We start from the raw sequence: 144,179 nt of genomic DNA, 5'->3' as shown, positions 1-144,179 counted from the left end.
AATCTGGGTAAAAAAAACACACACACGATGTAAATTTTTGAAATAATCACCGTTGTGATTGTGTTGTTGGCGCTTTATAACTATTTTTTATTTTTCAAAGCTTTACTATTTTAATACTAACATAAATTGCAAATATTTACCATTCCATATTTTATCAAATTACCTTCAACCTTCTGATATTTTAAGCTATGCATTATTTCAACATAAAATGTATTTTCCTAATGACGTAATGTATCCAATTTCTAAGAGGAGCTTCCTTTACCCAGTGTATAGCAATGGAGGTAATATCTAATGGATCAAGTTCAAGACTTTATGCATGCAACCTACTGGCACAAGTTTCTTTGACAGATATATGTATTTTATACCGATGGACTTTTACTCAGGTCGAATTTAACTCATGGCATGGCAGAGAAAGTCTTAAATTCGAAAGCGACCTTTGGGAGTTCCTTTTGATAATAATAATACCGGACTCCTTTGGGACCATTAATTTGCACCTCTAGCACCTAAGTACACCGTGAAAGAAAACGAACCCTTTCTTCCTCCCGTAGCAGCTAGAAATTCAGTCGAAACCCGTACAAGTTTCTGTAGTGTCGAAAAATCAACGAAGACCAATTAAACCGAGTAAACGCGAGCCAAAAGAGACTACCAGCGTCTAATCAGTCGACAAAAATGGTCCTTTGCTTCTCCTTCTCCTCCTCCTCCTTCTCCCAACAACAGAACAATGGGACACATTGTCTTATGCTAATGGCTACATTAAAGGACGATCTTACTGTGTGCGAATATACACGTAGATGTACAGTACATTGTGTGTACATGTAATACACTACAACCTTGGCTGATCGCCCGCAGCTTCTCGGCACTGGGCTGAGGGTACGCGTACCTATTTTCCGTCCCAGCATTTTCTTTTCTTCTCTCGAAGGACTCGAAGGAGCAGGGGAACAATTATTACATCCTCTAGATTCGATATAATTGCTTTGGATTGCGCGCAAAGGAACTTGAAATTACTCGTAATAATGGATTCTCTCCTCTACTCCTCAAGATTCCAGTTTACTTTGATGTTCCAGAACGAGATAGAGAGAGAGAGAGAGAGTCACTCGAAGCATCCGAACGTATCTGCAACAATAATTGTCCTACTCCTCATTAATGTACATCACCATCATCGGCGAGTGTCTGTAATTAACGTAAAGTTTCGAGCTACGTGCTTTAAAAACGGCACTCTCGATTCGCACCTATAGCTGGGGAGGTGGACGAAACGGGAAACTCTACGTTTAACAGTTTCGCAGAACTAGGTATCCATTCGAAAAGTTCATCCGATGGCTAAACGAGCGGGAAGCGTCTGCGTGAATGATGTTACAACTACAACTGCTTATGGATGTGTATTGTGACTAAGGGAGAGAGAGATGGACGTGAAGAGGCATCAACACAGCTGAACCGTATGCATGTTACATACTCTCTGGAATGGCTGGAGTACGAAATCGGTGGTAACGACCAACGCAGTTTCGTTGAAAGAAAGTCAGGAGATGGTGATGGACCAGTAATTTTGAGTTGGAGATCTGTTCGATCAATGGAATACGTACGTGCACGAGAGAGTTCGAGGGAAAATTAACACCCAGAGACGACCAACCAACCACGTACTAGTTGGCGTCTACAATACCCTTCGCGTGTATGTATATATTTATACCTATGCGAGTGTGGGCGTAAAGGTGTACGCGAATAGCTGACTCGGCTTGTTATGAAGAACGAGAGTTGAATTGCTGATGAGCCTGTCGCCGCTGTTCTGTTGTTGAAAGTTCAAAGTGCTTTATTCGCGCGATCCCTTTCTGCACTGCATGGTACGAGTATATAGTGTACATGGTGTTTTGCACAAAACAATGCAGATCTCAATGTTGGAAATGGTCAGTGTTGTAACGCAATGTTTTCCTTCTGTCAAATGGTGGCTGGTCGATTGAGTGGAGTTACATTTTCAAAACCTTATATTTTGTTTCTTTTCTAATTACTGTGGTATTATTGAAAACGTATCTGGGCCAAGTGGGCAATTACGCATGAAGTTCGTCAACTGTGAAATCATCGGTTTTTTCTCGCATGTTTACCAAATCAGCTTGAGTCATAGAACCTATGCTCAATTGGCGACATTATTTTATTTAAAACTATGAAAATTGCATAATTTTTATCGATGAAAAAAGATGATAAAAATTATCATTACAATGAAAAATTGTATTACAATAAAAGTGTGGACAAAAGTAGCTATGTTGTTGTAATTCGTAGGATTAGCAATTGGGGGCAGGCATTGGCCCCTTTTTTAATCCCAACAACCCACATGACCCCACGTTTGCCATTGCTTGATAGTAAAAAGCATGATAAATTTGAAAAGAAAGTTACCGCTAATGCAACAAAAAGAATGATTAAATGTCTCAAATGTAAAATTTTTTTCATTAAATTTTTATCGCTCCTGATATAGCTTGAGATCTTACATTTTATTCAATGGAGTGATGATATCCAGTGCTTTGGTAAGATAATAATATCCCCATATCTGACAATAAAAGAAAGCGATAGTGTTATTTATATTTTATTTACTTTTGTTTGTGTTTAATCATGGAATGTATTGTTTGTATGACTGTAGATAAGGAAAAAAATACAACAATGAGAAAAAGTTTAGCGTTTGAGTCATTTGGCCTTTTTTTCTTCTTTCACAGCTGTGACAACATAGTAATGCTTATAATTCATTTCTCATGATCATTTTTAATCGTGTAAAAACCAAGTACCTGGAGTATATAAAATTTAAGTTGGAGCCAAGAGTTTCAGTACAGTTGTCGAAACACTCAAGTATTTCCTTCAAAATGAAAGCCATCACTTTTTTTGCTCTACTCATCATTGCTTTGGCGTGTGTTTTTATAAATCCAGTCGTAGGTCAACACAGTACATATCCTGGGCGTAAGTATTTAAAATAAAAATATGTCAATTAATGTATAGGCATGTGAAAAAAGGAGTATGAACCCTAGTTTATAAAAAGAATAAAAGAGGGTCTAATAACCCATTCAGAAGCTTCCATTACGAATAACATCACATCATTTAACACTAACAATTTTATTGTGCTCCTCTCATTGAATGATAATTGCTACATAAATTGATGACCAAGTGTTATATTAAACAAAAAAAAACTAACACTGTTTTCTAATATGTTTATAAAAAATAATGTCATGAATTTAGACGTGTACTTAATTAAAATTTTCTATTGTGGAAGCTTAGAATACAACATGGAAAAGTAAAAAAAAAATTAAGGGAAAAAAATTTGTCGCTTTTAAAAAACAAAAACTTAAATTCTATAGCTTCAAATACGGTTTTCAAAAGCTGTTCATGTAAAACGATACACCTCAACAATCTACTGCGGTTTTTAACAAGTGTACCGATCAAACTAGTTGTCACATTTCCAATTGAGTTAACTTATTTTTTAGGTAACTCCAATGCCTAAGAATTATGGTAAATGAAAAACGTATTTTTCTCAACTTTATTGATTATTTTTTAACTTTATTGTATACGTACTAAATTTCCAGACATATGGTTGCTTCTGAATTAGTTGTTAAAAAAAATTTTTATCATACATTATTATCAATAACTGTATTAAACTTATTCGTGACAGCATGTTACCAAAATATCTGCGATGATATATGTCGACCTAAGAAAGGACACTGCAGTTCACCATACATGTGCATGTGCGACCAATAAAATCTGATTGTATAAATACAACAATGTTGTACCTGCCTTTGCATAGAAATAAAATAAAAAATTCCTACAATAATACTCTAAGATTGTCATTATTTTACCTCAGTACTCTACATTAATGAAACATAAAAAATACAAAACTATACTTATACAAGAAAAGTTGTCTCTACTACTCGTTGCTTGTACGTAAAGACTGACGAATCTTTTTCAATTTACGCTCCAACATATTATACTTGTATTATTATAATAATGGAACAATAAACTAAACAAGTCATATAATGTAAAGTTGCTTTATAAATATTAGAAAAACTTCAATTATTAAGGATTTTTCTAGACAATAACATTTGAAAGATCTGAGAAACACAAGTCGACAAGTTACTCGATATCATTAAAGAGTAGCATCAAAAAGTCTGAACGACAATAACTACAGTATTGATTTTGAAAAACCTCAAATCTAATTTAAAATTATTATTATCATTTTTTTATCTAGGTTGTACTGGACATACAAAAAATATTTTAGTTTAATCTAAACTTAAATCAAAGATATTTTTCTAGAGAAAAACAAAAATGCCAAAAATAAAAAACCATCTTAAATCCTAATAAAAAGTTTTTAATGATTTTATCACTACCATTTTATATACTAAATTGATAATATAATCATAATCCATTGCTAAAATAAGAACGGTAAGATATAAGTGATTCATCAAGTAAACTTCATTATTGTTGGACTGTAAAACCATTATAATAGAAGTTTTAAAAACAAAAATTACATCATTGAGTATACATCATTATAAGTAAATACAAAACAACTTGAGTATGTGAATAAAATTACTTATATTTTACAAGTAGGATTTCAAAAGATTTTATATACTCTTTCGAGACAAATTAGCGTCTTCACCATCAGTTTAATTTATCTCCATCTCTTTAATGCCATACAACGTGATCAAAAAAACTACCGACTATGTACAATATTTCAATGTAATCTTACAAGCACATGGCATTGCATAAACCATACGTTGAGTATATAATTTAACACATTTATCCTTCTAATAATAAAAAGATATCTCCACGGATTTATGGCAATTATTTTATTCACAAATCTGATAACTATTCCTCGACATCACGCTTATTTCTGTGTCAATAATCTCCTACAACAACATCAAGGCCATTTTAATGTCCTTAGATCTGATGCTCTACAAACATAAGCTCGCCTACTCACTATCGTATTATAGTTTAACACATAATTAATATTATAAAAGCTTGACTTGATACAGTTATAACTTTTAATAGTTTGATAATAAAATATAAGTGTCTCGACAACGAGTTTGGATTCTCATTTACTACTATTTACTAGTTGGTTTTCTAATACATGGATTTATATTTACATTATCTCTAAAAATTTAGTTGACAGTCATGTCTACTAGACTAATCACTGCTCCTGCTAACTGTACTTCTTTAAGATCAATAAAAAAAGTTAGAGAATAACTCAATAGACATAGATGCATTTATATAACCAAGGCGATGGATAACACTATAAGAATCACATGATTTTTATTCATGTGTTTTATAATGAAGGTACGGTACAAAGTTCAGTTTGTATTATAGTCATGTGAATCATGTGTTTTCATCAATTTAATTTTTTGCATAATGAATTTTGATGAAGGAGATGTCAAATTAGATGACAAACACGTATAAAAACTCGTATACATTATGAGCCCAAAAGAAACCTTTAAATAAGCTAAAAATTATCATTACATTAACAAATTATATTTTAATTTGAAGTGTAGATCAAAGTACCCTATATTACAATTTGCAGGTTTAGGAACTGGAGGTAAGCAGTTATTCTTTTTACTCACAATAACCCATGTGACCCAACTTCATCTAAAAGTTTACCGTCATTTTAAACTAAAAAGTACTATTTTTGAAAAGTACCGCAAATGTAACAACCAGAAGAAGTGACTCAGGAGTAGACCTTTTTTTTTATAAAACTGTTATTACTCTGGCTGTAGCTTAAGGAAAAACTCTTTTTTATTGGAATTATAACAAGTGCTTCAGTTAGGTAATAATACCCCCACATCTCGCAATAAAAGAAGATGATTGTATTAATTGTATATATTATTGACCTTTATTTATGTTTAATCATAAAATTTATTGTTTGAGTGACTCTAAATAAAAATGAAAAAAAAAAAAAAAAAAAAAAAAAAAAAAGGAATGACAAAAAGAAGATTAAATAGAAAAAAGAAATAAAATAAAGAAAATTAAACCAGGGGGTATAAAAGGGTCATGGGACCTACGGTATGAACGAAGTTCTTTAAACATGAGATGAGTATAAAGACTCACAGTTTCTCAGATAACAAGGGGGTCGCCAGACCCATAGGAAGAACGAAGCTCTATAAAAATAAGTACTGAATTCGTGTAGTTCACTAAAACAAAAACTTGAAAAACGAATAACAAAAAAATAAGAAAATTCAGTTCAGTAGTAAACTTCGTGAGTACTGTATTTATGCATGACGTACTCACGAAGTTCAACCATAATATAAAAGATTTTTATGCAGTTACTCAAAATTTATCATTATTTAACCTTAGTATTCTACATTACATAAACATAAACATTACAAAACTACACTTACGCAACGAAAGTTGTATCTACTTTCCAATCCCTGCATGCATCATTCCTTCTTTTATTAAATTGTAAATTCATAGCTAAGAATATTTAATTACTAAAAAATAATTTTCTAACATTATTAAAACTACATGTTTTAAACAATATCAATAAAAAATAGCATTTAAAAACCTGAATAACAATAATTAAATTGATGATTTTAAAAAACCTTACATCTGATTTTAAATTAATAGTTACACTTATATTTATCTACGTTGTACTCCTTAAAAAAAATTATTTTAGCTTCATCCAAACTTATATCAACAATATTTTGCTAAAGAAATACGAAAAGGTAAACTATGAAAAACCATCTTAAATCTTGAAAAAAAGTTTTACATGATTTCATAAGAATAACTTTACATGCTCCATTGATATTGTAAGCATAGTCCATACCTACAATAGAAACAGTAAGATAAGATATAAGTAATTAAAAAATGGAACTTTGTTATGGTTTGTCCGTCAACCGTGGAAATGAAAGTATTTACTACGAAAATGTCAACGTTGGGGGTCCAATGTTAAAAATTAATGCAAAACTACCTGAATATGTGAATAAAGTTACTTTTATTTTACAATTAAGATTTTAAAAAGTTTTTACAAACGCTTTTGAGCAAAATTTGTACAATAGCGTCTTAATCGATAGTTTATCTCAAACTCATCAATGCCATACAACGTGATCAAAAAAACTACCGACTATTTACAATGTTTCAAAGTAAACTTACAAGTACGTAGCATTTCATAAACAACATATTGCATTTATAATTTAACACATTTGTCCTTGTTAAAAGAAAAGAGATATCCCCACTGATTCATGGCAATTATTTCATTCACAAATCTGGCAAACGTTCGTAGAGGTTACACTTACATTTGCATTAATAATCATCTATTTTAACATTAGGCCCATTTCTATGTCCTTCGATTATTTACATACATAAGTTTATTCTCTTACAATTGTACCATAATTAACAGATCATTGATGTTACAAAAGCTTCTTTTGGTAAAGTTGTGATTTTTTTTTATATTTTGGAACCATAAGGGTATTGCATATTTCACAATTTTTAACAATAAAATGTTATTTCTAAGCTTGTAACAGTATATTTTCGCGCAACTTACATTTAAATTAAATATAACGTGTTATATACAATAGTAGACATTTGAATTCGACAAATTACAAAAAGTAACAAATAGTTTTAATATTTAATTGTTATTGAATTTAAAATATTGTGCTATTTATGTTTATCTGTAAAGTTAACGACTTATAATAAAAACTAAGATCTTTTTAATGGGGTCGAATTTGTTGGCGAATACAATCCCAGTTTCACAGCAACTTCTTTCGGTTTCCTTGGAATGTTTCTTATTGGAAATGGACTAAACCCTAACGATTTTGGACTTGGACTTTTTTCAAAGTCATACTTAACACCTTTGTTTTCTTCTAAGGTTGGTTTTCTATACTTCCAATTATCCGTTGGCATAACGTCAGAATAAGTTATTTTTGTTCTTATCGACGTTGAAGAAGAATTATCGAAACTGGGTGACACGGTATCGTACGAGCTGCTCATTGACTTAGCGTAGTCGTAATGATAATTTGGTGATGAGATGTGAGTATCTCGATGACAACTGGATGTATTATTTACTAAAGTTTCTGACAAGTATGCAGTTACTTGAGTCTCAGGGTCCAATGGTGTGATTTTATAAGGTTGTCTAAACATATCGCAATCATTACTAAAAGACGAATACTTGTCCGCTGGTGAAGTGCCATCATATTTTCTATGGTATGCAATTGTGTCATTATTGCTGCCTCCAAGACTTGAGGCCAAACATACGCCGTTATCTTTGCTGGATGAATATTTGTTCGTGGGAGTATTGACATTTGTATCTGTATAATAAGATGCTCCTTTGTCAAGCTTTGCAATATCCGTTTGAAATGGACTAAGTTTTAAATCAATGTCTTCTGCTGATGATTTTTTAGTTGCACTCACATCGTCATCCAAATCGTATTTTAGACGAAACTCTAATTGTTCTTTAGATAAAATATGTTTCGTCGGTCCATACTCATAGTTTAACGTTGATGGAGCACTTGCTTTTATAGCGGTCATCTCAAAAGTTGTATTTTCAAAACCAGTATCTAAACTTAATGTAGAATCGTAAGATCGAACTGAATAAGGGTTGCCTGGTACTTTCCTAGGTGACATCCGAGATTTGTAATCATAAGAAGACTGAAATGTTGTAGAAGGATAAGAACTATTGTAAGGACTTTTCAAAGGTGATAATGTGTCGTAAGTTGGTTGTTGGTCTACAACCTGTTTAGGATAATCCGATTTTGGCGATCTTATTGTATCAATCAAGTATGGTGAAGTGATATCTCGATGTAGTTCTGTTGCAGCAGAAGGTACAACCTGTGAGTAAGATGTATGATTCAACTTTTCCAATTCTCTGTAAATATCAGCATCATTTTTAGTTGGAAAGTTTTTCGGTTTCATATAATTATTAAGAGTCATGTATGAAATAGGTTCATTCTGATAAATGGTACTATTAATCGTGTTGTTTGATCCTAGGTCACTCTTAGTCTCAAGAGAGTCATTGGACGACTGGTATAAATAAGATTTTCTTGAGTCCATGAATATATCATTAGTGGCATTAAGGCTTGACGAGATTTTTTGATGTTTTATCAGAGAGTCTTCCGAATAATTTACAAGCAGCTTTGATAATTCTTCATTTATTTGTCGATCGATGAAGGCTTCTCTTGCAACAAAGTAATCAGAGGACAAATCGTCTACATCTGGTAAATAAGCTACTTCTTCGTTATCTCCGACTAACGAAAGTTTTGATAGTTCATCATTGATTTTAGCCTCGAATTCTGATGCTGTTGTAGTAGTTGTATTTCGATCGATGTCTTTGAAGTTAATCCTTGCCAATTCTTCGTTAATCTCATGCTCATTTAAACCCATTTTTTCAAGAATAGGACTAAAAATTTTGGATATTTCCTCATTGATAGGGCTAATAGTAATTTCTTTTGATATTTCTTCTAAATCTGGCAACCTTTTTCTGGCTTGACAAGTTAAAATCTTTTGAAGTATTACCGAATTTTCTTGAATAATTTTCAAAGCCCTATCGCTACTTCTGCGCCCATTATCATTTCTTTTACGTGGCTTAACCTTTGTCCAAACTCCCAACTTGGACTCCCTGTCATCGTCAACGTCGTAGTTATGTCCATTAGAGTTTTTATACGTGACTGACTTTAAAATGCTATCGCTATTTTCATCGATATTGATCTTTGGCTCTACAACGTATGTTTTACGCCCTTTCATAGAAATACTGATACCAGGTATTTCAATTCTTTGTCTAGAAAATTCTTTGGCCGAATCGCTGAAAGTGTCTTGCCTACGTGCTTCGAGGCTCTTTAAATCTTCCCAGATGAAACTTGTCTTTCTCGTTAACATATTTGGATTCAACTCTCCATCTTCAGTCGATTTCGATTCCAAGTGTCGCAAATCCTCCAAAACATCACTAGATCGCTTCTTCACGCTATTAGCAAAATCTTCCATTGACGGAGACAGTAGCATTTCTGGGAAACGTTTCTCTAAGCTACTACTGCTGCGTTCATATGATTTACCTGATATTTCTAGGGTTTCCAGTTTACCATCCAATGACCTGCCACGAGTTCGTTCAAAGATGTCGCTATGATACTCATTGCATTGATTGCGTGGAAGAGGTGAAAGTGTGTCAGTTTCCTGAAGCTCATCCTCGTACTTGCTTTTGCGATAAGGTTCAAATGCTAAAATTGATAATGAAAAAAAAAAAAAAAAAAAAAATCAAACAAATTTTAAACTGATACGTTCATTGTATACTATGTATGTATTGTTGAAAGTTCCTAATTGAATAACATGAAATCTATGATTTACCTGAAGTACGTCCGATATCTTTTTCGGGAAGTTTAGTATCCTTAGATTTCACGTTATGATCGATATCATATGAATACAACTGAGTCGGCAAATTTGTAAACGTTTCATCATCTATCGATGTGCTGAAATCATTATCATCGGTAGTTGTTAACTGAGGAACATCGAATGCTTGCGTAGAAATTTTCGACTCAACATCAAAAGCTAGCGTGAGAGGCTTAGTTTCCTGGTAATTCTTTGTACCCTGCTCTTCATTAATTCCCCGAAATTTTCTCGAGTACGCACTGTCTTTGCTCGTTTTACTTTTGTCTTCACTATAGGGCGATGGAGTTTTCTTATTGGGGTTTGATATTGGATAGAATGGTGAAGTAACGGCACCGATTTCTAAAATGAATAAGAACAAAAAAATTACCGAGCCATTAAATAAAACATGGGGTAAAGAAAGGTACAGTACCCGTTGATGGTTTCTGCAAATCGATTCCATTGTTCTTATAGGTGTAACCTGGCGTGAACTTGATTGAATTGGCACTGATGGGTGACTGAAGATCAGAGCTAAAGGATTTTTCTGATTTAGGTTTCGACGGACTGCAGAAAGATTCAGTCGAGCTACAGGCTGGTTCGACTGACTTGGCTTGCATTAATGAATCCGTCAATGGCGTGACAGACTTGTCACCTGGAGTCTCAACTTGCTTCTTCATCGCTACGTCAGATTCGATAGACCGCATCGTCAATGTCTTTGAGTCCGAACTGACGGATGAAGCGACAGACTTATCGGCCAGAAAAATACCCCGTGAATCCGAATGCAAGGGGGTGACGACAACACTCGAGGTTACCGAGTCTGGACCCATGGTCTCCCCAGAATCAAAGGATTTGAAGCTTTCAGGAGTTTTAGGACTCGGCTTCACGTCGAACTGAAATATTAATTCATTGGATATCAATACTTTGATGTTTTTGCGATGCTTGAATTAACTTGACGTGCATGCTAGTAACATTTAAATATTTAAACCAAAAATTCCGATTGATCATTCAAAGTATAGCTCTTTATTGTGCATTATTTAGTTTCCGCGACAATAGAACGCATGATTTATTCAGTTTTCAAGTGCACTGCATACAAATTAAGCTCTCAAGTTTCGTATGTACATTTTAATCCACACGAACCTTGTAGCCAATATACTTAGTTTCGGATCCGAGAATGGAAGCCTCTGGATTGTCTTCAAAAGAATTTCTCTCGAGTAGGTCATTCCTGGCCTCATCCCTCGAGGTGAAAACTTTGGGTGAAATTCTGCCAGGCCTTCTTGCCTCAAAGCACGTTGGAACAATGGGCTGGTGTCCTATCACGTAGGATGACTTTGTAGGATACGTGATATTGGAACTACCATTGGCCTCATTTTCTTCCTTCTTCTCGACTTCTACTGTATTAGGAACTACCGATCCGATGATTTCGCACTTTTGAACCGCACAACCACTATTTAACTCCGTCACTGAGTCGGATTTGTCACTCTTTAATTTACACTCCAAAAAATCGTAGTCCAAAGCTAAAATTGAGTCTGTTACTTTCGGAGCAACGATACTACACGTGTCTTTAGTTCGTGCCTCGAGGGTTTGGTATTCATCACTCTGAATTACGTCATCGGTGTATTCGTACTTTTTTTCCTCGCTGAACATTGGTTCAAAGTTTGATGAGATGTACGACGACCCTTTTTCATCGTAGGAGTTTGGTATCGACAAGCGTTCCTTTGCAATCGTGTAGTCATTGCTTGAGAATTCAAGGATCGACAAGTTGTATTCATCGACGTGTTGGTCATCGTTGAGAGACGTTTTGAGGTCCGCATCATCTGCTGACAGCCTCCTTATCTGGTCCGTGATTTCGGCGATTGACGTTTCTTCCTTGGAGACTTCTGAGTACTCGCTAAAATAAATGAGTTGTCAAATATTAGACGGTTATTTTAATTGGACTTGGGTTACTGAATTCTAAGTTTGCGAACGGCTTGTTTGTACAGCACATGATGATTTTACTGATGAAGATTCGTAACTATTATTTAGCTTAACTATGAAAAATTAGATGCCAATAGTGATACTGATGGACCAAAAATTACAACGTTCAACAGTGTTGCTTTCAAAACGATGACTGAGAAAAACAACAACTCGCTCATAAAAGCAAACGAACACCAAACGAGACTGTTTACGTAATAACAAGCACCAAACCATCTAACACGCAACACAAAATAATTTTCTACTACACAGCGCAATGCCTGTATTGTATCTTTTTTTTATTCAATGGTGTCTTTCCATTTCAAATAATTAACTACGACAATTTCTAAAAATTAATTTTTCGTACATCGACTTGATAAGCTAATACTACTGATTCGACATATTTAAGTGTAAACTACTTTAAAAAAAAAAAATCTCTATTTTTTTTTCCTTACCTCGCACTTAATTTACTTAAGTATTTTTAAAACGTTCAGTGGCGTCATGGCAACACACAAAGCTTTATCGATTATACCTTTTCTTTATTGATTGCAAAAAAATCATTTCCAAGCTAACACGAAAAATCAACATCTAAAGATTCTGTTTAACTGAACGTGTTAAAATAACAATTTTTAGCTCTATCTAAGTATCAAGTATCATGATTAAAGGAATTTTCACTTACAATCGTCAATTATCTTTCAAGTTGATCTTGATCAATTCTAAATCAAAACTGGAAAAATTTATCAAAAATGACATTCTCGAAGTTAATCAAGTTGAAATTTATTGACGCTCTGTCTTGCTTTATTTAGATTTTAATTGTTCTTTAAGGATATATGATTAAAAAAAAGACTTTTAGAGAAAACAATAACTACAGCAAAAGTAAAATTGAGAAGAAAAAAACTTACATGTAAGAAATTAAAAGTCAACAAATAGATTTAACAAAAAAAAAAGTATTATTCCCAAACGAGTATCAAACTTTTACATTTCAGTAAACAATTTACCAATAAAAGTAACAGGGCGAGGATTAAAAAAAATGAAAATGTCAAAGTGTACAAGAAAATAAAGCACCCGAGCGCGTTAACGATCCCAAAAACCGGAGTTCCCCTGAGGACGAAAAAGTAGGGAGAGGATGGGACAGATCCATCTCACCCATGTATGTATCCCTCACCTTTTCATTCCACTCGTCGTCTGCTGCTCGCTCTGTGTCAACGCATCGGGCGAGCCTTCCCTCATATGTTTCTCCTCCTCAGAATTGTTAATCGGACAAGCGTCCGAGGTCGAGGTCATCTCCTCACTGTCCAGATCGCTCATCCGATCGGGCTCGTCGCAAAGCTCCGTGGAAGTGCTGTCGCTGTCGCTGTCAAGCCCGGAGCCACCGCCTCCACCCGAGGCCCTCCTGGCAACTGGCGTCGACATGCTCATCTCGACTGAGGCACTTGCTGGCTTCACCTCCTCCACCACCTCGGACTCCCTTTCAGCTGCTGTTGCCACTGCTGCTGCTTTCCAGAAAACAGATCGATATAATAGAGAAGAGCGTGGGAGTAGGGTGAATGGCCCGCGATCCCACCTCTCTTTCGCACTTACGCTATCATAACCGGGGTACTGTGTACGTATGTGTGTGTTTAAAGCTTTGCTTGGCTTCGTTCGGAGAAAAAAAAAGGAGAAATAGACTGTCTTACTTTTTTCCTTTCTCAAAACCTTAATTTTACTTTTTTTTCATTCCAAATGTCGTGGGTGAGCGCGCGTGCGTTGGCTCGGGAAAAACAGGGTTGGGGGTGGATGTCTGGGAAAGTAGGACAATTTTTGTACACGCGGATCATCTGGACTTGAGAGGAGAAAAGAACCGAGGCAGCAACCCTCGTTTGAGATTAATTTTTCAGCCAGTGTGTGGGTGCGCGAGAGAGAAGTAGGTGACAGGATTTTTTTTCCACGATCGCCGAAGAGTATAGATCTGAGTCTCTTTAGGTCTAATTAGTTTTTGCTTGTGTACGTGGAAGGGAAGCTCTTTTTCATTGCTGTATTTTTTTTTCTATATGTGTATCACAAAAAAAAGGACTGAGCCGATCTAGTTTTTCGAGCGAAAATCCTCCGTGTGAAAACAAGTAGTAATAGCCGAAAATAGTCAGACATGCTATTTTCATGGATTTGGAAAATGTAAAATAAAACAATATCTTTGTACTTAATCGTACGTTTTTGTTACAAAAATATCCTGTAGATTTGCTGTAGTAAAATAATTTGTTCTTGTTACGGAAAATCTAGTTGACACTAAAAAACAACTGCGCGTATACTGCTTTGCTCCAGTACCATTAAACTGTAGCTCAAATAGTGGATATAATACACCGATCTATTGAATTACTTTTTTCACAACTTAATTATTTATGATACTATCTTTTAGTTGATTTTGGTGTCAATTGCAGCGGTCAATAATAAAATAGTACTACAGATGTTCTCAGTGCAACACCGATCACAGTCGGGAACTCGAAAAAATCACCGAATCGATTCAAACTGCATCAACTAATCGTCACCAATAACCCCAAAGAAAAAAAATTATAATTAAAAAATTGCCCATCCTGTTTCTTCCTACCAGACGCACCACTCTGTACAACTGAGCGCCCGACGACACCGCAACAACAATTATTCCGCACTGCGACGTCAACTAGGCCATTAGCGTCGTCATAGTCGCCTCGACAACTCAGACAAATTGATTTTAGTACAGTACACCTATATGCACACGTTGGGGAAAGGGAATATCATCGTAATTGTAATTTTATTGTATTAAACAAAAAAAATAGTAACGGGGTGGCAATAATTTATCATCCTAATTTTCATCTTACGGGAACTTGTACACGCGTACCGTTAATGCGGCATATTCTCGCGCCCGTGCACGTAAAGAACTCACCTGCCGCGCCAATAGTAATACACCCTTGGATCCCAACGCGCATCCAGCGAGCTGGTATAAGTGTGGACGCGCATCAGAGCAACAGCTGGTCTTTGTACCCCGTGCTCAAGGACTTTCTCCCTCGCAGTGCTTCGAGGTGCAAATCGATACCACCCCCCACCCCGTCTCAAGGAGTAAGAAGATACTCGTAGCCTTACCAACCGACGGTATTTGCAGATATGGGCTCTCGGGCAACAAGCACATTCAAGTTGCAAGCTTAACCATGATTCGAAACGTTGAAACACGTAGATTTTACTTAAAAAAAAAGTCTCTCGAATCCATCGAAAAACCGAGATTTTTGGAAAAACTTTATTAACAAAGCTTCAGATCGGAAAAACTCCTACATAGATTCATGAGCACTTTTCCAAAATAAATGGTACGTCAATCGTCGAAAAAACAAAAAAAAAAACACAACTCACATTCAGCCACCTCGCGTTCGTCCTTGCGCTTCTTCATGTCCTTCCAATGAATGGTGACGCCTTGCTGTTGCTGCTGCTGTTGGTCTCTGCGATTCTGAGCTACGGAACTGGCAATAGGCTTGGCTCGCATGGCCAGAGGAGCCGTCGGAGCCGAACGAATCGTCGGCCGATTCTTGCCGCTGACTAAGGCACTCTTGCCCACCAGAAGATGGTTCATTGCCTGGCTGGCCGTTGACGCGCTTGGGCCCATGGATTGCCTCGCGCACGCGGCTAACGAGAAGAAATTGGTCATGCATCCCGTTGTCTCTAATGTTGGAGACTCGGGCTTTTGTTTGTTATTTTCTTACCCGACAGGATAATGTGAGCTTGCCGCTGGCGTTCCCGTAACTTGGCGTACTGTTGTTTCAGCGTGCTTATATCGAGAGCCAGCCTTTCACGGTCGCTAGACGGATTTGCTGCTTGCAGGTTGTTGGATGAATTTCGATCTGAACAAAATGAAACGATTAGCCCAACGGCGGGACGAGGATCCTTTGAAACTAATCTTTTTTTTGTTTCTTATAATAAATAATTCTGTGGTACATCAACCATAACAGTACCTGTCTTTTTAACTCGAGGGGCGGCAAATATAGCTGCAGCCGCGGCGACTGCGAGCCTCTCGTCGTCTTCCGTATCGGAGTCCTCGTCGTCACTTAATCTCCTGGACCACGGTGTTATGTTGTACCGATGCTTTTCCCTCAAACTTGTCACGCCGTGCAAGCGTCCCATGCCCACGATGGTCTGTACAATTATTACATCAGCTTTTTACAAGGTAGTGTTAAGCTTCATGGTAAAAAAGTTGAATTTATTATTTCTCCATTTTAACAAATAATCTTGGACCTTTGTATTGAATAATTATCTTTGACACACTATATTTTGAGAAATTTTTATTACTTCAATAATTTTATTAACTATCGATACCAAGCGGCAATTTTTTCTGCTGAGTTTGATACCGTATTTCATTCATCAAAATATTATTCGAGTTCTTATAACAGTAAGATACCGGCAAATCCTTGTAGTGATTTTTGTCTTATCACATTGAGCTTTTTCTACTGAATTAATAGCTACGTAAAAAATCTTAAATTAAATTCTGATATCATTTATTTTCGATTCGAGTATTTTGTTTGAATTATAACAATCATATATGGATCACGTATCGTCTACAAGCATTTGTCTTACCATAACGAACTGATTCTACTGAGTTTTGTCAACTAATTTTATTTTTAAAACTAACAAATAAAAACAAATTTATGCATTTAGTGTTCATATTTGTAGTTTGGATCAGTCTGACCTCTTTTTCTAAACTCCATAGATGCAGTTAAAATGTTTCAGAATCATCGGTCTTACCATATAAAACTCTATCTACTGGCTGAACACGTATGTACAATAATCTCAATCTCAACATCAATAAATATCAGATGTTTATTAAATTAACAACATTATTGTAGATCATTGTTGAGCCGTAAGACTATCATAAAAGGTCCAACACACAAATAAATACAGGTCTTACCATACCCAACTGTTTCTACTGGACAAGTAGTAGTACCTAGATTTATTTTGTAAAATTTGAACCAATATCTTTTTCTTCGTATTTTATCAACAAGTATTTACACTAAAACTATTACAGATATCATAATTAACGTATGAATTTGGTTTGACCGTATATGGCTTGTTCTACTGATTGCTGATAAAATTTTCAAATTTTGGTGTTTAACAAAAATCCAATTGATTTTTTTTGATGTATTACATGAGTAGGGTAGTTTGTTAGGTTTGAGTCAAAGATATATGTAACGTAACTGTTTATTAATAAACAATAAATAATTTTAAAAACAATAAACAATGAATAATTGTTTTTTTTTTCAAATTTCACATGCTTAAATAAGCTGTTAAACAAAATATTGTTAAGAAAATTCATTGAAGGATCTGCCATGAACTCGTGGCCTCCTGAAGTTTGTAACTATATTAACTAAACTTTTATTTCATACCTTGACGAGATGATTCGTGTCGGTGAACTCGAGCATCTCCCGGGTGAGCACGCCCATTATACTATAAAACTCGTCAGCCGATGTGACGGTCATGACCCGACTGTGAAAAATAAACAGTGGGCAATTTTTTTGTTCTTTTATTTTATTCATTTATAAATTTTAGCCTCTAAATGTATTACTAGTGTATTTCAACATGTCTTTTATTCAAGACATTGCAACCTCTAAGAATATTTGGAAAGTCGAAATTTTTATTCAAAATACTAAAAGAGTTTTCTCGATAAACTTACTCAGAAATACCCTCCCAAATGGCCAGAGCAGTGCGCAAAAGGACATCATCGCCCTCGAGAAATATCAAATCCCAGACTCGCAGTACAGCGTCCTGCGGCAGGCAATGGCAGAAGAGAGTGAGGAACCACTGCATCGTAAAGACGTTCGTTAAAGGCGGCTCGTAACTGTTTCCTGCAAAACACACATGTTGGACCGTACTATACACACTTTTTTTACCAGAGCTTGAACACAAACAAAAACTTGAGCGGAAACCCACCCGTGGTCTTGTCCTTCAAGTCATTCTGTAGGGACTCGAGGTGCTTTGACAGCCTAGGAAGCCGCATGCGCAGGAGATCCCTAAACACCGCCATGTCGATCGACAGGCCTCTCAAGCTGTCCGCGAAGTATCCCTCGGGAAGGACACCCTCGATTAGGTAGATCATGACCTTGACTGCAGCTGACTCGTCCCTGTCGACGACTTGGAGGATCAGAGCCGCGAGGACGTTCAGGCCTTGGCAGTAGCCGACTGACTTGTTCCAGCGAGCGTAGCCCAGAAGCACGCGACGCAGGACCGCTTGGTTGTCACGGCCGGCTGCGCCGCAGAAGAGGCTACACCCCGTGCGGTGGAGGTCCTTTGTACATTTAAGTTGTGAAAAATGTATTCCACGCTTGAGAATTTTTATTTGCAAGGATTTTCGAGGATCAAGGATTTGTATAAACTATCCATCGTACGATGAGCCAGATGAGTTACGAAATTTCACAAAAAAGAACGTCAAACTTAGGCTTCGTTCTTGCGGAAGAAGAGAAATTCTACTTATTTTGATACACAATTTTGAGTTATTGTTTTATCCTATTGCTAATGTCTGATCGATATTCTTTAATGCGCAACGGGTGTCAATTCGATCTGAAAAATTGTGAAGGCATCTCAATTCTTTCAAAATCGAAATGACGAAACATCGTGTCAAGGAGTAATTCACTCCACTAAATATTTCATCCATCGTACGTGTCCAATCGGCCGAGCAAGTCACACGTGGGCATAAAAAAAATGAAACTAGAATCCCTCGCGTATCCCACACGAATGCACGTGTGTGTACAACAAAAGCTCATTCGAACAAAAGCCCTTGAGCTTTGTCGTCCTCTTTCATCTAATAAAACAAAAACTCACTCATCCTCGACGAAACAAAAAAAAAAACACTCGTTCACGTCCACAATATACTCCACTCTACGTACCTACAGAATGAAAAAAAAAAAAACAATACCTTAACTATCTGAATGCCGAGCTCCTCGTCGTCGGGATTGCTCCACTCGTTGAAGCAGAGCTTCTCAGCTTGCTGCCAGTTGACACCCCGCTGATCCAGATGACGCTCCGAGAGTGTCAGCCACAGCTGATGAGTCGTTGAAAAGAGCCATTACATCATGAAAAAAAAAAAAAGTAAATTATAAAACATTTAAACAAAGAACAATTTCGTTTTCCTTTATGTCACGGTTTACTATTCGCTGTAAATTTTTTTTTTTCTTTTTAACACTCAGGAGTGCACTTTTAGCAAAACCAAACTGCTATAAATACATCAGGGTACCCCTGAAAATACAAAAACGATCCATTTACTCTTCGAGGCGCAAGTTTACATAGAATCGCCTCGATCATCCCAAAGTTGCAACAAGGCACATTCAAAAGGAAAAAAAGCCACGGTTTTGGCGTGGCACTTGGAAAACTTTTTCTTCAGCACCACCGACAAAAAGCTCGTGAGTAAAAAAAAAAAGTACATTTTACGACACACGTACCTTTCTGCGAAACTCCTCTGGGATTCCACCCTGCAGTTTGGCGACCATTTTCATAGCGTCCAGCCACTGAATAAATCCGCTCTCTCCCGGCTGCGGAGTCAGGCTGAACCTCATCCTCGTGTCTTCACCTGATAAGACAAACAATCGCCATTAGAATGTCTTCGCGTGCGTCATATCCCTCCCTTGCGCGAAAACATAGATCACCCAGAAAAACACGTAAACATAATTGTTGAGATAAACTTTGGAGTGTCGGCGTCGAGTCCAAATTACAATGCAAGGGACGCGTACCAATTATTCACGCATGACATCCGCAACCCACAGAGAAAACTTTCTCGATGTGGATGTCATACCTGTAAGTGCGTCTCGAGGGAAATTCTACAACCGTACGAGCACGTGTACACGCCAGTACTGGACCTCGAGTCACTCGCACAACACACGTTATGTAGGTACACACGGATTTTAACGACAGTACCTTTATGTATATACAAATGGGGGAGAATTCCAGTGTCACCGCGACATGCGGTTTTTCCGTTGGCACGTGAATTGAATGATCACGCGAGTAGCACGTATGGGTTGGAAGATAAAAACTGTTTATTGATCATACAAAAAATTGGGGGTGACGAATAAATCAATCAACCACTCAGGTTCATTGGTAAAAGTGTATAAGAGGACATATACAAAAAAAAAGAGAGATGGAAACTAGATAATTCTATTTGCCATTGAGCCCTCGATGTGCGCTTTTATGTACATGAAAGTAGAGGTAAAGTGTACGCGTGAGCTATAGGGTATTCGAGGGAAAAAGCTTTTATAAATAAACCCTCGCACTCAGCACATCAAGAAATGTGGAATTTCAACGCACCGCAATGGAAGGGGGTGAGTTAACCATATCGGTATCGATCATCGATTTGCGTGTACCAGTGACTACGTCAATGCAGTGCAGTACACCGTAAAGGCGATGAAATATACGTACGCGCGCAAACTCCTCTCGTATGAACTTTCAAACCACAACAAAGGACACCCTCGACTATTTTTTAATTTCCCTTTCATCAAAAAATTACCACGCCCTTTGCTGCGGTTGTGCGGTGAGACAATTAGTTTCATAGTGACTTCCACGACAAGGCTTTAATCGGAGTATAAAGGGTGACGTGAAACGAAGAAAAAAAAAATATTTCGAGAAATCGATTTCTGTGATGGGGGGGGGGGTGAGACAGAAAAAAAAGGTCAACGTGTGTAACCCACTTAGACAGCCAAGCAACAATCATCGGCTGTGGGAGTGAATTTTATCGCGTGCCATTTTTCTCCCGTTCGACGTGAAAAGCTACCTGTCGCTTGAAGCTCTAACGCGCGTTCGTGACATACATCCACGTGCACATAGGGATACATTTTTAATACCTCCTTTGCGTTTTCATAAGTACGTGTAAATGCCACAATAGTGAACACCTCCATCATTCGAGCGAGGAAAACAAAATAGCTGATGGTTTTTTACTCATTTGTCACTCGATAAAGTCTGTTGGAATTGCATTAAGGATAGCCATAAAGTGAAGAACCATAAATGTCATTTGGAAGGTATACTTGGAAATGTTTATCCTTTCCGCAAAATTGTTTGTATAAAATCTTCTTTAAAACCTGTATTTGGTTTCAACCGCTTGGTTCTAGCTTATTTAGTATGAGCTACGTAAACATCTGCCTTTAGTAAAAAAACAAGATTGAATAAAAACAAAATAAATTTCTTGATTACGCAAAAGCTCTAATGAATATTAGTAGCGATAAAGGTGTATGAAACGGCACCCCAAAGGTATGAAAGAGGGAAGACACGGGGAGGATGTAAAAATCTCGAGTATTTATCTCGTTGAATGAAAAACGCTTGCCATCATATCTCTGGCTTTGTGAGCGGGAAAAAAGCTCGAGCTTGCGAGTTTTTAATTACTTAGAGTCTTCGCTGTGTCTATAGTTGGATCTCGCTGCGGTAAATGATACATACGTGACTTTCTTTCATTGGCCCGATGACGACGGGATTGGTGTTGTATGTACTCTTCTTGCACGAGACTTTTCTGTGGAGATGTACTCGTTTGCAGTGAGCTCTGCGTAAAAACTTCTTTTTTTTTTCGAAGACTTGGAGACACGTTTTTTTTTTGAGTGATGGCAATGAGAAGATTTGAGATTTGATGCTTTTTCTAATAATTAGAAGGATAGTTTTATAAACTACAATAAAAGTTCTAGTTAAGCTGATGTGCACTAGTCATTTGTGTTACGTAAGGATGGCTTGCTGAGGGAACATATATTTTAATCTAACTTTTAAAGGTAAATTGTATTTTTCTTGTGGAAATGAATCGTGAAATATACGTAAACATATACTGAAGTACAAAGTACCATATAGTTGCAAACGCTTTGACTATAGATCCTTCGCCCCTTCCGAAATCACTTGAAAATCTTAACTAATTTCCATCCGAGACCATCAAACAAACGGGAAATTTCACGAAGAAAAAAAGTATTGAAAAAAAAATCAGGTTAAAAGGCGCGAATGTCAGTGTCAACCACTATAACGCGCGAATCCAATTGAGAACTGACCCCTTTTACCCCCCACACGAGAGACCCGCTTTCCTCCCGAGCGCGTTCTACATTCCATCGGAGGAAAAAAAAGGCACGTACCTACTTTACGAGAAAATAAAAAATAAACCAAATAGCGTCTCTGTTTTTCAGTCGAGCCTTTTTTCTCAAAGCGCAGTGGTATCACCTACGCTCGCACACGCACGCTTGCGTATGTACGCGAGACCAAGAACACGTTGACTAGGTGAACCGACTAATGGATTTTCATTCTTCTGGTGGAACTAGACTACGCGACTGCAGTGCTGCACCAACACACGTTTCCCTTTTCTCTTTTGTACTTTCTGCTCTCGTCTGCACTTTATGGTCTTACGCGTATGGTTTCGAGAGCTCGCTGTTTCTTTTGCTACGTTGAGTTGTTATTTTTTCCATGCATACGTATGTGAGTGTGTGTGTCAACATTTTTGATGTCGTGGGCTTTTTTCTTTTGAAAGTTAGGTAAACGCACTAGTTATTTGAATTGATGGGATACCTCTTGTGTTGACAATGTTTTTTTCCCCCCAAAATATTTAAAGCTGTAGGGATTTATGAAAAAATTATATTTCATACCATCACGTATACGAATAAAACGATACTGCCTTAACATTTTTTTAATAAGACTACATGATATTTTGTTACACAACGTATAATACATTTAATAAGCTTATTACAATTTCGCGCAATAATAGGTACACTCGAAGGTCAAAAGTACAAAAGTTAAAGAGAATAATTTTTCGGTTTGTACAGTACAAAGTTTGTAAAAGTAAAAAATCAACGGTTTGCCTTGCGTATAAAGAGCAAACATGGAAGCTTGTACTTTTGAAACGATATTTTTTCTAAATTATTTGTAATGAAAAATTTGTTACTACTGCTTTCAACTCAGTAATAACACTTTTTTCTAGTAAAAATCGTGCATGATATTTTGAAAAAGAAAGAAACATAAAACTAGAAAAACTATTTTTGATTATTGTTTTATAGATGATGATTTGACATTCCAACAAAACTGATAAATGGCATTGCTGGAGAAGAATTTTATTTCGTAATGATCCATAAAACAATTGGATCCCATGGCTGGGTGAAACGACGTAAATCTGTACTTTTGAGCTTGGATTGTTCAACACAACAATCAATAACAACAACAACATGCTGCATAGGACGAAAGCACAGATCAACAACAACACGAATTATTCAAGTCCACGCAACAAAGCACCAATGAAATACTCTGCAAGAAAAGCTAAAAATATAATACGCAGCCACTCAATAAACACAAAAACCAAACGCATGTCCAAAAAAGGGGAGAGACAAGCAAATCATGGGACTAGAAAATCAACACCAAAGTATCATCATGATAGTCGCCGTCACCTTCGTCGTCCTCCTGTTTCGAGGATGCGCTGCCAGCAGCTCCAGCAGCGAGGTTCCTCAGCGAGTTGAAAAAGCCGCTCATTATCCGCTCTTGCGTCCCTCAAGCGTCATACTCCTCCTCCCCCAGTCACGTCATAGCGATCCAACCAGTTGGCTCCGTCTGTGACCCTTTTTTCCTCCTCCACTGACTACTGCTACACCACAAATTAATATGCTCTCTAACCGTTCTCGAACCTCATTTTTGCTACAGTGGTGGTGGATTCAACTGCGATGCGTTTTTCCCTTCGCTACTCGGTGCTCCACTTTTTGGTTCGACTCGGGGAATCTCGCTCCTCTTGATGATCATGCTGTTTGTACATACATATATATTTTTTTTTTTCATTGTTTGGAAGTACTTTTATTTCTTTCAAAGGGTAATTCAAGGTAAAGCTACGGTGTAAGCTGGAAAGTGTGTGCTTATTAAGTTTTGCAGTGGGAAAGTTGCGTGGCTGGCGTTGACGAGCTTTTCACGATGGCTTTTGTTTCTTTCAACATTTTTAGGAAGCAACAGGGGTTTTATTTATGCTTAATTGTACGCACAAGTTCACAAATTGTGTATGCTTGTGGTATTATTTCTGTTGTCATGGGGATACAAGAGCTAACGCTTTTAAAGGTTTTGAACAAAAATGCACGAATAAAATGGGCGTGAAGTCATGGAAAAATCCCTTTGTTGTATATTTTAGTACAACTTATACTTGTAGTTCTCATAAATCAAAAAGTATGAAAAAAAAAATACTTTCCCAAAAATATCAGATTATTAATGTACCTTTAATCTGTTTGGCTTTGATAATTTTTTCTCAGTTTTGTAAGCAATTAACAATTCCCTAAATTGCTCATTAAATATGCACGTTTTTTAGCACTGGCTTTAAATTGGTTGAAAAATTGTATTTAAGTCTGTAATTCGACGTAAAAAAAAATATAAATTGGAAGGTTACACTTAAAAAAGTATATGTATTGTAAAATTTCATAAAAAAATGTAAATAATGCTTTGAAAAGTTCCTTTATAAAAAAGACTTGACAATAAATGAATAAGCTTTTGTTTTCTGAAAATTTTTATAGTTTGTCTGTATTATATAAGAAAACAATATTTTTTTCAATCGTAGGAAAAAATCACGTTGAAGAAAAGCTCTCATAATATTACAAATAAAAATGCTCACTGTCGAAGTACAGCTCTAAAGGAAAACGCATTGAAAAATTTTTATAAGTAAAAAAAATTAAAATTTTTCACTTCTATGAAGCATACATTAAAATTTTTCTTGCAAGTTGCAAAAAATTAATTCCTCTCATTCTTACTTTCATGTAAACAATTATGTGTAGTTTTTTTTACATTTCAGTACAAATTTCTCTAAGCTTAAATTTTTAACTTAACCCTGAAATAAAGAGCTATGCGTATATTTTGCTTTCTAAATTATGTCTTCAGTAAATAATTTTCCTTAAGCTTTTTAAATACTTTAGTAGTATTTTTAGAAGCATATTTATTACAAAACCTTTGTATTCCCAAAAACGAAATTTCAGAACCATAATTTAGCACAATCTGGCATCCAATAAATAAAGCAAAATCGTTGAATCATAAAACTGGCGTTAAATCTAGCGATCCGATTTACAAATGAAAACGCTGTGCTAATGCTTCAAATTGATTACTCAAGTTAGTACACGTCTCTCTCGCGCTACGTGGGTGTAAACGATATAAAAGCAGCATCTAAACTCGAGAGCACCACTGCAACCGTACAAGTGTGCATAGAGGACTAAAAATTAATTTGGAAATTAATTAAACGTAAAACCAGATCATCGCCTAACGAGTGATCGGATTAGGAATCAAGTATCATCACTAATTTCCATTATTATGAAATACAGAAGAGATACATTTTTTTTTTTTTTTTTTTAATAGCCCACTATAGTTGAAAAAACATTTTAAGTAAAATTATGGAATTGAAAAATCCTTCAAGGCCATAATTATGAAATAAAAAACCAAAGTTCAACCATTGAATTACCCATCTGCAATGAGAAAATATTAATTGAATAAACAAAGCCCCAAGAATTTGTGTACGCACGTCCCATCGAGCATAAAGATCACCCAACAATGTTTAAATTTAAAAAAAAACACCTATTAAATTTTCACACTCGATTAAATAACACGCACCGCTGCTCCCTGTCCAGCATACATTCCCAGAAGCTTACACTGTATTTCTTCCTCTTTTGCTTGCTTTTGTTTATCATATCTATCATATTTACCATCCAAAATAACCGACATGAAATGAGAAATAATTTCAACATCGATTATTAGGTAAAATAATAAAATGTTTACCTCCAACACGCAACTCGACCAAGAACATACTAATCAGTATTTTTATTAATGTGCAAATCAACGCGAACCCATGAAAAGTCACGCCAGTCAAAGTAATATCATTATTCGACAGTGAATAAAATTTCTCACTTTCTTATGGCTCCTCGTACACCCGATCTTCACAGCCAGACACGCACACGCTCGTATACATATCCCCTGGATATTTTCACTTCTAACGCACTTGTCTCTATCTTACTATATAGACAAAACGAGGAGGGAGAAAAGTGTCTCTTTCACGCACGTGTGTTCGTCGTTATCGATTTTCTATGGTTACCCCAGCTTGCTCCCCACCTTTTTTTTCTCATGTAGTTTTTGCAGTGTAATACATGGTATCGAGTGTTGGAGTGGGTATATCGCATATTCAGCACTTTTATGCGCTTCGCAATATGCAGACGCGAGCGAGCGTCGAGTCCCTTTAATCCGTCACGATTTTCGTCGATACACGAAGCTACGGCTCGATGTGTTTTCATTTTTTAAGTGTAAAGTTCGCTGAAATTTTTTACTTACCAAAAAGTGTATGCAATTAAGTACTCAAAGAAATATGTATTTTACATTTGGTCTAAAAAATGGAACTGACGCGAACACCTTCATTTGAGAAAAATAAAAATTGTCTTATACACAACTTCTTTGAGAAATCAGACATGGTCTCGGAGTTTAATTGCTCGTTAAAACTTCAAAGTCTTCCAAACTCGATCCGAAAGGAAATTGAACTAATTGTGCAGAGTTATTTTATAACGACAACAAACCGTATATCAATTATAAAAGTTCTTACTAATTTTTTAATTTACCTAGAAAGCAATTACTGTGCAATTAATTTCGTTTAGAAAAAGTCCAAAGCTTTATTTTATGCGTGCCATTCATCCTGTTGGAAGCCATAATATTTTGTACAGTTTATAAACGTTCCTATCGGTTTTTCACAGTTTTATTGTATAAGTATTATTCATCCCCCAGTCTTCTATCGTGAAAAATTAGAAAAACATGAAAGTAGATCAAGAAAATATGTAGGATATTTTTTTATTCGTTGTCAAAAGTATATTCTTATTTTTGCACGCGTAGGTTTACATGATAGATCTCCAAGCAAGATGGATAATCTCACGACGCCCACGATTTTTTCCAACTCCCCGTAATATACTTACTCATTCCCTTGTTTTCCTTTATGACAAATAATGCTTTTTTGTTTCTTTCCATGACATATAATCGCTTGCTTCGATCTTAAATATTGATTTCAAGTTATAAAAAAAAGTCTACTCGGGTGGTAACAATAAGCCGACTGTTTTTCATTTCAATAAACTGTAAATCTGCATTTACTTTACTTTCGTGATAACAATAAAAAAATGTATGTTACAACTTTCATGAAAAAAAAGGTCTCAGCATAAACTTAACCGATGGTTCACTTGATATTCTTAATATTAATATTCATGCTGGTGTATTAATACACAAACTTTCGTAATTACTGCGATAAATACAGCTCAATACTTTAATCTCCATGAATTATCAATACATATTATGGTCAAAGAGGTACATTACCACGTAACCTGTATTTTATTAACAAAAAACACCTGTATCTAGTGAAATATATCAATGTTGAAGGACTTAAAAATCAAGCATGCTGCGACCTTAATACAATGAATACGACGTATCTTGAGTTTTTTGTTGAAAGCAAGACTCAGCATTGTGTAAAAAATGAAGAAATAAAAAACAATAAGTATATGATCAAGAAGCATGTAATAGCGTTAACTTCCTCCCCACGTCAAAGCACTAAACTCATCGTCAGAGTCAAAAAAAATCTCTTTTAACTGCATTCGCAGCGAGAAACAGGGCAAAAAACGCCAAAGAAAAGAATAGAAAAAAAAAAAGGAGAAGAATCACGCTGAGCCACGTTGTTAACCCGATTACGTAAAACAAAGCTAGCAGCCCCGGCATACGGAAAGACTCGTCAACGACCTCGGTGACCAAACAAAGGCCCCCCTACAGTCCCTCTGTGCTCCAAAAAAAAAAAAAAAAAAAAACCCACACTTTTCCTGCTGCGATCCATTCTCGAGCACGAAAAAAAAAAAAAAGTTACAAATAAACGTAAGACCTGCACACACCGTCACGTGTATACGCATACGTAGAAAAACACAGCTAGGGGTGAGCACGAGCGAGCAAAAGCAATAGCGCAAGGAAAAGGGAGGGGGAAGAATTAGAAAGAAAGAGAGAGAGAGGCGGTGCAGTACCGTCGCACGTACCTTCGGCCCCGGCGTTAACTGAAAATCCATAAACCGCGCGGCCGATCAGCAGCGACAGCCGTTGCCTGATGCCGAGGCGCCCGCCACTGTTGCGTCGTCTTCGCCGTCGTGCAGGTCGTCATCGTCGGGCTCCCTCTCCCCTTCCTCCCCCTTTTCACACAAGCACACTTTCCCTGACTCCGGATGGCTGCGCACAACGATACATTCACATTTTCGTCGTGCACGGAGCAACGCTTTATCTGCACCCGCTCACTCCCTGCCGAGCACTTTTCACTGTTTACACGCGCGCATCGTTTTCTTTCTTTTTGTTGTTTTTTTTCTTTTTTTTTTTTTTTTTTTTTCTCAACACAACGGGGAAAAACGGCAAAAACTAAAAATAAGAACAAACCCTTGCGGGTGTCTCTCTTACGCGCGTCGGGCACGCTCGACGAGACAGTGGCGACTGAAGCTGGGAGGGGGGAGGCTCTGCACTGCCTCGACCGAGCAGGCGCAGCGATGTACAGCCTCACCCCACCCCCCGTCCCACCTCTCTCATTTCGCCCTTCACGAATCAGCTGTGTCCCGGAACAGTGTGGTCTCGCGCACGCGTACCTACACCCCCTCGCATGTGTATCTCTCTTTGTTGGGGACGAACTTAAGTGGAGGTTTACGTGTGTACCTTAGCGGTGGTGCACGGACGCTCCATTGTTCGTTTCCCTCCCCTGTTTCTCTGTAGCCTTGAAATGCAACGGTGGTGTGGGCGCGTGCGTTGGTGGGTACCGCTATACGCTTCTTGACACTTGCGTGGATGTTTCTTGATGCGAGTGTTTGGGGGTTGAGGGTATCGGGTTGTGTATGGGGTTTAACGTGCTTGATTGAGTAGTTGGTTGAGCTTGTGATGAAGATGCGTGCGTTGGTAGACCCGTTCTTGATGTCGTATCGATGCAGGTTCAGCCAAGCGGAACATTATGACGGATCAGAGAGCAGAAAGGCCACTTTTGTAGTACTTCTAATCACCTGAAATGACCCATCGTGTGTTTTGGGTTGAAATATCGTGTCTGGCAGTGAGAGTTTTACTCCTTGCTTCGCGGTCCTTATCGCGTCTCATCTCCCATGTAAATGCTATCGGTTACAACTAGGAACCCAAAATCATCGAAAAAACATCGCTTTTGCTTCCACCCGAGAAAGGGTGTCCTGTTTTAGTGAAGCTCGAGGGTGTCCCTCGTTGGTGTATTTTAACAACACTGTTTCAACCCTCATTAATCTCCAATGTTTGGTACGGTTGACTCAATCGTTTACCCGACAAATTGAGTATTGATAGCATATTCGCATCATTAGTAGTACAGGTCAACCATTAGTCAGACGAGGCAAGAATAGCAATTTACGGAGATAGGCGACAAAGAAACAACTAAAACTCCTGTCGTATCGTTACTAAAATAAGTTATGAGCAATACGAGATTCACTCACTGCTTATCACTCGCGTTGATGTACTTTGAGCACTGATAAAACACTCGACACGCGTGCGTATGAGGTACGTGCGTGAATGAATAAATAATTTTATTCGCGGCTCCACTCTTCGAGTGCTCTTTAATGCTTTTATTAGTAATGAAGCACCAAACAGCTCGTTTTATAAGAGCAACAATATTTATTTATCCTCACATTTTTTTACGCCCCCAACGTCATTTTCAGGATCTCATGAAACGAGTATACGAAAGGAGATTTCTTGAGACCATAGCAAACAGCACATATGTGTGTTTACATTCTTCGAGTGAAAATGAAAAAATATATTCTTTTAAAGCAATATTTGTTGCTTGTGTAAAACACGTTGTTGGGCGTTTTATTAATCCATGAATAATTTTCTCGTTAATTGTAAAAGCAAATGAAGTCGATGCTCGTTGAAACGTAAAAACATCAACGCACGGTAGCACGAGTTTATGAAAAGAAAAGGTACATCTCAAACCCGGAAGCGGTTCCAATTTCCTTTGACTGTCCGTAGGAGACTGTGTACACTCCACTCCAAGCGTACATATAAAATAGAGGCCAAGCTGCAATAAAACTTTATGGGCACTTTACCGTCCACACAGAGTTTCTTCTCGACGGTTATGTATACGCATCAATAAAAGCCCTGAAACCATTTTCTCTCCTCATTGTAAATTCCGGGTGGTACTCAACGACTTTGATGCTACTGCTGCTGTTGCCTGTTGGATCAAATCGACCGTTGGGTCGGTCATTCCCTGACAACTTTTTTTTTCTAAACACCATTTATGTCATTTAGTCGACTCAGTTATGGACCTTCGTGTTGACCACCCTCTATTTTTTATCCGATCGACGGGACTGATTGAAATTTATCAGGTACGAATAGAACTCGATTTTATCGATATATGAGAGATGAGTCGGTCTCGTGGGTTTGACACGAGTAAGTTTGTAAAATTGAGTTTCGTGGTTTGGCTGGTTGTGGGGCGTTTTGGGGGAGGATGTCGATTACTTGTTAATTCGACTAGCTGTCAAATGGTGTGTCGAATTCACGAGTACTGCCTTGGGAATCAGGGAGGAAGGAAAAATAATGAGAGACGTCCAATAACACCGGTAGCTGTTGGTTACTGCCGTGGGGACGCCGGTGTCGACTAATTCGCCTGTGAATCATTAAAATTCCCGGGAGAATATCGCCAAACAGTTGTCCACTTGTCGCAGTCCCTCGGTGTCTTTTTCTCTGATGGTTTTCGTTTACATTTAACTGCGTGACGTAAAAACGCGCTCGAGTTCGCTCAACTGTTAATTGGCAGCATCAACGCGATGGCCCCTTTTTTCTACGTAAAATCGCTCGCTTGAGAGTAATTAACAGTTATGAATCGACTCGTGGAGTTTGGATTTGGGGCACAGTGTAGTGACGCACGTGTGAGACAACTACAACCCCAACGAGAAAAATAAGAGTTTTACGGACAACATAATCAAGGGTGCACCAACTATTTTAACAGCTGTACCGTATGAAATAATTTTTTTTATAAGAGTGAAGCATTTCTCGCACAGAGTTCACGTGTGTACTTGTGAATGTGTTAGATCAATGACTACCACGTTTGATTTTTTTGACTACATTGATTTTTCTCGTTTCAAAGTATAGAGTTTAATAAAATTAGTAAAGTATAGTTGGTGTAACATCGGTTTGGCTGTTCTTTAAATTCTTAACAACACCAACGCAATATATTTTGTAAAAAACGATCTAATCAATTTTTTTGACGAGAAAGAAAACAATACAATTATATACGTGTACTCACTGCGTTTGTCGCTGTGCGCCTGGAGATGGGCGGTTATCACGTCGTAGAGTCTCTCACGCCTAGCCTGCAGGTACTCCCTACGCCGTAGTTGCCGCACGAGTTGTGTGCCCGTGTGTACCACGTGCTCTCGCAACGATCGCATCAATACTCGCAGCTCACCGGTACCTGTTGAGGAGAAAAAAAAAAAAAAATTTCTAATGAATTTTATTTGCTTACACCAAAGGTTTATCTTGCTGGGCAATTGGATTGCTCCTTTTAGTTAATTGAGTTATAAGTTTGTTTCGATTCATGACAAATATTCTGCCATGGATTCCTAGAAACGGCGGAATCTGATAACAATCCGAAAATACCCGAGCTAAGTAGAACATCTCAATGTCAGGTCAGACGGGAAGGAAAACAGAACCTTTTATCACGTAAAATCGGCTCAGCTTCTGTTCGTTTTTTCATTTAGTCATTTCATATAAACAGAATGTAGATAAACCTATATTTACTGGTGGATGAAATATTATTGCATTAAATAGACACAAAAATTAATGTAGGTACGAAAAAAGCAATGGCACTCTGAAGCGTAAGAACTTTGATCATCAATTTGTCTTTGATAACGTATAATAAAGTGAAACACGCATTCCTTAATGTTTTTTTTCGCCTTTATTGTAATACAAAAAATCGAAGAAAAAAAATTCATGCTGGTTGTGACTGTCATTTCTAAGTCAGACCGTCAAAAGAAAGACATATCCCACCCATTTTAAAATGTAACGACACAAAAAAGAAAATAAGTACAATGGGAGAGATGGCTTGTAAAAGAAGGCAGTGGTAGTATGTGCTTTTTTTTTTTTTTTTTTTTCAAGAAAAGAAATATTATCTGGGTAGAAGGGAAATCGTGGCTCTAGTAGATACAGGCGAGTGAGACAAAGACACGCTAAAATGATTGTGAGAGCGCGTAAGTTAGGAATCGATGGAATATAAATTGATTTTGTATTAGCACTTTTTTAAAGCCTACTGTCTGCGATAAAAAAAAAATAGAAACAGAAAAAATGGGTATATTTCTGCAACCTTTAGGTAACTTTTTTTTTTTGCTCAGTAGCTTAACCGTACACTTGCTTATTTTTCGTGTTATTTATAGACATACAAGAAGGTGCAAAAAAAAAACTATTTACCCTTTGCAAAAAAAAAAATTCTATTCTCAGTACAAGCCGGTATTGTTCAGTACCACAGCAGAGAGAAGAGAATAAATAAAAAATACCCAGGGAGAACGAAGGAGCGCGTGCCAATTCCAGGCACCACCTCATCAAATCTTCTCGTCTCCATTTTTTACGTGAGCCGCCAATGACTTTCTACGCGTGCCAAGCAATTTTTCCATTTCTCTCTTGCGACCCTTTTTTTCTCTTTATAATGACATGTGCACAATAGCTCCGTGTACACATCGAAACCTCGATCTGGTATGAAAAGCGCCTTTATAATGCTGCGAAGGAGTAAAATTGAAGAGATCGAAAGAAATACCTTTGTCACACCGGCAGAGTTATTTATCGGAGAAATAGAATACGGTATCAGGAGGAGATGAAGTGGGTGGTAAAAAGAAAGGTATCCCAAGATCGCTGAGCCAGAGACGATGAAGAGAAGATGCTTGATGTATCAGGACGACCTCGTTGACCTCAACGGAAATAAGCAAGTGGTAGAGCCAACCAAGTGCTTGTTGCTATATCTATCTTTTGACTTGATGAGCTGTACAGTGCACTTTTGCACTCAATGCCCCCGTAGTCGCCTCAGTTTGTGGCCAATTGCCAGGCAAGGGGCCTCTTTCTCTTTCGCGCTCTTATGACTTTTAAGATTTAGAGAGCCCGTTGCTTAACAATTTTTTTTTTTTTTTCATTTTCTCTGCTCCTGTACTGATTTTTTGTACAGCCGACAAGATTTTTAAATATTTTGGACTGACGGAAGAAAAAGACCACTGATTTTTGATAAATTTTGTTTGCGTGGTTAAATATTTGTGTGATTTGAAAACAATTTTTAGACGTTAGATATTTATGCCAATACGCCAATACTGTGTACTATTGATGGGGAGTTATGAAATTGTTTAAGCAAAAACAAAGAATAAAAATTTTTTGTGTCTACAATCTGTTTGTTTTCTCATTAATTTTGCTCATGCTGTGGTCACAAATTAAAGCACAAGGCTTACAATAAATAAGGGAAAGCCGATTTCTTCAATCCGTTCGTGTGAGAATTTGTTTCTACAAAACAGATAAAAAAAATTGTTTAACTGGCTCCAAATCTCTGAATAACCAAAATAAAGAAAAAATCCCACATCTATATATTTATAAGCATTGAAAGCAACAACAATTTTGCCATGTACTTTATTTTTTCGCAAATACCTACACAGTCGGGCAAACGTCACCGTCAATCATCCCTTTTTTTCTTATTTCATTCTCTTTTTCACTCTTTCATTCCTTTCAGAACATACTCTGTATGCGTGAGTTTGCTTGTACTTTATATTTACGTAACAACGGCGCGTCTAACGCACTTGAAACGTGACGCAATGGCTCGCCTTGGGCGTCAAGCTCTCACATTGAAATAACAGACTTTGCGAGGCAACGGATATTGCGACGCGGCGTTTTTCTTCTTATTTAAAAAATATATTTTTCTTCACTTATTACTCATTTTTGTCACTAGTCACTTTATTGAATCGAGTCTTACCAAGATGAGCGATGCAAATATTTATCTTACGTTTCTCTTCTTCGAGAGACATGATGATTTAATACGTACCATTTGCTACAGATGATCGTATCAATTGCTTCTGAAAATAATATAATTTTCGAATCGAGTAAATTATCAGTCTACCCTTCGACAAAAAAGTGAAACGAAAATGGAATTTTTTTTTTCACTCAAGTTGACGATAATTAGCATTTTTTAATCTTATTTACCATAAAAAATAATGGTATTTCGTTATCGTAGGCAGTAATCATCCGACTAAATAAAATATCATCCCCTAAATACTAACAAGAGAAACAAAGAATCTCTTTGAACCAAAAAGATTTTTCCTCTGTCCTAGCTTGAACAAAAGTCGGATGTGCATGATTTGTTGCATTGTTATCTAAACGAATAGCATCATCCTTACTTTTTGGCTCGAGTCGTGCTCGCTGGATCTGTGGTCTTGGCTGGTGTCTGGGGTGCCAAGAGGAAACTGTCGATTCGCTGGCCGATCTGTCGCCGTACGAGGATCCGTAGATGTCGACGAGGAGCCGGTCGACCAAGTTAGAGACGACGTCGTGCTCCTTTTCTCCAACTGGGTTTTCAACAACCGGCGGTGGTTGACGATATTCCTGGTAAGAGTGAAATCATAGTTTTTCGTTTTAAAGTGCACTTTAATGATTTTACAGGAAAGTTTTGTGTTTTCGTGACTTTAACAGAAGCTTGGGATACTGTGCTTCGAAAAGTAGAAAATACAAACACGATTGCAGTACTTTCATAGTGTCGTCTATCTGCACAAATTAAGACAGCGTTAGAGAGGGTCAATATCTGAATCTCGATGGTAAAAATAAACGCATTATTTTTCCAAAACATGTAATAAACAGTTACGTTACTTATATCTTTGATACAAACCTAACAAACTACCCTACTCATGCAATATGTCAAAAAAAATCAATTGGATTTTTGTTAAACACCAATATTTGAAAATTTTATCTGCAATCAGTAGAACAAGCCCTATACGGTCAGACCAAATTTATACGTTAATTATGATATCTGTAATAGTTTTAGTGTAAATACTTGTTGATAAAGTTTCATGTGATTAAACGTAACAAGAGAATATGATATTGGTTCAAATTTTACAAAATAAATCTAGGTATTACTACTTGTCCAGTAGAAACAGTTGGGTATGGTAAGACCTGTATTTATTTGTGTGTTGGACCTTTTCTGATAGTCTTACGGCTCAACAATGATCTACAATAATGTTGTTAATTTAATAAACAGCTGATATTTATTGAGGCTGAGAGTGAGATTATAGTACATACGTGTTCAGCCAGTAGATAGAGTTTTATATGGTAAGACCGATGATTCTGAAACATTTTAACTGCATCTATGGAGTTTAGAAAAAAGGTCAGACTGATCCAAACTACATATATGAACACTAAATGCATAAATTTGTTTTTATTTGTTAGTTTTAAAAATAAAATTAGTTGACAAAACTCAGTAGAATCAGTTCGTTATGGTAAGACTAATGCTTGTAGACGATACGTGATCCATATATGATTTTTATAATTCAAGCACAATACTCGAATCGAAAATAAACAGTACCAGAATTTAATTTAAGATTTTTTACATGAGTATTTATTTAGTAGAAAAAGCTCAATGTGGTAAGACAAAAATCCCTGCAATGATTTGCCGGTATCTTACTGTTATAAGAGCTCGAATAATATTTTGATGAATGAGTTACGGTATCAAATTCAGTATTAAAAACTTGTTGTGGTAAGACCAATGCTACGAGCTTCTCTGCTTGTCTGCGATATTTACTACTTGGTATCGATAGTTAATAAAATTATTGAAGTAATAAAAATTCCTAAAAATATAGGGTATCAAAGATAACTATTTAATACAAGGGTCCAAGTATTATCTTCAAATAAGTCAATGTCACTCCTTCGTCCCACAAAGAAGGTCATGAGCTACAACTCACCTTCCGGCCACTCCCCACACCATTGCCAGCCACAAGAAGAAACTCGGCCATTGCATCGTAGTCCAACGATTTGGATCTTATCAGGCTCTGTGTCCTTCTGAAGCCATTGGCATCACCGCAACTCCGTCTCCTGGACTCGAGCCGCGTTTTCAAGGCCGGACGGCGATTGAGTTCGAGAAAATTCGGCGTCTCGTAGTACCGTTGGGTCAAATTTCGCTGACGATTCTGGGCACAGAAGGACGAGAAACTGCCGAGGACCAGCATGTTCCCGTAGACGCGCTCGCTTTCCACGGCCACGCATTTCAAGTGGTAACTGAACTCGAGTTCCGGTAGCGACACTCGGCATTTCATTTTACGTGGTTTTGCTGGTCAAGCGGTGGTCAACGGTTGGAGGCATTTGCGTGGTCGTCATTTTGTTCAATCAAGAGGATCGGTTATTCGCACGTTGAAGGGGGATCGTGAGCAAGTTTGTAGCAACCGGAAATCTATATGATATGACATAATTTTACGATCGACGAAACTTTTTTTAACGTAAAGAGGAATATTTTAGCTTTAATAGTGGATTTTTCCAAGCATTTTATATCAGGGTTTTCAGAAAATGCAAAATAAATAAAAAATGCTCAAACGTAGTTTGGGACTTACCTTGAGCGTGGGCTTGTTTTTCGCGTTGATTTCGAGTGCTCGACAACAAAATAATGTTACAAACATTCAAGCTTTTTCATACTTTCCTTTCAGTTATCGATGAATTGCTCCTTTTTTTTTAATAACTCTATACTTGTGGTTCTAATTATTTAATTTCAACTTGTTATCAAGTTTTTTCGCGTGTACTTGTAATATAATTAAAAAACAGTTAATGATTCGGTATCTAAAACGGTAAACCATAATAATATCGAGTAAGCCATGCCTTGAAGTAAATAATTTACAAGCATACAGTGATAACATTTTACTGACCTCAGTTTCGTTTCATTAAGTATACCAACTATGGATCTCCAGAAACTAATTTCTTTGACTAAATTTTTTATTGCTGAAAAGTTGAAAATTACGTGGTTGTTGATATTACACTTTAAACTTATTGTCTCTTAAAATTTCCAACCTTAAAATTTTACAAACAATAATAACGTTACACTATTAACATTACTTGGAAGAATTAACACTAATATTATCTCGCGTATTTAGACTCGATAAGTATTAAAATTAAAAATTAAAAAAAAAATCCTTTTTCAAGTGTATTTTAACAACTTATTTACATAACGACTTTACAAGTTGTGCTTACTCACAACTAAATGAATACAATTACACTGTTTAGAAAAACATTCGCTCGACAACGTATACATACATACCGTATTTTATTGTTGGATGCAAAGTCAATTTTCATAAACAAAAATAACAAAAAAAACTTATTCCGTACTTAATTCATATCTTATAGTTATTACGTTACTTTAAAAAATTTTTTTTCAAACTTTGATTATTTTTTCAAAATTTTTATCAAAGTAAGTGTCAACAAGAAAATTTAACATTAATTTTATGTTGACAAGTAATCATCGCAAAAAAAATTAAATTAATTAATTACAATAATCACGATAATGTTATTGAATCATTGTACACTGGGAACGATCAACTTCTCGTAATTTTAATTTTAATAATGTGCCAAATCAAAATTTACATTAATGAAGCGTTTTTTTTAATTTTCAAATCAAATGGTTATTCGAAACCTCATACTATACACGGATATCATAGAATGTTTCTGTTATTTCGTAGTAATATTTAAAACTTGTCTACTCGACCCTGGGTGATAACAAAAATAGAGCACTACTAGCTTTTATACTCTTATCTCGCGTCAATTAGCCGACCATAAATGGAATACTAATTAGTCGCTCGAATGTGCACACTTGTGTTTGCATTTTTTTCTTATTTTTTTTTTTTTTTTTTTTTTACCTACAATTTTATGTGAGTTCATACGTCTTACTTTAGTCAAGCTTGTATTTGAAAACAAAATTAATACGAAATAAAAAGACAACGTGTGTGCACTGCATTTAGTTTTCAATAAAAAATTGCCAAAGTTATTAAAATGTTTTAAATACGGTTGAACGTAATTGTTTCACTTTGATAACAATAAGACGGACTAAAATTCTCAAAGAAACACGTAAAAATTTTCACAATATTTTTTTATATTTTATTTTATCTTAAAACGAATGTGTGCCTCACTCGAGTTATAATTTTTTTGTGCAATCTGACATTTTTTCGTTTTTATGCAAAAAATCAAAAAATGTCCCACTTAACAACCACCGACTCTGATGAGCTTAGTTCATTCCACGACAATAAATATTTAATAAATAATAAAATACGAAATGACAACAAAAGTCTTACCCTTCGTGATAACCCAAGGACTAAACTATCAAATTGGTATATTTGTAAATTTATAAACAAGTGTGTGCGGCAACATAATCATCACGTATGTTAAAAAAATTAAAAACAACCACACCCAAAAAGTATCAATAACCAAAACGCTGAATTATTTTTAAACAAGCTCGCAAACTATAGTTAAAGTCCCATCGAGTAGGTACGCCGAAGCTCAACTGAAAGTGGGTGCTGATAACACTAGCCACTTTATTATTGAGCCTATAAGTGCGTGTAGAATAAAAAAAAAAAAAAAAAAAAAAAAAAAAAAAAAAAAAAAAAAAAAAGGAAGGAAGGAACGACAGAGTGGGAACAAGCGATACGAAAAAACACTGCTCACCTTTTGTTTCGATAAGATTTGCGTTTCCTGAAGTTGTTCCGAGCAAGTAACCGACTGGGGGGGTATGGACGAGTCTTTGTGAGAAAAACATTTTGTGCATTTAAATAGTTGCATACCTTTCAAGTCGTCGAGTTAACCAAGGACCAATTAATTAATGATTTAGAGATGATAATTTTGTGTGAGAAAACATTTGGATGAAATTATAAAAAAGTCATGTGTATTCTAAACGTTGTTTTTATTTCTGTGATTACATATTGCCAATTTCTTTTTTGATATAAACAATACTTTCATACAGTATAACAATATATTATGTCAATCAAGTACGAGTACTTGGTAAAATCATTCAAATTGTGATCTTAGCTAGTAACCACGAATGTACTTGAAATTTTACTGAACAAAACGAATTCAAAAGATGAAAAACAAACGAAAAAAACCAATGAAGAAAAAAAAATTGTTCATGTACAGTTTGTTCATTGTTAATAACACATCTTCATTTGAACTGATAAGAAAAGTTATGCATTTTTCTTATGAATCACGTTACAAATCAACATCACGCAACTCTTATAGGCAACCATCATCGTGCTCTAGTATATTTTTCTTTAGCTTTGTGTACTTTTTATCTCCTCATCATTGCGCGTCCCGTAAACATCTCTCTATAAATGATAACAGTAACAATACGTTAAACTTTGTACAAAATGTAAATAACTATTCTCTCGTGAGAATGTGTGTATATATATATAATAACGTCTTTGTTGTGCGCCACCACGTTTATAACAGAGGTGCCGACTGAACTATCGCGTAAACGTGAGTACATAACACACGTATGCGCGCAATACACTTTGTCCGCTGTCTTTGCGTTGAGCAAAACGATTGGGGACGGAATAATCAATCACACCCTTCCATCAGGTGAGCTCGGTGTACTCGGTGTATCCGTGATTCGGTGGGCCAAGCAACAGCACGCCGACGCTTCGATCTTTGGAGGCAGTGACAATATCTGGTTTTTTTTTCTTCATTAAGAAAACTACCTTGCAATAGGGGGAAAAAAAAAACTGTCATCAACTCGAAAAGGATACATTCATCGTAAGGGGAAATATCCAAGTCTTGTATGTCGCTCTTGTGCCGGTACACCTCGCCGAGGTACTCGTGTCTATCCGAATATCGCCGATACCTCCTCAGGACGCCGTCGTCGCACACGGAGTACAAGGTGCTGCCGTTCGAGGTGTAGCGCAACTTCCAGACCGGACAGTTTTTGTGCTCCTTCAGCAGCTCCTGTATGCCGGAGTCAGGTACGTAAGCAGAAATCAAATCTCCGCCGCTCATGATCAGACCTGGGTAATCAAATTTTCCCGATTAAAACCCATTGTATACCTTCCGTGTTCAACAAGTAAGTAAAACTCAAAAGGTGTTTACTGTAAAACCCATCCTCGGCGCTGCGGCAGTACGGCTCGGGAGTGATGCAGACCGAGTTGACGGAGTGGCCGGTCTGAAAGGCGTAGAGCACTCGACCGTCGGGCGAGGAAATCTTGCAGGTGCCATCGGTACCGCCCGTCAGTATCGAGTTCTGCCAAGGCCACGAGGTCGGCAAGAAACATATGTCCCGAATCGTCGACGTGTGCAACTGGAAAAAAAAACCCAAAATTGACCATCACACGCTCGGGCCGTCGCTCGAAACTTAAAAGCCAAAGGTATATACACACGTCGTAAACAAAGTCCAAGGGCAGTGGCATTCGCAGGTCGACTAGGGTGAGGCCCTTGCCGTTGGCAGCTACGGCACAGGCAAGATTCGGCCCCGAGGGATCAGTCGCCAAGCCCGTCCTGTCCCTGCCACCGTAGGCGCAATTGTCGTACGCCAGGAGCTGCTCGCCTCGTTCCACGTCCACCACCACGAGACGCCTGGTGTTCGTGGCAGCTAGTACCTACACATGAGATACATTTCGACTTAAGGATCGTCGGGTCGAGCAAATGCACAAATGCGCGGATGGTGCATAAATTACCCGGGAGCCGTCGGAGGTGAAGCGCACGGCGTTGACGTTCTTGGCCTGCGTCATCGGCGTCACCTGATAACACATGAGCAACTCCATTCGCGAGGCCGAGTAGAGGTTGACCTTGCCGTCGTACCCACCGGAGCAAAAGAGATATCTGTCCTGGAATAAAAAGCATACGTGACTCTCGAGGTTTCCATAAATTCCTACAGATTTGTGAGATTGGGATTCGTAGCGTTGAAAAATGCAAGAATCAAAGAGGACTACGCGTTTATGAAAAATTGATACGTCGTTGCACAATTCATCGGGACACCCGAGAACGTAGAAACGCGCGTTTCCTCAAACAAAAAACAAGAGGATGTGCTGCGTGCCACATATTGTGTACCGTGTAGAGTTTTGACAAACAATAAAAAAAGCAGGCACGTGTGCGAAACGAGTAGACGAGCTCGGAGTGTCTGATCCACACGTGTGTTAATTAAAAAAAAAAAAAAGAAAAAAAAAACAGACGGTATTTGCACACGTGCGGAGCGAAAATAGAAAAATGAAACGGATGGATGGAACCACCTAGACAGAAATTAATCAACTGAGTGTATAATTAGAATGATTGTTGGTCGTCAAGTGGCTGTTTTTATTTTTATAATCCGTTGATCCTGTGAAATGGTTGTCTGTATATGAAATGTACGAATGTATAATTTTTAGTTTTACAATGAGGTGTAAGGTGTTTTTTTTTACCCTAGGACTAAAAGCGACGCCTCTGACGCTGCCCTGGTGGAACTTGAGGAACTTGGGGGTGCCCTCCTGCTGCATCCTCGTGCCGTTTTATTATCTTCCCCGTTGCTTCTTTCATCCAATCTTATTTGTTCTTGATTTTCTTCCTCTTCGCTCGTTTTTTCCTTCCTTGGGTCTCTAGCGTGATTTCGGGCCTTTTTCCTCGAACGCGATCGTGTACTGCAATACAATGTGCGTCACAATTTTATTTTTTCGAGTCATTAAATTTTTTTTACTTTAAGTCATAGTCCGTTAGTCGTTTTCGGGTTTTCCCGGGAATGATTGTTAATATACTTATTTCCAAAAATTCGTGTAATTCATTGTACGACCCAGACTAAGTATGCTCTAGTTTGGAGATTCGTTTTAATTTAAATCGGTATTAATTTAGAGCAAAATGGAGAAAAAAAAGCATCAGTTGACAATATTTTCGAAATTATTTTTTTCTGCAAGTAGTTATAAAACGCTCGTACGATTCCTCGTGATATAAATTATTTGAAGTTTTTTGCAGAAACAACATGCCTGTAGAACGTAAAAATATGACGATCAGGTGTTAAATAATGTGCCCGACGATGAGGACGACGATGACGTTGGAGTGACCCATAATTATGCAGAAAGTAAGAGAGGATTCGTCTGGATTTTACCCAATGAAATTTTCAATAAAGAATATTTAGTAAAAAAAGATGTATGATTTGCGTTAAAACTTTTTAAGGATAATTTATTACTTGTACTACAATAACTATTGATATGACGATGTTGCTGAGAGTAAAAATATTAACTGTGTAATTTGTAAAAAATCGTCGTGCATATTCCTACACGTAAATGTTGATTCTTAAGTAAAAAATAAATGTTTTGAAAAACCATTTGTTGAAATGAAAAGGTAAACAATCCAATAAACTAATGATGACAATAGAAATCACTTTCTTTGAGAATGACAAGTTAATGATAAACGTTTTAAAACTACTTCTAGAAATGAATCGTTTCGAAAATACTGTTAATCAATGCCTTGCTTCCGCTTCTTTTTCCCCTTTTCGTTTTTAATTAATATCGATACAAATTAAAAAGATTATCACAACCAAATTGATCGCACACTCTTGGCCGTACATAAAGTTCCAAGAAATTTGGAAAATAAATATTACCAATTATCCCTGGGATAATCCGAAAACGATCGATCAGTGGGCTAGAAAAAAATCTCAAATGACATGGAGAAATAAAATTGTGACGCACACTATTGCTGTAACAATGGCACAAGTGACAGTAGGTCGAGGTGGTCGTAAGTGCAGGAGAAAAAAAAATAAGCAGCCCTCCCTGGAGCGCAGTAAGGCTAGTTTTATTTTTCTTACCGAAAAGCTTCACTAATAATTCGACTAAAGCGATCGGTAAGCATATAAGTATACTGCCAAATTAGGTAAGGAGAAGAAAAAGAGAAAATCGGGATAAACTATATCAATGAAGAGCAATAAAAAGAACGCCTTCATCATCATCATCATCACGGCATGTTGTATCAAACACAACCTCCTCTCTTATCTCCCGTTCATCCACGACGACACATCACTTAATAATAATAATAATAATAATAATAATAATAATATATGTACTTAGCAGTTGGCCTGTCAGAAACACGACCTTATTCAGTATTTACACTTACGTTTACATCATAAAAAACCATGAGCGTTAACACAGGTACGTCTCAATTTTCCACGCACTTCATGCACCTGCCCATTCATATTACCAACTCTCTCTCTTCAACACCTTCAGAACCGTATGCAATTAAATTAACAGTAACAACATTTGATAAATGTAAACTATATCTCAAAAGATATTTAAATTATACGTGTGCTAAAACTAAGCACTTGAGCTCCGATGTTTACATTGAGTATACGTGCGGTAGCGTTCAAGCAGTACTGTACGTGTGCACTGCATAAGTATATGCGAATGCACTGAGTGCTTTTTTTTGGAGCAACGATCGTCTATATCTTTATTGCAGACACTCCCCTCTCCTCTTCTTTATCTTCATTACAGCAGCTCTTCACACTCAACTGATGAGTGCGACTACCTGATACATGATACTTTTAACTTAGGTATCTGCAACAATTGTTACACATTAAACTAAGGCCGTTGATGTTGATATCTCGATGCAGTAGAGTAGGAGTAGGGCACTATAAGGCACAGTTAGGCACTTTGAGAGCATGTAGACAAACGCATTACACACAAATACGAGTGTACCTATGTATTCTCATATAAGTACCTAACTCAGCAACAGTAGCAAGCACAGAAGAAGTCACTTAGCAACTTTTTTTTTCAAGCTATAAGTATAATTACGTTGTCGATTATATTTTCTATAAGCAACATTTGACTCAAAAATTTTTAAGAGAGAAAAAAACCCCACGCGAATTATTATTTTACACGGCTGTATTTAAATATAGTAAGTAAGTATTGGGATTTAATTTTACACCAAGAGCGAACGACTTTAGCTTAGATGACTTGGATCGGAGATCCAGATCAGATCCTTGTGTGGCGCATGCGTCGACTGAGAGTTTTTTTGCATTGCGAATGTTTATATACTTGGTACTTACCTATATGATTTTGCAATACTAAATGTACGAGAGCTCGGGAAATGAGTCCTGGCCTACTGTGGCAAGTACCTACTAGTATTTACACACGATTTCTCTAAAAGATTACATGGGGCTTGTGAATTGACGAGAGACAGTAGGCATACTTAGTAGAAAAAAAATAATTTAATATCACATTATAATGCACTCGCATACTCGGAGATAACTATTTACAATCGAATGGTATACATAATATTTAAATGTGTATTTTCTTTTTTTTTTTTTTTTTTTTTTTTTTAATTTTAATTGTCCGTAAGTACGGAAGTGAGATAAAAATCGATTTAGCGAAAAAGTTTCGTAAAGTATACTTTTTCTGGCTGATTTGTAAAAAAATTTTACTGAAAATATATGATACGTGGATGCCGTGAAAACGTCGGTTTCCTTAATTATAAAAATACCGTAAAAATTCATCCTTTTTTCGATAAATTTCTTATAAAGCTTAGAAATAACTGTCGCCACTGCCGATTTCTAACGATTTTTTTATCGGCGTTCTACTCTTGTCTTTTTGTATTTGTTCCTTTGGCGCACTTTCACCCTCGAGAACTTCAATTCTGGTCCTGTTCATTTCACTCTCGACTAGTTTCTTCGATATTTTCTCGTACTCGTTATCGTCTAAGAATTCATCGCTATTGCTGCCGCTGCTTCCCTCCTGAGACTCCGATTCTACATGCTCGATTTCTTTGATTTGAGTTGATTCTTCTTCCGTTTTTGGAGATTCCTTTTTCACTGGCACATTTGAGACTGTTTGAGTTTGAACTTGTGTTACACTCATTACTTCACAAGTTTCCTGAAAAAATTATAGTTTTTTTACAGTACACAATATAGTAGGTTAGTTAGTTAGAAAAACAATTTTTACCCTACCATTGACCCACGATTCGTTTGAACCTCAGTCTGTGTAATATTTTCTATTTCTCTAGTTTCCTAAAAAAATGAGAATATTCAAAGGTGAAATCTGTATTTTGGCGACCTTTCATTATTTTTTCTAACGAAAAATGACATACTGATTGCAAAATTTCGATGGGCTGCCGAATGCTGGTGTTGTAGTCAATTGACGATTGCCCCCATTCTCTTCCGTGAATGTAAAAATGGAACAACGGCCCTATTCTAACTCCGAATTTTCCTCCAACAATGATAAATGTTAAGCTATATACAAGTAAAAGTGTCAGAAAGAATATCAAGGGTTTTGCTATAGGTTGTATCCACCAAGGTAAAGAATCTGAAAATTAAATTAAGGTAAGTAGATAATTTGAAAGCAAAGCAGAATAAATCATAGCAGTTGTTGTATATTTACCAGAAATGGCATCAATAAAGTGGGAAAACTCTTTGCCGAAATGCAATAGTGGATAGGAAATCGATTTGCAACACATGTGAATGAAGGCATGTACTGGTGTGACTTCCAACATAGGATCATTCATGATTGCTTCATAATACTTCAAGCAGTCACCTTTACCAATGCCTAGAAAACGTTAACATTTTTGGGACCGTGATTACGATGCACTTCACAGTGTGATAAGTTTTTTGTGTAAAAAATTAGTTATTTGTACCCCAGAACAACTTGAATGATGCTATGAAGCCAAGATCTTGGGTTGCACATTCGTCAGGCATCTTGTAATACATGTGTCTCTGAGCTGCTAGTTTTATTTCAGCATCCTTTTAAAAAAATATAAAAATGTAAAGAAATGTTTGACATTTTTTGTTGGTATTTTTCCCCTTTACCTGTAAGAGCTGCATCCAAGTCATAACAAAACTTATTATAGTTATAACTGAAAACAGCAAAGTAATAATCCCTAACTTAGTCCTAGTTCCTTTTACTATGATTGGAATGATAATCATAGAAACAAGTAGGGATACAAATGTTTTTCTCTGAAACAATAAATTTTATACATTAATCTGAGTTGTTTCAAAATTTATATTTGATAACACATTGGGGGCCATTAAACGTACACGTTCGTAGAGATAGAAACATAACATATCAGTGTAACTAAAGAACTCGTTCAACAAATCAACTGGAGGTTGCCTTATAACATCACCTATAATACTATCAAGTTGTCTTATGGAAATCTTTCCTTCTCCAAAGCCCTTTAATATTTCCAACTGTTGTAAATTTGCTTCAATGTTGACACTTCCAGTGACATTGTCATCATGAACCTAAACAAACAGTTCATTACATTTTCTGTGATAGGGCATGTTTGATTTGTACAGCATAGAATTATACCTTTAATCTAGCATTTTTAAGTAGTATATTAATGAGACGTCTTGCAAAGACTTCATAAGATCTATCGTTACAGTAGGTGTAATATTCATTGCTTTCATATCTTATTTCTCTGGAAAAATTGTTGGTGTGAAAAAAATTGTTAATTGATAAAATTTGAAAATAAAGATGACAAAATACTTACAATTCATTACTGGACTCATACTTTTCAGGTATGACTACTTTTTTCTTCTGACGGCTGTAGAACAACGAGTTTGGATCAACAACCTCTTTTTCCCTGCAAATAACAGTAAAAGTTGGAGCAAAATACAACATTTAAAGCACTTGTTATGTCAAGTAAGAAACTGAAAGATCAACAAACTCTTCAATAAAAGTATCACTGGAGGCACTGTCGAACAAGTGGAAAATGTAGAATGCACTGATAAACAATAAAAAGAGCTTCATTACTGGTTGTTGAGCCGTCACTTTACTCTTCTAAATAATTTTCAATCAAATCGTCCTCATAACCTTGTCAAAGCAATTTCTACAACCCGTAGTTTAAAAAACACAACCTTCATTGGTTCGATATTTTTCATAATTAATATAAACTATTATTTATTATTCAACACTTTAATTTTTCTCGCCCACAAACTGAAACAAGTAAGTGAAAAAAAGGTTTAGTAAACACGAAGGGAATGAAAAAATATGTTGACGCAACACATAAAACATAAGAAACGAATACTAATTGCGAAATATTTATCATCAATGAGAGCGCGAGAGTGATAGAAAATTATTCAGCACACAGTTGATGAGTTGATGAGTAGTAGTCGACTCGAGAGCACTGGCACACAGTAGACTATACTATACTCTACTCCTCTCTGGTGTTGAATTATATTATATCTGTGCTTGTGTGTGTACTTAAAGGAGGTCGATTTTCGAATAAAAACGGCTTGTAAACTTGACGCAAATAGCACAGAAAATGTCAACTTATTATTGTCTATTTATCAAATTAGTTGCGGCTGGTTTATAATCAATTACACGGCTCTACTGTGAGTTGTAATAATTATTTTGATCAGCGCCATCTAGCGGTTTTCATTTTTTCGCCAAAAGTGGCCTCTAAAATTCTGAAACCGAGCATAAGAGCTTAGAGCCATTTAATCAATTATAAACCAGCCGCAACTCATGATAAAGCTATAAAATGAAAAAATAACGATACATGTGTTTTTGGCGGCAAGTTAATAATCTATTTTCTACCAAAAATCGACCTTCCATGTATTTATACTTTTGAAGATAAATTTTCGAGCATAAGATAGATTGTTAACTTGCCGCCAAAAACACATGTATCGTTATTTTTTCATTTTATAGCTTTATCATGAGTTGCGGCTGGTTTATAATTGACTAAATGGCTCTAAGCTCTTATGCTCGGTTTCAGAATTTTAGAGGCCACTTTTGGCGAAAAAATAAAAACCGCTAGATGGCGCTGATCCAAATAACTATTACTATACTTACAGTAGAGACACTTTGTTGACTATAAACTAGCCGCAACTGATCTTATAGATAGACAATAAAAAGTTGACGTATTCTATGCTATCTGCGGCAAGCTTACAATTTATCTTTGAGCCAAAAATCGACATGTAAAAGTATAAATATTCTACTTATCTTATGTGGCTTATAAAATCAACCATATTCACAAACTTACAATACCTTAAGCTTTTTACCATTAACTTATGGAAGCACGGCCCTTTAACGTTATAATTTAAATAAACAGTTTACTTATATGATACGTATTGTGTTACAGAAATCTTGAATAACAATCAAATAAATACGTGAATTTATCAGTCTAAGAGAGATGACAGAAGAAAAAAGGCCTAATGAAGAGTTTCAGTCAATGTTTAGTAGGATACTTGGACATTATTTATATGATAACGAAAGATACTTAATATTAAATTTTACCTGTTCTGCTTCTTCTAGAATTTTTATTAGCTATACAATAGTCCGTCAATAGCAAGAAATATTAAAAAAAACTTTATTTTTATTATTCTACTTAAATGTTGTCAATGCTTAAAAAGTTAAAGGTAAAAGGTCTAAAATATTATAGTTTTGTAACTATGGTCGATTTCTTAAGCCATGTAAGTTAAGTAGAATATTTATGATTTTGGAGATCGATTTTTGGGTAAAAAGTAATTTATAAACTTGCCGCAAATAACACAGAAAATTGAAATTTATTATTTTCTATATATCAAATTAGTTGCGGCTAGTTTATAGTTAACAAAGTGTCTCTACTGTAAGTATAGTAATAGTTATTTGGATCAGCGCCATCTAGCGGTTTTTATTTTTTCGCCAAAAGTGGCCTCTAAAATTCTGAAACCGAGCATAAGAGCTTAGAGCCATTTAGTCAATTATAAACCAGCCGCAACTCATGATAAAGCTATAAAATGAAAAAATAACGATACATGTGTTTTTGGCGGCAAGTTAACAATCTATCTTATGCTCGAAAATTTATCTTCAAAAGTATAAATACATGGAAGGTCGATTTTTGGTAGAAAATAGATTATTAACTTGCCGCCAAAAACACATGTATCGTTATTTTTTCATTTTATAGCTTTATCATGAGTTGCGGCTGGTTTATAATTGATTAAATGGCTCTAAGCTCTTATGCTCGGTTTCAGAATTTTAGAGGCCACTTTTGGCGAAAAAATGAAAACCGCTAGATAGCGCTGATCCAAATAACTATTACTATGCTCCCAGTAGAGATACTTTGTTAACTATAAACTAGCCGCAACTGATCTTGTAGATAGACACTAAAAAGTTGACGTATTCTATGCTATCTGCGGCAAGCTTACAATTTAAGTATCTTTGAGCAAAAAATCGACATGTAAAAGTATAAATATTCTACTTATCTTAAATGGCCTATAAAATCGACCACAGGAAAAAAATTACAATACCTTAAGCTTTACATCATTGACTCATGAAAGCAAAGGCAGTACAGCCCTTTGACTTTATAGTTTAAATCAACAGTTAACTTAAGCATATGATATGTATTGTGTCACTGAAATCTTCAGTAACGATCAAGCACATACGTGAAATTTGTTAACGAAATATAGAACTTTATTTGTTTTACATTTAACAAATAATTAATGACGATTGTACAAGCAGCTCTTAAATCTTATTGACTAACAGTCTGCAGAAGCTGAAAGTTAATAAGTTGTTTTATATGATAAACTCATTTTGATTAATCCTCAAAAATAATGTAATGGTCTATGTTGGATTAAAAAACTTTCAATATTATTTATGTGCAATGTATCACACATATATACAGTGCAATGTATCACACATTCATGTTGTGAGGTTTTAATATTACAATAACAAAGTTTGATAACACTCAAGGTCAAAGTCTCAACTAGCATCATAAATATAAGAATATTAGAGAAATTCGTGATCTAATAAGATTTACCAACGAACAAAGTGAAACATAAATCTTGATAATACGTTTGAATAAAGCAATTGTTTAAGTTTTATAACTTTTAATCATAACAGTTGATACTGTAAATATGCATTTGCTCCTTTTAAATTTGGTTTTTCCTTGTTTCAATAAAAATTTGTGTTACAGAAATTTTGAATTACAATCAAATATATGCATAAATTAATCAGTCCAAAAGAGACAACTGAAGAAAAAAGGCCTAAAAAAGAAGCACAGTCACAGGAAGAGTCTCTTAAGAATGGAGCATTGGATCTTACTAAATAAAAAATACATTTATTACAGATAAGTAAATTTTAAGTCTTATAAATAAACAAAGAACCCAACATTCTCTGATTATGTGAGATCCAATGCTCCATTCTTAGGAGACTCTTCGTGTGACTGGAACTCTTCATTAGGCCTTTTTTCTTCTGTCATCTCTCTTAGACTGATAAATTCATGTATTTATTTGATTGTTATTCAAGATTTCTGTAACACAATACATATCATATAAGTAAACTGTTTGTTTAAATTATAACGTTAAAGGGCCGTGCTTCCATAAGTTAATGGTAAAAAGCTTAAGGTATTGTAAGTTTGTGAATATGGTTGATTTTATAAGCCACATAAGATAAGTAGAATATTTATACTTTTACATGTCGATTTTTGGCTCAAAGATAAATTGTAAGCTTGCCGCAGATAGCATAGAATACGTCAACTTTTTATTGTCTATCTATAAGATCAGTTGCGGCTAGTTTATAGTTAACAAAGTGTCTCTACTGTAAGTATAGTAATAGTTATTTGGATCAGCGCCATCTAGCGGTTTTTATTTTTTCGCCAAAAGTGGCCTCTAAAATTCTGAAACCGAGCATAAGAGCTTAGAGCCATTTAATCAATTATAAACCAGCCGCAACTCATGATAAAGCTATAAAATGAAAAAATAACGATACATGTGTTTTTGGCGGCAAGTTAACAATCTATCTTATGCTCGAAAATTTATCTTCAAAAGTATAAATACATGGAAGGTCGATTTTTGGTAGAAAATAGATTATTAACTTGCCGCCAAAAACACATGTATCGTTATTTTTTCATTTTATAGCTTTATCATGAGTTGCGGCTGGTTTATAATTGATTAAATGGCTCTAAGCTCTTATGCTCGGTTTCAGAATTTTAGAGGCCACTTTTGGCGAAAAAATGAAAACCGCTAGATGGCGCTGATCAAAATAATTATTACAACTCACAGTAGAGCCGTGTAATTGATTATAAACCAGCCGCAACTAATCTGATAAATAGACAATAATAATTTGACATTTTCTGTGCTATTTGCGTCAAGTTTACAAGCCGTTTTTATTCGAAAATCGACCTCCTTTAAGTACACACACACACACATACATAGAGCCCGCTGACGCTGACCAAATATTATTGTGCGCCATTCGATCGAATTATATCATATATCTTGGCTGAATTTATATAGTAATTCTTAAAGGATTGATATTGATCGATAGATTAGATCATTAGATAGTATAGATACATGTACACATATAATATTGCAACGCTGATGCATCTACGTAAATGTTTTCCGCATGACACATACCGCAACCAGCAGACGGACGGACCAGTGCTCTCGCCTGCGGCAGAAAACCGAAGACGTGGCCGTCACAGTACCGCCACCTGAACTGACGCCCTGCGGCCAGAGTTAATGCGCGCTAAGCGGCAAATTCAAATGTGCTAAAACCAACTAACTAAATACCAAGCTTTTTAACATAATAACTCAGTACCCAAAACCTCTTAAACCAAATAACCCTATAATTCAGATAAATACAACCAAACAATATTTTAAATACACGCTCAACTTATAACTGTATACATAAATCATACTCATCAGATTGCAAAATCTTTAAAATAAAGATCCAAACGATCCAAATGCTAGCATTTTTGAGTTAACAAAAAATAGAATGGAACTTATATCAAGTAACTAAGGACGTTATACAGCTTGTTGTTAATTTCTAAGCCATTTATTAATACCATCAGGGCCAAAAATTAAATTCTTTTCGTTTCTTAACAAGCACTTGTCTCGATAATTATTAATCCGACGGTTTGAAAACTGGAAAGCAAGTATTTGAGGGCATCTGGTGATAGGCGCTCAGTAAAATTTTAAAAAAAGTGGACAGCAAGCGCCCCGGGTCATCTGGTGATAGGCGCTTGGGCTTTTAATTTATATTTAATTAGTTAATAAACTGGCTAGTAAGCGCCCTGAGTCATCTGGTAATAGGCGCTCAGTAAAATTTTAAAAAAAGTGGCCAGCAAGCGCCCCGGGTCATCTGGTGATAGGCGCTTGGGCTTTTAATTTATATTTGATTAGGTAATAAACTTACCATGAAGTGCCTTGGGTCATATAGGGATACGCGTCGTAGTTATATTTTATATTTTTATCAATAAATTAATTAGATATTAAGCTCCCTGGGTTATTTAGTAGTTTTTTCTCATTATATTTATGTGTTGCAAGTCGTTTGGATCTTTATTTTAAAGATTTTGCAATCTGATGAGTATGATTTATGTATACAGTTATAAGTTGAGCGTGTATTTAAAATATTGTTTGGTTGTATTTATCTGAATTATAGGGTTATTTGGTTTAAGAGGTTTTGGGTACTGAGTTATTATGTTAAAAAGCTTGGTATTTAGTTAGTTGGTTTTAGCACATTTGAATTTGCCGCTTAGCGCGCATTAACTCTGGCCGCAGGGCGTCAGTTCAGGTGGCGGTACTGTGACGGTCACGTCTTCGGTTTTCTGCCGCAGGCGAGAGCACTGGGACGGACACGTCGCATAGGAGATTCGTGCGTCACACACGACGCGATTTGGGTTTTCTGTACCTGTAGGTATGCGAGCGCTATTTTTTTCAAATGACGTGACGAAAGTTTGTCAAGCGTAACGCAACATGTTCCAACTTTAATGTTAAGTCATAAAAAAATATAGTTAGTGTTAATAATTAGTTTTATGTACAGTTTGAAACGAAAATTTGGATTAGATTACGTGACGTGTTGCGTTGTTTGAAATACGTCCATTAATTTTTTGCTTCAGGATTCTCTAATTCCCTTTATCCGACTTCATTTTATTTATGTTAATATAACGCTTCGTAAAATTTGTAAACTCGCCAAACTTAATTAAGTATATGATGACTACAGTGATTTACCCTACCAACAACCAAACCTTCATCTCCAAAAAGTGGAGTCTCAAACATACGCAACTTTTATTAGTTATTTTATATTAAATCGTTGAAAAAAAAAAAAAAAAAAAAAATTCGCAAGTTATTTACTTTCATCAGCAACCATCGCGTGTATATTAATGTCATTAAAAAAAATTAAACATAAATTGTGTTATTACGCGTGTATAAATCGTGTACGTATTACATATGCTTGATGCATCAGCCAATCAGGTGAGCTCTTGTCGGCCCTTATCGATTTTGGATAAAAAGAAGCCCTTTCGTCTAGATCGGCTCGACTTGTTATTTGTAGGTACTTTTATACCATATAAGTGATCTTGCGTTTTCTTCGTCCACCTGTTAAGTAAACCATTCCTTGCGTTATTTATTAATGCATTCATAGTATTCATACAAAGACTACGCGGAAACGCAAGCGGCTTTGTTCTCGTGCAGCTGTGTGTTTTTGTTTTCCCCTTCGGTTTACAAGTGTTACGAGACAATCGAGTTGTGCTGACGGTTTGTTTTTGTGAAAAGGAATCGAATAATAAATAAGGAATGGCAGACTCGTCATTTGAAAAGGGAATAACCGAACTCGCCAAGATGAAGGTGAGTGCACACATTTGTTATTGTATTCTATTTAGTTGGTATTTTTACACCTCGAAATGCAGGTGCGTGTGAATGACTTAACCTAAAATTTAAGAGGCGGCGGCGTCTCGACGATCGAATTCACAGTAGAGGTACCAAACTACGTGCATAGAGCATTAGAGCAACCTCGTTCTACTACTTATAGTTGTATTGACGCATTTCCCATCATTTCGGTTCTTATGGTGTATTAATAGACGTTTGTGCGATCATTAAAATAGTCTTGTGTAATTTCCGTTGGTTGTTGCTGGTGTATTGATTTTGTTGAAACATTGATTCTTTGGAGATTTTGTAGTAGATCAAGCACTTTGTTGATAATGAACAAAGGCAATGTACGTTATTTGTTTACCAAGAGGAAAACCTTAATTTTACCTTTTTTTACTTACTCCTTCAGAAATACTTGAGATTGACACTAAATTGATGGACATTTATTTTCATAGGTAGCAGATTTAAAGGCTGAATTGAAGCAGAGAGGTCTGCCTACTACAGGCAACAAAATTGAGTTGGTTGAGCGTTTACAACTGGCTATTCACGGTAAATATCTTGGGTGACTAATAAACTGTTTAACTCCTTACATTATCAAACATAACATTTAACATTAAACATTTTGTTGTAAGATACATCATTATCATTGGATGAAGCTGCAGATGAAATCATTGATGAAGATGCAGTACTTGAGGTAAGTGGAAAGTCCTAACGTACTTGGAATTAAGATGTGTAACCTGTATTCATTATATTTTATACATCATAGGATGAAGAATTAGAGACTGAGGAACTGAACGCTAAACCTGACTCACTTTCTGCGGAAGTTGTAGCTATAAAACGAAAGGCAGCTGATGATGACAATAAGACTCCTGCCAAAAAAATTGTTCTCAATAGAACTAATAAGATTGAAGACGTTAAGGTTGATAATGGTCAAAGCAAAGAGGAAGAAGAAAAGAATGACAAGCCATCCGAGGAGGCTGAAAAAAAAGTTATTAAATTATCAAATTCTAACAATGAGGTAATTTCTTTTTTTACCCCTAGCAAGTAGAGTAGTTTTAATGTACTCATAAGCTCGTAATCCATGAAAGTTAGACAATGTATTGAAAACTACCTTGCCACTGTAGTAGTTTTGTCAATTACTGACAAAAAAATCACGAATTCAGTTTTATAGTTGAATGCTTTAATCCTTTCATCATAAAAATTGAATTAATATTATCATATTATCAGCGATTGGCAATGAGGGCAAAGAAGTTTGGTATGCCATTGACAGAAGCTGCCAAGAGAGAATTACGTGCTGCAAGATTTAATGCTACAAGTAATGGAACTGATAATAATAATGAATCTCTAATTAAAACAATTAAAACTACTACAGTGGTAAACTCATGAAAATTTAACCATTTTTCAATTTATTGCGTTGAGAAGTATAATTAATTGACAAACTTCTAATTTTAGACAAAAGCGAACAATGACGCCAAGGACGAGAAAAAAGACTCTGATAAAAAAGTCATTAAACTGTCTGAGCTATCTAGTGCTGAGGTATAGATTTCAAAATATTTCTAAATAAACTGCGTCATGTTTTGCCTGCAAAAAAAAAAATATTTTCATAACAATTTTACTTTTTCAGAGATTGGAAATGAGAGCCAAGAAATTTGGTGTTCCTCTGTCAGATACTTCAAAGAAGGAAGCTCGTGCTGCACGTTTCAATACAGGTACCAAAAATAGTAACAACACTAGTAAATCTGCAGCTTCAATTAAAAATACTCCAGTGGTAAGAATTTTACTTAAATCACGTACATAAAAAGATGGGTGTTGAAAATATTATTTTTAAATTTTAATTATTCCAGCCAGCAAGTTACGAGTTGCTTAAAAAAAGAGCAGAAAGATTTGGTACGAATGTGTCCAGTCTTTTGGATAAAGCAGAGATGGAAGCTAAAAAAGAGCAACGTAAAGCTAGATTTGGAGATACTAAGCCAATGGAGAAAGAATCCTCTACGAAAGTCAAACTTGTCAAATGATATGCCGTGATATGCTAAATCAGTAATTATAGACTAAAGCATATTTTTTAAGTTGTTCATTTTTTTCCAATAAATTGATGTCAAAATGTGTAAATATTTAACATTTTTTATGTAACTTGACCAAAAAAGGTACATAAATTTAAGTACAAAATATAATTTGTAAAGAAAGCTTTTTTCAATAAAAAAACTCATAAGACGTTTTTATTTCATCAGCAAATAATTCTTGTTCTGTCAGAGCTTCAAAGTACAATAATAAACTTTTATTAAAATCTCAGCTAATCGGCAAACAATAATCCATCGTAATATTTATCAAAAAAAGGTGTAAAAGCAGATTAGAGTACAAATGATAAATTAACAAATTAGACCTCTGAACGTTACAATATTTCCTACAAAATTATATAACAACGCAATTATTTTGTTTTCTTTTTATCCATATTGGAATACAAAAGTGAACAGAAATATCTCTCGAGTTCCAAAACACAACTAAAAATCTCTATGAAGTAGGTATTTGTAAAAATATCGTCAACCTAATAACACATTTTTCATTATTTTTATGCATACAATATACATACATATTTATCACTTTTTGTCATACATTTACGCTCATTTGTGCGAAATCATTTTTAAGACCTTGAAAAATTTGTCAAGCTCTAATTTAATTACTTATTTGCATAGAATTAGAAATCTCAAGTTGTTTTACCGATCAACGTTAAAAATTTTAATGGAACATTTTCAAGTGAAGAACCGCAACTGATTCCATAACGTGAATTTTTCAAGATTTTAAAACAGCACTCGTGTTTTTCCCTTCGAAATTTCTTATTCCCATTACTTTGCAAGTATCGTAAGTAAATTGTACATTTTTGGCTTTGTCAAAATTTTCATTCCTCGTATATATATATGTAACGATCAACGCGATCGTTCGCCCGTATTTACTTCGGGCGATGCATATAATATACAGATATCCCCTTAATAACTTTCCCAATATAGAAAGAGCAAATCGACTATACTTCATACGTAGATTTATATATATATATTCTCAGTAAATTTATTTATATTCTTTTCTTAACTTGTTACTTTTGATTCTCCACGCCACGAACGTGTGTGCTATGCACAATCTTCACAGCTTTCGAAAGGCTCATTGCACCAATTGTTGTGTGTCATTATTATAGTGTGCAACTACCCAATATTTATGTTATATTTACGTACACACGTCAAAAAGTGCAATGTTCTGGATTCTAGCTCAATCTTCACTTAACAATTAATTATGCATACCTACAGCTTTATTCCATCTATAAATTTTCTAGGATAGATGTACTTTTTTCTTTGATTTAAAACTTCAATAGTATACACTATGCGACCACATGCAGGATCAACCCTTGGTAGAATATTTTACTGAAAACTGATTTAGTTTTTTATTTTACGCACTAATAGGTATCTGACTTTCCATATATCATAGGAAATTGTTGAAAAATTAATGTTTATTTCATACACGTGTGGTTCAATATAGATTAAAATTCTTGGATAAAAGGTGAAAGATTTGAAAAAAGCTTCTAATCAAAGTAGTCACTCGAGTAAAAATGATTTGGGTAAGATTTATTTTTATGTATCATCGATTGCATTTAATTCATGCACAATTACAATGTTAATCATCAAGTGAGAATAATAATCAAGTTTTTTTTTCATATCTTATTGAACAATTTTGGCGTAAGCCCGAGAGAAGATACAAAACTCGTGTTAAAAATGTTTTTTTTTTTTTTGTTCCTCAACGTTCTCAATGGAATTTTCTAACTAGGGAAGACTATCGTTTAATTTTGCGACGATATCGAAGCTTGAAACGTTCGCTCTTTATAAATCAAATCAATAGCTCGAGACTCTCCACGTCGCTCACATTTACACGTATTTATACATATGCTTAAACAAAAAAAGGCATCTTTTATTCAAGATTTTGTGTCTTTTTTTCTAGTCACAATCAAGTACCTGAAATCTCGTTTCGGGACGCAAAAAAATTGCGCGTAAACTTAAAAAAATAAAAAAAAATAAAAAAAAGGTAAATCAGGGAACATGCGTACATGTATACATATATCACGTGTTTATCGATCCATCCCATTTAGGCTCATCGAGTGTGTAAGTTAGAACCATTTATCCAATTGTGGCATTAAATCACTTTACTTATTAATTTTTTTCAACCATCAATATGCCTATAATTTACACAGATTAGGTTCCTCATCGAAAATAGGCCCAACAAACAAAAGCGCACCAGCTCCGAGCTACGTATTCCTACAGATATAATCATAGATAAACAAAGTACAGCATGGGATCATCGACGACACGTACTCGCGCGCATACAAAGACATCCAGTATCCATATCAATGTTCATAATCTCCGTTATCCTGCCGAGCGAGATTCAAAATTTGACTCTCCTGTTTTTTTTTTTTTTTTTTTGTTTTTTTTTCTTCCTTACTTCGGCCTAAGACCACTGCCGGACGCCAATAGGGTGAAACTCGCCGTGGAAACGGTCGCCGGGTTGGGCGTCACGGCCGGCGTCTCGCTTATACCCTCGCTCTTGTACCGGATGTTCGTGTACTCCCTGCCGAGTTGCAGCGACTTCTGTGGAACAACCGATCGGGGGGAAAAAAACGTATACTTTGCAACAAAAACCCTCTTGTATGGAGAAATAATACGCTTTTATAAACGCAAGTTTACCTGTTCGGCTTGCATTCTTTGGGACACGGTCTCGATGTAATGCAGCACGGCCAGGTACACGAATTTGTACTGCGCCTCCGTCTGTACCATCCCCGATCGCTGCGAGCGCACCCTCTGGATGGTCCTTTGAATGTCGATTTCGCAATCCAATCCTGGAGAGGAAAAATATACAATCATCCACTTATGGGCCCAATCGATCTTGAATCTGATTATTTAAGGCCAAACTGACACCCAAGAGCGTATTATTATCTTTTGGAATCGTTGAATCGGTAGTTGGATTCGATTCCCATTCGTGTACGGACGCAATAATTACGTGGTATACTGACCGTGTCTCTTGATCTGGTCGAGGATCATGTCGATGACGATGAACGTGCCGGTCCTACCGATCCCTGCGCTGCAGTGCACGAGGATCGGCCCAACCGATCCCTGCGCGGGTAATCCGTTTCCAGTGATCGATTCTTGTCTCGCGTTGACGTCGTGCAAAAAGTTCAAAACACAGCCTGGATCCGACGGCACTCCGTGATCCGGCCACGCCTATACGGGGACACGTAACATCACGCGGTTGCTCGTATATTTTTGTCGTAACGAAATCAAACCCAACCAATGACACATGGGTATAAAAGTTACCTGAAAGTGGTAATGGTAGATCCGCCGTGGCTCCATGAACGCCGGCCTCGTGCCCTGGAGCAAAAACTCCCTGAGCGTGTAGTCGGCCGTCGACGTGCGGCTCAACGCCCTGACTTTCCACTCGTTGCCGTACTCGCTGACTTCTCCCTCCTCGGGCCAGTACCGGGCGCACTTGTTCTGCAAGTACCAAACATCTGTATTGTTGTACAAGACGTAAGAAGAAAAAAGAATTATCGTAACCCCTTACTTTTCCCCGTTCCATTTCCTTGGTGGTCATAACGATGACCCGCGTGTTCTCCTGGTAGACCATGTGCCAGAAATCGGCAATAGTGTTCGGCAGGCAGCCCTGCGTCGCTATGTAGCACTTGTTAAACAGTCCACTGTCAGCGCTGCTCACAGTCGATCCCGAATCCTCCTCGTTCTGTGCGTTTTCATTGGGTTTTAGTATGCATATAACAATGACGAAAAAATAAAGAGGGTAAAAGTGCTCACTTTGATGTAGTTGGCGTTTATGTAATCGGAGCCGGGCAAGTTCGGATCGACATCTTTCAACTTGACGCGCGTGTGGTCGACTGGCGGGGAGAAGCAAAAAAGGAGTGAGCAAACGACAAAAAAATGTATAGGAAAAAAAAAAAAGAAAAAAAAAAAAAAAAAAAGAAAATCGGTGAGAGACTCACAGGGCAGGATGTTCTTGTATCGGTTCTTGGCGCGATTCTCGGGCCTGAGGCCCTCCTTGCGCGAGAACAGGTGCCGGCACTCGAGTTGCTGCAACGACTCGAACTCCTCCCAGAAGCCGGCCTTGCCTTTGTTGCCCCGACCAGAGTCCTCGTCGTCGGCGAGGCTGCTGGCGCCGTTGCTGCGACTCAACCAGCCGTTCGAGCAACCGTTTTCCTTGTGCAGTTGGCGGACCCGGCTCTCGATGCCGCTCGCGCTTATTCGCGTCGCGTTGAAGGGCTGCCTGCGAATTTTTTTAAGTTTACAGTGCAACGGGAATAATAAACGGGGGAAGGCTGGTGGATGTTTTTGTTGTCGTTACCGTAGATGCACGACGCTACCGCTCGTCTCGACCATCGGGTTTTTCTTGTAGTGCTCGATCAGGTCGCTCAGACTGTCGAATTTGTTGCCCCCTCCGACGTCGTATCGGTTGTCCTGTAAAAATATGGATGAATCAAAATAAATCCTTATCTTTTTCCCTTTTCGTTCATACAGGAGATATGATGTATGGGTACGGTACCTGAGATCTGATCATTACGTGGGTGACCCGATCGTCCGTGCGTACCGAGAGGACAAAGTCGCCGGGTTTGCTTTGGGACTCGCGTACGAGAAACGAGCCGTTCTTTCCTCGCTCGACCATCAGTCTTTCTGCCTCTTTGGCCGACAAGTGGCCGTGAAACCACCTGTGGATCGTATGCACAACATGTTGATGAATATTTTTTTTTATTTTATTTTTTTTTTTTTTTCCTTCCTCTTTTCAATAAATTTAATATGGCTCTTAAAAATGACACTCGAAGCTTTTCTCTTCAAAATAACGTGGTTCGTTATACGTTTTTACCATTTTTCCTACAATCTTCTTTTCTGTTGAACGTTGTGTGCTATAAGGATACATCCTTAAGCTTACTAGTGAAAAAAAAAATTTTTTTAAATAATCGAGAAAGCACATTGTTTTACTATACAATACAATTTTTGGTGTACGCGTAGTCGTAAATGTGCAAAAACAAATACTTTATTTGATATGTAAAAAAATTTAATTTTCTCGACCGATAAAAAACGTTTTTGCTGAAAATCGTTTGATAACTCGAACGGTATTGTTAAGTACTTTTACCTCGAAGACGAGAACAATGCCCAGTGCCAATTTTCTCAAGAATACCACTCAAGAAGGCTCGAATCTCGAGGGTACCGTTCACACTCGACGCGATGTCGCGATACTCCAAAATATATATTAAACGTCTCACACAATACATCAAGAATCAGAAACAACAACAACAACAACAAGCACTACATCCCATTGTGCTCAATAAAAATAAAAAAAATATACACACGAACCTCTCAGTCGTAGGATCGGCGCAGTTGAGCGGATACTTGAGTTCAATCGAGTCGCCGTTTTTTTCGCGCAACTGTCCACCGTTTTCCATGTAATATTGCACGAGTTCTGACAAAGTGGCAAACTTCTCGCCTCCATAAAGATCGTAAAAATCACCCGAGTTCTGTATCTTGATGTGCGTCACTTCGCCATTGCGTCTGTTTTTGGAAAACACAAGCATAAATGTATTCACAACGAAACTACAACACCACACGGATGGTATACTGACCTGACCGATAGCGTAAAGTCCCCGGGGTTTGACGTACTAGGCCTCGCTAGGAACGAACTGTCGTAGCCCCGTTCCATTAGGAGCCGTTCTGCTTCCAAGCCCGTGATGTTCGGATGAAACCATCTGCGTGAAAACAAATATTGCGAGTAGGTCAGGGTTGTTGGATGAAAAAAAAAAGGCACGAAGCCCTTTTTATTATGCGTATAATTGGAAAAATTTATCTCTTTCTCTCTCTTGACTTTATCACATGTATGTACAAACGCGCGCTTTTCTGTGCTGTACAAGACAAAAAAGTACATTTTCGGTGGACAAAGATGTATTCAATCGCCTAAAACTCGATGTGGGAAATGGCAGCTGCAAAATCAACAATCACTGGCCGTCAGAGGGTCACGAAAGAAGAAGCGAAGTGTTACTCGAAGAACAAGTTACACGTTATTTTTATTATTCAAGTAAATAATAATAAACAATTAATTCGAATAGAAATTTTCACAAATAGTTACTGCTTGGACATGATTGCTCCATATTTTCTTATTTCGGATTGACGTACATTAAAGACATTAATACCCAAGTTAATCTGAAAGAATCAGCATTATGATGTATCTCGTAACTATATTTATTTGTTACTATGATAAAAAGGGTAACAGCCGTGCCTTGTGTATTAAAGTTTCGTTGGACTGTAAGTCATATCGAATGAACACACATTTTTCACGCCTTTTTGATGAGTTGCTAGGAGTACTAGTATGTTGAAAACATATACATTAAACATTTTTAATGTACCATCAATGAGTCTATCAATTTATTAATGAAATAATAACTAAAATAATTTTGAGGACGAGAAAAATACGAAAAAAAAGAAAAATTCAAAGCAATCTTGTTTAAACTGGGCATTTTGAGAACGATTGGTCGTGATTAGAAAAGGACAGTACTATGAAATGAACTACATAAAAGAGGATTAAGTCTAACTCGTAAATATCCTGAAAAATAAAGGCTGTTGGCTATTAAAAAAATAATAATTGTAATAAATAACCATTTTAGTAGTAAAGTACTCATCTCAACAATGAAAAAATTGCGTTGAACCGCACTTGAAAAAAAAAAATAAAAAAATAAAACAAAAATCGATTGGCTTTCGCTGCATACGCATTGCTGTCACCAATTTTTTGTTTTTCACTTGTAGATCCATCCAGGAGTTCAACACTAAATTAAAATGTCTAGTAAAATACACTTTTCCAAGCTTTTTACGATAAATTTTTATCAAGTTTAGAGTGACGAAAATACTTTCAGGTTTTCTGTCCAGTTTGAAGGAAAATATTTAAAACTGAAATTGATTACAAATTCGTGTATATTTTACTTGACAACAACTGTGGAATTGGAAAAAAATTCCCTTGTACTTTTTTTTTATTCCTAAATTTGAAAAAAGGTTTAAAAAATTTTATCTAGATTCGTTACACTTGAAAGACTTTGAAAGGCTCGAAAAAAGTGTATCACAAAATTCGATTTACGTATTGGAAATTTTGTTATCGTTTCTAGCTTCAGTGTAAAAGGGAATCATATTGGTTTTGTGAGTTTTTATTATCATGAAAAAAAAAAAAAAGTTATTTTTGTAAACATCAACTTACACATATAAAAAAAAACTCGAGCAAAACGTTTTTATTATTCAATTAAACGAGGTCGTAATCTCGGAATCGCGAGAAAATTTCAGCCAAGTACATTCGTTTGTCTTTTAAAGAAATGTACCAAAAATACATAAAAAAAAAAAAAATATATATAAATTTCATCTTCATTTAATTTTTAGGTACATCAAACACGTTCGATCATGTACTTTGTAAACATTTAAGAGCAGGAATTTTTTCTAAGCCGCCCCAGTTACAACCCTTTGAACCTATTTGTTATTTCTGCATAAATTAAGAAAACTCTGTGATGATCCGAGTCTTGCTCCGATAAATACACCAAACACTCCAAGCGACGATCGTACTCCAAAAGTGGAATAAAAGCCCTCGAATCCATCACTTCTGGACCCCGAAAACACCCCCCCCCCCTCCCGCCCTTAAAAAATCCCTCGTGCCAGCACTGCATTTATTTTTATTTTTTCACTCCAATACTTGCGCTCGCTACTACACACGAAAGCCACGAATAAATTATCCTCACCGACCGTCTCTTAAACTGTTTTTTCGTTTCGCAATCGCCTCCAAGGAAACTCCTATTATCCTCCACTCACGCGGGATCGAAGGAACAAACAAAAAAAAAACTACGTCGCGTCATCTCGAAAGCACATAAATATGAAGACAAAAGTCACAAAAACAAAGATACCTCCTCCCTACGGGCGCATTCATGAGTCCTTTTTTCGTACATTTACTCTGTGAAAAGGACGCGTTCGACAGTAATATAGTAATATTCGTCAGATGGATGACAGAAACTCCTACCACTGACACGTATATAATTATACGCACATGGAAATTTAGCAATCGGTAAATTATAAAGCACCAGAAGAAGAAGAAGAAGAAGAAGAAGAAGAAGAGAGTCCTTTGGGGATTAGCGCGCACGCGCGTGCGTACGTACAGTACATTCGCGACATTGAGCGATCGCGTATAATGATGTGTAGGCATCCTCTCGCGTCTGGCTCGTTCAATTGTTGTTACGGCCACGCGTGCCGCACCCACGGCAAAAAAAAGGAGCCCCGAGGCGACCTATTTTCCTTTTTTTATCTTTATCTTTCAATTTTTAGATCAGTCACTCGCGGAGGATGTAGTCTCGCCGTTGGACGACAGGGAGTTGTACGCTTCTCTCGAGAAAAACGTCCCCCTCCGACTTCTCTTTGCCCCTCTTTTTTTTCTCACCCACGCATATATGTACATACACAAAAGTTCGTCGTCGCACGTATTCATATTTTGAATTTCATGTCACCCACGTCTTTTTTTTCTGCACTTGTGGCACGGATCATCAGTAGGATCAGAAGAGAACGGGGGAGAAAAAAAAAATGGAGCAGCGGCTCTGTGTGGTTCCGATTACCTCATCCTACGTACGTGTACGCATAATGTACATGAAGGTCAAGAACGACGGGTCCCTATATGTGCACACGCGCGCGTTGAAAAAAGCGAGAGAGAGAGAAAAGTCGCAGTCGCTAAAAATAAAATCTGGACAAACATCGGTGTAGGTGTAGCTCGCGCGTTCAGTTAGCAGCTGCAAAGAAAACAAAAATAAAAAATAAAAAGCAAGCGCACCGAAAAAAAAAAAAAAAAAAAAAAAAGGAGGGAGGCGCTGCACTTTATACGACGTCCCCCTCGCTGATCGATTGATATCTCCGTAGCGACCGCGCTGCGTTTTTTGTAACGTATTGTACCTATTATACGCGCGTGCACCAATGCAGCCCCAGCAAAAACAACAATTAACCCCCGTAATTTGAATTACCTCGTCTGATCCGCTTCGCGGACGCGCCGATCGATGATGTTGCACCCACACGAGCGAGCGTATAATATTACTGGCAACCTCCGTCGGTTGCCTCAATGGGTGCATGGAGAAGGGCGCATCCACCACCGCCCCGACCTATGATGGGCTGCGACACCATACACGCGCACATGGCACAAATGCTTCAAAGTTTCAAACGCCCTTACTTGAGTTATAGGGTTTCTTTTTTTTTTTTTTCTTCTTCTATCCGCAGTTTGGCACAAATAGTCACACTGTGCCCATCTTTGGGGGTTGCGGATAGTGATTTTGCGTGTATATATATATATATATATGTATACGTGCACGCGTTGAGTGAGCAGCGCAAAAGCAGTACGCGCGGGGGACGCTAATGTGGTACTGTGGGCTGCTGCGAAGAGCAAAACCGAAGGAGGTGGCGCGAGAGCTGCAGAGAAAAGTAGGAGGTGGCGATGCTGGAGGTGGAGGTGATGCGTGACGTGCGCCAAGTGTGTACCTTGGATACGTGTGTTGGGGTTTTTTTTTTTTTTTTCATACAGTTGCGACTCTGCGAATGATTTTTTTTTTTTTTTTTTTTCATTATGATTGTCCAAGTGAGGAGATGGAGAGCGTTACGTGTATCGCGGAAGGAAAGAGTGGATGATGGGCTGCTCGCGAGTATCCATACATATACACACGTGCGCTGCGTCGTTACGTATTTACGTAAATATTATAAGGTTGTCTCGCGCAAGTGTTACTGTCGTATAGCTCCTTTTATTTTATTTTCTCGGTGACAACGAGTTTTTGGATATCTTTTTGCTGTAAAATATTTGCACGTGGAGTGAGTCAGGCTGTAAAATAAAAAAAAAAAACAATGCGACACCCTCCGTGTAAAATATAGGTATTTCGGGAAAAAATTGAGTCACTTCGTTGTTGTGTTCTCCGTCCTTCTCGTGAAACGACGATTACCTGATATCTGCTATCTGTTGCGTGGGACTTTTGGAATATAAAAATAATAATTAAATAACAACAATAAGAGACTACGTGCGTAACATTTCAGCCGCGTTGCAAGAAGGCCGATGGGTTTTACGCACGATGGAATGAAAATTAATTTCCAGATGACGCTTATGTTTTCATGTAATGCAAGTATCATCCAAGGAAAATTGGCTACGGGCCTTGAGGGGCTGTCTGAGTCACTATTTTTTTTTTTTTTTTTTTTTTTTGCGCGTCGTTTGTTCTTCTATGTGATTTTTTTTCCACAGTTTTACGATTTTGACGATGATAAAACAATTGTTGTATTTCTGCTGCTTTGTGTGCATTGAAATGAATATATGTCGTTCAACGAAATCGAACATAATAACGTGTCACAGAGGCAGGCCATGAAATCTATCATAATTTTAGCGTATCTTCGATTAACTAAAAAAATAAAAAAAAGTCATTTTTACAATAAGATTTTTCTCAATTGCTCGAAAAAAGAGTTTTCGTTGGTATCTAAGAAAAAAAACCACAGCAGGATAACAATAAATGAAAACTAAATCATCTAAATGTTCAGAATTAGGCATGGATACACTTTTTTAGAAACAGTATTTTTTTCCTAAAAGAGCAATGCAATATTTAGATTATATCAAGTTCTACTTATTACGTAGTAATTAAGAAAAAATATTTCTAGAAGAAACAATGCAATACCATTTTGAAAAAAAAGGATTAAAGTACATCAAAAGTCATGTATAAAATTAAATTACACTTAAATGCAAGAGAAATAATTTTTTTCCTAAAAATTGTATTGTTAGTAGAAACTAATAAAAAATCTATGAAGCAAAAACACTGTAATATTCATGTATGAGAATCCATAAAACAATTGTTCTATTTGTGGTTTCCCCAATTTTTACTAAACATCCCTGTAAATTAGACATTTTACAACCTTGTTTCATAACAGGGACTTTGGTGATTTTGAGGGACGGTTTCTTGCCGATTACGCAAATGACAATTAAAAGCCAAGACAGAGAAGGAGGGGAAGCGATGGGAAAGCAAGACACAATAATCACCGATGCGCGCAAAATAGAGAAAGTATATACACGTATACGCATACCTAATAAGTAGAAAGAGTGCGTGTTGCAGTCAGACGCGCGAGCGCACGCACCGGAGACACGAGTCGACTCTCGCTTTTACTTTTCACCTTCGAGATGGAAAATTCACGCGCTACAACGGCAAAAAGCGCAAGTATGTTATGCAGGGAGGAAAATAATAAATAATCATATTTGGTTGTTAAACACGAGGGAAAAACAATAAATCCCCTACCGTCGGCGTTGGCCGAGCTCCGTGAATTACCACAGCTCGCCCCGAGAAAGCGAATTGTGCGTTTATACTTATCTGTTTTAAACTTCGTTACGAGGGAGATAATACTTGAATATAATACACGAGCCTAGTGGAAATCAGCACCCGTGGACTATTGTATTCGTTTTTTGGTGACACGTTGGTTTTGGCCAATTACGGAAATCGTCCTTCGTCTTGATAACTTTGCTTGTCGCGCGAGCATATTTTTATCATCTAGATGCTTTGGCACTCGAAATTTACAAAACGAGCATGCGTGCGCGTGTATATAGCTAACGAGGGAGCAGGTAATTGTGTTAATGCATTGTTCGGAGCGTCGGTGAATTTTGAGAATGCGTGTCGCTCCGTATTTTACCCGGAATTCGTTTAATTTTTTTTTTTTTTTTTTTTTTTTCGTTAGCTGTGAACGTCCGCAAAGTATATAGGTGTAGAATTTCCGAGGTGTTAATAAAAAATAACAATTTGCATTTTCAGCCGCTCTAATTGCCATTTTAATTGCATTGGACGATTGTTTCAATTATCATGTTTAAATGCATCTGGTTTTCCAAGATTGTGGAATTTTCCTCAAATACTTTAATAAAGTAAGAAGATACGAAAATATGAATAATTTTGATGAGCATACAATATTATTAATTATACTCGCCGCCTATGGAAAGATGCACTTAACAAAAAAAAAAGTATCGACATAAATCTGAATAACATCGTAGGAGTGATAATTAAAATCTATGAAATAAAAATGGTAAAAAGAGGGAAGCACAATGTAATTAACGAGAGGACGTGACATGATGAGTAAGCCAATGATAATTGACGCTTATTTTCATTATAAAACCCAGATAACAATACTACATTAGTCTTATCGACTTGGCATTTTTCATTTTTTTTATTTCTGTAAAAGTGACGGTTGAAACAAATGTTGGAAACTCGAATCTGATAAAAATAGTGTAACGTTGTAGAGATTGTTATCAATGAAATTCAAAAAAAATGTATCCATTGTTATTTCTATCATACAAAAATAAAGCATACGCAATTAAAAAAAAAAAAAAAAAAAAAAAAAAAAATTCCAATGAAAAAAAAAATTTTTACTAGCTGATCGTAATATTCAACAGCTCGTGTTTAAATTTTTCACTCCACCTTTTAAGGCTCATGTCTTTTCATAACAATGTGACTTGACTTTTAATACACGGTATCCCAATATATAAAAACAATCAACGATGACGGGATGATTTTTTTGTGCAACCGTACATTGTATTATTTCACGGCTACTTTATTAAATATACATTTTTTTTTTCTTACAAAGGCCCAATAAATCAAACCGATCAAACTTGACGATCGCATTGAGGAAATATCCCTGCACCAAGAGACACACCCGAATCAGCTCGACCCATTGTACTCGACACCTTTTAAATTTCGAGGTCATTTTGACAAATTAAAATTCAACCCACGAACCACAGCAACAAACGCCCTGTGTATAGGCTCGAAAATTGTTTTCCCCCGCACTGGCGCGTTTCGCTCGACTTGGGCCTGCTACTCCTTTCAAAATAGTTCAAAAATCCTTATGCACCCAGAAAATTACCTACATACAATCACGCGTACGAGAGTGAGAGAGAGAGTGAGAGATAATGCACAAAAAAAAACAGATAGACAGAGGAAGAGAAGCAAAGAGGACACTCACCTGCGAGATCCCATGTCGCGTGGCTGCTGATGCTTCTCCTCGTACGAAATACCGATACTATATAAGCATACACTTATTGTGCGTGTGTGTGTTTCTATGCAATAATTATCTATACGTTGTATATGTGTATGCAGTGCTCCGTTTTTAGAAGTAGCCGAGAGAGTAGATTAGATACTAGGCATACCTAATGTGACTGTTGCACTGTGCGCAGAAAGTCTCTTCCACACACTCGTATATATATAGGAATGTAAGTTGCACTTTCGAAAAAAACAAAAAAAAAACCAAAAAAAAAAAACAGTCCAATCTCCCGAGTAACAACCAAGTGCTATATGAACGAGGTCCTGTTCCTCCTTCAATCCTTTTTAGCAGAGGACCATTTCACTCAAAGTTGTTGTCGTTTTTTTTTCTTATTTCCCCCACAAAGGCCTAGGTATCACAGACAGCACTCCGAAACGAATGAAAATCCACAACGGTCCTTTTCTTACTATTACCGATCTCGTTTCCCGGGCACGTGTTCCGATCTCTCTACCCCTCCTGGAGAGTGGAAAAGAAAAAATTGTCCGGACGCAGTGGACACCGTCCAAGAGTCCGAACGGCAGGTTATCCGAGCGCGGCCAGCCCAGCAACTCAACGAGGGCGACGTGAACGTTACCTCGTAGGGGTCTCGGTTTGCTGGGCCTCTCGCGACGCGCCTCGGGTGTACACGCGAGCAAGTGTCAAGCGAAAAGCCGCCACGGCTCAAAAGTACGAGCGGACATTTTCGACCGCACAACAACAATAACCTCGGAGCTGATGCTCGGGTCGGGCTGTCGGGCACGAGTATACGCACCCATACACTCTCCTCTCTCTTTGTCGTGTCGAAGATAAATGCGGAGGAGTGCAGGGGGAAGGGGATTTAGTTGTCGACTCGAGTTTCGAGTCGTGACGGGGTAGTGACGGGCATTTTCGAGACTCGGGCATTTGACATTGCGGGGTATCGTGGCGTCATTGACGGCGTTCTTACGGTGCGTTTGGACGTGAATTAAAAGAATAAGGGAGCCGATCTCTGGCCAGGCCGCCGTGCGGCGAGTAGGAGATTTTGCAGAGTCAGGGGAGTCGAGCTGCAGTACCGGCTGGGGAACTTTGGAATTATTATATGTATTATACGCGCTGCGGGGGTTCTTACCGATCATCCCCTTTGAATTTCGAAGGGTATACGGAATATGAAAGAGAAACCGATTGGAGAAACATGTGTTTCGCATTGATCAATGTATCGGACGAACACACGCCTTTCTAACATTTGCAATGATCGTAAGTACCTCGGGTTTTGAAAGAACAGGTTTTTTTTTGGCAGGGCACGTATTTTTTGCTGAAAATCGAAACAACTGTAGTTGTGCTCTTTCGGTGATCGGTGATCGGTGTGATGCATGCGTTCCGCAGATATGGGACAGGCGCTTGTTGCTTGCCATTGGTCGGACGGTGAACGCGGTCGTGGTAAGTTTGCCGACCGAGCTCGGGCTGCGGCACGTGCTTTTCGATCGTGGCGCTGGATAGCGCGCGCTGTGGTAACCCGACGGAGGTAAGTTGGAATTTATGAGTTTTCCTCATTTTTCAAGACAAATATAACGTGATTATCCAGTAGCCAGACCAAACCAACTTCAACACTTGTGGAAATAAAAAATTTTTTGTTTTTTAGTATTTTTCATTGTAAATATCATGCACAACAAACACCTAAGGATATTTTATTACATGAAATAGTGTGATGGATCTTAGATGAAAGCTGAAGTCAATCCCTATCGATTAAAAAAAAATTCGTTCGATTTAGTACTTCCGATCAATAGTAACAACGGTTGAAAGAAGAGCTTTGGAGATCGCTAAACATGATATACTGTGGATATTTACCAAAAAACCGATTTTTTTTCTTTCTTTTCTTTAAACTACTGTAACTTTGAATTTGTGGTACTAAATTGAATGACATTTAAACCCTATTTTAAAAATTTTCATTACATACTGGATCAAGACTATATATTGATATTAAAACATAAGACAACTTTCTCCTTTTATTACTACTTTTGCCCATTTGATTTTATTCGTTTACGAGCACACACAAGCATATAAAAACTCTTGAGGGATATTTTTTGTTGTTGTTATTCCATAAGTTGCTATCAACTGTTATATCATCGGATATAAAATTAAAAAGCCTATACGTAAATGATGCCTCGAGGGAAAAATCCTCTCGAGTACAACTACAAAATTATCAATTCAATCGTGATCGACTCTGTAAATCACTTATCGGCATCTCTCTGGTATATGTTCATTGTGTTCTATAAATAAAAAGAGCATGTTGGTTTGGATATAGCTCCATCAACAATTGTCAATCAAGTATTTTCATGCGAGCTTCATATTAATTAAAAATAACAATAAATTTTTTCCAGCTCGGGCACCTAATGGTAAAATTGAAATTGTAACGTATACATGTACGTTCATCCGATACCGATTTTGGTATGTACCAAATGTGGTATGTCACATTAATGTGAATATAATTGACTGTCGCGTGCAACGGGCTTCTAGAAATGTATTATCGATAAAGTACAACGATAAAGAATGTATACAAAAATAATGATTCTCCCAATGACCAATACTGCCCCACCTACATAATAATACCTGGTGTATGAGCCCCTACTATTTCCCCCCTCCCCTTTAGGCCTATGATAGGCGTGATAACGTTAGCTTGAAATAATTTCCGAATAACGATACCAGCCAACTATACGCTTGTACAACGAGCGTTTCGTCGCTCCATCCGTATGACCGGGTGTGCGTTACGTTTAGAAAAATTCGAGCGGTTCGTTTGTTTTGCAAAATGGCCACCGGTGATTCGAAAAAAGAAGAGTTGCAACCTCTGCAGGAGTTCCCGAGGAGGAAGTTTGCGATAAGAACGGCGCAGATGGAGGCCCGGAACAACAAGAACGACGACGCGATCAACAGCGGACGGGTGCGCAGGGAGAAGAGCCCCTTCACCCAGGTCTATAGACCCACGACCATTAACGTCAACCCACCCGAGGAGTGAGTTTGTTTTTGCTTATTCATTTTATAACCTTTTCGTGCCTTTTCGTTGCCGATCCCTGGGGGTTCCATAGTGTAACGACCCTTTGGGTTTTCCAATTCAACAAAAAAAAAAAAAAAATCCGATGGTTCCATGGGATCGTTAGGAAAATCGTTTTTGTCCGTTGATGCGTTTGCTATTTCCAGCAATCTATAGATGTATATTTTCAAATCACTATCCTTACGTCATTTAGTATCAATAAAGGCAATTCTGCGGTATCGAATATCAGTGAAAATGTAAGTCGTCGCATCGATAATAGAAAAAGCTTGTGTGCGGATACCGATAAGTGTATATACTGTTTCTGCGTATTCAAGAAAAATTAATGATAAAAATGTTTCGACTAATACAAAAAATTTACCTATACAACAATACCCCCTTTTCCACACGTACAGGTATGTATTACACGAGCAAGGGTACCTTTTTTTTCTCTTTCTGTATAAGTGCACAAATAAAAATTTATACCTTACGCGCAAACGTGGCCCTCGAGGCCAATAACGGTACGCGGCGCATTTCCGTTTTCCGTGGTGAAAAAAAAAAATAAAATAAAATAAAGAGAAGGAGCAAGAGTGCGATTTGTATACATAGGTACATCACCTAGCGCCCGTATAGATACTTATACTCTCTCTCTCTCTCTCTCTCTCTCTCTCTGGAGTGCATTCAAGTCCTCGATTTTGTGCTTTTGTTTATATGTTTTTCCTGGAAATTTTCTGCGAATAACTTCTCGGGAAAAATCGTTTGGTGTGGATTGCTATTGTGTACATGTGTACGTTTCGAGAATTTCTCGAGGGTATTGTTTTTCGATAAAATCGAATTGATGTGTTTCAATTTGGGCGTTAAAGTTTCATCGTTTTCGTAGCGAATGGCCGTTTTAACACTTTCAAATTGAAATACATATTCTACATATCAATGACAGATGCGTTTTGCGCTTCGCAATCTAATTAGAAGTGGTTGAATGTTCAGCTGTAATAAAAATTCACGTTTTATTCATTGCAAGCGACTCCTTGGTTTACGATTGACTCTTTGGCAAAACTCTAAATATTGTAAAGTTCGTTAAAAGTATTTTTTTTTTTTTTTTAAATATAATTTCAAGTCAACTCTTACTTTCCAAAAGAATTGTTTCCACGCTAACAAAGGCTTTTTAAAATAAATTATAAATTTGCACTGAAAGATGTTTTGTAATGATTGTTTGCTGTGTTCGTCTGAGACACCACTATTGGGATCAAGTCGTGACGTCTAAGTAAAAAAAAGAATCAATTAATAGCTGTCTCTTGTTTATTGTATTTATACAAATTCGTAAGTTATATTCAATTGTTGCGTAAAATTCATGTACTAAATGTCATTTTGAGACAAAAAAATTTCATAAAAAACAAGCCCTACACGCGCACACAAACATAATATGTATATATTATAAATATACCCCAAAAATGCGTCAGAAATAGGTGCGGTTAAACAATTTTTTAGACAATAAAAAACTATTATTACTGATTGGAGCACCATGTAAATCTAATTGTTCATAAATGACAAATGAATTCACAGTGTACGTATTTGATATTTTACGAAACATGTGTAGCTTTCTCGAGCTAATCTTTTGTTTTAAAAACTCTCGCATTCAGTAAATATAGTTGTCAAGTATATACATATCAACACTAATGTGATACGATTTGCCCCCCACGTGTAAAAATTCAACCAACCCATTTAAATACACACGAAAAAAGGCCGCGCCGCAAGGAGGAATAAAAAATCAAAACGCACGCCAGCTCGAACCACTTTCACCCACACGTACACACCTAACGAGTATTAATACTATCGAAACTTTTTTCTTTTTTTTTTTTTTTTTTTTCATACGTTTGACGAGACAGTTTCCTTTTTTTTATGCACAGAGTCTTGCCTCGTTTGCTCGCTACAACAGCTTTTAGAAAGCGTCCCCCAAGCCGTTTCCAACTCGTTAGGTTTTATCCTTTTTTTTCAATCCAACCTGTCATCATCGCACTCTGGAGTTTCCTACGGACATCGAGTGATTGGTGCATTTTTTGTTTTGTTTTTTTAATTAGAATAGAAATGTTAAAGACGATGACTCGTGGAGATGACGAGAAAGAGAGAATAGGAGACGCGATCGACCACAGCCAACAAGCCGAGAAGCCGCTGACTCGTTAGAAGACGTACATTTCATTTGCGCAGTGGACACTGCCTTTCTTTTTTTTTTCCTACCCCGTAACTTTCTTCTCCGAGCATATATATTGTATCGACATGCCCGTGTTATCAACCAACTACGGAATTCAGATGAAAGAAGAAAAAAAAACAATACTATTGTACGGTCGTTTGCTCAAACCGCTCGGCGTGTCCGATTATATCACTTCCGCCAATCACCCGATGGATACCTGTACGCTGGCATTGTATTCTGCATAAGTAAAGCAGGAGCCAATCAAAGGGGAGCCAAAGCGAAAGCTTGGAAAAAAAAGGTCCGCACTGAAAGTGAATCGAAAACCACTGCAGCTGATTCGGTTCGTGGACGACAACCGATCGGGGCCCGGTGTATAGACGAGGGAAAGAGAGAGGGCTCCATTTGGCTGGTTGAGTTTCTCGCGGCCGGTGTCGAAAGCTGGTCCGAGACTCGAAAGTGCACTTGATCGTGTGAGCATATTATAAATATGGGACTTATACAGGCTAGCGAATAGAGTTACATTTGTTGCTCACTTCCACTCAGTTTGCAAATTTTGGGCTGGAAAATTAGCAGGATGGGTTTGGACGATGGAAGAGTCATGGTGTTGGATGAGATGGCAATGGTGTGCGTGGTGCGGATGGACATGCGTTTATGTGCATTGGTAAAACAAAAGCGATGGGGCATTATTTAAATGGTAACTAAAGCGTGATGGTGATGAAAAGTTAAAGGTATACGCTGAGATAATGCGTTTTGTTATAGTCTACGGTGTTGGAGATGCGACACTAGGTGTCAAAATTTAAATTATTTTTTATTCTTTCATTGAAACTGCCGTCATATCAGTTCGAATACTAGAATTTTTCGATTTTTTATTCCGGTTTTGATAAAAAAAAATTAACTGAAAATTTCGGTGGAATGGAGTGATAAATGAAATTATTATTACAGTAAATTAGAAGGCGCAGATACACTAAAATAATGGGTTTTGTTGCTCTTCAACATTAGAGATATAATTAGTAATAAGAGACCAATGACACTAAGAGACAAAATTTAAATTATTTTTTACTAATTTAAACTGTTGCAGTATCGATTCAAATTGAATTTTTCAATTTTTTTCTACTTTTAATTAATAGTTACTAATGAAAATTAAAAACTAACGATTATTATAAGAAATAATAAATCGGTTTGCGAATTAAATAATTTTCTAGTATCATTATACTGTGATTAATTTGAAATGAAAAAAAAATCCATACCAGTATCAGCGTCATTAAATATAAAATATTTTATATTGATTAAATTATCAACAATTTATCAATCTCACGTTATAGCAGTGTTAAATACTATAATCACTGTCACTGTCAATATTGTATTTATATTTTTTTTTGTAAATTTTTTTTCTAAAATGGTTTTCTAATTTGTACATATTTCTCTCTTTTCTAAAATTTATAGTTTTGTCTAATCCATAAAATAACAATATAATCATAAACATTAAATGATTATTTTTAGTCTTGATACCATAATGACAGGAAAGCAGATTTTGACGTTTTTTTTCATTTCATATGTATACATGAGTTTGCGTTACATATATGTGAAAATTCTTTTGAAACAATTTAAAACTATTTTTAGTGGAGCCAAAAAAATATGAAAAAGTTTTCCATTTATTCAGTTTATCACAATGTCTATCAAAGTAATAATTGAAACTAGGTGGACAATAGATGTTTTTTTAATAGAATAGAGATCCCATCACCGTCTGTTTTGACCACTTAACAACAAATTTGTATTCGATAAAGAAAAGGTGAGTGTGTGTCTTTCATACCTACCTTGGGATCTTATAAAAAATATTCTATCATACATTTATAACATTTAGTAAAAATAGTAAGAAATCCAATGGATAATGGCTCTTTGTCGTTTTCGTCAAATTTATCGTTTTTTAACAATCATTCCAGTGCATTCCTTGTAAATATTTATTATTTTTTACTAAGAATTACAAAATATTTTATACGCATTATCAATAAAAAAAAAAAAAAATCACTTACCTGTCCTACTGTCTCGTGTTCAAAAGGGGCCCTGCAAAACCCTACTGCAACTCCAGTCAAGAGAAAAAATAAAACACTTTTTTTTTAAATCGTACGTGATACTTCATCATTAGGTGAGGCAACGGAAAAAAAATCTCTCCTTATATTTGCTAATTAAATCACAACTGTTGCTATATTTTAGTTGGTTATCCAAGACACACGGGAAAGCAATAAAAAGTCGAGAAAACAATAGCGGCTATACAAATTGACGAGCAAAACTTTTCTTATGCCACTCGTGTCTTGCCGATAATTAACAGCTCAATAAAAAAAAGAATCCTCACGCCGTACAAAATAAACTAACCGACCTCAATAAATCACTAAACAAATCCCTCGTGCACAGATACACCCATCCTATCCTCCACGTAACTATATACATGTACACCCAACCCTTTCTTTACAAGATTCAAAGATCCTAGTGTGCTCAGGCGAGAATCGAAAAAGTGCCAGGGACGAGATAAATAAAGTCCTTACGGGTTTAGTTTAACGGTATAAACTCAATATAGGTATTATATTGCTCGCGATAAAGTTTGAGCTGGTAGCTGACGCGCAAATAGTTTACCCATTTGGTATATACATATACACACCGTCTCAAGAGCACAGGAGAGACTGTAAAGTCACTTTCGTTGATTTATCGAGGGGCCGGTTTATCCGTTAATCGGTATAGGAAAAAATTGGGACCATTAAAATCGTTCTCCAAGTGTACACCTACTTACCGGCGTCGTGGTTCTTTAATTTATTTCGAGAGGAAGTGTATAACTCCATCTCTCTTTCTCTCTCATTTTACCTTGCGGGGCGAATGATTGATCTCGCCAAGTAGTCGATTTTTTTAAAATTATTTTTGAAGTCATAAATACAAAGGGTAATTAAAAAAATGAAATAAAATTATTTTACACTGTCTTGGCACTTGAGGTCGCTCTGCGAAAAACTTTTGAAGATTTTTGAAAATTTTAAACTTCAAATTCATGTGCGATTGAAACAAAAAAAAACGTGTACTCCAAAGTTTCATCCAACTGTCTCTTTTCTTTGTCTGGTACTGAAGTTCATTGCCTTGTCCATCTAAGAATTATTTTAAAGACCTTCAATTATGATTCTGCGTCTTTCTGTAGCCAAACCACTCGACAGGATACAAAATTTAATTTCCACCAACTGCCATCTCGAGATAAAAAAAAAGAAAATCAGCTCGTTACCGTTACTCGGTTAAATCTTCTTGAGCATCCATGCCATCGAGAGTAATATACATTTCGTACCCAAAACCGGTTGAGGTGTGCTAATGAACTTGAGACGTTTATATATATTTATACTTGTATGTACCAGTGCTCGGGCTTTTGTTATGCGTACACCTATACCGCTGACCTGCTTTTCGATTTGCATTACACATGCGCTCGAGAGAAAATCTCAGAACAACAAATTAGCTTGAAAAAGCTCGAAGAGTATTTGTGTTATTAAACTACGCGTTTGCAATTCAAATCGGCTGTATACGGGCAGCATACATGATGATTGTAATTTTATTTTTTACACTGGCTGTTTCGGGTTGTCATTCAATCGAGTTGTTGTTTTTTCTTCCGATTGAAAGTCTGTGCAGCTTTGTGATACCCGTTTATTTTCCTGTACGGAAGAGGCAAGGACTACTTGTTTATTGCTTCCTACGCCCAAGGTAAGGACTAATTTGATGTACGATCATTTTTTTACTTTCAAAGTGCATGTTGAGAAATTCCAAGCGATCGTTTACCACGGACATGCTTTTGTTGCAAGAGAAAACCATAAAATGAGCACTCGAGAGACAATAGATGAAATTTTTCATGTGCCACATTAGGGCCTATTAAATTTATATGCTTAGATTAGCTGATGAAACGTATAGTTTTTGATGTATTTTTGTAAAATATAGAACACGAGATCGTCAACTCGTTGATTATCGGTCCGTTTGATTCTCGTGCAAAAAAGAAGAAACGCAAGAACAAAATAATATAACCCTCTGCACGTCCGCTCGGTTGGAGGGTGGAAAAAAAATTCGGACACAGTCCAAAAAAAAAGAGCAAACTCTGTCGAGTCAACGTTCGAGAGTGCACGTTACATTTGCCGATCGGTCAGCAAGTGATACAAAGGACTGGACGGTTGCCCGTGTTATCGGCTGCCCTGCTTGTATTGTAGATGCCGGGAACAAAAAATAGACACCCCGAACTAGTTCAGCCCCACTTTTGAATATTACCGAGCCAACTCTCCCGAAAGGACCAAGGAGAACTAGTTTTCGGCCACCGATCGTCACTGCTTTTCGTTTTATGTACATACATACATACATGCTTTGTATACTGGCATTGACTATTTTCTTAATTGACACAAGAGACTCTGGCACACTTTTTCTTTCGAACAATGGACGAATACATTGACTTGCCTATTTAAATCACCGTATTAACGAGGTATCGTCATCCTTTCTCAAATTTTGGAATCTTCCGTGGGAAAATATATACAGTACAGTTTATCCCCTGCCTCCTATCTGGGATGGAAAAGAGGAACGCCTCCTTTTCCGTCGTCATCGATCCTCGCTCTCATATTATGCCATACCGGTTGACACACTTCCAGCACTCGTGCCTCAAGTTCAGCGAACTTCTCTGTATCCTCGCCACTCGGAGGATCAACACCGGCCGATTTTACGCTCGACGAGCCTTCGCGCGTCGACGAACAAACACTTTTTTTTTTTTTTTTTTGTCATACCCTTTTTTTAATGGAGTTGTCACCACAGTTCTGCAATATTTACATTAGCGGGTATCGTGTGGCGCGTAAGAAATAAACGTGGCCTTCTTCGTGACTGTTGCTGCATTTGAGCCAATTCAAGGCCGACCGTGTGTTTTATTGTTCGATGAAGGAGTAATTTTTTTTTTTTTTTTTTCATAGACAATATTATTACAACATAGTTGTAACGACCACAAGATATTTTATTCCCAATATTTTTACCTAAATCGGAGCAGTTCTTGGACACATCCTATTAGGATTAAATATTATCTCGTTACCTAAAATAATAACGTGTCATGTACAATGACTGGTGAATCGTCAAAGTTTTACAATCTTATCTACCAAATGATGTACTTTCACTACTTATAATCAATACAAACTAACGCATCCACATCCCAAACGTAGGTGAAAAACTAGAAGGTAAGCAAAAGCCAAGAGCGGCGAGTCCTTCGTATAGAGATCTAGTACACTCGCATACACATGCGTAAAGTATATCAACGCACTCGCGAGAGAGTCAATCATAGTCTTTTGTATTTACGGTCGCGCGTAATATGTGCAATTATATATTGTGCGTCTGCGCAATTTCACGCAAACAATTTGTGATTCTTCGTTTTGTGTGCAACTATAAAAGGAGCTAATTTCACACACGGAGAACATAATGTACGTACGGAGCTAGATTATTTATAATTACGTGGTACATAACAATAGGGATAACAATACGTTTTATTTTCTTATTTTTAAATCAGCTCTCTCTCTGTTGGCGCACATTCATCGTTTCGTTTGTCGATCGACAGTGGAGTATTAGGCGAAAATCGTAACTGATCATCGTATTGCTGGTGTACAGACAAAAATAATTTTTTTTCTACATATGAAAATTCTTATTTTTTCAACTGAAATTTTTTTTTCAACTATTACTTAGATAATGCTATTAAAAAAAAAAAATTTTCTACAGCAATAGTGTATGATTTTTTTGAGAGGTAAAATTAGGCAGAAAAAGTTTTAAACATTTGTCAGATATATTTTATGTTAAACTTTATTTTTTTAATAATATACATCAAAATATTATTTACAAAAAAAAATTTTGTTGACTAAAACTTCTGGTTGAATGTAATTATGAACTTTATTATTATATGGGAGATGTTATTATAATTCAACGTATTATGCTATTTTCAAGTATTTTATAACAAACTTTACTTTTTAACAATAGGCATTACGCGATTGTTTACTAAAAAAAAATTATTTGCAGAAATTTTAATACATTATTTCACAGTATTTTAAACATTTAATAGTTATTTAAAATTCTTTAAACTCGCAATTCAAAAAGAGAGAAAATAAGACTCGATCAATTTCTCCACCCCACACTTTTATGAAAAAACAAGAAAACACTGGGCGTAGGAGTCGCTAAAAAAAAAAGGATAACCAAACGCAGGAAGAGAAATGTGTTTTTTTTATTTTTAATTCCATCTTTCTCTTTCCGCATTTCTCAACCGGCTCGTTTCCTTCTCTTGGAAATAAAGATTTTCATAAACGAAGACCGCACGTTCACGCGCTAAAGAGACGGACAGCACCGGAACGCAATTACCTCCCCTTAATTTAGGGCCTTCGCAGGCCCACGTGCTTATGCCGCGATGAAATGACGCTCCGCCGTACACTTCCCTGCTCGCGCGTTTATCTGTGATTGAAATAAAGTTTTTTTTTTTTCCTTTCCCACTTGATTGAAATATTCACGAGATTGATGCTTGTGGAGAGGATTTTTCTTTTTGCTTAATTAAATGCGTGCGCGATGTCCCTCGGTGCTTGCGCATATGTACGTATAGAGGTATAATGGTCTGATAGTCATCGCGAGCAGTTGTGCGCTTACACGCCTCTTTCGCGCGGTGATGACTATCTTGTGATGTGGCAGGAATTTTTCTAACACGCGAATTGCATGCTGTAATAACTTGAAAAAGGCAATGTCTTTCATTACTCTTAAATGTGGAAATAACAGAGAGAAATAACGAGTCATTATTCACACCACTTAATTGGTTTTTTGCATTTTTTTCTATTACTTCTAATTTGTAAATATGTCCTTTTTTACGCTTTTATTCGAACAGCACTGTCTGCCTGCTTGCATGTCAGGGGTTTTAAAGATACTTTTAGATTAGCTGGAAAACGTTTTCTTACCAAAATATTTATTATGAACAACAATCCAAATTAATGTGACCGAATCAAACTGAATTTCCTTTGTTTTTATTTACTCAGTTCTTGCAATTTGAAAAATTTTAAATTTTAAGGATGCATATCAAGTAAGGTCGCTTTAATTTTTTCACAGTAGAAACAGACGATTAAGGTAAGACATCAAAATCATTCATTTCTACTTCGTTTTGTAAACGATGAACTCCTTTGGGTTAAAAGTCAAACAAACTGAGTAATTTGATTTTAGTTGCAAAAAATTAAAAACAAAATGTACGTTTAAAAATTACAATAATATAAAAACTAATGAGTGGTAATTAATGACAAATTAATGTGAACGTACCAAACTGAACTTCCTTTGTTTTTGTTTACTCAGTTCTTGCAATTTGAAAATTATAAATTTTAAGCATACAGATCGAGTAAGGTCGCTTTAATTTTTTCACAGTAGAAACAGACGATTAAGGTAAGACACCAAAGTTATCCGTTTCTATTTCGTTTTGCAACCGATGAACTCCTTCGGTTTAAAAGTCAAATAAACTGAGTGATTACTGTCAAGAAGTTAAAACCACTATGCATATTTAAAAATTACAGAATACAAAAATTAAAAAATTATCTTCTACTTTTTACTTTACAAATAAAAGCGTATTTAAAAGAATTTTTAAAATATACATTATTTTCGTTACTTGTATCGCGTAAAGTATGGTTATTTCCAGTTAGTTGAAGACAATGTGTATTTACACCCATTCGTACAACTCGAAGATCGTACTAAAAGCTACCAAGTTATTTATGAAGGCAGAAAAAATCATTTGGCTTCCTCCAAGCGGATTCTCGAGTCTCATGCTGCGTAGCGTGCAGGAATAGAGTCAATTGTTACTTCACGCGTATCCAATTGAGTGCCATCCAATGTTTTTCCGATAGATCTCTTTGACATTTCGCTCTGACTGCACCAGCGCGTAAATAATAATCTCGTCATACCAGCGGTTGTCGATATTGAAATTCGTCCGATCCGTGCCTCGACGAGAGAACTTTCTATTTTCGGTTCGCGATCGCGAAGATCGGCAGCTACGGGTCTAATTTACTTTCTCTGAAAATGCAATCTCGAGCGGAGTTTGCGATCCAAGTAACATAAAATCGATCGCTGCACGCCGTATCCACATGGTTTTTTTTTTTTTTTTTTTTTTTTTTTATTACCCACGACAAGTTCAATGCCGAGGTCCTCGCGAGTCGTAAAATCTCTTGTTGTGTGGACGCGCGTGAAACTCGCATCTGTCATGTGACGGGATCGAGTGGCCACTGCGCGACGATCGAGACGCAAATAAATAACATGGCCAGAGCATTGGTATTTGATATTGTGACTGTCGATGGGGAAAAATAATCGAGGATCGCTCGATTGACTTCGTTTGTGCGTTTCGATTGTGTTTTCGAGTACGTTTCGCAAACGGGTAATTGCTGTAGTACGGAAAATTGATGGAATTTCGATGAATTGTTCACCTGGGTTTCTTTCATTCGAGTGCGCTTTGATGATGTACGCGTAGAGGAGAAGTAAAAAGTGATTTTTTTAGAATTAAACAAAATTATAATTCCAAATTAAACACAATTTAGATGTCTTCAGTTATGTTTTGCGATGACACCACTAAAACTCCAGTATTTTTTGTACCGTTTCAAATATGAAGTTCAAGCTTGATTTCACTGACTCTTTTTCACATAAGTACTTATATCTTACACTGCAGAAACTTTTATGACCCGCATGGAGGAACGCTACCAAGTAGGTAAAAGTTGGCGCAAACGCCATCGATCAGGCTATCAAAGTCCTGTAGGTTTTACAGACTCTTTTTTTTTTTAATTAATTAATTTATTTTTTTAAATACTATTAAAGCCATTCTTTTTAAATCAATAACGTCATTAAAAACTGTGATTTTTTTTTTTTAAATAAATTAACTGTATAATTGTAAAACTTACACTAATTAATAAGAACAACGATGATAAGCTTAAACAGGTTACTATTTTGATAAAAAGACAAACGTAAGTTATGATAAATCGTAAAGCTGATGACATTCCATTTAGTATCTTTTTGTTTTTCTTACACAATCGACAATGTATTAATCAATGACTACTCGCAAACTTATGGTTGTAATTTTTTTGTCACGAAAATTAATCACCAAATAAAATTTTCTGTTACTCCATTGCACAAAAAGCTTTTAATGCCAACCTGTCATTCGAGTAAAAATATTTTACTGACACAGCGTCACGATATAAACACCTCAGGATGTAAACAAACTCGATAAAAATATTATTCAAATCGTGACGAAATATCATGGCAAGTCGTAAACATACATGAATTTTTTTTTTTTTTTTTTCATTTGCACCAGAAAATCGTTGTCAGTACATCGTCCTCCATCCCTATATATATTTTAGAAATGGAAAGTGTCTGGGAGAGAAAAAGCAGTTTGAAAACTAACACATCATACTGCGTAATTGAGTAAATGGCAGAGAGAAAGCTGGAGCTCGGGAGTCTCCCAAAACCTCGACTTGAAGGATCTCCCCTTTCCCCCAAGCGCAGGAGTAAAGGACACGTGTTTCGTGGGCGGTACGAATTCAAATGGGTTTACCACAGCAGGAGAAAACTGATTGAGCCTTTGGGATATTGTCGAGGGGCGAGTCCGGAGTAGCGTGTTTCCTTGTGGTTTATCGACTCGAGTGATTGCATTAATTTTGATTTCTCGTGTTTATACGTGATGCACGTGGTGCGGGTACTATATGGTTTTGCTCAAAGTATTATTAAATATATCATTTCATTTGCGTAACCTAATTTTTTTTTTATACAAAAATTAAATTTTATAAGGAGCTTTCTTTCCTCAATTGGTTACTTTTAATCATCCTATGTGTATTTACTACATGACCATAACTAGGAATAACTGAGGCTAATATTGAGGTTTTTCCTCAGCACTCAATACTCATTAAAAAAAAAAAAATTAGCTCACTAAGTAGTCAAAAATTTTTTTTGTATATTTGGCCAAAAAAGTTTTGAAATTCACAATGGTAACAATTTACGTTTGTTGTGTTTGTTGCTTGGACATTATCTATATCTTATTTTATTAAGTACAATTAGAGCACACAATTTTTAGATTGAGATACCATTTTACTGTAACCTATATGGCTTGATGCTTTGTACGAGTATTGGCGCAGCATAACTGATGGAGCAAATAGTAATGAAAAGGTTATTTGAGATGCGCAATGACCGGGTGGATCACAACAATCCTTATAACATACTGAATGATTGTTATTTATCATTAGAAAACCATCAACAACACATTCCTTACGACTCGTATTGACATTTGAAAAAAAATACGATAGTCGACATTTGCGTACAATATCTCCGAGGAAGTGCACACTGTTACTATGGCACGACACACTACGCAAACTTAACTTACTATAAAATAATTATAAAAATGAACGAGTCTTTCGAGTTACATCTCTGGAATATGCTTCAAAATGATTATCTTTTTCGTATGACACGTGATGTTAAACTCATTTCAATAAGAAAGAAAAAAAATCCTAGAAGTCAGTTTATCGTGAATTAAAGGCAAAAACTACTTGGTAACGTCTCAAATCTCTGAAGTTATCTCGGAGTCTGTATTTTTTTTTTTTTTTTTTTTTTTTTACGCGGGTCAAGCCAAAGAACTCTCGTCACGGCCGTCGAGAAATGCCAAAGCCCGAGTATATACCTGTTATACCCGACACCTTTTTTTCTTCCTTTTCTTGCGCACGTGTCGATTCCGCCCGTCAAAATCAAAAAACGGTACAATGACATATTATAGTACTCGGAACCTAAAAAAAAAAAAAAAAAAAGAAAAAAAAAAGAAACGCAATGACCGATCGCTCACCGTCTGTGCCTTCACATTGGACGGTCTACATCCAGTGAACTTGGTTTTCATTTTTTGTGCGGCATCCACGTGTCTCTTACTCGAATGAACCACAAGCGTCCAGCGCGCCAATCGAACACTATTCCGTTGCAATAAAAAAAAAAAAAAAAAAAAAATCCACCAAAGTGAGAAACCCCCCGTGGCTAAGGGCAAAACACGCGAAAGAGCGCATATCGGAGAGAAAGACGGTGCAAACAAAAGAAGAGAGGGAGGCGTGTGCTCCACACACGTGAAATCCATCGCACACGGGCGCGGCGGCGATGGGGGATACAGAAGAGCGAGCGGAGCGCGATCGCGAGAGGGAGAGGCTGTTTAAATGCGAGGAGCCGCGTAGCTTTCCTCCAGTCCGGCAGCAGCACTCGAGCCGATTCGGGCGCCGGCGCACACTTTCCTCGTTGGGTTTTCGCGTGCACCCCCTCAACGAATTTCCGCGCTGCTGACTCCCGAAGGCTTTTTTCCCCGCTCCCCCCCCCTCCTTTCCTGCCACCGATTACTCTACCGGTCAACCCACCGCGAGTTTGATCTAAAGAGTGAGACATCACACTTGGTGGTATTGTTGTGGTGGGTGGTAACTGTAACACAGTGGATTTGGTAAATAAGGCAAAACGAGGGAGGTGAACTGTTTCGAGTGTGTGCCAGATACTTGACGAGGCTTACCTTTTTGCGACCGGCAACATGACCAACAGCATGAAGCAGACGGTCATCAAGTTAGTATTGCACTTTCATTGCACGCTGGACACGATTTCTTTTCTATTTTTTTTTTTTTTTTTTTTTTTTTTATAATGTGTGAGGGACAACCGATACATCGGTAAGAAGTCTATTAATCGGAGAGAAAAATCGGCTCCCATTTGTAAATGTAAGGTCTTTTGGTTCGTGGCGTTGAAATGTATCACGTGCTCCACATAATTGTATATTCAGCGTCGGACAACACTGGAAAGTAATGACGCTTCGATCGGGCCTTTGATTCTAGAATTGCATAAATAGTTGTCAAAGTGTCGAGTTTTTGTCCCTCGAAGTAAAAATTATACGTACAGGATTAAAGTTTGGTCAAACAATATTTTTCACATCTATATTGGTGCCATTTGATGATACTTTTAAGCGCCAAGCGTTGAATATGTGTTGTTGAAAATTCAAATTCCCGGTGAATCCGATTGAATTGGGATGGGATTTCTTGACTTTACAAGCACTCTCCTATTTATTTCAGATGAAGGCATTTTTCTTCTTCCAATTCTAATCTACCTCGTAAAATCTACATACTTATGCGATCGCTTTATCGATTTAGTCATAGAAAGCACCTAACATAGACGCAGCGCGTTGAAAGATGTTCGTGTCTGACTATCGTTAGATTAAAATTTACCGTATCCAACCAAAGCCTGTTAATTTATATCCTCGCATACTTTTGTAAAGTTTTTATTTTTATTTAATGTCGAATGAACACACCACATTATTCACGATCGGCGTACGCGTATACCAATGGAGTACACAAAATTGATTTATTCGAAAATGAATTAAAGACGCGCGATCGTTTTACAAGCGTTTACAGTTACGACGACGGCACACTTTCGAGCGCAGGTACACGTCCCCGCGTGTAACAATCCAAGCGATTCAGCCCAAACCCAATAAATCAATGTACAGGTTCGAAGCATAATGTGGAGGCACCGGCAAAAACAACCTGTTTTTCGAAAATGGCTGTTCGAAAATTCATCAAACCGAGGCCGTTCGCTCGAAACGTTATGAACCGCTTTGATCTTCCGAAAATAATAAAACACGTAGTGATCGGATGGATGGTGATAACACGGGAAAACCGGGGAATTTGCATATATACGTACACGTGTGTTGACCCAATGGTGTTTTAGAGACAGTTTCAGGAACAGTTATCACTAACCCCACTCACGTGGTGTTGGACAGTTATTATCAATGTATCCCTGGATACTGAACTTTATCGAATGAATTTTAAATTTTATAGTTGCGCAGAAAAAGTAGCTTTTGCGATGGGAAATATATTGTCCCTACGATTGTGTATTTTTATCATAAATTACTTGAAAAACTCGATTTTCCAAACTGAAAATATGAAGGAAATTTTCAAACGTCATTAGAAATAATATTACTCATACCGGTTTGGGTTGGTATCTTTTGCTAAAAAAGTTTAAATTTCCAATCAAATTCAATTTAAAAGTATACAATTGCCAATAATTATTTTATTCTAATTATAATTGTTCATAAGTGCCTAATTTGCGAAAATACTTCGTAACTTCCATTGATAATTAATTGGCCGATGCTGAATTAGTTGAATTATTTTGTGTCAAATTCGTATGCGAAGCAACAAGATTTTTTTTTATTAAATAACTAGTTAATTAATGTTCGACGCGCTTTGTGTGATTTAATTGTACTGTTATTCGGTTTGATTTACATTTGAAAATATTTTTCTAATTCGTTGTTCAATTTTACTATACAGCCGAACAAAATAACTTTCCTGCATTTTCTATCATGTCAAGAGTAAGAAAAGTTAATTTTCTTGCTATCTATTATTCGGATCCTTTCTTCAAACACTTTGATAATTTTAGATGCTACAACTAACACTTCAAGATCTTAGCTTCGTAAAGTAATGTACCAACTCTTAAAATGACAGATGAATTTATACGAGTACAAACAGTTAAGAGTTTTTTTTTCGGACTGTCGTTCTTACACGCGAGATGTGTACATCTGCGGTAAAAACAGACGAGACTTTAAAATTACGCGGTTTTCATCTCAAGCCTGTTTCAATCTTCAAGTACTTAATTCGCATGAAAAAAAATTTTTTACGCTTCCTTGGCTGTACTATGATTGTTTACGCATCATTGCCCACAATAAACTCGATTCGTTCACTCGACCATCGGAAAACACCGATAAATAGACGTACGGAAACAACACCCAAACGAATAAACCCCACTTACTTGGATTCAATCTGCATTGGCGTCCAATTTTTCTACCTTTATTTATTTATTTATTTATTTATTTATTTTTTTTTTTTTTTGAGGGGGGTTAATTTAAGTGAGAAAAGTGTAGTGTAACATAAATAAACTGCCGATGCAACGTGTACAAGTATGTATTAAGGCGCGTATCTATTGTTCGAGCGATCATATATAAAACATTTCTGTCTTTATTTATATTTCACGTTACACGTGTACGGAACAATGCACTCGGGAAAGTTGTTTGTAAGTGGCATTCAGTCGTACAAGGGTTGCGCAATTTTTTTTCTCGAATTTCGATGCAAAATCCCCAATAATAGCACCATTGTACAGCGAAGGGGGTTTTTCAATTGTCTTGGATTTCATAGCGAACAAGGAAAAAGGGAGGAACGACAAACAGCCTCTTTCTGCTTGCTCGATGATGGAGGAGCGAAAGACGCACGTGCGTCCGTTGACCGGACGCGTCTTGGTTCGGGGAATATTTCGAAAGGAGCGCCGTACGCGAGCGGAGGTTGTTTTGACGCGGGTCCAATGGAGAGTTTTGAAAGTGCACTCGAACGTACATCTCCGTTTGGGCCACTCGACAAAGCAGCGAGGGGACATTGCATAATTTCGAGACTACTCAAATTTCATTGAGACAAGGCGTTTGTTGAGTAACAAAGTTAATTCTAGTTAAAAAAAAAATAAGGAAATAAGTTATTCGAAGGAAATAATTTTATCGGAAACCCTGAGCTTCTTCCTGCAAAACACTGGACCACCTTCGACTTTCGCGGTCTTTTCTTTTCGATTGCGTCCGGGTACGAAGAAGATTTCGAGCTGGTGATCCAAGCCGGGCTTGTGTGCCACTTGGTGTCTCATCTTCTCGTTGTGGCAGGTTATTTATGCGGTGAATGGGGTTTTGGTTGAACGGTTTTGTGTACCAACTGAGGAAATCTCAGCGCGATCTTAACATTACGAGCCACAATGGATTTTCGTACGCGTATTGATTACACTCACAGAAAAAATATTGGTGCAGAGTTTTTTACATAAAAAAAAAAAAAATTAATTACTACATGGTGTGCTAACAATCGCTGATTTTTGGGGTCGCATGGATTAAATTTGGTTTAAAATCAAGTGCTAGTACAAAAATATTTATCTTTTACAAATGGCGTCAAAAAAACATGTTCAACTGTAATTTATTTTCCAAGTAGTCGTTGAAAATTACTCACCTCGTTGACATGAGCCACATCTCTCGTCTCCTAATTTTTTGATTTTTGTTTCAACTGACCAGTAAACAAATACATTATACTTCACACTTTATTCTCGAAAAGCCCATGTTTAACGTGTAACTTTTGTAGGTTTTTTTTTTTTTTTTTTTTTTTTTTTTTTTTTTTTTTTTTTTTTTAAACGTACGAAAAAGACGCAACAGAACTAGCAGCGTAAAACTACCTTGCGTAACCTCATTATGGACACAGTTTTTTTTAGTACTTCAAAAAACGGACAACGTAAAATTGGCTATATTTTCTTTTGTAGTAAGTAAAAGAATACACAATATACACACGGCTCTCGCGTTTCGAAAAAAAAATTGTTATTTGCTGGAGAACATTATATTTCGTAATACCTGCCGAGCTGAAATTACAACCAATTCCTGCAAAACAAACAATCGCGTGACAACATTACAGTATCGACAGCCAAGCTATAAGCGACAAAAAGAAAAGCAGACTTGCTCAAAAGTTGAAAGTTGCGTCCTCCGTTGGACACACTCAAGTACATAAATTTCAAATCAATCATGGAAATTCACTGCCCTGTACACAAGACAGTCACAATCGGAGCCTAACCGCGCCATACAGTATTGATTGCCGAGACGAGAGATACAATAAAGTCGTAACAGTTAAAACGATTTTCCGGTCGCATTGGGATTCTTGACTCAAAGGTACTCTTTCGGTCGTTATGTTTTCGAATAAGATAACATTATGGTACTGTGTTGATTTTGAACGCCAAGACTATCAACCAAACAATACCCTTTCCCGATTGATTACATCAGATTCGTTCGAGACGTGCCATTTCACAAACGATCAACGTAAACGGCTGAGGGTCCGTAAATGTAAATATGTGAACAGCCGCTGATTAAAGTGAAGACGAGCACATGACATGTTGCTGCAACGTACAGTCCTTATTATAGCCATTCGTCAAGGTGTTCGATTGTTCTGCTTTCTTTTCTTTTCTTTTTTTAAAGCATTCTCGAAATCGCATACCAGCCGATATTGATAATTACTATCTGATTAGGAGTGTAAGGGAATCACTTATGTTGGATAATCGGAATAAAGTTAGAACTGGCAGACAGACACAGTTGGCTACGTGGCCGAAAAAATACCTGTTATGTCAAACCATCAGCCTTATTAAAGAAAAATACACCAAAGTTGACGTTAAAAACAATTCAAAGGTTGCATAAGCTAACGGAAAAACAAATTTGTTTGAAATATAAAAACTTGATAATTTCAACAGATGTCACTAATGAGAAAAAACTCGATAAAATTTTCAATGTCTAACTATTGGACGATTTGTGTAAACAGAAAAAAAAGAAATATTGTTGAAAAAGTAGAGTCAGAATTACAGTGTTACCTAACGTAACAAATCATCTATCATAAGTAACTTGGATTGCTAAGTTTTTAAGTATTAAATAAATAACATTGTTCTATTGTCATTCTGTGGTATTCGAAGAGGAGCTGATGCTGCCAAAATTAAGATTGACCAAATCGAAAAAATCAACGTATTTGAGATTCGAAAATATTTACCCTTCGTTGCCAGCTCACCTGTTTTGTATAAGGAATCATTGAACTTCTCCATTGTGTCCGAAAAAAAAAAAAAAAATAGTCGGAGCCCAACCAGTGTCACCCAACAACCTTCTTTGTCGTACCCTTGGACGTGCAAGGAAAGGGGCTTCCAAAGAAACACGCGAAAAAAAAAATGTAGGTCAACGGCACACGCAGGTCATCGTATGTCGGCGTTTCGGCGCAATAAATCAACAGCCGGCGGGACGCGACCAAAAACGTTGCCTTCGATTGCCCGACAACGCATATACGTGCCCGTGTATGTACCATACGAAGCGACTCTTTTACCGCTACAAAGGAAAAATATGGACACGTAACGGTACCGCGCCAGAGAAAAGGGCAAGGGCCGTGTTTGTATGGACTCTTTACGGGTGCTGTATTCGGTGATCGCGTACTCTTTTTCGCCCCCCCCGCTCGATACGGCGATCGGTGTCAATAGTCTCTGGGCACGTTGGGATTTCATGTTCATAAAAATTTTTCTTTTTTTTTTTTTTTTTTTACAAACGTAGCACTGTCTTTACCAATAAAAATACCAAAAATCAACAGCGATTGCTTCATATATAAGTGCAGAATCTAAATTTATCTTGAATTGAAAATCAAAAAAAGGAGATTCCGCATAAGCCGAATCAATTTCGATGAGTTTCGTCAATTGAATCATCCGAGCACAGGTGTCCTCTGGACCAGTTTCTTTTGCGTCATAGATAGCGACGATCACAAATAATCACACGAAAATAATCGCCGCAGCGACATCGTAAATATACAAATACCGGTAAATCAATCGGTTGACCGGTTACCGTGACAAAGAGCATCGGATTTAAAAATAAAAGAAAAGCGAAAAAAAAACAAAATACTCCCTCCGATCGATGTGCGATAACTTTACCTATACACGTACACCCCAGTGAAGCCAGATCTCATGCGATAGGTATAATCAGAGGCGCCATGCTCATATACGTGCACGTATACAATAAACGAGGGGGAGGAAGTAAGGGGCACGCGAGCCGAATTACGGCTAATCGGCAAAGTGCATTAAAAGCGGCTCGCAGACGCCCGCGGCGATAATCGAGCTTCCCTCCCCCTCCCACCCTACCCCCAATGTACTGTGTAGACGAGCTGGTGTTTGTCGATTATATATAGGAGCGAGGCCACGAGAGGAAGCGCCGCGCAGATTCTCAACAGGTTTTCACGGCGCAGATGTGTTTATACGTAGGTACATGACACATCACCTGTACTACCGTGGTGTATAAAACATAGTGGTGTGCCTGCACGAAATTGATCGCTCGTGTACGCGTGTACGTACGGTGTTGGAGAACCAGAGTTTTTGAGTGTATATGGCTTATTGGTATAATGTTGGCTGAGAGGAAGAAATAAATCAGGTTTTTTTTTTTTTTTTCTTGTTATTTTCAACTAGTCTTTGTTAGTTTTATAAAGATGGGGTTTTTCCAAAAATGAAGGTTTATTTTTTTCTCTTTGCTAACTTCGTTTTGTTGAATTTGTCTATTGCTCGACGGTAAAAAGATTTTATCGTTTCATTAGAGGATAGCAAAGATATCGGGGGAAAGCATGAGGTATAGAATTTTCCGTGTCCATTCTGATTTTCGATGTTTTGTGTATCAAGTAAAACTGACGTAAGTTACAATAAAAAAGAAAATAAAATATCAAAAACTTTTTAAAACTCGCTTTCAGTTGTACGATAGAAGAATATGTTTTGTTACACGCATGACTAATTGTAGTGAACTTTTTATTTTTAACGATATACATAGATATCACTGGGGAATCCTTTCATCAATTTTCAATGCTTTAATCAATTACGCAGACAACAGGCAGTGACAATCTATTTTTTAACAACTATAAGAAAAGCACATTTGAAATGTTTGCGTATTTACATTTATCATTTGTAACATTTTAGTTAGTATTTTTATCTACAATTGAAATCACATGCCGTAACTTATTCGTCTCTAAAATTAAGTAGAAACAGTCGAGTTCAGTAAGACGAGTGAAAAAAATTACTGTGGCTTTACTTCACATGTATTTTCAGTTTGCAAGAACTAAATAAAAATTAAAACAAAAAATTCGATTTATCTATTATTTAATTACACACTTACTAGTCAAAAACTGAACCTTGTAATCCGAAAAAAATCTCTTTCAGCAAAAAAATTGATTCTTTATTGTTTGTATATTGACATTTTCATTTGTAACGTTTTGGTTATTATTTTGATCTGCAACTGAAATCACATTCCGCGGCTTATTTTACTTTTATCCTATAAGAGTTGATTGTCCATAAAAAAAGTAGAAACATACTATTTAGGTAAGACAAGTGATGAAATTACAGTGGCTTTGCCGAATATGTATATTCAGTCTACCATAACTAAATAAAAGTGAAGAAAAAATCTAAGTAAGACATTCCTAGGACATAAACTTACTAGTCAAAAACTAAACATTCTACGTACTACAAAGAATGTCTTTTATCAAGAGAAATCAGATTTGTTTTATCGTTTGTCTAGTTAAATTTTTTTGTTTGTAACGTTTCTATTATTATTTTGATCTACAATTAAAATTACTTTCATGGCTTATTATACTTTTAACCTATCTGTAAAAATAAGTAGAAACAGACTATTTAGGTAAGACAAGTGAAGAAATTACAGTGGCCTCACTTAATGTGTATTCGTAGTTTGCCAGCAATAAATAAAAAATATACATATAATCATATATAAGCTATTCATCGGCTATAGATTTACTAGTCAATAACTGAACCTTCTACTTACTACAAAAAATGTCTTTTGTCGAAAAAAATCAGATTTTTTTTATTGTTTGTCTAGTTACATTTTTCATTTGTAACTTTTTCGTTATTATTTTCATCTACAATCAAAACCACACTCAGCAGCTTATTTTACTTTCAACCTATAAGAATTTGTTTTTGGTAAAAATAAGTAGAAACAGACTATTTAGGTAAGACGAGTAAAGAGATTACAGTGCATTTGCCAAATATGTATTTTCATTTTGCCAGAACATAAAAATAAAAAAAAGAAGTTTCATTATGATATTATTGGATTATACATCTTCTAGTAATAAACTGAACCTTGTACAAACAAAAAAGAATTTCCTTCATCATAAAATTTGATGCTTCATTTCTTGTAAATTTATATTTTTATTTGTAATATTTTAGTTATTATTCTGATCCACAATTAAAATTATAAACTACGGCTTATTTCACTTTTAACCTGATGAATTCATTGTCTGCTGAAATAAGTAGAAACAGACTATTTAGATAAGACGAGTGAAGAAATCACAGTGGACTTACCTTATTTGTATTTTAAGTTTGCCATAACTAAATAGAAAAGAAAGAAAAGGTCAATACAGCTATTCTTGGATTATACATCCATTAGTAAAGAACTAAATCTTGTACATATGAAAACGAATTTCTTTTATCAAAAAATCTGATTCGTTGTTGATTGGGTATTTACATTTTTATTTGAAAGGATTTGGTTGTTATTTGTATCTACAGTTGAAATCGCATTTTGTAGCTTATTTGTCTCTAAACTTAAGTAGAAACAGACGAGTTAGGTAAGATGTGTGAAGAAATTACTGTTACCTTACCTGATACGTGTTTCCAGTTTGCAAGAACTGAGTAACAGAAAAAAAAATCTCAGTAAGATATTCCTGAGACATAATATACAAGTAATGAATTGATCCTTTTACATACGAAAAAGAATATCTTTTATCAAAAAATCTGATTCTTTATTGTTTGTATATTTACATTCTCATTTGTAACTTTTTTGTTCCTATTTTCATCCACAATTAAAATTACATTCCGTAGCTTATTATACTTTTAACCTGTAAGAATTTATTGTCTGTAAAAATAAGTAGAAACAGACTTTTTAGATAAGACAAGTGAACGAATTAAGTGGCTTTACCGACTGTCTATTTTTAGTTATCCAGAACTAAATAAAAAAATATATATATTTATGTATACGAGCCATTCCTTGGCTGTCGATTTACTACTCAATAATTAAACCTTCTGCTTACTACAAAAAATATCTTTTATCGAATAATATCAGATTTTTTAAATTGTTTGTTTAGTTAGATTTTTCATTTGTAACTTTTTGGTTATTATTTCGATCCACAATTAAAATCACATTTTGGGACTCATTTTACTTTTAACTTGTAGAAGTATATTGTCTATAAAAATAAGTAGAAACAGACTATTTAAGTAATACGAATGAAGAAAGGCAGTGGCTTTACCTAATTCGTATTTTTAGTTTGCAAGAACCAAATGAAAAAAAGAAAAAAATCTAAACGGACCTTCAAAGGAAGAGCTAATTCTTCTACATAAGACGAAGAATCTCTATTATCGAAAAACCTGATCTCAAACTACATGCATTCCTTCGTCCCGCAATAGCAACGCGTTCATCAGCTAAAGCTCGTTTGTCAGAACCTCGATTTTTCTAACCAAAGACGCATCTACGAGGACGCCAATCGATCAGCTCACCATCGCACCTCGTCGTCCTAAACACGCGTTTCGTAATTTTCTCCTCACGTACGTGTACCACACACACAGACGTGCCCGCAATTCCTCTCGGCCTCGCTTGTACGTAAAACACGGATTCGCGCAATTGTACAATATACGTCACTGCTCATCGCCCGGAAGTAGGTGTATCATGTTTTACTCTGTACTTACAATACGTGGACACGTTCATAATAAGCATCGACGAAACAACAAGAGGTTTGTTTTTGTTGCGCAAAAATGTTTTTTTTTTTTTAATTACCAGATCGGGAGTACCAATCATGAGAGGAGTAAATGAATGGGTGCGAAGCTCGTCGTTTGATTTTTCCACTTCTTATAATGATTGTAATTAAATTAGTGTTCTGTCTCATCGGGGACAAATAGTTTCAAAAAGTCTTTTACCATGACAATAACGATAACTGATACGCTTTAGTTCCACGTAACAAGATTACGCTTTACGGTGACGATTGTGAAAAAAATCGGCATCCAAAATCAAAGTACGACAATTAGATCCAGCTAGAAGCAAACCATCAATCCCATCCCGCACGAATGGGATGTATCGCGTGTATAAAACGCGTAGTCGGCGGAACTTGGCTTATTGAGCACCGATCGCGAGCATCCGGTCTTTTCGACTCGGCCTCTATCGCGTACTTTGTAACAAAGTGAGTCGGAAATGAATCGGATCGTCGAATTTATCGCCACGCGTCTGGGGATCGGTACGATTCGTCGACGGTTTATCATTTTTGTCCTCAATCAACCCATTAGCACGTTGTCTTGTGGACAGTAGTATCTTTTACGAGAAACTTCAAGCAAAAAATATTGGATTATTCGAAAAGTCTCTCGTATAGCGAAGGAATAAAAATCTCTCGTGGCAACAAGTGAAAAAGTCTCTCGCTACAGAGAAAATCGCGTATGGTTTATTCTTAGACAAGTAAGATTCATCATTTAGTTCGTACATTAATTTTTATTTCTTCGAGCTTTTTTTTCCTCTCATTAAAGACACACTTTTTTCCCCCTCGCTGAAGCAAGATATGTGTCCAGCTAGAGATACATATATTTCTTTTTTCTTTCATTCCACGAGAATTTTAATTGCATTGCAAAAACAACGTCTCGCTGCCTCATAAACGCCCGGTCAACGACTCCCAGCTCACGGCTCCGCATCCCCACGATTGATTCGACTCTTCTTTCGAACAATTAGCCGCACGACGCGGCGTCGCAACAATAATCATCCCGCCAATTGACGGAAAGAAGAAGAGGAGGGAGATCCACGCTTGATTCCCGGAAACGACCGTGCCTCTCTCTTTCGTACATCATTGCACATTAAGTGCACGCACGTAAATCAGCGAAGGTCTCGGGAACGGGTGCTTTGGATTTGCTTTGTGTCCGAGTGGTACGCGCCGCGGACAATAGGGACATTCGTGCATAAGATGCCGCTGTTGTTTTTATCATCGCCCACCCACGTGCGTACACACCCGGCAGCGATGCGCACATTTTTAGAAGATGGGAGATTGAATTTTCCCTTCGCGCTTCTTTCGTTGATCCTTTCATCCTCGCTGTGTTTCAAAGTTGTTGACGGAAAATTTTATACGCTGCGGGATGAAAAGCTCATCTGGACTAACAAAAAAGGGATAAAATAAAAAATTTCCATCCATTGCGTTGTACTTTCCGAGGTATTAAAGAATAACAAAGATTTTCGATCGATTATATTTTGTGCTTTTTGTTTATCTCGTTGAGCTGGATATTGTAGGACAGATTTCCGAAAATATGACCAACGAATCAGATTTTTTTTAATTCATTTGATCGAAAGTACAAGATCGGTACAAGCCAGCGTTTTGATGATGGGTTTTTCATGCAAATAAAAGACGTATACAGAGTAATTGGCAATTCCATGGTATGCCAGTGAATTGCAAAAAAAGGCCATAAATTCAAGTACTTACGAGATTCCATTGTGAAAAAACCAAGTGGGTCATTTGTAGTGAAATAACGAAAAACCTGCTCGAGGTACACTTAAACACAAGGTGAAAGGACGCCCGCAACTGGAATACTAAGAGCCACAAAAATATCACGAACCAAAACAATAAACACGACACCGCGATTTTGCACAACTCTCGATTCGAATGCCTGACCGACCAGCTGAATAAAAAAAAATTGTCACGCGGTGTACAATATCGTGCTTGCTAGACTTTCTAACGCCCATGGATGCCCCGCATGATTGCCGAGCGATTGACTTTTGCGTCTAAAGTCCGTACGTAAAGGACCCTTAGTTCTGAAACGGAAAAAACTAGCACAGCGCTCGTTGTCTCATTGTTAATTGTAGGTATGTTTTGAGGACCAAACTGCGTATTACCAACCCCACGAACTGCTGAATCGAATATATATAAACACAAGCTTAGGGTGAAAAAGAGTAATCTCCGCAAAAGCCACGAACGAATGGATAGCCTTTGCGCGTCTCTTTCCATCCATTTCAATATTGTAGGTATACCCATGCATTGTCCATCGGAACAATGCACCAGCAGAGACAGTTTGGAGACGCCAAAAGCGCGACATTGATATGGTTGCGAAGTCCGATACTTGCGGACAAACGTGTGCGTGTGTTCCCAGTGAAAACGCAATTTGATATCGATACGTTATTTTCTGGGCGTACACGATTACAAATGGTGTATGTTATCACGTTCGATAACTAAATATTCCTGCGCTGCAACGGTATGGATTCACTTTGTGCCATGACAACGCTTGTACTTGTCAATCGCGATGTTTAAGGTTTTTCGCAAAAAAAAAAAAATGTTTAAAAACAGTGGCAGTATTAATAAAAATTGCGAGTTAAAAATGCTTGCTGGTACACGCACGATTGATAATGGGCACCTTTCGATACGACGAAGCTCTCGCTTTCTTTTTGCTGAAAAATAAAATCATTTTTTGGGGAAAAAAACCATATTTTATTGTATACTTACGTTTTGTGGCCTCAACAAAGGCATACTTACTCGTTTGATGTGTACACCGTACCTCATAACAATACAGCGCACGCACTTCATGGGTATTACCATACGCGAACCTTATACATTACAAACGCAACAAAAACAGCCTCGAGACTCTCTCTCTCTCTCTCTCTCATTTTGCTTTCTTACCGATGCAGGTCACGTCCGACTGTAATATACAGCATGAGTTTATGCTACGGCTACTGGCGTACCTATACTATTTTTGTTGTTTAGAAAGTAAAAAATATCGACACGTTCGTTCGGCTATTCGGTGACTGCTTTAACCAAGTAGCCGATTGGAAAATTCTCCGCAGATCGGTGAGTGCACTTTGTGACGCATAAATCGCTAATTCGAGCGGGATTGTAGCTTTATGATTTTTTTTTTTTTTTTTGTTTAATTGAATGTTATTTGATTACTTACATGCATTGATAATACGTTCGACTAGCCATATTGTTCTGAGCGACTCGGGTATGTATATTGTGTGTCAAGGATGCTGATCGCGTGTACGTATATTTTTGCATTTGGGTGAGACTTTTTTTTAGTTTAGTTTACGTCAAACCTATTAATATTTTTTTTTTCTTTTGCAATAAAAAAAAAAAAAGCAGTTTGCTTCAATATTGTTGATACATTCGTGTTCAAGAAACCATTCGTGTCATGGATACAGGATGAACAAGTCATAGTTTCATTTAATTTCACTGTACCCTGACAGATACAATGTATATTCCCATATAATCATCTTGTTCTAAAAAAACAAACAATGATTGTTCAAACATGTACAACAACCAAGTCATAAGATGATGCGAAAAGTTTCAGCTGGTCAGTTTAAGTGTGGTGTAAAATCTGTGATGCTTCTCACCGTATAAAGGCACAACCCAACTTTTAGATTTTCTGTGACGCGAACCCGATTTCCATACGGTGAGGAAATTTCATCCCCTAAGCTCTCATTTTGCTGTTCAATTAAAAAAAAAAAAGAAAAAAAAAGATCCTTTTGCATAGTATATAAAAGCAGTAGCATGCACGTAGGATGACTCGTGTAGCGAATCGATCAAGAACCGATGCTACTGGTGCAGTGTAACAACAACAACGACAACGACGACGACGACGACCCAGTTAAGAGCACACGAGCGCATTGTACACTCGGAATTGAAGCCCCGCTTATCTACCCGATGGGGAGAATAATGTAATCACGATAGGCGTAAACGTAGATGTATAAGCATACGGAGGAGGAGGAGGAGGAGGAGGAGGAGAAGAAAGACATGGAGCTATAGTGACTCGGCTAGTGTTGCAGACTTGGCTCGCTCTCGGCTCTCTCGCCCGAAGGAACACGATGAACGCGGTTTCTCTTGTGTCTGGGTGAACAGTAGGCACGTGGTAAATACGCTCCGTTCTATATATCAACTTATTCATTTCTCCGTGGCAATTGTTGGTGTATCCATGGACAATCGTGTGCTTTTCGAGACTGGAGTTTTTATGAAAATCGGTGACGCTTCAATTACCGATCATAGCAAACATGCCCAGGAGTGCAATTTTCTTTTGATGCGTCATTCCATTGGAAGTCAAGAGAGGCAGGGGGTCGTGATCGGTTGGCGTGTGAAAAGGGGAGGATCGAGGCTATCGTTGCAAATTGTTTTTGGGAGTGGAATTTTTTTTTTTCCACCACGTACAGTGGGAAGGCAGTGAACTCTCGAGTGAGCCGCGCCCTGTGTGGGAATTACTGTTACCTTTGTTTTTTATGATTGCCTAAGTGAGGAGCTTTCCAGATCTTCTTTTTAGCCGTCTGTCACATTTTTTACTCATAAAAATCATGTATCTTTGTCAAAGATGGATTTTTGCTACCGAGCGTCGAACCGATCGATGACGCGATATGCGACCTTATACCCGATTTGCGTTAATATTACCCTAATTTAGAGACATCGTAAACACATTTCATCAAAGACAAACGAAATCATCCAACATCCGCGTGGAAAAGAAAAAAAAAGCTCTACCCATCAACCGATTTTATTTATCGATAGTCGTTATGAAGAGATAGTAACGATGCTTCAACGCCATGCGTACCCATCCTCGAGTCTTCAACAATCCGAAGAAGAAGAAAAAAAGAACAATCAATTACCGGTTACGTAATGGAAAAAACCAGCTTGCCGTAGCACAAATATCGCATACCCCTAGCGCACTATATTTCCCAAACGAGCTTACCAACTCGTATCTGTCATTGAACTTTTGCACTCACGTGCAAGTGCCTAAATATCCATTTCACAGAGTTAAATCGGGTCTCTTGATAGTTTTGTATCAAAGGCATTTGGTATAAAACAAAGGAAAATCCGCAATTCAAACGGGGATGAGAATTAATTGGATCCACCTGCAGCTGATGTGTCCGACAGTCATGAATATCTGATGTATTCCGATGTCGACCAATTTATATAATTTTCTCATCCTCTTTAATAGTACTGTCAAATCGAAAAGTACCCGAGTTCACCTGGTTTTCATCTCTCTGAGCAAAAATCTTGATGGATCTGAAATTGTAAATATTCTGAGATTGGGGATATTCCAAACGGGTTAGCGAATTTAAGACAAAAATTATCTTGTTGGAGGCATATCAAGGGAACGAAATTTTGCGTACTCCAAAATTGGAAAAATTTAAAGAAACTGATGAGCTATTACTCATTGTTTATTGTAAAGCTATATTATTTTTTTCCATACATTCTGTAATCGTAAAGTGAAATATTAAAACAGATTTTTAGTAAGCATAGTGATTAAGTTCTTACACCTTTAATAATGGTAGTTTTTCGCAATTCTTCGGCCTTTCGATTAAAAAATGAATTATCAAAGTAGTTTTTTTTTCCCCAACTGTAAGCTCAAAAACCCGAGAGTAATCTTCATATAATTCCAAAATTCAGAAAATTAAAAAACAGCATCCATGGCCGTGAAATGTTATAAAGTGCACGTACCAGTGTAGAGGTAAACGTAATAAAAAGACACTTGATTGCGCGATAAATTTTGTTTTTCCCCAAGCTACTACACGAGAGCTTTAAGTACCCAGCTCAGCTACTTACCCACATGCTCTCTCGGCAACCGTATGGCCACGTACAGCAACGAACAGTTTCGCGATTTTTATTCACGAGCACTCCCGAGTATACGGAGGCGTTAAATCGTAAAATCGCTAAGAGTGATAGAAACATGACACTACGACATAAACGTTTTTTACGAATTTATCACGCACATTCTATACGGCATGTATAGGGTCGTGGCTACTACACTCATAAAGAGAATAGAGCACTCGAACCGCGCAGCTGTAGGCGATTTTACTTTCCTTTTATCACTAGAGTCAGTTTTAGTGCCGAGCGTGTTCTCAATCAGGTACGGAATTTTTTCGATAAAATTTTATCCATCGCCCACCGATAGAGCTGATATTCTTTGTCGCAGAGTTTAGGCGAATACAATTTTCTTGTTCTGCTGAAATTCGATCCCGTACCCTTCGAGACAAAATATGCACCGGCTTTTTTTTTTTTTTTTTTTTACTGTCGTAACGAGTATGGCTACGTGCACATGCTTATCGTTTAAAATTATCGTGCTCAAGCTTCATAGTTTTGCTTTTCCAAAGATCTTGAATGAACGATTAGAGATAACAAAGTAACCATGTGTGCAATGCGTGTATTATGCATAAATTTGCATCCTAGTCTAGTCCCTGGGAAGTAATGAAATTATCAACTCGTCAGGTACGACGTGTTAACAAATCGTACATGTATTGTAACGGTTGAGTGCGAATTGTCTTGGCAAATTAACGGTTGTCAAAGTGAGAGGCTCAAGAACGTACGAAATCAGTGAGCAAGGCCACTTGAGTTTTCAGGATGACGGGTATCACAAAAATGATGGGAATAATCTTTAAGCTGTTAGAGAAAAATCGTAGTCAAATTTTGTTGGTGCCATTTTAGAACAAACGCCTGATTTTTAGGTTCATCCATTAAAATAAAAAATAAAAAATTCCTTTCTACCTAATTTATCTACTTACATTGTAATATACAAACTGAATACATGTATCAACAATTATGTTTATTATATAAGAATTATTCACAATGATATGTATTTTATACAAACACATGTAGCTATCAAAATTTCATCAAGTATTTTATAACTGTTCTTCAGAAACCATTTTTTATTAATTCTTAACTATGTTTTTTTTTTCTTAAAATTTTCAGAAACCCGACATGGTGGAAAAGACGCTCGGCACTCGAGCGTGGCCTCACGGTCGTGGCCGTGTGCGCCGTATTGGCGGCCGTAGCTTTCGCCATTGGTCTCGTGTTCGTAGCCACCAGCGTTGAAAACTGCGAGTCAGTTCGTACCGGTAAGTGCACCAATAACACCAATAAAAAAAAAAGAAAAAAAAAAAAAAAAAGAACCTGTTCAAGATATTATTCAAATCAATAGTATGACGATAGAAAAATCTTTAAAAAAGATGTAAACCTATCTCCTCTTGAAAATGTCGGGATTAATATTTCGCAAAAGTTTCGAGATGTCGTAAATGATAAATATATTTTTGTGTACAATTTTTTTTTTTTTTTTTTTTTTTTTTATTGTACATAAAGGGGTAAAAATTCAAAAAGTATATGTATGTAAATGCTGTAAAAGTCCAGAATTCAATAAAAAATAATTAAATTTTTTCAACGACTGTCGATGTAGCTAAAGAATCCTTGATTTTACTTGCGAGAGTTATTACACATCCTCAGCCTGTAACTGTCTACATCTTTGGTCCCTCAGTATTTTATCTCACCCACGCCTAATTCTTATACTCATGTACATCGGATTTACATAATTTTTAACATACTGTCCTCTGTTTTATTGTCCAAAAAAAAAAAAAAAAAATTTAATTTTGTTTTTGCATTTCCTTACATTACAACAAAAATCGCACCAAAATCCACGAACAATGCATTGCACGTCATATCTTCATGCATCGTGTCCCATCGCTCACGTAAACGACATCAATGTGTGTCTGTATCAATCGAATCGTCACACCTGATCATCGCACAATCATCATTGGCTCATTGGCTGTCGACGACAGCCGAACCAGCTAATGCGGAAATGCTACCTTCCATAGCCGAAGCCCTTAAGGAAATCACTGGACGAAAGACTCCGCAGGTAGTCCAAAAAACGCCTGAGATCTGCGACTCTCCAGGATGTGTGCACACAGGTATGTTTTCGTTATTTACTTTAGATATTTATTATTGTTGTACTTGCTGATACTCCATTCTCGCTTTGGGGTAAAGTGTCGAGATAATTGATCCATATGTGAGAGATCGGTATCTACTCTATCTCTATCTGGGTAGATTCTGTGACACTGAAAGATTAGAAAATAAACATTCAGCTATTATGGGGTTAAAATTGGAGGTAAAAAAGTGTAATGTTTTTAGTGACAATACCAAAGTCGTATTATTTTTTTAAACTTTATCAACGTCATACGTTATGGAGTGAGAAGAAATGAAATTTATATTTCAAGCTGTAGACTTACTTTCATCTATATCTGGTTACGTAAATTTATTTTAAAAAATCTCACGTGGATACCAGACTTTTGAACTTTGACTCCCAAATAAAAATATATAACTTCGTTTTGTGTCATATAATTTTACGCCAATTTTCAGCCCAAAAAAATGACAATTATCATGGGTGAAGCATAAAGTACTGAAAATTAACAACTTACCCATCATATGTGTACAGCCTCATCGATATTGGAGAACATGGATCCAACAGTCGAGCCCTGCGACGATTTCTACAGATTTGCTTGCGGAGGTTTCCTTAAAAACACAGTCATACCCGACGATAAGACGAGCGTCAACACTTTTAGCATCATCAGCGACAAGCTGCAAAAGCAGCTCAGAGCCAGTATCGAAGAGGAGAGCAAACCTGACGACCCAAGGCCATTCAAACTCCTCAAGACTTACTACCAGAACTGCATGAACAAGAGTAAGTCTTATTTGTCTTTCTTGTGAACAAAAAAAAAAAAAAAACAAAAGATCCTTGATGAGATTCGAGCCCACGAACAAAATTTTTTTTGGCACTACAAAGTTACTACCTAAGGGTATCATCGCCTTACTTCACCATTTGAAAATAAGTATCATTTTTTCTGAATTTGAAGCCTGTATCTAATTTTTGAATTTTAAAAGCGTATATTTATCTTTATTCTAATTCAAATTGAAAATAATAGTATTTCGACACCACTGCTTCATAAAAATACCTTATATTTTTCTTTAATTTAGAGACAAGATGATACACTTTGAAATTCAGAAACAAAATGACATGTTATGACATTTGGGTTAGGATGGATCCAAAGACATTTTTTGTACAATCAAATTGATTACTTAAACTTTGATAAGGAATTAGTGATACAATGATATACATAAAAATTAATAATAAAACAGCCCAGATCGAGGAAGAAGGTATGGATCCACTGCACCGAAATTTGAAGGAATTGGGTGGCTGGCCGGTCCTCATGAAAGAATCTTGGGTCGACGCTGACTGGAACTGGAAAGAGTCCGTGTACAAGCTTCGCAAAATGGGATACTCAATCGATTATTTTATCGACTTTAGTATCAGCTCCGATCTCAAAAATAGCACCAAGCGCACAATTGATGTGAGTTAGCGAAGTTAAAGAAATACTAGCATCTGTAGCGCTTATACATTGTTTAGTATCAAACACGGAACTAAATTTTTTTTTTTTTAATTCATCATCCACCTAGATTTATTTTATTTCGATTTCTACTTAATAAAATTCACTTTTCTTTAAGCTAAATTATCTTTTTAAATTTTTGGTTTGATTATTGTATTTCGTATAAAATGTCCAGTAACGACCACGTCTCTCTTTTGTCCTCTATCAGTGATTTAATAAAGAAATAATGATTGAACTTCACTTTTTTTTTCATTGAGTCAATCGTTGTAAACGAAAAAATAAAGAAACGAACGTACCTTTCTCTAATAGCTGGATCAAGCGACACTGGGTATATCACGCGAGTACTTGTCACGGGGCATGAGTGACAGGATCGTAAAAGCTTACTACGACTATATGGTTGACATTGCCCAAATCCTCGGAGCCGATGGAGACTACGCCGCTGAGCAACTCAAGGAGTCACTGGAGTTTGAAATCAAACTCGCCAACGTAAGCATAAAAACTCGGAAAAAAGTAAAAAAAAATAGCAAAAAAAATATTTGAAACTAAAATATTTTCCCTAGATCTCACTTCCAAGTGAGAAACGGCGCAACGCCACGGCTTTGTACAACGCAATGACCATTGCCGAGCTGTCCAAGCAATTCCCGTCTATACCTTGGATTGAGTACTTCAACACCATATTGGCACCAACAACTAGCGTCACGGAGGATGAGGTTGTCGTTGTTGATGTGCCAAGTTTTATCACAGAACTTGAGAAGTTACTTGTACAGACGCCCAAACGAGTACTGGCGAACTACGTGATGTGGCGCGTTGCTGGAAGTTCTGTCAGCTACCTAAACGACGAGATCAGGAAGCGCCAGCTTGCTTACTCTACCATTGTTAGTGGTAAGTTTTTTTTCATTTTATATAAAAATCTGTAAGATTCTTTTAGTTTATTAATTTTGATCTCGAGGGCTTCAAAAACAAAAATATTGTAATGTATATTTCTATCTGTGGTTGTGGAGCACTTGCAACCTTTCAAACTGATACGGACAAATAAGTGTAATATTAATCATTACAGCACAATAAATAAGTTCCAATGGACATACTATCATCACAGTTCAGAATATAAATTTGGTTGTGTGAGCGAAATAATTAATTCAAGTACTTTTTGTCAACAGTTTGACGAAACGTAGATGAAATATAAAGTTCAGTAGATGGCATTACCAACAGCCACTTACTGCCTACATTTTGAGTAAAATTAAATTCAAAAATTCATGTATGTTTTTAAATGCAACAGGAAAAACCGAGCGCGAGCCACGTTGGAAGGAGTGCGTGAATTCAGTAACCAGCGGTTTCTCCATAAGTGTGGGTGCACTTTACGTGAGGAAGTACTTCAACGAGGACGCGAAAAAGACCGCCATTGAGATGGTATCAGACATCAGAAACGAGTTCATAAAAATCCTGCATACAGTCAGTACAAAAATCTATTTTAAGTTGTCAAAATTTTATTGAGAATAGAAAATAAAATATGTTATGCAACTGATGGATTTAAAGATCGACTGGATGGACAACAAAACGAGAGAGGCTGCCCTGGACAAGGCCAAATCCATGACAACCCACATAGCATATCCGGACGAGCTGCTCGACGACAAGAAGCTGGAGAAATTCTACGAAAAGCTGGAGATCTCACCAGGAAGTTATCTCAAAAATGCCCTTAATCTAACTCTGTTTGGAACTGAGTATGCCTTCGAAATATTGAGGAAGCCGGTCAACAAGAGCGAGTGGATCAGCCATGGCAGACCCGCTATTGTCAATGCGTTTTATTCATCCATTGAAAACAGCATACGTGAGTTTTTTAATCCTTTATTTGGATATCCTGCATTGAAATCAATAAATCTTTTTATAAACCTTTTAATATGACTCGAAATAATAATAGGTTTTTAAAACTTTTAATTTAAAAAAAAAAATTTTTTTACACGACAACAAAATGACTGTCAACAATATGCACTGTAAAAATATCTAAACATGGCCGATTTAACCATAAAATCAACAGAATTTCCAGCTGGCATCCTTCAAGGCGCGTTTTTCAGTAATGACCGACCAAAGTACATGAACTACGGTGCGATAGGTTTTGTAATGGGCCATGAAATTACCCATGGCTTCGACGATCAAGGCCGGCAGTTCGACAAGGAGGGTAATCTGGTCGAATGGTGGGAGGAGGAGACCAAAAATAAGTACCTCAAAAAAGCCGAGTGTATCATACATCAGTACGGCAACTATACGGCCAGTGAAGTGGAACTTAGTGTAAGTTTTTTTTTGTATGACAATATTTAGGTAGAAATTTAATTAAAAATTTTTTTTTACCAACTATAAACTAAACTTGTAAATTAAAAATACTGTTGGAACCAGGGAATTTACATTTTTTTTAACATTACGGACTATTGGTATTACTATTACTATTTTATTATTATCATTATTTATATTAATTTTTAATATTTTATTATTTTTTCCAATTATTTTACTATAATTTTTTTAATTATTTTTTTATCATATTATTTTTATTTTTATAGTTATTTATTCACTATTATTTACATTTTCATTATTTTTGTACGATTGCATTGTTATTATTTTTTTTATTATTTCTTATATTATATTTATTTTCACGATAATTTTAAAATTATTTTTATCATTATTTTCACTAGTGTTTTTTTATTTTTTTTTATTTTTATCTTTAATATTTACTTTTATTATTATTTTTACCACTATTTTTACAATTATTTTTCTATTCATTTTATTTCTATTATTATTATTTTTATTTATTTAATTTTTATTATTTTATCATTATTTTTATCCATGTTTTACTACCATTATTTTTTATTCATTATTACTATTATCATTATTATAATTATGAATATTTCACTATTACTTTTGATATTATTTTATAATTATTTTTATTGTCATCATTTTATTTTCATTTTTATTATTGATATTTTGGAATTTTATTTATTATTGTTTTATTATTATTCTTCTCATTAGATTATAAGTTTTTTATCATTTTTATTGTTATAATTTTACTATTACTATTTTTATGGATCTTTTTATTATAATTTTAATATTATTATTTTTTTTTTAAATAACTTATTATTATTTTATTATTACTTTTATAAGTATTTTATTATGATTATTATTTATTTTTATATTATTATTATTATCATTATTATTATGTTACAATTTTTTTTTTATTTAGTATTATTTAATTTTTATTATTTTTATTATCATTTTATTCTTATTTTTATTATTGATTTAGTATTTTATTTATCATTATTCCATTATTATTTTATTATTATTTTTTTATTATTTTCATCATTTTATTTTTGTTTTTATTATTATTGTGCTATTATATTTTTATCACTTTTATTATTATTTTCTTATTACTTATTTTACTTTCATTTGTTAACGATTATTTTCGTATTATTACTTGTATTATTCGTATTATTCGTATTATTTTTATTATTATAATTTTTTTACCATTAATATTTTATTAATTTTAGTATTATTATTCTATTACTACTTTTATTATTATTTTATTATTTTTGTTATTGTAACTTAACTATTATTTTTATAATTTTTACTTTTATTATTCAATTTTTTTATTATCATTTTCTCTATTAAAATGTGCAAGATTATTATTTTCTTGTTATTATAACAGTTTATATTTTTATGGTTGCCATTCTTTTATTATTATTATTATTATTATTATTATTATTATTATTTTTGTTGTCAATATCATTATTATATCTTTCTTTACTAAATTTGTGTTGTATTATAGTTTTTATTTTTAAATGTTGAAAAATATAGTACGAAAAGTATTACATGGAGAAAAAAAATCTTTACTTACCATCTAGATAGGTTCATTAACAACTTTATTAAGAATAAAAACCAGTACTCGAGGCGGTAATAATTGCTAATTTAAAAAAAACAATATTTTACTATGGCTCTTAACTTAGTATTCCAATAAAAGTTTGATTTAATTTTTGTCAAATAAAATAAGAATTTACATATAAATTAAGATTATCGAGATTTTTATTTCTATATTTAAGAGTTTCAAAAAAGGTAAAAAACATAACCCTACTATATTTAATAAAAATTTAATATAAATACAACCTAAAATGTATACTAATTACGCTTTTTTTTGATAAATTTGCATTCAATTTTCCTTAAGTTTGAATAAAAACTTATTTTTTATTTGATAAGTTACTACATCTTACCTTTTAGTTAAAAATTGCTTTTATTTAAAACAACATAATGCATTACTATTCCTTATGATCAACTAAAAATAAAATAAAATTTTACTGAAAATAAATCTTCTTGATTAATTGTTTTCTCAACATCGCTATTTTAACTAAAAAAAAAAAAGAAAAAAATTTATTCTCATGGAGTAAACCTTTTTTTTCTTAACTGCAGTTGAACGGTATCACAACCCAGGGCGAGAACATTGCAGACAACGGTGGCATTAAAGAAGCTTATCTGGCCTACAACGAGTGGGTGCGACGCAACGGTCCCGAGAAGCAACTTCCGGGCCTTAAATATAATGGCCAACAGATGTTCTGGTTGAGCGCGGCCAACACCTGGTGCAGCAAGTACCGACCCGAGACGCTCAAGCTGCGCATCACCACTGGAGTGCACAGTCCCGGCGAGTTCCGAGTCCTCGGGCCCATGTCCAACATGCCCGAGTTTGCCAAGGATTTTAACTGTCCACTCAGCACGAAAATGAATCCCAAGGACAAGTGTGCTGTGTGGTAGAACTTGCACTGATGTTTGTGGGTATGTGTGGGTGTCTGTCGTTGAGTGCTAACTGTCGATTAAATTTCGAAAAGTGATACTTGTTCGCGTGGTTGATCGAGTTAAGTTGTCAATTGTATTTTAGTTTTTTTACGCGAGGGATCATGTCTGAACAATGTCAATGGTGTGTGCTTGCGTATTGGTCTCTCTGATTTTTTTTTTTTTTTTTTTTTTTTTTTTTTTTTTTTTTTCATTTTGGCATGATTGATTTCATTTTATTTTAATTATTGATCAAGAGTTTTTGTTGATGAGAGGATGTGCCAAAAACTCGGGGAAATACTTAATCGTAACTTATCGAGTAATTTATCTGAAATATATATGTATAAACGGAGTCAGGATATTTTATTAACATTAACTATCTCTAAGACAAAATTATGTTAGTATTTTTTTTCCTTTTTTTCAAGATTTTGTGAGTCTTATTTTAGTGAGTTGTATTGATATGTGTATGTGTGTGTTGTTTCGGGCAATAATAGTTCTAACGTAGTAAAACTAGTAAGTTAGTAGAGTTGTTTTAAAGTAGTTCGTGTGTGTGTGTGTGTATGTGATGCTGTAAAAAGAATGCCACATTATGACAAACATTTTTTAATTATTCGACATATTTTAATTTTAAAAAATTCTCTCGTTTCAGAAATAAATTTTTTAACTAATAACTGATTATTAAATAAGCTAATATGCCATAAAAAATAGTAAAAAGAGATGTGACAGTTAGATATTTTGACTTTTATTAACAAAATCATTTCTCGAATATTGACACATAATAAATAAGGTAATTTTGATGAGGTAGATAGATTTCCGGTGGTCATTTGAAATATCAACAATTAAGGGCCAAACCAGGCTTATCACGCCTATGAGAAAAATTTACAGGATAAAAAATATACAATGATGATAATAAAATTCATTATAGTCAATACAAATACACGATTAGTGAGAAAAAGAAAAAATAAAATCGGTGAAAAGGATATTTTAAATGTGAAATGCGAAATAAAAAATAAAAAATAGAAATTATTATATTGGCTGTATAAAAGTGTAAACAAAACCTACGATGTATTAAATGAGGTAAATAAAAAGTATAATTGTTTGTATGAATGTTTATTTTGATCTTGAGGTACGGTATGAAATGTATAAAATCAACTTCTAATACTATTATATTATCATAACGCAAAAGCGAGGAAAACTATAAGTGCAAAAATAATCTCTTTTACAGTACACAATGTATCTTTAAAAGGCATTTTAAATGTTCATAACTAGTTCGTGAAAAGCAAGAATTTATCTTGCTCATTTTTACAAGTAACTATAAAATATTTACACAAATATATACATTATCTGTTAATCATACTTCGGTCATGACAATTTTTGTAATAAATTTATTGCCTCACTAAAATTGTCATTATCGTGTTTAAGCACGCGATACAAATCTCAATTGCTACCGTAAGATATACTGTATGTATTGGAAATAAACGTGCGATTGCATTTGCATCTAATAAAACAAAATTATGAGTATTTATAGGTAATCATAAGATACATGCATATAAACACAAATCCTTTCATATCATCGATATAAATGTAATACGAAATTATGAAATTATTGTTGTCATCTTCGAGACGTATTGTTTAAATATTATGCCATGCAATTTATTACTTTAAAAAACTTTGAAAATGAATTTTTTTTTACTATATGATTTTTTATGCCTCAAAAGCATAATTTTTGTTCCTTTGCGTTGACATTTATAATTTTTTAGTGAGATGCAAACTGATGTATACTAAAATAGTAAATAAACAAATAATAATTAGTGATTGCATGATGGTCTCAAGTTACTTATGCTCTATGTTTCAGTTTTACGTATTACATAATTATATAGTGTTTGTGATTGTTTCATAAATAAAAACCATGCCTTACAATTACAACACAGTTTTGTCGTGGAGACATATACATATACATTTGTTAATAAACTGCGTAAAAACTGTATACTACATCTAATGATAAAATATCAGTAAGATGTCGATGGCACTGTCATTTAAAAATTTTTTTCTATTCATGGACGATATCTCAAAAATCAAGACTCTTGTGGATATTTATTTTAACCATGTATTTGTCAAACGCAAAACTTTAATATTAAATACACAGTTAAAAAAAAAAAATAAAAAAAACATAACAAATTTTTTACCAAGCCAAAACTTCTCCATCCCACAGTTGTTTCTATTTTGCATGCTTTGCTCTACATTAACATAAGTTTTTTGATGTACACTCAAAAAATGAGACTTACGTAAAATTTTTTTTTATTTATATTTTATTACACTTCTAAAACAACTGTTTTACTCTTTAAACAGTTTATTGTAAAATTAACTATATGGGAACATTTTTTACAAGATATTCATTATGATGGAAGTCACACACAATTTTGAATACAACAAGTCATGAAAAACTTGTTGTTCGTATTAATTTGTTTAATTCCTTCGGTTTTATTTCATTAAATAGTTCAAAAGGTACATCCCACGCAATCAAATCAAACTATCATGTACTTAAGCCAAAAGAGTTTAAAATAAAACAATTTTTTATAATAGCTGATGCCTAGTATGTATTACAACAAATGTTGTCTCCGTATTTTATGTAATAATATTTTTTTCGTGAGTTTCCTTGAATAAGTATAATTTTTCAAAACTTAGAAACATAGGCATAAATAAATTTTAATCTCATCTCATGGGAAATTCATATTCTAAGGCTATCATTTTTATTTTGATAACTTACATACACAAAAATGTGTTGAATGCACTGAGGGAGAAAGTATCTTAGAATCAAGGAAATTAAACTAAGGACTAGCAAAGTACCTTATATTTGATTTTAAAAAATTAATTAGTAACGCCTTAATTAATGCCATGTATTATATTTTGAAACGAGCCTAGCTGAATAAAAAAATCATTTTTATTAGTTGATAAACATTTCAATCCTTATTTAACAATTAACATGATGTTCAGATGTAGCATAAATAAAATAAATTAAATTTTCTATTAGGAAAGATGCTATTAGTTGTTAATAACAAATTTACATTTACAAACAAACAAAATTTAGTTTGCTATAGTATGTGTTAAGTAAGAGCCATTAAAGTATATTTTTGACCTAAATCAATACTTTGGATAAAACCCATCCAAAGAATGTGATCATGAGAGGGAGAAGCTATTTAAATGTGAGGAGTACAACAGCGATCCTCCAGTCCAGCAACAACCAACCTGTGGACTCGACCAATTCGGGTGCCGGACTTGATTCATTTTTACATTTATATCCTTACCGATTTGTGATACCACCGTCTGTGAGTTAGATATTTAAAAATAGGATGGTAAAAAAGCCAACAGTTCCTTTTTTACTTGGGTGTTTTTCTTCCTTCTCTTTCATCGATTTTGAAAAGCTCACCACGAGTTTGACTAGCATAGCGCGAAGTACACGTGAGGTTGATATGACAGCTGCAGCGATTATAAAAAATACTGAAAAAAGAGGGAAGGAAACGGTCATCAAGTAAGTAGTATGATAATAATATTATTATGATCTACCAGATACCAATTTCTTTTTTTTTATTTATCTGGAAACCAAATTTTTGTTTGTTTGGAGTCTAATAGTCTAGACAGTTTTGGACTAGTTTCGATTCACAGAAAAATCTTCCAAATCACCAATAACGATTTCCTCATATATATAGTTGATGTGTGTTGATTAAAAATAGACAGTTTCATTTTAGTTTAATCCCATGGAAAAATTTAATTGTTTAAAAAAACGTTGATTAACATACATTTTTTTTTTCTAATTTGGTACCAAATGCATCGCATATTCCTTAGATTTACTAATTCTTTTACATTGTTCAAGAGTCCAAACGTATTTAACTGATTGTTAATCGAATATCGCGTTCTTATAAAATAACACTGCTTTGACATTGCTTTGACTTAGAAGTTCAGTGACATCGTGGACAAAGTTTTAAAAACTCTACATAGTATACTCAAAGTAAAGAAAAATTTTTTCTATCTGTTCTTTTTTTTTTAATAACTATAGTAGAAGAACAAAGTTCTTCATTCCTTATTTTGCGTAAAATCATTAAGGTACTACACGTGTGATATTATGATTCAAAAATTGAATTTATAGCTCATCTATCATAACTGAAAAAAAAAAAAAAAAAAAAAAAAAAAAGAATGAAACGTAAAATCTTCCACTTACTGTGTACAGACAAGAGACTTTTTCTTATGTACGTCTATTGTATTCTTATTTGCATGTATATTTTTATTCAAGCAATTACTTTATCAATTTAAAAAATTACGGCTGTATAAACGAGTTGATCGTAGAAAATATCTAACGTTAATATAGCGCGCCGAATCATTTCATTAACATTTACAGCACCTATCCAGCATCATAATTTATCCTCGACCGGCGGTCTTGTCTAATGATATATTCCGATGTACCTTCACATATACTTTTATCAACTAGTATTTTTACAGTTATTTTTCTTTTTCATGTCGAATAGATACGAACAAAATTAAAAATCATCCTCCTTACTATATTATTCATGATCATCATAAAAATACACATTCAATGAAGCTTATTGGATTAATTTACTCAAAAAGAACCCAACACACATTTGACATTCCAACGTACAGTTATAACGACACACTTCCGAAGTAAATACCTAATAAATCTATGTATAATTATGTATTCCCTTTGTTTAAAGTGTGCCTGTTAAACGTTTTCAAAATTTAAAATTTTCATGACATCCTACCGGCTGGCAAAGAACGTATTTATTACCCAAACATACCTAATGTTGGAATAAATATTTTAACAAATTTATAACTTTCATCTCTTTTTATGATTTCTTAATTTACTTTAAGATACAGTGAATTATTTAGTATGGATTAGCAACATTTGAACTTTAAAACATAAGTGTGTACATAAAAAAATACTAATAATACTGTAAGCGAAATAAATATGTACAGTAAAGAATATTTTTCCGATATTAAAGGACTGACAGGGGGGCTTTCATGTAAAGCCTCCTCACTTTAAAAAAAATCAAACAATTGATCTTAAAAAAAAGTTTTTGCTGGAATAAACAAAATAATAATTAAATAAATTATGATTAAAATCAAACTTTATTATTATTTCAAAAAAACGAAAAATGAATTTTATTTGTAATTACTAAATTTTACTATTTACAAAATTTACTTGCATCGCAAATAATTTAGATTTTGGCACTTAAAAAAATTCTGATAAATTTGTATCTTGGAGTAAAAAGTACTCATCACTGTCAAAGAGTCAGATATGCTCAAAAATCAAAGGAATTTGACTTCCAATTAATTATATATAAATGCTTGTTATAAAAGATCTCAATGCATATAATAAACTATTTAAAAAGTTAACATTGAGCCAGATATAAGCCATGATTCATCATTGCACAACTTTAACAATGTCACTTAAAAAAATTTTTGTTCGACAATGAAAGATCTCATAATTTCAGATAAGTTTATGACAAAATTTCTCCGTAAATAATTTTAAGTATCAGTCACTCCAAAAATTTACAAACGTTTTTCAATGCAAAAATACACGATGAAAAATATTTCACTCCTTCCTTCATATTTTACAGAAATCCAAAGTGGTGGAAAAGACGCTTTGTACTACAACGTGATCTTACGTTAGCATTTGCCTTCGGTCTTTTGTACATCACCAACAATTTTAGGAACTGTGAAGCGATTCCTATTGGTAAGCACACAAAGACAAACGAAAAGAAAAAAAACACACGCACACTCATACAAATTGGATTTATTTACATACTACTAATATATTAGCATTAAAAGAAATGTAAAACAGTAATCGCTTCTTAGTCTTTTGTTTACATTTTAAGTAATGAAAGTAAAAATATTAGGAATCTGTTTCTTTTAAATTCTTTTTCTCATAATGGCTTTTATTGACGGTCCTAGAAAAAACTACCATTATTTTTAGATTTTCTATGTCTTTTGATTTTTTATTAAAATAAAATTTTGAATCTGTTTTCACGTTTTCTTTCATACAACTAAAAATCTACGAAAAATTAATTACACGTCACATGTATAATGCATTATATCCGAACCATGTGTGATAGTCGCACCAACTGATGCGGTAACGCTACTTCACACAACCAAATTCCTGAAAGAAACTAGTGGGCAAGAGACCCCTCAGGAAGCCCAGAAACCATTGGCGATCTGTGACTCACCAGGATGTGTACACACTGGTACGTTTCTTATGTCTACTTTTTGTTTTTCACATTTTTATCTAATTTTTATTATTATCATCAACATTATTATTTTCACTACTATACTATTATTCTTATTGTTGTTGTTATTGTTGGTACTGTAGGTATTTATCGCTTACCTTTATTTATTTATAATAATTTATTCTTCAAAATTTATTATGAATGAATACTAGTGGAAAGAAGAATCAACAAATTACATAATGTACATGTACAGCTTCATCGATATTAAGGAACATGGATCCGACGGTCAAGCCATGCGACGATTTCTACAGATTTGCTTGTGGAGGTTTCCTTAGGGACACGATGATACCGGACGACCGATCGGAAATCGACGTTTACAGCATGATCAGCGACAAGCTGCAAAAGCAGCTCAGAGCCAGTATCGAAGAGGAGAGCAAACCTGAGGATCCAAGGCCCCTCAGGCTCCTCAAAACTTACTACCAAAACTGCATGAACAAGAGTGGGTTTTATTTCTGTTTCTCTTCTTTTTTTTGTCAGTACATACTTTTTTCTTATTAAATATGTACGATGTAATTTAAGTGTGCATTCGATTTTTTTTTATTTAAACTTTATCGTGTGACATGGTGTCCAAAATCATTGAAGTATAATTTTTAACTGAGACAAAAAAAATTACAGCCCATATTGAGGAGCAGGGACTAGATCTGCTATACCAAAATCTAAAGGAATTGGGTGGTTGGCCGGTTCTGATGAATAATTCTTGGGTCGAAGACAACTGGAGCTGGAAGGATACCATCTACAAGTTACGAAAAATGGGCTACTCGGTTAATTATTTTATCAGCATTCGCATCGATTCCGATTTGAAGAACAACACAAAACGCATCATCTACGTGAGTTGACAAATCTAAGGAGCTCGTTACACTGCTGTCACTATATTATTCATATATTAGCCTATATTATTCATCTTTTTTGTTTTTGTGTGTATTCCCTTCAATTATTTGTTTATGATTTCACCCATCTATTGATCGGACATCGATTTTGTTGATAGCTTTGGGTTCAATATCACAGCTAATGACTTGTGTTTCGACACTTTTCATCAGAAACAAAAAAAATTTTCAGTATTTGTGACTCGGGCACTCGATCGATTAGTCGAGCTTTGTCTGCAAGTCACAGTTTTTGCATAAATTTATCCACTAGTATATATTAAAACTTACACATCACATTGATTACAGACTTAATAATGAAACCACTTTTTTTTTAATCAATAAAATAAAAAGTTAACTACCGTTGTCGAAAAATCATTAAAAAAAAAAGTGAGTGTAATAAAAAAAATCATAATTTCAAATAGTTGGACAAAACCGCATTGGGTATTCCACGCTGGTACCTGGCACGAGGCTTAAGGAACAAAATTGTGAAATCTTACTTCGAGTACATGGTCAACATTGCCCAAATCCTCGGAGCCGATCGGGACTACGCGGCTGAACAACTCAAGGAGTCACTAGAGTTTGAAATCAAACTCGCCAACGTAAGCATAAAAACTCGGAAAAAATAAAAAATAACAAAAAAAATATTTATCAAACATTAAAATATTTTCCCTAGATCTCACTTCCAAGTGAGACACAGCACAACGCCACGGCTCTGTACAACCCAATGACCATAGCCGAGCTGTCCAAGCGATTCCCGTCCATACCTTGGATGGAGTACTTCAATACCATATTGGCACCAATAACTAGCGTCACAGAAGATGAGGTTGTCGTCGTAAAAGCACCTAGTTTTATTACAGAACTCGAGAAGTTGCTTATGGAGACGCCCAAGCAAGTACTGGCAAACTACTTAATGTGGCGCGTCGCTGGAAGTTCTGTAAGATACCTGAACGATGAGATCAGGGAGCCACTACTTACCTTTTCTACTACAATCAGTGGTAAGATTTTTTATTTTTTGATGTGATGGTTTGTATAACATTTTTATTTTTCTTATTTTCAATGTAGTTTTTCAAGTAGTTTTTCTATTCACAAGTAGTACCGATTGATTAATTATTTAAGTTTTACATGCTTTTTGTCTAAATCAATAATAAATTAATAAAATTGAAATTTTAATTGCATTTTATAAAAATAAATGGTTGCCGTAGTTATTAATTACGAACCATTTATTATTACAACCTGCGAATGCCATGTGAATCACAAAGACGTGATCTCAGCTTGAACCAATCGTATCACGAATAAAACACTTCATTTTTAATTATTTTTCTTTTTAGGTAACAAAAGATCCACCTTAACTATATAACATCGATTTCTATTTGTCAAATTACAAATTCGAATGTAGATAAATGTAAAAATTACTAACAAATAACTTGAATTTAAATAATTATTCCATTATAATTTCTCTACGCATGTATTACTTGAAATGTTATTTCGATGTTACTATATTATTAACAAAAAAGGGGCTAAAGTAAATATCTTTAGAGAAAAAATTCAAAAAATATTGTCAATAGTTATAAAACTAATTCATCAATCAAATAAAGTTAAAAAAATTTTGTTTTTAACCACAAAAGGTAAAACCGAGCGCGAGCCACGTTGGAAGGAGTGCGTCAATTTAGCCAGCATTTATTTTCCCGTGGGCATGGACGCGCTCTACGTGAGGAAGTACTTTAACGAAGACACGAAAAAGTTAGCCATTGAGATGGTCTCGGACATTAGGACACAGTTCATAAAAATCCTGCATACAGTCAGTACAAAAATCTATTTTAAGTTGTCAAAATTTTATTGAGAATAGAAAATAAAATATGTTATGCAACTGATGGATTTAAAGATCGACTGGATGGACAACAAAACGAGAGAGGCTGCCCTGGATAAGGCCAAATCCATTACCACTTATATAGCGTATCCGGACGAGCTGCTGGACGACAAAAAGCTTGAGAAAATCTACGAAAAACTGGAGATCTCATCGGGAAGTTACTTTGGAAGTACTCTTAACCTGACGCTGTTTGGAACTGAGTCCGTCTTCGAGATGTTAAGAAATCCAGTCAACAAGAGCGAGTGGTTCAGCCAAAATAATATTGCCGTCGTCAACGCGTTCTACTCGTATAACGAAAACAGCATACGTGAGTTCATCTGGTATTTTTATTCCTTGGTGTGTACATCCCGCATTGTAATCATTCCTCTTTTGGGACTATTGTTTTTTAATATGTGTCTTTTTTTCGTGTCTCCATTTTCTTAAATTTTTCTCTAGGTCTGTTTTGATAATTTTTTTAAGGAAGTTGCTTGCTTTTATATCTCTGTTTGTTTGTATCTTTATTTAGAAGCTTTAAAACTTTGTCTGCTTTGACATAATTTTTAAAGTTTTTCAATTTACGATATTACCACGTATAAGTTGTTTCTGAATGTGTAACAAAATCTCATTTTTACGATTAATAAGTTAATACTCTTTGTTTAAAATGATTTTATAGCTTCTTTATTTAATAATTGATATGTTAGTCTTCGTGACTACATCCTCTATGACTATGTATCCAATACCAAAGATTTTTTGTCTTCTAAATCTTTATTATTAAACCCCTTGACAGTTTTTTCTTTGTATTAAAATTTCTGTCTTTGCAACAGTAACTATTTATTTTATATATCAAATATATCATGGTACTATCAAAAATTTACGTTTATGTGAATAATTTTTACTGTATGTTTCCAGTATGTTCTGCTAACTTGGCTTTTACTCTTTGCCCTTTATTTTAGAGTAATGATCTCCATGCTAAATTTTTCTACTTTTTCCTGTAAATCGTAAATAAATTTCGTATTTGTCTTTAAACAATGTCTTCTAGTGCTGTACTAAGTTTAATTACGATATTGATTTTTTTCCGACATGAATTAATATTTATTTCAACTTTCAATCAATTTGATTGAATTATATACCTTGACTTAGTACTCGGAGTAGAAGGAGACATCAGATAACGAATCAATTTTTCCAATAACGCAGGGAAAAGCTTGTTTCACTGAAAAAAGCTGTAGAGAGGGAGCCTTACTACCTAAAACTTTCTATATTATTCAAAATTTCTGACAAGCTCTTCCTAATAAGCAAGAAATGTACATTCAGTATCTTTTTCAAATTTTTTTAGCAACTTTTCATCATGGCTTGAATATCTCAGTAAACGTATTTCAGAATCGTTCAGTGCTATTTGAAAAATCCTTTTATATTGAAAAAAATATCTGACAGCTATTTACTCTGTGAGAAATTTGTTAACAAAACCTTTTTCCCCTATTAATTAATAGAACTACCAGCTGGCATCCTTCAGGGGGCATTTTTCAATGATGACCGGCCTAAGTACATGAACTACGGTGCCATCGGTTTTGTGATAGGCCACGAAATCACCCACGGTTACAGCGGTCTGGGCCAACAATTCGATAAAAATGGTAACCTGGTCGATTGGTGGGGGGAGGAGACCGAAAAGAAATTCCTTCAAAAAGCCGAGTGTATCGTGCATCAGTACGGCAATTACACGTCCAAGGAAGGTCATCTTAAAGTAAGTTACTCTGGTTAAAAAAATTTTTTTAAATCAATTTTCACCTAAATGAATAATTGTGCAATTATTTGCCATAAAAAAAAAAAAATTCTTATTTTTAGAATAATGTCAAGTATTCTTGATGTAAGTATTTATTAGTGTAAAAAAATAGGCGCCGTCCTCGCTAGTCTTTAGAAAATATGTGTGGAGATGAATCATTTTTTCATTAAATGTCTTTCACTTAATTAATCCCAGAAAATTACGTATAAACCCTTTGATAATGATAATAATTATAATAAAAAAGATAACCATAACGTGGGGCAAATATATTTTGTTAAAACTGAATTTTTTTCTAATTGAAATAAAATTATTATTTAATTTTTGCACTTCTTCAAATTATAAAATCAAATTCTATCATTAATAATATGTATTATCAAACAAATTAGCAGTTTGTATGACTATAAAAAATTAAATTGAATTAAACATTTTTTAAAATTTTGCTCTCAATTAAATGTGAGTTTAATTTTTTTGAAACTTCAATTAGAAATTTAGTTTTTTTTTTTTACTTATTACTCAATACTTTAACTACTAATTAATTACTAAGCGAAATAAAAATTACATTCTGAATGATCATTTTTTGCCTAATAAATCAAATAATTTTGAAAATTTTCTGGAAATTAAACGTCTACATTCATTTTTTCTACCACTGATTTAACTTGTGACATTTTTCTTTGGAACCACAGATAAACGGCGTAATAACCCAACGCGAAAACATCGCGGACAACGGAGGCATCAAATTGGCCTATCTGGCCTACAACGAATGGGTGAGACGAAATGGTCCCGAAGCTCAACTTCCCGGTCTTAATTACACTGGCCGACAGATGTTCTGGTTGAGCACGGCCAACACTTGGTGCAGCAAGTATCAGCCTGAGACGCTCAAACTACGTATCACCCACGGACAACATAGTCCTGCCGAATTTCGGGTCCTTGGGCCCATGTCCAATATGCCAGAGTTTTCCGAGGATTTCAACTGTCCACTCGGAACGAAAATGAATCCTAAAGACAAGTGCACCGTATGGTAACTGGTATGCATGGGTGTCTGTTCGTGGGTGCTATACCCATCGATTAGAGATTTTAGAATGATAACTGTTTGTATGATTGATCGACTTAAGTTGTATATTTTTTTAAGCGACCGATATTGTCATGTTGATGGTGACTGCCTTGGGGATGGTCTAACCAATTTGTTGTTTTTATAAATGTTTAAGATTTTTGTGAACTATGAAAAATAGTAAAACTGGAATTGCCTTGTCATACTCGTATTTGTTTATTTATTTATTTATTCATGCTTACATGACAGTCTTGTTAAATATAGAATAAGATATATGGCATAAAATAAAGGTTGTTGGAGTGAAAAAAATCATAGCAACAATATAAGTGTAACCAAATCAGTAATATTAAAAATTAAAAATACAGACAATTAATAGAGATAGTGAAAATAAATGTTTTGTAAATCAGTACTACAATAATTCTTTAATTTTAAAAAATAAAATTTTTCGTTAAATTATTCTTGGTTTGGACAACAAGTAAAATTTATACAACGATAACAACGCTATGATGTTTAGATTCAGTCCACTAAACAGTATTTCCTTAACAAGATAAAAATAGACTTACTACGAAGTGGAGAAAATTTTACTGTCAGTCAATAAGTTTTGTGAGATAAGAAATTGCTTATCGAAGCATGTAATATTAGAAATTCATTTTAATGGGTGTACAAAGCGGACTTACACCAAGTCTAGCTTTTACTACGAAAAACTAAATGTCTTTAAGTATATTTTTCCAAAAAATGTTATTTATGCTTTTTAAAATACTGGTGAGTTGAACAAAAAGGGTCCTTGAAAATGAAAAAATTTTTTATTAGCGAATATGATTTTTATCATTAACTAATGAACTCAATGTGAAATTTTTGAAATGACATGTACAGAAAATAAATGACGTGAATCTGTTTTCTAATTTCTCGGAGTTTTTAATTTTCGTAAATTAGAAACTTATGAAATTTTACTTGGAACTCGTTTTTGTTCAGTCATGAAGAAAAGAATTCGTAAGAATTGTGAACTGTTGTGAATTATGATAAATTTATACTTTCACCTTATTAAATCATAGGTATTATTGCATTTTTTTAAAGTTACGTACGATTTCATATGTACCAAAGGTCCACAACTAAATTGATGATTGTGTTTTGTATTTTTTGCGTGCAACACTTGAATTAACTTGTTAAAATAGTATTACAGTGTTACAATTTACTTAAAGTGCCATTGTTGAAACAAATTAAAAAGTTGGAATATCTATGTTCGAACTATTTTCTAGTTACTTGGACAGTTTCAAAAAGAAAATATTTCTTACAAATTTTTCAAAAAATATTCCTAACAAAAGTTACACGTTTTTGAAATGCGTCAGTCACGCATTTTTTATAAGTTTTGATTTTTCATAAATTTAAATGTAAGTAATTTTTTTTGAAATTACAAAGTCAAGGCTTCTTATTGAATTAAATTGTCTATTATTTTTATCATAATCATTAAAATTACAACTGGATGTTCAGTAAGGAAAGTTTTAAAGAATAAGTATGTTTTTAAAATTTTTAAGGAAAACCAAGTATGTGAGAAGTATAAACTGATTGTGAAAAATGTAAAATGCTCGATTTCGGGATTTCAAAAATTTATAATTTTTATGGCTGCACAAGCCAAATTATTAGAAAAAATAGTCCCTACCAAAATTTTTAAATTATCACATTTGCTTAAACAATTGCGGTCCATAAAAAATTGAACAAATCTAAGGCAATTTTAACCAGCCAATTCGGGTTCTACGTAAAAAAAATGCACAAGAAAAGCCTTGGTTTATGCGGTAAACTCTCGTTGTTGGCGCTATCATACGTAGCTCTTATAGACTAGAGTGCCTTTACCTATAAATATGTCAGCGTGCTTCTGTCGTCATCACTTATTGTGGACTCATCGACGAGCGAACAAGCATCCTCACAGTGAGAAATGAGTTTAATTTTGACACTATTATCATTTGATTCTAAATATTAAAGTAGTATATTATTTATTTCCACTGTTTAGTTTGTTGTATTTTTGAGTTAATGACAATAAGTTTTGTTAACATTACTGTTAGAACTGTTTCAACTTATTGTCTTGAAAGAGGTTTGAGAATATGACTAGCAGCGTGGAGCAGATAGTCAAGTAAGTACTTGTAATACTAGTATAGTTATAGAATTTTGTACTTTCTTTTCTTTGTTTGGCAAATTACATATTTTTTACAATTGTAATGATTAAAACAACAAGGGTTCGATTTGCTGTATTTTTAAAAATTTTTAACGTGCCAGTAATGAGATAGATTCATGTACTTCGATCAGATAGAAAAATCGATTTGTATAAAACGATAATAAATTATTTTCTCTGCAAAAAAATTCACCTTGTCAAAAAATTTTTCAATTTTTTCCCCGTATTTTACAGAAACCTTAAGTGGTGGAAGAGGCGCTCGGTAGTGGAACGTGGCCTTACGTTAACGTTTACCATAGGTTTCATGTTAGTCGTCAATAATGTTGAGAATTGTGAGGCTCTTCACATCGGTAAGCAATAATTTTTCGTCTTCACCTTTTATTTTTCAAATAAATAAAATAACTATTTTTTCATTTTTTCTTTCGTCAAAAAAAAATTATGTAAAAAACCAATGAAAAAATTAATTACATGTCATCTATATGAAGTCTAATTACTCATATAAATAAAATAAATCTTTGTGTGCATGGATCCATCGAATTGTCATAAAATTATTATTGGCTAATTTACTGTCCAAAAAAGTCAAATTAGCTGACGAGAAAACGCTACCTCACACAACCGCAATCCTGAAGGAAACTACTAGAAAAAAGATGTCGCATGTACACCATAAAAGGCCTTGGAAAAAACCAGAGATTTGCTACTCACCTGAATGTGTGCACACAGGTACGTTTTTTCTAGGTATATTTTATTAATTTTATTTACGATTTTTTACTTCAACCAAAAGAATAAATTTATTGTATTCATTCTATTCTAGTTCAACAATTATTTTTCTTATAAATTTTTTACTTGCGAAAAAACTAAGTTTGCGACGGGCCAGATCATATTTTACTATTTGTATAACTAAAACAGTTTGATATCGTTATGATAAGTATTTAATTATTTAATGTATCTAAATATACCTACACATTTATGTTCATACATTTAATACAATTTTTTTTTCATTTACATTTTTTTTAGGAAATTTCATGATCATCTTGATTTTCTTTAATAAAACAACACAAAACACCGATTTTTAAAAAAATGCTGTTTTTTCAAATCAATAAAAAAATGTAAATAAAAAAAGAACAAGTTGGTAAAGCTTAAACTTTTTTTCAGCATTCATAAGAAAGTTGCAACAACAAAATAAACCTTGATAAATTAAAATTAACATATACACAGTGACCAACATTTTTGATAGAGCAGTCTACTGTGACTCTAAAATTCAAAAAATATTTATAACATGATACATCTCAATACATGCTTGGTATATTACAAAGCGTTCTCTGAACAGAACAAAATTAATTTATCACTTGACTTATGTATACAGCTTCATCAGTATTGAAGAACATGGATCCAACGATTCATCCGTGCGACGATTTTTACAAATTTGCTTGTGGAGGTTTTCTCAAGAACACAATGATACCGGACGACAAAACAGAGGTTCATTTTGCTAGCATCATCAGCGACAAGCTGCAAAAGCAGCTCAGAGCCAGTATCGAGGAGGAGAGCAAACCCAATGACCCAAGGCCCTTCAGACTCCTCAAGACTTACTACCAAAACTGCATGAACATGAGTGAGTCTAATCTCTTCCTCTCTCTCGCTTTTTTTTTTTTTTTTTTTTAGCAAGAAATAAAAAAAAAAACATAGTAGGATTTAAGTCTAAATTTGTTTATACTACATCGCATGACATGGTATTCAATGGTGTTGAAGTGGAATCGTTAACGTATACAAAAAAAATTACAGCCCACATCGAGGAAGAAGGTATGGATCCATTGCACCGAAATCTGAAGGAATTGGGTGGTTGGCCAGTTCTGATGAATAATTCTTGGGTCGAAGACAACTGGAGCTGGAAGGATGCCACCTATAAACTACGCAATAAGGGCTACTCGATTAATTATTTCATCAACATTCGCATCGATTCCGATTACAAAAACAGTTCGAAGAACATCATCTATGTAAGTTGGCGATTGTCGTTCCGTGATAACACCCAAATTTGTTGCATTCTTTACTTCTTACATGCTTTTAATATTTATTTAACAAATTTACTTATCTGTTTTGTCATCATCATTTTTTTCTTTAATTTTTTTACATTTAAATTGATATTTTAAAAGCACTTGAATAATACTTTGATTTTTTATCCTTACTATTGTTTATTTAATCTCTTAATGGTAATACAATTTACTACTATTTAAACTTCATCATTTTCATATTAATAAAGTTCTCGCTTAGATTTTTGTGACACTGTTCTAATCAATGGGTTATTAACTAATTAATGATGATTACAGCTTTTGGCAGTATACGTTGATCGTTTAACAATGTTGTATCTACTGAAACATATATTATTATAAGTAAACACTCATCATCATAATTAAAGAAACTATAAACTAATGAACAGTCGTAATTACAATTAATAAAATATTTATTACCAACCCATTGAATACTTTTACGATAATAACTATTACAGTCAAATGTAATCGTGACATTATTAGTATGCACGCAAAGTTCCATTAAATTTTCAAAAATAATAACAAAGAAACAAAAATGTTTGTTTTTCAACAGCTGGATCAAGCAACGCTGGGTGTGTCACGCGAGTACCTGTCACGTGGCTTAAGAGATAAAATCGTAAAAGCTTATTTAAATTATATGGTCGACATTGCCCAAATCCTCGGAGCCGATCGAGACTACGCCGCTGAGCAACTCAAGGAGTCACTGGAGTTTGAAATCAAACTCGCCAACGTAAGCACAAAAACGAAGCAAAAAAAAAAAGAAAAAAAAACTAAATTATTTTCCTTAGATCTCACTTCCGAGTGAGAAACGGCGCAACGCCACGGCTCTGTACAACCCAATGACCATAGCCGAGCTGTCCAAGCGATTCCCGTCCATACCTTGGATGGAGTACTTCAATACCATATTGGCACCAATAACTAGCATCACAGAAGATGAGGTTGTCGTCGTCAATGTGCCAACTTTCATCACAGAACTCGAAAAATTGCTTATGGAAACGCCCAAACGAGTACTGGCGAACTACGTGATGTGGCGCGTTGCTGACAGTTCTGTTAGCTACCTGAACGACGAGATGAGGAAGCGGCAGTTTGAATTCTTCAAGACTTATGAAGGTAAGATCTTATTTTTTTTCTAATTTTTTTATTTTAACAACAATCTATTTTTTGTTGACTATTGTTTTGTTCACTTTCTTGTATTTTGAGTGGTTGCCCGTATGGTACAAAGACATAAATATAGAAATATAGAGGAGCAAAAATATAGGATAATAATGTACAGTCATACTCAAAAACGATAGCATGTATACCAAGATAGACCTTCCCATAAACTAGAATGTAGTAACAAATAATTGAATAAATTTAAGATGAAAAGATAGATGTAGAGATAGAGATAGAGGTACACATGAGTTTAAAATGAAAAAGACAAAACTTCAAAAGATTAAGGTCAACTGTGAGACAGAGACACGGATACTAAAATATTAAAAAAAAAAAGAAAAAGAAAATTGGCGATGTAATTGTATTGCAGTAAAATGAGTTAACGCACAAAAAAATGTGTGCACCAATGAAAATATAATACAAATACTTTAAAAACGAGATAAACATACTCTTATTTTAGAACAGCGATACTTTTAGAAACAAATAAACATGTAAAAATTAGAAAACTGATACATAAAAAGACATAAATTCTAAGGTATCAGTACTAAAACTATTTTATAATGAAAAAAACCAGACAAACAGTAAAAAATTGAAAGAAACCAATATTTAACGAAGAGAAATTTAGAGACACTAAAGATGAAAAAGACAACACAGATAAAAATATAATTAAATAATTTAAAAAACAGATACAAAAACGATTAAAAAAATAATAATAACATAGCCATCTGAATACAGAGCAGTAAAAACAAATATACAGGGAAAGAAACACATGCAGTGTCAGAAATTTTTAAATAAACTGTATGAAGATGAAGAACAAAGGCACATAAGTAGAGACCCAGAAATACAATAGGAGGGATGTAAGTGAGCATGGTCATAAAATAAAAAATAAATTAACTTAAAAAAAGTTCGAAACTACAGGTATTTTGACTGGAAAGTAAATTAAAGTGCAGAGACGTTGTAACAGAGACAAATAAAATCTGAGTTTATTTCAAGCTCTGGAAAGTGAAACCATGCATTTTTGAGTCACAATCATTAATTCCTCAATTTTGATAACACGTGCATGTAATTAAACAGGAAAAACCGAACACGAGCCACGTTGGAAAGTGTGCGTACATTCAGTAAGCACTCGTTTTTCCACAAGCGTGGGTGCACTTTACGTGAGGAAGTACTTCAATGGAAACGCAAAAAAGAGTGTTGTTCACATGGTCTCAGACATCAGGACCCAGATCATCATAATTCTACGCAGGGTTGGTGCAAAAAATTATATTTTTGTGTGAAAATTTTAACTTCAATAGAGTAAATTAGCACGTCATGAGAAAAATTGACCCACAGATCGACTGGATGGACAACAAAACGAGAGAGGCTGCCCTGGACAAGGCCAAATCCATGACAACCCACATAGCGTATCCGGACGAGCTGCTCGACGACGAAAAGCTCGAGAAATTCTACGAAAAGCTGGAGATTTCATCGGGAAGTTACCTCCAGAATATCCTTAATTTGACACGATTCAGTGAAATGAACACTTTTGAGACACTAAGAAAAACAGTCAACAAGAGTAGCTGGATCGATCACAGCAGATCTGCCATTGTCAACGCGTTTTACAGTCCCACCAAGAATAGTATGCGTGAGTATAAAACAATTTGTGATTTCGTTGCTGTAGTTGTTTCTCCTGCTACGTCTGTTGTTCAGAAAATGTAATTGGGTGTGTGTGGGTGCATTATAATGTACGCGTACATTATATAGCCGTACCTGAGGATTCCTTTGACCGATGATCCAACAATAATTTTTTTTTTCTTCGAAGAGTCTTGCCCCTTTTGAAAAAAAGAAAGTCCATTTTTTTCATTTCGATTGAAAATATTTTTTTGAAAATTGTTTATTTTTTATATTTGATTTTTTAATCATTGTCACAATTTATCGTTCTTCTAAATAATTTCACTTCTTTATTTCTTAATTATTATTATTATTATTATTATTATTATTATTTCTTTATTACTTAATTAATAATTACTTAATAATTTTTATTGATATTAACTATCTATCTTCTGTATTGAGTTGTCTCTAGTTTAAGACAAAAATTCGTATCATACGAAAGAATGTTGGATTAGTATTATTTTTTAAACAACTCAATAAAATTATTTCTCTGCTGGCAATATATACAATAAAAAATATAAATAAATCTTTGAAACCCTTCTATGCATAGAATTACCAGCTGGCATCCTTCAAGGCGCAATATTTAATAACGACCGTCCGAAATATATGAACTACGGTGCGGTCGGTGTTGTGGTGGGCCACGAGATCACCCACGGCTTTGACGATAAGGGCAGGCAGTTTGACAAAAATGGTAGCCTGGTCGATTGGTGGGAGAAGGAAACCGAAAAAAAATTCCTTCAAAAAGCTAAGTGCATCATACATCAGTACGGCAACTACACGTCCGACGAAGCTCACCTTAATGTAAGTTACTCTTTTTTGTGGATAATCATAAAACGCATTACAGAGAAAAAAGTTTTTGGTTTACATGATTTTATAAAACCAAATTTTAACTATACAACAGTTTTTAGTAAAACATGTTGGAGTCAAGAAACACCTATTTTTTTACAAAATTTTTAACTATTTATACAAGTGTTGACAGTTTCTCATAATAAAGAATTCGGAGTTCTTTTGTTTGAATTCGAAAAGTTTTTAATAAATTAATTTTTATTTTCTCGAGCATTTTCATAAAATATGCTGACAAGTTATAATAAACAAAAATTATCTGTTGACAAATTTTTAAAAACCCATTCAGTCAATCGATCTGAATTTTTGTAACGATATTTTTTATTGTTTACTTTATTTTTTCTCAAATTTTTATGATCATTTTCTCAAAAAAATTTTTTTTATTATGTAACTATTATTTAATTATAGGTGAACAATTTTTATTTTTGATTAAAAATCATTTCAACTAACAACAATATTTCAAACCATATTTAATTAGTTCGTTAATTATTATTACATGCAATTTGTGAACCGTTTTTATATTTTATTAGATACACTTAAAATTGAGCTTCTGCATTACTTTTTTGCTTATCATCCCTGATTCAACTAATCAGTTGGTAAAAAAAAATTATTATCATGGTTTATGTCTTATTTCTTTACTAAAGCTAAACGGAATGAAAACCCAAGGCGAAAACATCGCGGACAACGGAGGCATCAAATTGGCCTATCTGGCCTACAACGAATGGGTGAGACAAAATGGTCCCGAAGCTCAACTTCCCGGTCTTAATTACACTGGCCGACAGATGTTCTGGTTGAGCGCGGCCAACACTTGGTGCAGTAAATTCCGGCCTGAGAAGCTCAAACTGCGTATCACCACTAGAGTGCACAGTCCCCCCGAGTTTCGGGTCCTTGGGCCCATGTCCAATATGCCCGAGTTTTCCAAAGATTTTAACTGTCCGCTGGGCACAAAAATGAATCCCAAGGATAAGTGCGCTGTGTGGTGATGTTTTTTAATTGGTATTTGTTGCGGTAAAAGCTGTATTAAGTAATGTGACAAAAAATCGTACTGGCTATTATGGTTATAGTTTTTAATTAAAAATTAATAGAACAATAAATTTTTCTTAATTTTTTAGCAGTGATTATCTTTTTTTACATGCAGTTCTTCCCTTTCCTGTATTATTTCCACGGATGATTTTATGATTTTAATATAATTATAAAATTATCTTAATACCTAATAACCTAATTATTGTCAAATTCAGTAATACTTAAGGAGGTTTTGGCAAAAAATAAAAAATCTTAAATAACGCTGAAAAAAAAAAACGTTCTTTTTAAGAACACACACGCGTATGAAATTTTTTAAAATTTTTTCCTAACGTATTTTTGAGAAAAAAAATCCTTTCATTCAAAAACTTATCATAAACTCTTATGATGGTCAATAATTAAATTGTATTGAAACTACCATTTAAATGAATCAAAACTTAAAAACAACAATTTCCACGAATTAATACAAACTTTAATGCACAATACAGTAATAATAAAATACTCAAAAGAATGTACAAATTGTACATGCTTTTAATATAAAGAATATACTTTTCAACAGTATACCATAAATATCAAGTATTTCATTTCTACTAATAGATGAGTTGATGTTATGATGTTATCGTGATAAGTTAATTTGGAAATAAGTTGTCTTTTAAAAGAGAAAAAATGATTTTTTTTTTTAATTGCACAAAAAATCTTCAAAAAAGTTACATTTAATAAACTTTAATTAGTGAAATTAGTGACCCCCATAAGAGCCTATGCTATATTTTCTAATTACATGATTTTTTTTTCAAAAATATATCTGGAAAAAAATATTGAAAAAATCCATACAATTACATAGCGTTTTTAAGAAATACGTAATTTTTTTCAGTATTACCTTACATTTTTTATTTTTTGCTTGGGCTTCCTTAATATAATTTGTTTAATTTATTATTTAAAACATTTTTTTAAATAAATTTTTTAAGTGTCTTTTTTTTAACTTCAAAGCTTTAAAAAACTATAGTAAAGTGGTAGAGCAACCGCTTTATGCTCGCAGTCTTAAAGGACTCTATTTCTAAAACTCTAATCAAGTCCCATTACAAGGATCTCGAAGAAATAAACAAATACTCAATTAAATTTTTACATTATTTAACAGATCTTATGCCTGTACATGTACACGCTTTTCCTGTTTTTTTCATGCATACCCTATTCTCAATTTTTTTTTGCGACCTAATTAATTAGCACTTCACCATTAATGTATGATAGTAATCCTTAATAGTTGACTTTATATGAATAATAGTTTTCGTAAATGGACCAAAAATTCAATTTTCATAGTCGATTTTCTGTTCGTTTTCTAGAACATTTTTTTTAAGAAAATCCATTTTTTAAATTAGTCTAATAATTGTATTAACCTAACTATGCTTAAAAGATTTTAAATAATATAAAGATAAATGAAACATTTTTCATTAAAACGCATCATTTTATCAAGTTTTATACTTAAAATACTCAATTAAAATATACGTTGGAATTATATTGCCACTCTGGATGTATCCCGCCGAGAAAAACCCATCACGAAAAAGAGAGAGGCTACTTAAATTCGAAGAGCACAGCTACTCTCCATCAGTCTGGCAACAACCATACAGTGGAGCTGATCGTCAGTTTGGGTGCTGGACTCGATTCAACCCTTACCGATTCTTTAGTAGGTTATACTTTTAAAGACAGGACAGTGGAAAGTCAATGCCTCCTTTTTTATTTTGTTTTGTTTTTTCTTCTCTATCTTGATGATTTTATCAGTTTTAAAAAAGTTTTACCAAGGGAGTGCAAATTATCTGTGAAGCCAGTATTGTGTGATATCTACAGTAAATTTGAAAATTACGGGAAAATAAAAGGTTTACCTTTCACGGCTGGCAACATGACCAACAACATAAAGCATAAAGCCATGAAGTAAGTAATTTTAATTGTATTATTTTGGGAACTGGATACGATTTTTTAAATATTTTTCTTCATTTGTCAAATCCATTGTATAGTTTTTGAGGAGTGTGATGGTCCAAGAATTTATGGATTGGTAGGTACATAAGGTCGATTCTCTGACTGTTTAAAATTTCGAATAACCAAGTAACGAGACAGACTCATCTGACTCCGTCAGACAGAAAAATCCATTTGTAAGAAAAATTCATGAATATACAATTTTTTGAAATTTTAAGTCGGTATGCGTGACATAACGGTTCATAGACTCGTAAATTCTTCTACATTGTCTAAGGGTATGAGTGTCTTTGATAATCAAACAGTAAGTCTTGGAAAATAATAACTCATAGACTCTGATTTGACTGCGGAATTTAGTTCAAGTAAAAATCCTTCCGTCGTGTCTCACGAGAAAACGTAAATTTAGACAGGAATACCTTTTTTATTTTTTTGATAAGTGTATTTGTTAACATCAGCTTATAACATAGAATTTAACCAAATTTTTTGTGGCAAAAACAATGCATTACAGTTAAAAAAAAAAAAAACAAATAAAAAAATATATTAGCCCATCTACTTGGAAAAGTAATGAAATATTTGATTTTAAATAACTGAAGATAAAGTGTACTAACTAAAATTTTATGGCACTGAAAGTCAACAAAAAAATTTTTTTTAATATTATTTTGTGAATAGTAGTAAAATTATTATTATTATTTTTTTTTTTTAACAAAAAAATGTATTTTATTAAAAAAAAAAAAAAAAAATTAGTGTTTGAAAAACCATAAAATAACTGTTCTCAAATCTGACGGATAAAAATTAAATTTTTGACGTATGTGATATGATCTAAAAAATCTTTACCGTAATAAGTTTTATTTATTCAACAAAATTTTTTTCTGAAATTCAGCATGGAATTTCTGCGTTTCGTATACGCTTGTGTGACCCATATTTTCACCTATGTTATTTCTTAATCAATTTAATTGTTACCTCTGACAATCGAAATAATAGTTAATAAAGATCATTCTAAACAGTTTACTGTTGCACAAATTAATTGGTCACAGACAATATATAACGTAGGTACGGCGACCGAAAAATATTTATGTCGGACTATCATTTCATTAACATTTACAGCACCCATCCAGCGTGATAATTTATTTTCGACCGTTGATCTTGTCGAATGATATATTCCGATGTACCTTCACGTGTAAGTTTGTACACTAACACGTTTGTACAGTTATTTTTCTTTTTTAATACCGAATGCATAAGATCAAAATTTAAAATCACCCACTCTATACCACATTATTTATTGTGATTATATATGTATGCATTCAATAAAAAATTTAACAACTATTTACTCGAAAACATGTCCAAAATATTCGTTTGACGTTACGAATTAAGTACAGTTACGACGACACACTTTCAAGCTTATTTTGGTTTAATTCTTTGCTGTTTGATCACGCGGACTCCAGTCAATATCTAATTAATCTGTGTACTTTTATTATATACTTAGTAACAAGTACATTTTACGATCTAGAAAATATTTAATTGCATACATAAATAAATTTATAGCTTATCCGATTAAGTTTAAAAACTTGGGCAAAACTTTGACAACATAAAATACATATTTATTGAAAAGTTGGTAAATAAATATTTATCGGTAAGTAATAAATAATATCTAGAAGTTTTAATGCAAGGTCTTTTTTCAAGACGAAAATTTTTGTGAGATTTCTTGAGAAAACAAAAATCTTGACTCAATATTTCTTGTATCAAAGAATTTTGTCTTGTCTTTAAATTTTAATTTTTTAATCTTATACAAAGTGTAGAAAAATCGGGCTTGAAAAAAACATCGCGTATTTGATAAAATATTACAAAATTTATGGCAGACGATGGTTAATATTTGTGAAATCAGTTTTTTTTTTCTGTATTTAAGAAACGAATGATTCTAAGTAAAACACTGTGGACTAAAGTTGTAAAAAATTATATTCACTGCAAAAAATTTTACCTCAGTAAAAATTTGTTTAACCTTTTTTTCATACTTTACAGAAACCCTAAGTGGTGGAAGAGGCACTCGGTAATAGAACGTGGCCTCACGTTTACCATCGGTTTCTTGTTAGCCGTCAACAATGTTGAGAATTGCGAGGCTGTTCCCATCAGTAAGTTGTCAAATTAAAAAAAAAAGAGAAAAATACATAATGTACAATTGATAAACTCTTTTTGCACTACCCTATTTTACTGTATACATACACTAGTAATAAATTCTTGTCTCTTTACTTTTAAATTTTCCAATAAATGAAATAACCGAACATTTTTCCCATTTTCTTATGTGCAAAAAATTTCCATAAAAAATCCATGAAATATTAATTAAATGTCATATACACATTTATTACATTCAATCACTCACGTAAATAAAATGAATCTGTGTGGATGTGAATACATCAAACTGTCATAAAACTATCACCGGCTCATTGGCTGTCAACGATAGTCGAACAAGTTATTGTGGAAATGCTACCTCTCGCAGCTAAAGTCCTAAAGGAGATTCCTGGACAAAAGTCACCACAGGTAGTTCAAAAAACGCCTGATATCTGCTATTCGCCAGGATGTGTGCACACTGGTACGTTTTTATGATGTAGTTAATATTTTCTTTCATTTTCATCTTGTATTTATTGTTTTTATTGTTATAATAATAATAATAACAACGAAAATAATAGTTATAATTATTAAAATTATTATTAACATTAATATTGTCGTTATGTTTTTCAACATTATTACTTTATTATTTTAAATTATTCATTATTACTTCTACTAACATTATTTTTATTAATATTATTATACTATTTTTCAGTATTACTACTTATTATTATTATTATTATTATTATTATTATTATTTATTATTATTACTATAGTAATTGTTTTATTATTATTTGTGCAGAAATGCCAACCCTCTTCGTAGGTCTCGAATTTGCTCGCAAACTCAGGTATAGTTGGCATCACTTGCGCAAGGGAACCTGAGGAAATACAATGACTTAATCAATTTTTATAGATCTAAATCAATAGAATATCTCGAAATTTTTCAGGGTAACACTTACTTTTTTAGGCATTATTTGAAAAAAGAGGTTTTTTTCTACAAAACGTGTGAACTTTTATTACAGGAACTGTTGATTTATTCGAGTTTTTAAGTTGTTTTCATCGCGTGTGCGAGCTTCACCATAAGAATACGTGTTAGAAAGCGATACATTAAATTAATAATATCTCGAAATTTCGCAGGATAAGCGATATAAATAATTATATCATTAGATTCAGTAGATTTTTAACTATTAAATTCATCTGGTATTGGTTCAGAAACTGTCACGAGGAAGCCGCCTTACATGAATATTATGTGAATTGTAATTTTTTGTATTTAACTGAACGTATGAATACTACTTTTTATTAATTACTATAGGATAAAAATGGAAATGAACATTATTATACGTATAGATGATCTTTTATGCTTTAAACCAACTATTGTAATTACTGTAGGTATTAGAATTGTTTCCATTTTTTTCAGATTATGTTCAATATTTTCATATACATTACTAACTTATAATAGAAAAAAGACCAGAAAATTTTACGTGTAAAAGTTCTTTCAGGGCCTTTGTTGATAAATTTGAAAAAAAAACTCTTTCTTTACGGTGTTTGTTGAACGTACCGTTCTGCTCCCAATTGTTTCCATGATTTCTTGAGGTTTAGTGCATAAGCACACGATCAGTAAGAGCTAATTTAGGAGTGAGAATAAAAACTCCAAAGTCAGGTGTTAGTTTGAGCAACGTTTCGTTGGTCTTAACGCCAACCTCATCAGGCTCAGTCTATATCGTTAAGACGATCATTACAGACTGAAACTAAAAACTCTTTCTTGCGATGACCCAATAATTTTACAAAATATTTTAAAGCTAAATATTAAAAAATTTGTCGTAATAATGTTAGATAAGTGGATGTCATGTAGTGTACAAAACTAAAAAAAGTGTATAAGTTAAATATAATATCTTTTTTCTGTATCTCTTTCAATTAATTTAATTTTTAAAAACTCAAGTAAAAATATTATTCTTCATCTTGAAGTTTAATAACGAAATTTTTACTACACGTAGGCTTTAACTAGAATCTACGAAAATTTCCTCTTAAAAAAATAAAATCGAACTACGTACGAGAATCTTTTGAAATTTCAAATTTATTCAACTGAAAAAAAAATTGACTCATTACTTGACGTGCATATACAGCTTCATCGATATTGGAAAACATGGATCCAACAGTCGAGCCCTGCGACGATTTCTACAGATTTGCTTGCGGAGGTTTCCTTAAAAACACAGTCATACCCGACGATAAGACGAGCGTCAACACTTTTAGCATCATCAGCGACAAGCTGCAAAAGCAGCTCAGAGCCAGTATCGAAGAGGAGAGCAAACCTGACGACCCAAGGCCATTCAAACTCCTCAAAACTTACTACCAGAATTGCATGAACACAAGTGAGTTTAATCTCTTTTTTATCTTCCCTTTTAATTGTTACGAACAGTGAGATTCAAGCGGAAATTCAATTGGCTTTTTTTATTTAAACTTTATCGTGTGACATGGTGTCCAAAATCATTGAAGTATAATTTTTAACTGAGATAAAAAAAATTACAGCCCATATCGAAGAAGAAGGTATGGATCCATTGCACCGAAATCTGAAGGAATTGGGTGGTTGGCCAGTTCTGATGAATAATTCTTGGGTCGAAGAAAACTGGAGCTGGAAGGATACCATCTACAAGTTACGAAAAATGGGCTACTCGATTAATTATTTCATCAACATTCGCATCGATTCCGATTACAAAAACAGTTCGAAGAACATTATCTATGTAAGTTAACAAATCCACAATATTTTAAAAATTTTCTCCTCAATCATTCGATTTTTTTGCAAAAAGTGCTGTTTAGTCCTTATATTAAAGATACATGTTTATTTTATCTCCGAAAGCTCATTATTTTACTTGGCTAACGATAATAATCAAACACAAAAAAATCTTATTGTCAAGTTTCAAATATGCTAAACTCAAAGTTCCATTAAATTTTCAAAAATAATATCAAAGAAACAAACATGTCCGTTTTTCACTAGTTGGATCAAGCAACGCTGGGTATGTCACGCAAGTACCTGTCACGTGGCTTAAGAGATAAAATCGTAAAAGCTTATTTAAATTATATGGTCGACATTGCCCAAATCCTCGGAGCCGATCGAGACTACGCCGCTGAGCAACTCAAGGAGTCACTGGAGTTTGAAATCAAACTCGCCAACGTAAGCACAAAAACGAAGCAAAAAAAAAAGAAAAAAAAACTAAATTATTTTCCTTAGATATCACTTCCAAGTGAGAAACGGCGCAACATCACGGCTCTGTACAACCCAATGACCATAGCCGAGCTGTCCAAGCGATTCCCGTCCATACCTTGGATGGAGTACTTCAATACCATATTGGCACCAATAACTAGCGTCACAGAAGATGAGGTTGTCGTCGTAAAAGCACCTAGTTTTATCACAGAACTTGAGAAGTTACTTGTACAGACGCCCAAACGAGTACTGGCAAACTACGTGATGTGGCGCGTTGCTGACAGTTCTGTTAGCTACCTGAACGACGAGATCAGGAAACAGCAGTTTGAATTCTTTAAAATTGTTGAAGGTGAGATTTTTTCTTGATTTTTCTATATTTTCATTCTAACAACAACATATATGTATCTTAATTTGTTACTTTATTTTGTTTTGACGACCATTTGTTTACGTTTTAAATTTATTTATTTTAAGTGTTTGATCGCGAGCCCTTCCACTTGCCCTCAGCAACCTCTCGAATTTTATAGCATTTTCCATGAATGAAGTGGTGTGTACGAATTATTAAACACAGAAACGAGTTACACGAAGTATGTAGACAGAAGCATAGGGACGAAACTGTGTATGTAGAAGAAGGATGTAGAATTAGAGCACAAAACAAAAACATTATAATAGTGACAAGACCTACGAAACATAAACTGAAATAATACTATGAATAATTAAGGAGGTTTGGGAGAAAAGTTCAAAATATAGAAACTGGCCAAAAAAAGGTATGTTATATTTAAGCATTTTAAGAGTGCACATGAATTTTTTCAGATTTTTTACTAGTGGAAATTTTCAAGAAAAAAATTATGAAATATTGACAGTTTAGCGCGGTCTCTTATGGAGAACAAGGTTAAGTTGCCTTTTAATTGAAATTAAGGTGTATTCGTCTGTTGGAATAAAAAAAAACGTTTTCACAGATACCTTGTTACAATAGGAAGATGCTCGACAAAAAAAATCAAGCCTTGCCAGGCATTTTTCAAAAATATAAGCAGTTACAGTCGTACAGTTCAAAGTTAGTAGAGTGCAAGAGGAGGTGCGCGGTAAAGGGGGGAATCCCCGTTCCTCGCCTGACTCGCCTCTCTGAATGATAATCCCGAACCTCCTTAAATAGATTGCCGATAAAGGAAGAAATGTAGGTACATATGCATTTACAGACATATGTACAAGTTACAAATTACTAAGACACATATAGATTGACTTTGAGATAAAGGTACGCATTTATAGATCTATTTTTTTAAAGACAAAGAGAATAGCTCTTTTGGTTAGGAAGCAGTGAAAGACAACACTTAAAATCGAGAATCATGAGTCAGAAAATATTGATAATAATAATAGGTAATAAAAACTAGCAGCACCAAAAATTAAAGTATTTAAAAAAAAAATCAATTGACAAAGATCATCAATTTAAAAGATCCAAAAAAACTTAAAGACGTAAACAGTGTTAGAGATACTTTGTAAGAAACAAAAAGTTGGAGAGAAATAGATGCTGTCACGGAAAGAGGCTCAGGTGAACACAAACAGGACTTTTTACAATAATTGATCGGTAATTAAGGTATTTTTACTAAAAAGTATAAATAAATAAAAACTCGGTTTGTTTCAAACTCTAGAAAGCGAGTCCATACATCTCTTAGTCACTTGGACAGTTACAAAACATTAGTCCCTTAATTTTGATCACACATACAATTTCGTTGTTGTTGTAGACTAGTTTGAATAAAATAAAGTAAAAAAATCTAACAGGAAAAACCGAGCGCGAATCACGATGGAAGAAGTGCACTAATTCAGTAAGTTCCCGCTTTTCAACAATCGTGGGTGCGCTCTACGTAAGGAAGTACTTCAATGGAAACGCAAAGAAAGATGCCATCGAGATGGTCTCGCACATCAGGACTCAGTTCATCAAAATCCTGCAAACGGTTGGTACATAAATATATTTTTGTTTGAAAAATTTTATTGACAACAGAAAATAAAATGTGTTATGCAACTGATGGATTTGAAGATCGACTGGATGGACAACAAAACGAGAGAGGCTGCGCTGGAAAAAGCCCAATCCATGACCGCTTATATAGCGTATCCGGACGAGCTGCTCGACGACAAGAGGCTGAAGAAATTTTACAAAAAGCTGGAGATTTCATCGGGCAGTTACCTCGAAAGTGCCCTAAACTTGTCGCGCTTTCGTAAAAATAACACCTTTGAGGCACTAAGAAAACCAGTCAACAAGAGCGAGTGGATCAGCCACAGCAAATCTGCCATTGTCAACGCGTTTTACAGCCCCACCAAGAATAGTATACGTGAGTATAAAACAATTTACGATGTTGTTGTTCCTGTTTTTGTTGCTATTATAAAGTTAAGATTTGATGACATGAGCTTATACGTGGAAACGCTAATAGGATTTGCTATTCTTTGCACTTGACATGCAAAAATTAATGCTTTAAATTAAGGATATAACTTTAGTTTTTTAAATCCTGCTTTATGAAATGATTATAACCATTTATTAGCAAAAAATGTAAACTTTAAGTTTTGTTGGTCTTTATTTTAAACTACTGCAATATTTCTTCTCTTTCATAATCTTTTTTTTTTCTTTATCTCGTTCCTTTTTTCTTTTTATATGCCTTCCGATATATTAACAACGACATCATTGATGTCTTTTACTATCACATCTTACTATTATTTCATTCCCTTACAAAAGTTGTCCAAATGTTAAACCACAATTGGAGGCTATTAAAAAACTTACTAGTTAAATAAACGGTCTTGCTCTGAAGTTTAAGATTTTCCAGCGAAAGACTTCCCCTCAGTATATTTTCATACATATTTTTCCGTGTTTATTTAAAATTTTTCATGTTTTGATATGTCACATATTTCTATGAACACAAAATTTTTCTTCACTTTTTTCTTGTATTTTTTAAGTATAAATAATTTTTCACGGACAGTTTTTGTGGATCTTTCTAATTTTAATCGTTTCATATACTTTTTTTCTCAGAGTTTAAATTCAGGTATTTAAATTTAAGTAACGTGTCTGTTAGAGTGAATTTTTTCTAAATATCTCATTTGGAGTTACATTGTTTTTCTACCACCATTTGTACACATATCTCATTAAAAACTGTAAACCTCTAAATAAACCTTTCTCATTTTGTGTCATTCTTTTGATTCACGAATATTTTTCCTAATGTTTTTATCATTTAATACACTTCTTAAAGTCTATTAAAATGGTTGTTGTACTCATTTGTACAATATATATGTTTCTGCATCTGTTACATATTTTTTTGAACTTTGAGTCATAGTTCCAGTTATAGTTATTTATGTTCGTGATTATTGATTTAAGTATTTTTAATTACGACAGTAGCTCTGCTTACCTAATCACACATCTTTGTTTCTGTTTTCATCTCTAAAGTTATGTATCCGTTTATATAATAATTAATATCCTAAGACTGCAATGTTGAACCTTAATTATTATTGTTACGCACGATATCATAGCTATCTATAATTTTCTTTTTCTATCAATAACTTTAATGTCTCGATATTTTAGTATTTCATTTATAGCTCAGTAATTATTTCTCATTTTTCTTCTATTGTCGCGAATACTCACTTTTTCTTCCTTATTTCACTTTAATGAGCTGTAGCGCGTCGGTCGTTAGAATAGTTCTCTTTATTCTCAGCCCCACTAATACCTTTTTTTTATCTTTACAGTAATGTTAGTGCGTTTAGTCAATCTATCATATACTGTGTGGTTGTATTTCTTTTCATTAACTTCATGCAATCATTTATAAGAGATTATACGCCTTGTAATCTTTATTGATATTAAATATCTATCTTCTTCGTTGAGTTATTACAGTTTAAAACACAAATTCATAGTTTGGGAAAGAATATTATGTAATAATATTTTAAACAACGCATATAAAAAAAGGTTTACTCTGTGAGCAACATAAACGATGCAATATACAATAATGAAACCTCCTGAAACCTTCCATCAACAGAACTACCAGCTGGCCTCCTTCAAGGGGCATTTTTCAACAGTGACCGTCCAAAGTATATGAATTATGGTGCAATCGGTTATGCAATGGGCCACGAAATCACCCACGGTTTCGACGATCAAGGCCGGCAGTTTGACAAAAATGGTAACCTGGTCGATTGGTGGGAGAAGGAGACCGAAAAAAAATTCCTTCAAAAAGCTAAGTGCATCATACATCAGTACGGCAACTACACGTCCGACGAAGCTCACCTTAATGTAAGTTACTCTTTTTTGTGGATAATCATAAAACGCATTACAGAGAAAAAAGTTTTTGGTTTACATGATTTTATAAAACCAAATTTTAACTGTACAACAGTTTTTAGTAAAACATGTTGGAGACAAGAAACACCTATTTTTTTACAAAATTTTTAACTATTTATACAAGTGTTGACAGTTTCTTGTAATTAAAAATTTGGAATTTTTTTGTGTGATTTCAACCCCACAAGTGATTGATAATATTGCACATTATCGTTAGCGTTTCTGATGGCATACAGATAGGACAATCTCTTAAGGGATTGAAAATGGGGTTAAAAGTTATAAAAGCGTATGACATTCATATACATTATATCATAATTTAACTCTCTGAAAACATGGAGTAAAAAAATATCATCCGTTTTTAACAGTTTTAACGATTTTTTAATAATTTTTTAAAGAAGCGAGTAAAAATCAAAAATTTTTGCCACTCTTACATTTAATTTCTCAAAAACCGTCCAGCAGAAAGGAATGACAATTTTTTCACAGCATTTCTAAATAAAAACACAAATTTTTTTAAAGGCACAACTACTTACTACACATTTTTTTTTTAGATTGAAAAAAAATCCGTTCGCACAAACCGTCCTTAAATTTCGGATGACAATTTTAATGATATCGCCTTTCCATTCGATTCCTAAACAATTATTTTGCATTTCCACCCCACCCTTTTTTTCCAGCTTCGTTCATTTTAGGATTATTAGGTAAATGAGTAAGTTTTAACTAAATTGCATCGCATTGAAAATTGAGCTTCAGCGCGTCGTTTTTTTTCTTCAATATCTCCAATTCAATTAATCATATAATAAAAAAATGATTCTTACGCAGTACATCTTTCTTCATTGTCAAAGGTGAATGGCGTTACGACTCAGGGTGAAAATATAGCGGACAACGGAGGCATCAAATTGGCCTATCTGGCCTACAACGAATGGGTGAGACAAAATGGTCCCGAAACTCAACTTCCCGGTCTTAATTACACTGGCCGACAGATGTTCTGGTTGAGCGCGGCCAACACTTGGTGCAGTAAATTCCGGCCTGAGAAGCTCAAACTGCGTATCACCACTAGAGTGCACAGTCCCCCCGAGTTTCGGGTCCTTGGGCCCATGTCCAATATGCCCGAGTTTTCCAAGGATTTCGACTGTCCACTCAGCACGAAAATGAATCCTAGGGACAAATGTTCTGTGTGGTAACCAGTAAAATGTGCCAATTTATTATGTAATAATTGTGTATTCATTTAGGAAAAGCTATATTAAGTAATGGTAAAAAAATAACTGTACATCTAGTAACAAAATAAAATAATCATCGAGAGTCATAGTACAGAAAAAGTGTATAAAAAACTTGTAACAAATGTATGATGATGTAATGCCAAAGCAAATAAAAATAAAAAGTGCAAAAGTATCTTGTTTAACAATACAATATTCGAAACCTTTTAAAAACATTTTGAATGTTCAAAAAGAGCGTGTGAAAAAGAAATGTGTAAGTTGATTACTTTTATACTTGGAATCTATAGGATAAAAACTGTGACCTGAGTCACAACAAAAAAAAAACATTTTTTTGTTACATCAGTTTGTTGATTTCTCATATTACGGCCATAGACATTTTTTCTTTTAATGATGACAACAGAAAGAATGTTAATTTGTTGGATAAAAAAAAAGAAAGAAAAAAAACTGATTCGACAAGTTCTACGGAAGGTGCCAATTTAACTAAATATGTCTCTATGTATAAGTGTAGAGGTATGTTGAAATAAGACTTAAAAGTACGAGTTAAGAAAATGAACTTTTGTAAACTAAGTTTTTCTCTGAGCCAATAGGTTGTTCATGAGTATAATTAAATTCAAATGGGTATGTTGTTAGACAGATAAAAAAAAACATCAGTGTTAACTAATGACTTTCCAAATTTAATTACTTTTAAGTGTATACGTAAAACCACAGATTTTTTTTAATTTACAAAACTCAAAACAAAAGAAATTATCTAAAATTTCTATCCAATTGGACTTTGCCCCTATTAATTTCTTAATGGCCATTTGATGATAAACTCGTTATAATTACATTTTGAATCTGTAAGCGACTGTAAAGTTTATCGAGCTTCTGCAGTATTGTCTCGCCTCTGTGACACCACCTACATGATGTACAAGTAAGGTAAGAGTCAATACAGTGCGATATAATCGCTTAATTCTATTTTTTTACACCAATACTTTGGACGGAACCACTTGAGGAATCAAAGTACTTAACGATACGTTAGAGCGGGAGAGAACTTGTGCTTTTTATCTTTCTAGTTGTATATTTCATAGATCATTTCTCACTAGCTAAACACAGCTTTTTAAATTTTTTGTACAATATTTTTGT

The 144,179-nt window shown here is 35.0% G+C and overlaps 9 protein-coding genes across 13 annotated transcripts; 5 read left to right on the top strand and 4 right to left on the bottom strand.

Moving 5' to 3' along the window:
* Positions 1-7,016: 7,016 nt before the first annotated feature.
* On the bottom strand, positions 7,017-36,591 carry LOC106646056 (uncharacterized). Its single transcript, XM_089598771.1, has 16 exons — positions 36,147-36,591; positions 34,593-34,797; positions 31,481-31,645; positions 19,674-19,801; positions 19,151-19,276; positions 18,169-18,523; positions 17,912-18,083; positions 17,625-17,724; positions 16,200-16,380; positions 15,951-16,088; positions 15,604-15,873; positions 13,415-13,742; positions 11,437-12,187; positions 10,733-11,189; positions 10,282-10,662; positions 7,017-10,154 (listed from the first exon to the last, which is right to left on the bottom strand). Exons 1-16 carry the CDS (start codon positions 36,495-36,497, stop codon positions 7,648-7,650), a joined length of 6,615 nt encoding a protein of 2,204 aa, XP_089454897.1. The 5' UTR covers positions 36,498-36,591; the 3' UTR covers positions 7,017-7,647.
* Positions 36,592-39,101: 2,510 nt separating this feature from the next.
* On the bottom strand, positions 39,102-41,741 carry LOC106638989 (uncharacterized). Its single transcript, XM_089598327.1, has 6 exons — positions 41,598-41,741; positions 40,878-41,027; positions 40,581-40,799; positions 40,294-40,501; positions 39,957-40,211; positions 39,102-39,877 (listed from the first exon to the last, which is right to left on the bottom strand). Exons 1-6 carry the CDS (start codon positions 41,670-41,672, stop codon positions 39,786-39,788), a joined length of 999 nt encoding a protein of 332 aa, XP_089454453.1. The 5' UTR covers positions 41,673-41,741; the 3' UTR covers positions 39,102-39,785.
* Positions 41,742-44,440: 2,699 nt separating this feature from the next.
* On the bottom strand, positions 44,441-47,258 carry LOC106638992 (uncharacterized). The gene is made up of 10 exons (XM_014352414.2): positions 46,816-47,258; positions 46,639-46,731; positions 46,458-46,566; positions 46,187-46,390; positions 45,959-46,105; positions 45,787-45,892; positions 45,534-45,698; positions 45,244-45,458; positions 45,104-45,163; positions 44,441-45,029 (listed from the first exon to the last, which is right to left on the bottom strand). The coding sequence occupies exons 1-10, from the start codon at positions 46,896-46,898 to the stop codon at positions 44,682-44,684; spliced, it is 1,530 nt and encodes a 509-aa protein (XP_014207900.2). The 5' UTR covers positions 46,899-47,258; the 3' UTR covers positions 44,441-44,681.
* Positions 47,259-53,297: 6,039 nt separating this feature from the next.
* On the top strand, positions 53,298-56,046 carry LOC106639000 (SAP domain-containing ribonucleoprotein). Of its 3 annotated transcripts, none has more exons than XM_089598685.1 (8): positions 53,298-53,692; positions 54,169-54,262; positions 54,346-54,407; positions 54,480-54,731; positions 54,941-55,087; positions 55,166-55,249; positions 55,338-55,481; positions 55,558-56,041. In XM_089598685.1, the coding sequence occupies exons 1-8, from the start codon at positions 53,642-53,644 to the stop codon at positions 55,726-55,728; spliced, it is 1,005 nt and encodes a 334-aa protein (XP_089454811.1). In that variant the 5' UTR covers positions 53,298-53,641; the 3' UTR covers positions 55,729-56,041. The 3 variants fall into 3 exon arrangements, with proteins under 3 accessions (XP_089454811.1, XP_089454813.1, XP_089454812.1); XM_089598686.1 differs by lacking the exon at positions 53,298-53,692 and adding an exon at positions 53,794-54,060 and having other exon boundaries at positions 55,558-56,046; XM_089598687.1 differs by lacking the exons at positions 54,941-55,087; positions 55,166-55,249 and having other exon boundaries at positions 53,305-53,692; positions 55,558-56,036.
* On the bottom strand, positions 55,899-69,579 carry LOC106639001 (tyrosine-protein phosphatase non-receptor type 11). Its single transcript, XM_014352428.2, has 12 exons — positions 68,767-69,579; positions 61,368-61,490; positions 61,102-61,296; positions 60,293-60,455; positions 60,095-60,207; positions 59,736-60,016; positions 59,551-59,630; positions 59,306-59,479; positions 59,059-59,235; positions 58,758-58,965; positions 58,432-58,583; positions 55,899-58,335 (listed from the first exon to the last, which is right to left on the bottom strand). Exons 1-12 carry the CDS (start codon positions 68,778-68,780, stop codon positions 58,186-58,188), a joined length of 1,830 nt encoding a protein of 609 aa, XP_014207914.1. The 5' UTR covers positions 68,781-69,579; the 3' UTR covers positions 55,899-58,185.
* Positions 69,580-71,512: 1,933 nt separating this feature from the next.
* Positions 71,513-109,774, top strand: Nep2 (M13 family metallopeptidase neprilysin 2). 3 transcript variants are annotated; one of them, XM_089598329.1, is made up of 11 exons: positions 71,513-71,808; positions 102,329-102,474; positions 103,225-103,317; positions 103,842-104,087; positions 104,543-104,754; positions 105,100-105,276; positions 105,351-105,672; positions 106,067-106,239; positions 106,324-106,615; positions 106,823-107,073; positions 109,234-109,774. In XM_089598329.1, the coding sequence occupies exons 1-11, from the start codon at positions 71,606-71,608 to the stop codon at positions 109,570-109,572; spliced, it is 2,454 nt and encodes an 817-aa protein (XP_089454455.1). In that variant the 5' UTR covers positions 71,513-71,605; the 3' UTR covers positions 109,573-109,774. The 3 variants fall into 3 exon arrangements, with proteins under 3 accessions (XP_089454455.1, XP_089454454.1, XP_089454456.1); XM_089598328.1 differs by having other exon boundaries at positions 103,189-103,317; XM_089598330.1 differs by lacking the exon at positions 71,513-71,808 and adding an exon at positions 85,260-85,607 and having other exon boundaries at positions 103,189-103,317.
* Positions 109,775-113,060: 3,286 nt separating this feature from the next.
* Positions 113,061-121,394, top strand: LOC106638970 (neprilysin-2-like). The gene is made up of 11 exons (XM_089598770.1): positions 113,061-113,119; positions 115,221-115,336; positions 115,716-115,844; positions 116,080-116,325; positions 116,502-116,713; positions 117,172-117,348; positions 117,423-117,744; positions 118,375-118,547; positions 118,632-118,923; positions 120,083-120,333; positions 121,056-121,394. The coding sequence occupies exons 1-11, from the start codon at positions 113,061-113,063 to the stop codon at positions 121,392-121,394; spliced, it is 2,316 nt and encodes a 771-aa protein (XP_089454896.1).
* A 1,941-nt stretch (positions 121,395-123,335) lies between these two features.
* LOC106638971 (neprilysin-2-like) lies at positions 123,336-130,315 on the top strand. Its single transcript, XM_089598669.1, has 11 exons — positions 123,336-123,545; positions 123,819-123,934; positions 124,164-124,304; positions 124,948-125,193; positions 125,364-125,575; positions 126,180-126,356; positions 126,415-126,736; positions 127,850-128,022; positions 128,108-128,399; positions 128,976-129,226; positions 129,913-130,315. The coding sequence occupies exons 1-11, from the start codon at positions 123,517-123,519 to the stop codon at positions 130,249-130,251; spliced, it is 2,298 nt and encodes a 765-aa protein (XP_089454795.1). The 5' UTR covers positions 123,336-123,516; the 3' UTR covers positions 130,252-130,315.
* Positions 130,316-136,478: 6,163 nt separating this feature from the next.
* Positions 136,479-143,024, top strand: LOC106638972 (neprilysin-2-like). The gene is made up of 8 exons (XM_089598671.1): positions 136,479-136,719; positions 136,877-137,088; positions 137,343-137,519; positions 137,577-137,898; positions 139,323-139,495; positions 139,579-139,870; positions 141,554-141,804; positions 142,686-143,024. Exons 1-8 carry the CDS (start codon positions 136,494-136,496, stop codon positions 143,022-143,024), a joined length of 1,992 nt encoding a protein of 663 aa, XP_089454797.1. The 5' UTR covers positions 136,479-136,493.
* The last annotated feature ends 1,155 nt before the right edge of the window (positions 143,025-144,179 follow it).

Source organism: Copidosoma floridanum, unplaced genomic scaffold (genome assembly GCF_036245765.1).
Source record: "Copidosoma floridanum isolate Cflo_tuat_1 unplaced genomic scaffold, Cflo_Japanese_pri ptg000006l, whole genome shotgun sequence".
NCBI classification, from domain to species: Eukaryota; Metazoa; Arthropoda; class Insecta; order Hymenoptera; family Encyrtidae; genus Copidosoma; species Copidosoma floridanum.
Note: the sequence above shows the minus strand (reverse complement) of the source record. Positions and strands in the feature narration are given on the sequence as shown.

What these genes read in the sequence shown, in the direction of transcription:
- LOC106638970 (XM_089598770.1), top strand. Translation starts at nt 113,061, where the DNA reads ATGACAGCTGCAGCGATTATAAAAAATACTGAAAAAAGAGGGAAGGAA. An exon ending in ACCAGGATGTGTACACACTG is followed by an intron (nt 115,845 to 116,079) that starts GTACGTTTCTTA and finishes GTACATGTACAG; the next exon opens with CTTCATCGATATTAAGGAAC. An exon ending in TTGAAATCAAACTCGCCAAC is followed by an intron (nt 117,349 to 117,422) that starts GTAAGCATAAAA and finishes TATTTTCCCTAG; the next exon opens with ATCTCACTTCCAAGTGAGAC.
- LOC106639000 (XM_089598685.1), top strand. Translation starts at nt 53,642, where the DNA reads ATGGCAGACTCGTCATTTGAAAAGGGAATAACCGAACTCGCCAAGATG. An exon ending in CAATTAAAACTACTACAGTG is followed by an intron (nt 55,088 to 55,165) that starts GTAAACTCATGA and finishes TTCTAATTTTAG; the next exon opens with ACAAAAGCGAACAATGACGC. An exon ending in CTGAGCTATCTAGTGCTGAG is followed by an intron (nt 55,250 to 55,337) that starts GTATAGATTTCA and finishes TTACTTTTTCAG; the next exon opens with AGATTGGAAATGAGAGCCAA.
- Nep2 (XM_089598328.1), top strand. Translation starts at nt 71,606, where the DNA reads ATGGCCACCGGTGATTCGAAAAAAGAAGAGTTGCAACCTCTGCAGGAG. An exon ending in TCCAGGATGTGTGCACACAG is followed by an intron (nt 103,318 to 103,841) that starts GTATGTTTTCGT and finishes ATATGTGTACAG; the next exon opens with CCTCATCGATATTGGAGAAC. An exon ending in CCAGTGAAGTGGAACTTAGT is followed by an intron (nt 107,074 to 109,233) that starts GTAAGTTTTTTT and finishes TCTTAACTGCAG; the next exon opens with TTGAACGGTATCACAACCCA.
- LOC106646056 (XM_089598771.1), bottom strand. Translation starts at nt 36,497, where the DNA reads ATGAAATGCCGAGTGTCGCTACCGGAACTCGAGTTCAGTTACCACTTG. An exon ending in CTTGAAGGACAAGACCACGG is followed by an intron (nt 18,084 to 18,168) that starts GTGGGTTTCCGC and finishes TGTGTTTTGCAG; the next exon opens with GAAACAGTTACGAGCCGCCT. An exon ending in CGAACGCGAGGTGGCTGAAT is followed by an intron (nt 13,743 to 15,603) that starts GTGAGTTGTGTT and finishes TCTGGAAAGCAG; the next exon opens with CAGCAGTGGCAACAGCAGCT.
- LOC106638971 (XM_089598669.1), top strand. Translation starts at nt 123,517, where the DNA reads ATGACTAGCAGCGTGGAGCAGATAGTCAA. An exon ending in AGCGTGGAGCAGATAGTCAA is followed by an intron (nt 123,546 to 123,818) that starts GTAAGTACTTGT and finishes CGTATTTTACAG; the next exon opens with AAACCTTAAGTGGTGGAAGA. An exon ending in ACCTGAATGTGTGCACACAG is followed by an intron (nt 124,305 to 124,947) that starts GTACGTTTTTTC and finishes TTATGTATACAG; the next exon opens with CTTCATCAGTATTGAAGAAC.
- LOC106638972 (XM_089598671.1), top strand. Translation starts at nt 136,494, where the DNA reads ATGGATCCAACAGTCGAGCCCTGCGACGATTTCTACAGATTTGCTTGC. An exon ending in ATTCTTTAAAATTGTTGAAG is followed by an intron (nt 137,899 to 139,322) that starts GTGAGATTTTTT and finishes AAAATCTAACAG; the next exon opens with GAAAAACCGAGCGCGAATCA. An exon ending in CCGACGAAGCTCACCTTAAT is followed by an intron (nt 141,805 to 142,685) that starts GTAAGTTACTCT and finishes TCATTGTCAAAG; the next exon opens with GTGAATGGCGTTACGACTCA.
- LOC106638992 (XM_014352414.2), bottom strand. Translation starts at nt 46,898, where the DNA reads ATGAAGCTCTTTTTATTGTTTATCAGTGCATTCTACATTTTCCACTTG. An exon ending in TATGAGTCCAGTAATGAATT is followed by an intron (nt 46,567 to 46,638) that starts GTAAGTATTTTG and finishes CAATTTTTCCAG; the next exon opens with AGAAATAAGATATGAAAGCA. An exon ending in AAACGAATCGTGGGTCAATG is followed by an intron (nt 45,030 to 45,103) that starts GTAGGGTAAAAA and finishes TAATTTTTTCAG; the next exon opens with GAAACTTGTGAAGTAATGAG.
- LOC106639001 (XM_014352428.2), bottom strand. An exon ending in ATACAAGAACATCCTGCCCT is followed by an intron (nt 59,631 to 59,735) that starts GTGAGTCTCTCA and finishes TCTCCCCGCCAG; the next exon opens with TCGACCACACGCGCGTCAAG. An exon ending in AAAGAATGCAAGCCGAACAG is followed by an intron (nt 58,336 to 58,431) that starts GTAAACTTGCGT and finishes GTTGTTCCACAG; the next exon opens with AAGTCGCTGCAACTCGGCAG.
- LOC106638989 (XM_089598327.1), bottom strand. Translation starts at nt 41,672, where the DNA reads ATGCAGCAGGAGGGCACCCCCAAGTTCCTCAAGTTCCACCAGGGCAGC. An exon ending in GCGTCGCTTTTAGTCCTAGG is followed by an intron (nt 41,028 to 41,597) that starts GTAAAAAAAAAC and finishes TTTTTATTCCAG; the next exon opens with GACAGATATCTCTTTTGCTC. An exon ending in TCACCTCCGACGGCTCCCGG is followed by an intron (nt 40,800 to 40,877) that starts GTAATTTATGCA and finishes TCTCATGTGTAG; the next exon opens with GTACTAGCTGCCACGAACAC.